This window comes from Notamacropus eugenii, chromosome 2 (assembly GCF_028372415.1).
Source record: "Notamacropus eugenii isolate mMacEug1 chromosome 2, mMacEug1.pri_v2, whole genome shotgun sequence".
Lineage (NCBI taxonomy): Eukaryota > Metazoa > Chordata > Mammalia > Diprotodontia > Macropodidae > Notamacropus > Notamacropus eugenii.
In genome coordinates this window covers 248,434,698-248,575,079 of record NC_092873.1, presented here as the reverse complement: position 1 = coordinate 248,575,079, position 140,382 = coordinate 248,434,698, and the positions used below count along the sequence as shown (strand labels likewise).

The 140,382-nt window shown below is 37.0% G+C and overlaps 1 protein-coding gene across 2 annotated transcripts; it reads left to right on the top strand.

Annotated features, from left to right (window-relative positions):
- The first annotated feature begins 43,172 nt into the window (after window positions 1–43,172).
- Window positions 43,173–135,955, top strand: NOX3 (NADPH oxidase 3). Of its 2 annotated transcripts, XM_072643762.1 has the most exons (13): window positions 43,173–43,306; window positions 43,947–44,042; window positions 44,149–44,259; window positions 46,221–46,305; window positions 71,974–72,119; window positions 74,001–74,182; window positions 80,006–80,135; window positions 89,921–90,013; window positions 92,389–92,642; window positions 94,891–95,053; window positions 110,586–110,732; window positions 117,450–117,574; window positions 135,057–135,955. In XM_072643762.1, the coding sequence occupies exons 1-13, from the start codon at window positions 43,262–43,264 to the stop codon at window positions 135,181–135,183; spliced, it is 1,704 nt and encodes a 567-aa protein (XP_072499863.1). In that variant the 5' UTR covers window positions 43,173–43,261; the 3' UTR covers window positions 135,184–135,955. The 2 variants fall into 2 exon arrangements, with proteins under 2 accessions (XP_072499863.1, XP_072499864.1); XM_072643763.1 differs by lacking the exon at window positions 110,586–110,732 and having other exon boundaries at window positions 135,057–135,289.
- Window positions 135,956–140,382: the final 4,427 nt, after the last annotated feature.

The window sequence follows — 140,382 nt, the reverse complement described above, 5'->3', positions numbered from 1 at the left end:
AATATAAAAATAATTCTTAGCTCACAAGCCATTCAAAAGCAGGCATCTCTGGATTTAGCCCTCTAGCCAAGTCTAGATAGAAGAAAGTGCTAATAATTCAGATTAAACAAGTATGTCATGTGTACATTTTCTTTCCTTTGGAGAGACAGCTGTTAAACATTTACTAATACACTCCTATATAAAATACAGGGACTGAATCTGATGAGGTCTAAGCTCCCTTTCCAACTCTGACGTATTCTAAACCTTATAAAGAAATGTGAAATTCATAATTTGGGAATTCAGGAAATTCAATGCCATTTCAATTCAATAACAATTTATTAAACATTTACTATGTACCAGGCACTATGTTACATGCTGGGGATATAAAAAGGAGCAAAAGATAGTCCTTGCCCTCAAGGAGCTTATAATCTATGACTACTGGGAAGAAAGTTGAAACTGCATCTTCATAACAAAAAAAATTTGAAAATTTCTAAAAATATCTCTTGCTTCTAGAAGCCTATGTCTATTTAGCCTAGAACTTTAGTTCTGACTCTTCTTCCAGAGTAATGTAATCAGCAAAGGTCTGTGATGATACCATTGATTTATCCTGTAGACAAACCAGTACTATGGAAAGAATCCTACAGGGTCAGGTTCTAATTCTGAGTCTTCTCCTTTCTGTGTGACCTTGAGCAAAACTTTTCATTTCTTCATTCTGTAAAATGTAGAGTTGGATTAGATGACTCTTAAGATTCTTTCAAAATCAAATCTATGGTACTATGAACCAAAAGTTGAAGCTGAATGAATCTTATGACAGCTGAATCACCAAGTATTTAGACACAAAATTTCAATCTTTAAAAGTTCTTGATATGATAAAATCAGTGCTTTCATTTTATTTCTAGCAAATGGCTTTGCAGATATAGAAATGCCAATGAACCAGCAGGCTCTGAAACCCAATAAATCTGTATAAATGCAAACAGTTGCTAATAGCCTACAGTTCCAGGGTGAACTCATTACATAATGTAAAATATTGGCATAATTAGTCCCTTTTGTTTCAGAGTCTACTGTATTCCTATCAAGTTTATGGTTTGTCACATGAGTAGGTATACGGATACATAGTTGCTCATTTTTAATAAGTCAGATAGATGTATGAAGGATTTTTTTCAATAATAACATTATGAAATCCATTTGTAAATGTATAAAGATATTTACATAATGGTACCAGTTAAAATACTAAGTAAAAAGTAAATAAATTAGACAATAAAATGTGGAGTCTGTGCAAACAAAAGTACACTTAGGAAGGTTATATTCCTTGACTTCTTTATATACATGTGTTTAGAATTCCCCTGAATCACACATTTGGAAGGTTCCTCAGAGGCTATCTCATTCAACAATAAGAATTTCCTCTATAACGTACTTAATAAGGGACCATCCAACTTCCTCCCAGTTGTGCTCCACCCTTCCTGTTCTGCCTGATCAGCAAGTTCCTCCAACCACATATGCTGGGCCATCTCCAGTTGTCCTGATGAATATGAGGCCACTGGATCCGGATGGCTCAGAAGCAGAAAGTAAGGCTGGTGACCTTGCACAGCCCTCCCTCACTCAAATCAAAGTCAACTGCAAGTCATGTCATCATGTTGATGTCATATTCGTCTTCGAGAATGAAGGGTAAACACAACAACAACAACAAGGGACCATCTGGTCTTTGCTTGAAGAGTCTTCACTTCAGTGAAAGGAAACCTAGGGCAATGCACAAGACTTGGAGTCAGGACAGCTCATCTTCCCGAGTTCAAATCCAGCCTCAGGCACTTACTAGCTGTGTGACCTTGGGGAAATCACTTCACTCTGCCTGTGCTGGTTTCCTCATCTGCGAAGTGAACTGCACAAAAAACGGCATGGCACTCCAGTACCTTTGCTGAGAAAATTGCCAATGGAGTCACAAATAGTCAGACACAACTCAACAACAAATGTAGCCCTTTTCATGCTGAGGTATCTCTAATTATTAATGTTTTTCCTTACATCAAGGCTAAATTTGCCTTTTTCTGACTTCCACCTGCTCAGCCCTCTGAGATCAGGAAGAATAAGTCTAACCTTACTTTCTCCATTTGAAAGTCCTTCAAATATTTAACAACAGTTGTCATGTGCTTACTAAGTCTCCTCTGCTTCCCAAGTCTTTTTTCTTGAACATTCCCATTTCCTTCAATTGATGGTTATACATCATGAACTCAAGATCCTTCACCATCTTGGTTACCTTCCTTTGGCCATTTTCCAGCTTATCCCTCAGCTCCTAGAGCATTCTTCTCCTCTGTCATCTTCTTTGTCCTCCCATTGGTGAGTTCCTCCCAGGCACTATGTATTGGGGAGGGATCCATCCTGCCCATTCCTGTCCCAACTCTGCTTCTGATTCACTGACACCACACACCCAAGCAAGCACCTCTCCCCTCCACCTTTTCAGTTCCTGTTTGTGTGTTGGCTTCCCCCATCAAGATGTAAACTCATTGAAGGCAGGGACTGCTTTATTTTTAACTCATTTTTGTATCCCTAGTACTTAGCACAGTGTCTGGCACATAGTAAGCCCTTAATTAATGTTTATTGCCTGTTGATCCTATTAGTATGTTTATTAAAATATTTTGATTTAAAAAAAAAACAATTTTCCTGGTGTGATCTGATCAGGTCAGAGTACAACATGACTATCATCTCTCTAACCCCAGGCACTGAGCCCTCTGAATTCAGGATAAGATTATATCACCTCTTTTTTTCCCTCTATTATCCCAATATTGATTTATTTGAATTTGCAGTCCACTCAAATTTCAATTTTTTTTTCAGATAAATTCCTTTTCACCATCCCTTCCTGATCTTATTCTTATGAAGTTTATTTTTTGAACCCAGGTACAAGATTTTACATTTTACATATACCTCTGTTAGATTTCATTTTATTATATTTAGCTCAACTTTTTAACCTGTCAAGGTTTTTTTATTATTATTATTCTAACTCAATAAATAGTACAATTATAGTTAACTTCAAAATTTCAAAAAGTACTCCAGCCTTAGCCCAAAAGTAAATGGTCTACTTCCTGAAAATTCTAAGAAGGAATTGTTTAAGCTATAGTCAGAAGAATCATATACACACACAAAAATCCATCAGCATAAGTAAATATGGAATTACCTTTAGAATCTAATTACCAAAATATTGACATCAAGGTTTCTGTAGAATTAACATGGAATTTGCATCAGCCTTGGACTAGAAGACTATATCTTGGACTAGTAATTCCATCTTCTCTGAGCCTCACTTTATTCATCTGTAAAATAGAGTTAATTGTACAACAGTACTATTTTGAGGACAGCTGAAAAGGATAGGAGAGATGAAACAACTCTTAACCAATTCATGGCTTTGTTTTCAGGCCAAGGAAAGCTCACATCCTGAATGTAGAAGCACATAGATGAAAGCTGCAATATACTCTATTTTTAAGAAAATCTTGCTCTAATATAATCTCAATGTGTCAAAGCTGTAACCCCACATTCTTCCAAGCTATGCCATGGGAGTATAGCACCTATTCCCCAGAGTTATTGTAAGAATTAAATGAGATAATGTTTATAAAACACTTAGTACATTACAGTACAGGCACATAGTAGGCACTATTTAAATGCTAGCTATTGGCAGTAATAGTAGTAGCAGTAGTAGTCTCAGTGATAGTATAAGTGAATTCAGGTACAACTACACTGGAAAGATTTTTGGGTATCACCCTGGGAATAAATTATATCTTCTGTCCCCAAACAAGTCCAGTTAATGTAGAGGAGAGGCTCTTCACCAAGAGACTGCCTGCGAAGTGATGAATTCTTTGGCCATAAGAAATTGTAAAAAACAAGAAATTGTTATTTCTTAATGTAATGTCTTTAAGTAACTTTTTACATTATATAGCCCTAAAGTTTAAATTATTGATAATCAGATTATTGAGAGCACAACAGTAACACAGTAACCTTTTACCTTTGCTATAACTCGAAAGGTCACTAGGTTTTATGGACTTTTAGAGTCACTCTTTTGCAGTAATTGTGTGCTATATTTCAGTGAAATCAGATGCAGAATGTCAGAAGTGAGAAAGATGCTCCCGTTTAATCTTTCCTCTATGTTTTTAGATTGAAGGTCACAATAATTCGTATTCTTAAGCATCCATGGTGCTACAAGAAACATTTCCCTGATCAGTAGTGGAATTGCTAGAGGACCAAACTGAGCTGCTTAATGCATCAGAAAAGGTTCTGCTGCACTCTCTTGTTGCAATTCAGTGCCTGCACCATGAGATCCATCTGCAGTGTTATACAAGTGGAGTGCACACTTCATAGAGTACATGGGTAAGGGAGATGTCAGCTCCTTTTTAAAACTCTTAATGCTGATATTGTTCTAAAATACGGGTTCTTTATATATTTTGTATTGTGTACCCTTTTGCCAATCTGATGAAGCCTAAGGACACCTTCTCAGATTAGTGTTTTTAAATGCATAAAATGTACAATAATTACAAAAGATGCCAATTACATTGAAATTTGTTGTTCAGTTGCGTTTGATTCTTTGTGACCTCACCTGGAGTTTTCTCAGAAAAGATACTAGAATGGTCTGCCATTTCCTTCTCCAGCTCATTTTACAGATGAGCAACTAAGGGAAACAGGGTTAAGTAACTTGCCCAGGGTCACACAGCTAGTGTCTAAGGTCAGATTTGAATTCAGGTCCTCTTAACTCCAGATCTATTGCTCTATCCATTGTGTTATCTAGCTATCCAACATACAGATATCAAAAATATTTTTCAAAAACTTACAGATGCCCTAAAATCTTTTTAAATTTCCTTTTTAATTGATTTCTTTTGTTTTTACTCATATCCATTTTGAAATATATCCCTCCTCATTCCCTTACCCAGCAAGCCATCCTTTGTAACAGATATATTAAAAGAGGAAAAAAGCAGTATAGCAAAACTTTTATCAAGAATTCATTTTTTCTCTCCCATCTCCTCATCCACTGAAGAAGAAAGAAAGGAAAAGAAGGAAGAAAGGGAGGAAGGGAGGGGGGAAGGGAAGAAAGGAGGGGAAGAGAAAGGAAGGGAAGGAAGGAAGGAAAGACACCAGGATCACCTAAGTACAATCAAGCAAAACAAGTTCCCTTCATTGGTCATATCTAAAAATGGGTTTCTTCTTATGCATATTATTCTATTATGTCTCTGTTACGAAGTAGTGAGTGTTCCCTATCAGTCCTCTGGAATGATCATTTTCATTTAGTTGATAAATTCTTGAGTCTTTCAGAATTGTTTGTTTTCTCAATATTGATGCTAAAGTATACATTGTTTTCCTGGTTCTGCTCACTTCACTCTTCATCAGTACATGCAAACCTTTCCATGTCTCCTTGAAATTGGTTTTTTTTTTTTCCATTTCTTCCATAACCATCCTCAACTTTGTCCTATTCAATGAATGGGTGTTACCTCACCCTAAGTGATTACCTGCAAAGACCTTGCCCTAAAGGGCCCAAGGTCTCCCAGTGCATCCTGGGTCATTTCCAGTTATCTTGATGAATATCTGGTCACTGGATTCAGATGGCTCTGGAGGAGAAGTGAGGCTGGTGACCTGCACAGCTCTCCCTCACTCAAAACAAAGTCAAGTGCAAGTCATGCCATTATTTCTCTGATAGCATGGTGTTCTTAGGCAATAAAGGACGAATAAAATCTAATCAATTGCCAAATCCTGTCAGTCTTTACATATATCATTACATATACCTTTACAGCCTTTCATATATCATTGTCTTCTGTCTAGCCATCTGGTCATCATTCTGATTGCTACAAACAATGACCAAATTAGTATTCCTAAGACACATGTTCGATCATGTCATTCTCATGCTCAAAAATGTCCATGGTTCCCCCTTGCCTTTAGGATTAAATGTAAACTCCTCAGCCTGTAATTCAAAGCCTACCACAAGCTGGCACCCTCTTACCTTTTCCAATTTATTTCATATTATTCCCTTTCAAACATTGTACCTTCATCCCAACTACCCTTCTAGCAATTCCTTCAATATCACATTTTATCTCTCCCCTGCATTGCCCAGGTTTAATGCCCATGTGTGTAATGTACTCCCTCCTCACCTCTGCACTTTAGACTCATTACCTTCTTTGAAACTCAACTCAAGGATCAACTTCTACAAGATGTCAGACCTGACCTGCTCCTCACTCCACCCAGTTATCAATATTCTCACTCTCCACAAAATTATCCAATATCTACTTATGTGTATGCACATAGAATGTAAACTTCTTGAGAGAAGACATTGTTTTGATTTTGTCTTTTATCTTCAGGGCATAGTACAGTACTTGGCACATAGTAGAGGCTTAATAAAATTTGTTGAATCGGATTCAATAAAACTAAATTCCTGAATCTTCTTGCTCAAGTGTTCAAACTTGATCCATGATTGTCACTAGATCAGTTACAGTAAACTTGTGAATTAATGAAATGTATTAAAATATTTTCAGATTATTTTTGAATTGCTATTCAAAAATTCATATTTTTAAATATCTAACATGTATCAATAAAGTATTCTTGCAGCTTACACAATATGGATTTTGATCTTGTAGCCCTCTACTAAAAAAAAAAAAAGTTGGTTGTCCTCCTCTAGGGACATCATGGTACAGCAGGCACAGCTCCGATATTTTCAAGTTCCTGCCTTGGAGCATTACTTATATAGAGAAATCAAATGGGTAAAATGTTTCTGTCCAGTCCAATCACTTCTCCATTTGTCAAATTCATGCTGCCTATGCCTTTAAGAGGCAATACACAATTTTTTTTTTGAAAAGTGGGCAGTGAGTCTTAACTGCCAACCAGCACTTAGACTCACAGGTCCATAGGATCACAGAGCTAGATATGGAATTCATTTAAATTCAGCCTATTCTCATTGCTGATCTTTGCTTAGATCATATTAGACACAAATCCAATTCTCCTGATCATGTATCAGCGATCACCCTCCATCATCTTCATTCAACTCTCCCATCTTTTTCCCACCATCAAGAAACAAACAAAAAAAAAAACACAAAAGTATTTATTGGGAGCTTACTATAAGTGATTTAAAAACAAACAAACAGTTCTCAAAAGAGAAATTGTGAACTACTAACAACCATATGAAACAATGCTTCAAATCACTAAAAATAAGGGAAATGTGAATCAAAACAACACTGAGGTTTCATCTAATGCCCTGAAAATTGGCAAAGATGGCAAGAGGAAGAGATAATCAACATTGGAGAGGTGGTAAAGAGACAGGCACATTAATGCATTGTTATTGGAGCTGTGAATCGCAACAACCTCTCTGGAAACAATTTGGAATTATGCAAATAAAATGTCCATACCCTTTGGTATGGCAGAGATTCCACTGCTAAGTATTTAACCCAAGGAGGTGATTGGCATCATATAAAATATTTATGGTAGCACTTTTTATGGTAACAAACAGAATCAAAGTAAAGGATTATCAATTAGGGAATGGGGGAAGGGAAGGAAGAAAGGAAATGAACATGTATATGGTGACTACTTTGTGCCAGACACTGTGCCAAGCACTTTTATAAGTATTATTTCATTTCATTCTCACAACAACCCTGAGAAATGTGGTTTATTATTTTACGATTGGGGAAATAGAGGCAAAAATAGGTTAAATGACTTGCCCAGGGTCACATAGCTGGCATCTGAGGCTGAATTTGCTCCCACATCATCCTGACTCTTGCACTCTCAGCACCACCTGCCTCGACATGTGGTACATGACTGTAATGTGATATTGTGTTGTATGAATCAACTAGCCTGATGAATACAAGGAAGTATGGAAATGTCTACATGAACTGATAAAAAGAGAAGTAAGTAGATCCAGGAAAACAATAAATACAATGACTACAAACAATGGAAATGGAAATAATAACAATTGCAAACATTGAAAAAGCACTTCCTAATGCCAAGCGCTGTGCTAAAGCTACTATTGTCTCATTTTATCTTTAAAACAACCCTAGGGGAAGATTCTGAGAAGATGGAGTAGTCAGAAAATTCCAAGCTCTGGAGATTTTCCCCCACAAAAAAAAAGTTAAATTAGCACCTTAGGGCGAACAAAGTGTGGGTGGAGATAAATAAGAATGGGGACACAACCAGGGTCTACCTGGGACAATTCAAGATCGGAAGACCCCAGGACTAAGTTTGGTGCAGGTGAAGAGCAAGCACCTCCAGGCAAGGTTCCATTTTAACAACAAGGTGATTAAATTACAAGCCACTAGCCCTGGGGTTATTTGGTTGGGGGGGGATGCATCTGCCCCAGCTACAGGAACTTTTACCCACTCACACCCCCTAATAGTGAGGGCAGTTGGACCTTTGAGATTGGGAAGATTGATAAGGAACGCCAACCCCAGCTGTCCTGTGAAGAGCTGCAGGGCAAGAAGGATCCTGTACACCTGGTGAGTGTGAAAGCAGTGGGGCTGAACAGCCCTGGCTGCGGGCACTTACAGGAGGCTGGAGGCTGGAGGTTTGACTTTGGTTCCTCCTAGAGGGGAGAACTGAAGATCTGGGGCAAGAGGCACCATTTCCCATACCTCTGGGCTAGAAGTCATTACAAAAATTAAGCTCTTCCCATAAAAATATGCACAGGAAAAGGTGAAAGAATCCAACCATAGAAAGTTAATATGGGAATAGAGATAACAAGGGTTCATCTTCAGAGAAGGATATTGAAGTAAAAGAAACCCCCAAAGTATAATGTCAAATGGTCATTCCTCAAAAGATAAAAGATCTTTAAAAGAGATCTTTAAAAAAAGTTCTTTAAAAATGACTTTAAAAATCAAATGACAGAGATGGAGGAAAGATTAAAAATAAAAATAAGAATAATCTAAGAAAAACAAGAAAGTTATTAAAGCCAGACAATTAGAAAAGGAGATCCAGAATCTTAAGGAAGAAAATGACACCTTGAAAATTAGAATTGGGCAAAGTGAAGCCTGTGAAATTATAAGAGATTAAGAAATAATTTTTAAAAATACAATTAATGAAAAAAGAGAAGAGAAAGTGAACCATCTTATAAGAAAAGTAACAGATTTGGATAATGGATCAAGAAGAGAAAATATAAAAATAATTGAACTAATTGAAAGTTATGATCAAAAAAAGAATCAATACAATAAATCAAGAAGTAATTAAAGAAAATTGTCCTGAAGCATTAGAACAAGGGGTTAGGGGTAAGGGGAGTAGAAATAGAAAAAAAAAATCCATCAATCATCATTTCAAAGAGATCCTACAAGAAAAACTCATAGGAATATCATAGTCAAATTCTGAAACCCCCAGCTCAAGGATAAAATATTGGAAGCATAAAGATGAAAGCAATCTAAATATGATGCAGCCACAATTAGAATCACACAAGACCTAGCAGCAGAGACATTAAAGGACCACAAATCTTGGAACACAATATGTCGAAGAGCAAAAGAACTGGGGCTCCAACCAAAAAAAAAAAAATCATACCCTACAAAGTTAAGTAATATTCTGAATGAAAAAATGGACATTTTATAAACTCTCAGACTTTTAAGACTTTGTTTAAAAAAATCCTGAACTGGGGGCAGAGCCAAGATGGTGGAGTAGTAAGATAGACCTGTAGAAGCTCCCCCACGTAGCCCATAAAATACCTGTAAAAAAATGACTCTAAACAAATCCTAGAGAGCAGAAGCTACAAAACAACAGAGTGAAAGAGATTTCCAGCCCAAGACAGCCTGGACAGCTGACAGGAAAGGTCTATCACACCAGGCACAGAGCAGAGCACAGCCCAGCATAAGCCATGTGGCAGGGACAAGACCTGGAACAGGTTTTAGGAAGCCTCCAGCAGCAGCAGTTCCCACATAGCTCAAACCACAGACAAAGACAGTTTCAGAGGTCAGGGAGAAAGCTTTTCATCTGGATGAGAAGGGAATGTGGTCTGGCCCACCAGCAGCAGCCACTGCAGTGGCAGCATCCATTTTTGGAGCCCTCCCCCTAAAGCCCCTGGGGAAACTGAATGGCTGATCTGAATCTCAGCCCTCAGCTTGGCTCCAAGAGCCCTCTACCTAAAGCCACAGGGGGAAAAGAGCAGCTGATCTGAATCTCAGCCCTGATCCTGGATCTGGGGTGAGGAGGAACTCTGGCAGTGGAGTTGGAAACAGTTGTGGAGAGGGAATTCTACTCACAGATTCTGGGAAAAAAAGTTTTGATTGCTCCCAGACCAGTGCACAGGCCAGGAGAGGAATAACTCCTCTCCCTTGATTGTGCCACCTTGGACGAACTGAGAACTTAACAGGTCCCTAGAGTATACCCTCCTCTTGACAAAGGACTCAAAAGTCAAGTAACTGGCTGGGAAAATGCCCAAAAATGGGGGAAAAAAATAAGACTATAGAAGGCTACTTTCTTGGTGAACAGGTATTTTCTTCCATCCTTTCAGATGAGGAAGAACAATACATAACATCAGAGAAAGTCAAGCCTTCTGCATCCAAAACATCCAAAATAAATATCCAATGGTCTCAGACCATGGAAGCACTCAAAAAGGATTTTGAAAATCAAGTAAGGGAGGTGGAGGAAAAATTAGGAAGAGAAATGAGAGAGATACAAGAAAATCATGAAAAGCAAGTCAACAACTTGCTAAAGGACACCCAAAAAAATGCTGAAGAAAATAACACCTTTAAAAATAGGCTCACTCAGTTGGCAAAATAGGTCCAAAAAGCCAATGAGTAGAAGAATGCTTTAAAAAGCAGAATTACTCAAATGGAAAAGGAGGTTTAAAAGCTCACTGAAGAAAATGGTGCTTTGAAAATTAGAATGGAGCAGATGGAAGCTAATGACTTCATGAGAAACCAAAAAATTACAAAACAAAACCAAAAGAATAAAAAAATAGAAGATAATGTGAAATATCTCATTGGAAAAACAGCTGACCTTAAAAATACGTCCAGGAGAAACACTTTAAAAATTATGGGTCTACCTGAAAGCCATAATCAAAAAAAGAGCCCAAACATCATTTTTCATGAAATTATCAAGGAAAACTGCCCTGATATTCTGGAACCAGAAGGCAAAATAAATATTGGAAGAATCCACCAATCACCTCCTGAAAGAGATCTAAAAAAGAGAAACTCCTAGGAATATTGTAGCCAAATTCCAGAGTTCCCAGGTCAAGGAGAAAATATTGCAAGCAACTAGAAGGAAACAATTCAAGTATTGTGGAAATACAATCAGGATAACATAAGATCTAGCAGCTTCTACATTAAGGAATCGAAGGGCATGGAATAATATATTCCAGAAGTCAAAGGAACTAGGACTTAAACCAAGAATCACCTACCCAGCAAAACTGAGTATAATACTTCAGGGGAAAAAGTAGTCATTCACTGAAATAGAGCACTTTCAAGTACTCTTGATGAAACAATCAGAGCTGAATAGAAAATTTGACTTTCAAACACAAGAATCAAGAGAAGCATGAAAAGGTGAACAGGAAAGAGAAATCATAAGGGACTTTCTAAAGTTGAACTGTTTACATTCCTACATGGAAAGATAATATTTATATCTCTTGAGACTTTTCTCAGTATTTGGGTAGTTGGAGGGATTATACACACACACACACACACACACACATACATACAGACAGAGAGCACAGAGTGAGGTGAATAAGAAGGGATGATATCTAAAAAAATAAAATTAAGGGGTGAGAGAAGAATATACTGGGAGGAGAAAGGGAGAAATGGAATGGTGCAAATTATCTTTCATAAAAGAGGCAAGAAAAAACTTTTTCAATGGAATAGAAAAGGGAGGAGGTGAGAGGGAAAAAGTGAAGCTTACTCTTTTCACATTTGGCTTAAGGAGGGAATAATATACTCACTCAATTTGATATGAAAATCTATCTTACACTAGAGGAAAGTAGGGGAGAAAGGGACAAATTGGGTGGAGGGATGGCAGAAGAGAGGGCAAATGGGATGAAGGAGTAATTAGAAGTAAATGCTTTGGGGGAGGGACAAGGTCAAAAGAGAGAACTGAATAAATGGGGGGCAGGATAGAATAGAGGGAAATATAGTTAGTCTTACACAACATGACTATTACGGAAGTCTTTTGCAAAACTGCACAGTTATGGCCTATATTGAATTGCTTGCCTTCTCAGTGGGGATGGGTGAGGATGGAAGAAGAGAGAAAAGTTGGAACTCAAAGTTTTAGGAACGAATGTTGAGAATTGTTTTTGCATACAACTAGGAAATAAGAAGTACAGGTAATGGGTTATAGAAATCTATCTTGCCCTACAAGAAAAGAGAGAAGATGGGGATAAGGTAAGTGAGGGGTGTGATAGAAGGGAGGGCATATTGAGGGAAGAGGTAATCAGAATGCAAGGCATTATAGGGTGGGGGAAGGGAAGAGATGGGAAGAAAATTTGAAACTCAAAATTTTGTGAAAATGAATGTTGAAAACTAAAGATAAATAAAGATACATTTTTTTAAAAATCCTGATCTTAGTAAAAGATTCAACATACAAGAACCAAGAGAAATGTAAGGTATATGCCGATGACTGATTATAAGGGATTCTTAACAATAGACTGTTTACCTTTTATATATGTAAAAAGGTAAAATGTATGTCTAAGATTCTTATTAATAATTGGGTAGCCCATAATAAAGATTGGGGTAAACCTGACTTTGATATTAATTTAAAAAGTAAAACTATATAGCAGCAGCTAAAAAGAGTATTTATTGTATACAAATGAGGTGCAAGAAGAAGAATCAATCCAGAGGAATTAGATGGGGAGAAGAGCTAGCAGTTCTGGTAACCTACTTTCATCAGGAATGAGTTTAAGAAGGAACAATACAGGAACAATTAGAGGAATATAAAGATTTTCTAAATTCAGAAGAAATAAAACAGTAGGGGCATAATGGGGGGGGGGGATTTTTGGAGAGAAAGGTGAGGGAATAGGTGTGTATAGAAGGGTGTTTAGATTTATGGGAATGGGAGGATAGGGGAGGGATCATTGGAGTGGGTTAGGAAAGTAATAGGAGGGCAAGGTAGTGGGTAGAAGTAAAGTAGAGGAGGCAGGAGGGATAGGAAACAAGAGATATACGCAAACAAAAATAAAGATCAGGAGTAGATTATTATTGGGAAAGCATATGTCTATATATGTATGTATATATGTATATCTGTATTTATAACTATAGAGAAGCATATTTAAACTTTATTGTAGCCTTCTGGGGATGGGGGAGGGGAAAAAAGAACAAAGCAAAAAAGGTGCACAAAAGAGAACAAAAGAAAACTCAGAAGGAAGCAAAGAATAGATGGACAATTCTCAACACAATGTGTATTATTCATTATACAGGCTTTCTTGTAATGAAAATTATTGTTACATATTTTGAATCCTCTCACGTTCTGCTATGCACACAACATGCTTTTTTTCCTTTCTTTGTATTTGTTTCCGTATTTAAGTTTATGGTATGTTTCTGTTTCTTTATTCTGTATTTGTGTTTTGGCCCTTGAGTCCAAAAGAAAAAATAATATAAAACAACCCTAGTAGGTAAGTTCTACTTTTATCCTCATTTTACAGATGAGAAAACTGAGATTAAGTGAGGTGCCCAAGGTCACCAAGCCAATAAGTAGCCAAGGCTGTATTTAAATCAGGTTTTCCTGACTCTAAGTCTGACACTCTAGCCAACTTGACACCAAGCTAACACTTAGGAAAAAAGAGCTATAAAATAAGCAAAACAAAACATTGGGTAATTACAAAGATCACATATGTCAGGGTCCATAGCTGTGGAATACTACATAAAATATCAGATTTTTTTTTCAATGTATTTCTCTGTTTTACTGATTATTTTCCTTTAAAAATATTCTTTGTTATAAAGGGATGAACAGACAAGTATACAGGACAGAATTAGGCTATGTATAAAAAAATATATATTTTTTAAATTGGTTGCTTTTTTTAAAGAGCTTGCTACAAGCCTAGGTCTGTAGCTGTGGGATTGCAAATGAGGTTTCAACAGTTTAGTTCACAGATCATTGAATGAAAGAGCTGGAAGGAGGCTTAGCATCTAATCCAATCTCTCTTCTTTTACAAGTGAGGAAGAAACAGAGGTTCAGAAAAGTCAGCTGACTTCAAAAGTTACACAATGGATTAATGACAGAGTCTGAACTATAACTCAGGTTGAGGAGTGAAACCCACAGGCATGAACCAGATAAAGAATGATCTATAAAGCAGCATGTTGTTTGGTTGGTTCCTTTCTCTTTCACCTTTCTGGCTGGAGGATGACCCGCTATATCCTCTCCTGTGAGAGGGAATGCAGAATTCCACTCCAACTCTCTTGCCCATTAACCCTTCCTAATTTTGGTGGGCCACATTACTCCACCACTCTCACAACCCTAGACAAATGAAGATGGTTGCTTTCACTACTTGCAGGGGCAGGGAGGTTCCAACTATAATCCTTCTTGTAAGATGGAAAACCACTGGGGCAAATTGTCTGCCATACCACTGTACACTAAATTCCACCAAGCCTTACCAGCTATTCTGACTCTGTGACCTCCAGATCCATATGCGTCCCCATATACATCAAGCCCTTCCACCTTCCTGACAGATCTACCTTCCTAAATGTGTTTTCTCCTATAATTAGAATGTGATCTCCATGAGAGAAAGGCCCCTCTCACTTTCCTATTTGCATCTCCAGCACATTCCATCGTACCTAGCATGTACATAGTAAACCCTTAACAAATGGATTTTCATTCATTCATAGAATCTTAGACTAAAAGAGCCAGGGTCTCCCAGTGTATAATGGGTCATTTCCAGTATCCTGATGAATATCTGACCACTGGACCCAGATGGCTGTGGAGGAGAAAGTGAGGCTGGTGACCTTGAACAGCCCTTCTTCACTTCAATCAAAGTCAACTGCAAGTCATTTCATCATCTCTGTGGTATCATGGTCATCTTCGAGAACAAAGGAAAAACATACACAAGATTGTAACAGGAAACATCCCAACATACCCAGAGGGGTCTGCTATCACAGGTTCTTAGATCTGCTTTTCTAAAAGGAAAGGCAACCTTTGAGCAGTCAACAATCACTTTAATCAAGCACATTATCATTCACTTAGTTCAGGGGAAAATGTTGGCACCCTGAACTTCAGAGAAATTACAGAGAAATCTAAATCAACAGACAGCACTTCCAAACTGTCTGACAGTAAGCAATACATACATCACAAATCAACAGACAGAGGCAACTGCCTGACTATACATAATAGTTACGAGAAAGGGAAGCACCAACATCTGGGTTTTCAAAGCTGGGGTGCTCCTTAGCGGCTTCCCAGAGTCTCCTCTGGCCAAACACTTCCAAAGAGTAAGCCCCAGAGTAAAACCTCAACTCAGAGTATTTATACATTTTTTAGAGCCAGAGGGCATCACAACCCTTGAGAACCAGTGCCTCATTAACAAAGAGTGTGGGCCTTCCTACAAATCTTCCCAGGCCCATTAATGGATAGGGAAGATCTTCTTTAATCACATTATTCAATCAGAGGCACTTGATTATACTAAAACAAAAATAGCAAAATATCCTACTCCGCTTGCCATCACAAAGCTTTAAAATTGAAAGAGATTTTAGAAGTCATTGAATCCAGTCCCATAATTTTACAGATAAGGAAACTGAGGCGCAGAGAATTTAACTATTTGTTTAAAGTCACACAGCTAGTAACTGTTTGAGAGACGAATTGAAGCTGGCCTTCCTTACTCTAAGTCGATTGCTCTCTCCACTACTCTATACTGTCTCATTCACATATACAGTAAGTGACATGAGGGATTCATAAGAGCAGAGACTACCATTCTGCTGAGCATTTACTAAGTGCCTACTATGTGCTGGGCACTGCCCTAAGCACTGGGGATGCAAAGAAAGGCCAAAAGAGTCCTTTTTCTCAAGGAGCTCAGGATCTCATGCTGCCTTAGGGAAGCACCAACTTTTCTAAAGCCTGCTTCCTCATCTGTAAAATGTGGATGGAAACAACACTCCCAGGACTCAAATGAGCTAATGGATGGAAAGTGGTGCCATTGTCTGGGACCTTCAAGGTCAGCCTTACCTTGCACAAGAATATGCAGGCCCTGTCTTCAGACAGGAGGCTTTCCAAATGAGATGGACACGTGTGTGTGTGTGTGTGTGTGTGTGTGTGTGTGTGTACACCCAGGAGAACACATGATGCACACTTCTTGCCAGCAAACTAGGCAGATCAATCACAACTTCTATCCTGCCTTGACAGACATAGCATTTTAGGGTCTAGATAAACAATGGATACTTTTTAATTTGTAAGTGACAGAATGAAGAATATTGTGGATTTTCCCCACCAGACTGTAACAATATTAAGGTAAATCAAATTTTGCACCTCATTTATTTAACAATGTCGTTTTTTAGTTGCTATGGGTTTTTTTTAGCCTCCCAGAATACCAAGCTGCACAAATTCCACAGAACTTATTTCTAGAGAAAAAAAAAATGGTTAGCACTTGAACACTTAATTAGAATTGGTTACGCTTCTTTTCTTTTATTAAGTGATAATTTACGAAAGACTACTTGAAGTTCGTCTAAAGCACTGCCTTTGGAAAGACTGAAGCAAGGGAATATGTAATCATAATGTAATGTAATCAGAATATTTAATTAACATGTAATCATAAAAAAAAGTCTCATGGCATTAGTGTCCAAAAGTCAACAACAAGAATCTGTTTAAAGAGCAATATACAGAAGCCTCATAATAATGGCATTAATGTGGAATTTTATTTACTAAATCATTTTTGTATTTCAAACAGGAAAAAAAAAAAACCTGGGCTAGGACTGAGTAAATTGTCAAGATGGATGCCTGGCCTGTAGTTTTAAACACACGTTGGGACCTGTCCATTTACTCTTATTCCCACAATTTCTTTCTCCTTTTTCTTCTTCTCCTTCTCTCCTCCTACCCCTTCTTCTTCTGTGTTGCTGCTACCTCTACTTTTTTGGGAGGGAGGGAGATTTCCAGAAGTGATGGGACTGCAATTGTATTAAAACAGGGATCTCCTGATGAGGGACTTCCTCTGGCAGGAAGCAGCAGATCAGCACCTGCTGTACAACTTATTGTTTTAGCAAGTTAGCCAAGGCACTAATTGATAAAGCCCAGGGCCAGGATGTGTAAAAGGCAGGAACCTGAAGTCTGGTTTTAATGGCACTGAGGACAGCTCTCTAACCACTGCACCATGCTGCCTCTCACTCTATCTTTAGGATTACAGAATAACACAGCTGGACAGGAATTTTAGAGATCTACCAATTCCCTGACTTGACAGTTTAGAGAACTGAGGCCCACATAAGCAACTTGTCCAACATCACACACATAGTTACAACCCAAAGCATGGCACAATCCTCATTTCATAGGATTACAGATCTAGAAATTGAAACGGTCTTAAAGCATCTAATCTAAGACCCTTACTACACAAATGAAAAGACTGAGATCTAAGAAGTTTAAGTGACTTGCCCAAGTCAGAAGTGGGAATGAAACACAAGGTCTCCGGTCCTCCAGAATCTGAGTTTGTTTGGTTTTTTTCCACTCAAGCCTCCATATCCACTTCTATGCATGTGTCAATCTCCCTGGTTTAAAGTCATATTAAACACTAGCTCCTCAAACTAAGATTTTATTACTTGAATTAACAATCCATTTCATTCTACTTTAAAGGCTCCACACAAGAAGAATACTTCATTACACTGAAGGAACCCTGACTTTGTCAGTGTGATTCCTTTCTCTACCAACACAGATGGCAACCATCTATGCCTTAAGTCACATTCTTCATTTATTTAGCTATTCCCCTAATGGTGTGCAGTTATACTTCTTTTCCAGTTTTTTTGCAATTATGAATAATGCATCTGGGAAAAATTCTATTACAAGTTTTCCCAGATTTTAAGTTCAGGAAGGTTTTTATATGATTAAAAAAGCACCACTCATTGGTTCAAACTTCATAGAATTTATAGTATCATGGGGTTTACGGGTTGGTCAAGGAAAATTGGCACCTATGGTGTGAAGGCTTGTTGAACTCTTTTCAGGGCTGCTCATCCATCTTTTGTGTCCCCCTGATTCAATCAACTCTCACCTATGACTCTATGAAGCTATACCACACAAAGTATCCACGTCTCTATAAACCATCTCAGCAGATGGGTTAAGTCAGGTTGAGGGTAACCAACAGGCTTCAAACCCTTTGGTGATTTAGTGGGGTGTCTGCCCCAAGCATGTGAAGACTTCTCCCTGTGGAATGGGAGGATGAGAACAACTTGTTCCAGTGGCCATGAAGGAGGCTAAAACAGGTGCTGTGGAACTTAGAGAGTGGTCAGATATCAATGACTCCAAGACAGGTATACTCACTGTATCTGGGGCCATAACCGTTCATCTTGACCTTTGTCTTGCCACTGGATTCCAAAGACAAAGGAAAAGAGAATGAGGCTGATAACTTTATGCAACAATGCCTCACTTAAATCCAATTCACATTCAAGTCAAGATATTACCTGTGATATCACTGGTCCTCTTCGAAAATGAAGACCTAACAACGATAATGTCATAGATTAGAACTGGAAGGAATTTAGAGATTGTCTAGCCTAACTCCCTCATTTTACAAGAGGAAACTTTTCTCACAGAAATAAAATAAATAGATAATAAACAGCAAAACTTGAATTTGAACACAGGTTCTTTGACCCTAAATATAAATCCTCTTTGCTCTGTACCCTTGAGTTTGTCTTCAGACAGACAATAGCCTGTTGTTTTGGGGTTTTTTTTGTTTTTGTTGTGAGGCAATTAGGGTTAAGTGACTTGCCCAGGGTCATACAACTAGCAAATGTCAAGTGTCTGAGATTAGATTTGACCTCGGATCCTCCTGACTACAGAGCCAGTGCTCTATCCATTATATCACCTAGCTTCTCAGTCTATTGTTAAGGTATAGTCAAAGCTTTGCAAGTTTTAACAATTCAGCCAGAACCCTTTTCTAGCCTGACCTTTAAGAAGTAAGGTTCACCTCCACACACTGGTAAGCCTTTGAAAGAGGAACTCACATGAAGCAAATATTTTAAAAAATACTATCTTAATACCCATTCATTCCATTTCTGTGAATATACCCTGAAAGTGTTATCAAAAACAAACAAGAAAATAATGCAATACTATAATACAGTTAGGACCAACAAGATATGAGGAAGATCATGAAATTCAGAAAGACTTTTATGAAATATTACAAAGCAAGAAAAAAAATCAGAAAAACAGAATACTCAACTTGGACCATATATGGGCAAAAGTGAATATGACTAAAAGGACAAAAAAATCTGATGAAGACCTACAGGGAACAACTGAAACTCTGCTAAGATTTATATATGGAATTAATTCATTTAAATGAAAATAGTTATAAAGGAAGTTTAATTAATTGTGTTAGTGTTTAATATTAAGTAAAATATATTACCTGCTTGGGGAAAAAAAAGTAAACTTTCAGCATACCTTCTTAAAGACAGAGCTCTGAGAGAATAAAGGATGTTGGGGTTGGTTCATAATTATTATCAAATTCAAAATAAAAATAAATACACATTAGAGAATCTTTCAGTAGCGAACAAATTCTCTAAGCTGGTCTAATAACTGAATATTTTCTGTTGATATTATTACTGATCTGTACTTCCTTATAAGAAATGGATCTATGAATATACCTATATTATTCTAAAATTCAAATGAAAAGTTAAAAAAAAATACAGGGAGCATGGTATTGTGGAAAAATCCCTGGATTTGGAGTTAGAAAAAAACTGATAGACTCAAAATTTTTTTAGAGTAGTTACTGTTTCATTTTTTTTTCTTTAAATCTCTAGCACTTAACATGATGTCTTAGCACATCTGGGCCCAGGAGACACAAAGAGCCACTGGAAGAATTGCTTTTCTCCCTTGCCTTCCCTTCATTCCTCTGTGACACTGGGCTGTTCAAAGGGATGTGAGTAGCCAAAGGGAAGAGAGACACGGCTGCTTATGTGCAACAAGGATTAGCTAATCACTAATCACAGTCCTTCCAGGGAGATGGAACAGACACTCCCCCTCCCTCCCCAGGCCTACCCGAGATGGTAAGCCATCTGCCCTACCTGTCACTGCATTTTCTGGCCTTTCAGTCTTGCATCCTCCTGATACTTTCCAGGAATTGCCATTTGACCTGCAGATGAACCTTAAGGATCCCTGGGCCTTCCCATCCATTTCATTGCTGAACCTTCAGGACTGTAGGCCATCCTAGACAACCTGAAGCTGAACTCAATTGTAGTGCCTCTCCCCACCTGTAATGGTAATGTAACTAGGAAGGTCTTTCCCATTCATTAATAGGCCCATGTGACCTGCTTAAATCACATGGAAGCCTAAGTCACATGGGAGGCCTTCCCAGTTGGGGGTCAAGGGAGTGAATGGCAGGGAGGAGGGAGGCTTGGGAATGTCTTTGTCCTCTGCAATGCTAATATGTATTGACTTCTTGGCTACTATGATGGGTTCAGCTTTCTGGTTTGGGGATTTGGCTTCCTGGTGTCTGAATAAATGTTTTTCTTCTGTCCTATATATGGAGAGTCTGTTATACTTTGCGAATCCAAACTACAGCAGCATTTTCATAGTCACCTTTGGTGCTGTGAATATTGCCTGGGTGAAACGCCACCCCCCAAGAAAGTGGATTTTTTGAAAGTGACAACTGTCTTAATGTTTAGTACAGAGCTTAAAAAATGCTTTACATTTATTCATTCATTTATTCATTCATTCCTGGTAAATACTTAATAAATACTTGTTGATTGATTAACTGAGTCCAAATCCTAGGTCCAATTCTTGTAACTTATGTGACTTTGGACATGTCGCTGACCTCTGCATCTCAGTTTCTTCCTCTGTTAAATTTGGGAAGGAGTTTTGTGTTGAGTTTTTGAAGATCTCAACTCTCTTTCAGCTTAAGATCTATGATGCTTTGAATGTTCTTTCCATTGTCCTGTCATATACATTAATCACTCCACTGAATTACACCTCAACATGACAGAGCTACACCTGTGTTCTCAAAGACTATTCCTGTTGTGTGGGAGCTCTGCTCAGTCATGCTAACTTGAAAGCCTTTCAGCTCAGGCCAAGGAAGGGAGTATATGTCATATGAGGATTAACCTACCTAACTTCAGGAGGTGCATTGATAAAAGGGCCACAAGGTGATGTGTTTTCAGCCCCAGCAATCTACAAATATTGTCTCCTAAGGAAGAAAGGGGTGGTGATCTGTGAACTGTCAGTGGTTGGTACATCACACAGAGATGGAATTACAAATCCTTAAATTGTTAAAGTAAGTATACACTGAAAATCTTGATGTTTGTGAACATCTAGATAATTGGCCATTTTTTTTTTTTTACTTTGTGACCTGATGTTTGGGGCTATATAGAAGAGTCCCTAATGAACTTTCCCTTACAGTAATAATAAAATAATAATAACTAACATTTTTATAGAGCTTGCTATGTGGCATATAAATATTTCAACATATTTGCCCCATATTATATTAGTTTTGTCACCCTGGACAAGTCACTTAACCTCCCATTTTCTGTCTGTAAAATAGAACTTGTCCTTTCTAGTAAACTATGAACCTTCTAGTTATTCAGTAATGTCCCTTTTTTAAAGCCAAAAATGAGAAGGTTATTTTATGGATGTGCCCTAGGTACTGTTTCGGAAAAGGTGCTATATTTTTCGGATAATTATTTCTCATTTCTTCTAGTGTTTTAGAAGAATCAAGGCTCCCCCTAAAGTATCTCTCACATATCCAGGCAATGGTCATTTACATTTAAGTTATCAAGTCTCTCATATCTTTCCCCCTTTTCTCTTTAAAACCTTGCATTTCTTTAAAAATGTGAAGAAAAATTCTCATGTCATTTCAATACATATTTTAGTATTTCTTAATCTTTAAAATGATTAAAAGAAGACTTAAAAACAAATCTATCCCTTGGCAATTTGATTTGTAGGCAATAGAGAACAAAGTTTTACAAATTGAGTACTTTTAAATAAATCATAATTAATTAACTATGCAAATATATCAACGAAACTTGGCTACACAGTTAGATGACTAATTACAGTTCAGAAAGGTTGAAAATTGTAATACTTTTTTTTAAGCTTGGTTAATATAATGCTATAATTGGGGTTGCTTTGATCATTGAGAATGCCGGAGCCAATATTTTTTCAAGCTTGGCAGATTTTGAAATCATATAGCTTATGAGTTCTAAACTCTTACTGAAGTTGAGCCAATCCGATGAATCAGAGACAAGAGACCTAGTTTCTAGTTTTACATATGCCACTAACTAGCTACAAGAGCAAATTATTTCACCTTTGAACCTCAGTTTCCTTATCTGCAAAATGAAATTACTTCAAGGTATCTAATGCTAGACAGAACTATTTTTGCTTATATAACAAGCTATATTAACTTATACTAATTTAGACATATTATACATGTATTACATGCATATATGTAAATATCTATGTGTGTGTATACATACATGTGTGTATATGTAGATAACTATATGCATGTATATATGCATAGTGCTATCTTTTGGTAGAACATTGGACTGCAGATCAAGAGGTCCCTGGTTCAAATACACGTGATCCCTATCACCTGCCTTAACTTCTAGTCACTCAAAGAGCTCCAAGAAATTTCAGTCCCTCTTTCTTCATCCCTATCTTAATGAGCTTCCTGGCAGAAAGAAAGGCCTGTTCACAACCTCCCAGTGAGTCTTCTCTGAAGTCAATTTAACCCTTTTGAATTCCTGCCAAATTTCAAACTCTCTAACCCATCTTAAAACCTCTCCAGTGCCTACAAGTAGGGAGATCAAATCAATTTGATGGCACCAAACAATGATTAAACTCCTCCTATGTGCAGAGAGCATTATGCTAGGTGCTGGAGAATATCCAAAGTTTAGTTAAGACAGTCTTATTGTGGAGATAAAATTTTTTTTTTTTTACATTTGAAATAAAAAAAAAAGAATGGCATTTTCTAGCCATTCTTATTTTACATGCTCTAGAATTCTAACATCCCTACCTTCTTACCTAGGCTAAATTTCATAAAAATAATCAAGATTACTTTTATTCCAGGCCATGGATTCACTTTTTAGGTCCTAATGAGGAGTCACACTTTAAAATGGTTGGCCAAATAACCAATGGAAGTTTTTCATTAGCAAGCATAAAAATCAATCAGTCAACAAATACTTATAAACATTCTATATCAGGCATTGTGCTATGCACTGGGTTTACAAATAGAAAAACAAAATAGTGCCTATCCTCAAGGAACTAAAATTTTGCTAACAGAGAATGCAAATGTATTAATTCCATTTAGATTTGGAGAAGAAAGAAGAGAAATATTGAAATTCACTAATTCCTGAAAGTTTCATTCTAGTGTAAACTAAAATGACTTAAGCAAACACCCCTCATGTAATCAGTTCCTTTCATGGGGAGGAGAGATCAATTGTTTTTTGTAAGAAACATGATTTGCTCTGTAGGTACTTTTATAGACCCATGACTATCAATGGAGATTCATTATACAATGCTGAAGGTTACAAACTATACCAACTCATATGTTGAACCCCTGTCCATGTCCTCACATTGGAGTCCTTCCTCAACTTCTCCTAATGTTTAATTGATACTAAAGGAGGATGTGGGCTGAGTCAGTTTATTTCTAATTCTTGTTACTTGATTGGTTCATCTGATTTTTTTTCTAGTCACAAATTTCTCAAATGGCATCTTTTACACATTTTGCTATGCAATTGCTTATTGATAGCTCTTTGCAACCTGCTCATATCTACCATCCATTGCTCATTACCCTTTGGGTAATCCTCAATTTTAATTCTTTGGAGACCATGTTTTTCTATGACCCTTTGTGGCACCAACGCAATATTCACAGCACCTACAGCAGTTATGAATATGCTGGTGTAATTCTGAATCACAAAATATAGCAGATTTTCCACATGGAGGACAGAATCAAAACATTTATTCAGATACCAGAAAGCCAGTCCAACATAGTAACAAAGCAGAGGGCAACATCATCCCCAAGCCTTCCCTCTGTTGGCTTCCCACAAACCAGCTCCCTTAAACAAATCACAAACAGGCTCTCACTCACACTATTTGCTGCCTTTCACAGTTCTGATTGCTCTGACTAACTTCCTCTCAGCTCTACTCTAGCTCTGCCTCTTCCTGTTCCACCCTTCCTGCTCCACCCCTTCTGTTCTATGTGACTTGACTCATGTGACTCAGTTTTCCATGTGACTTAAGCAGGTCACATGGGCCTATTAATGGATGGGAAAGATCTCCCCATTAAGAAGCAAGATTATATTAACAATAAGCAAACATGCATTATCAATATACCTGTAAGGCTAATATTATTAGGCTATAGGATCATAGATTTAGAATTGGAAGGTCCTTTCGAGGCTTATTTTACAAATAACACTGAGCCCAAGAGAGTTTTACTCTCTTTACCAAGAGTCCATACTTTTTGTATGATCCTTATCCAGGTTTTCCTATATATCCCCCTGAGTGTAGATATTCAATGAATGCAATGAATTCAATGAACAAGGCAACGAGATGATACAGTAGGTAGAGCATTGTGCCTAGAGTCAGGAAGACCTGAGGTCAAATCTGACTCCAGACACTTACTAGCTGTATGACCCTGAGCAAGTCACTTAACTCTGTTTGTCTCAGTTTTCTCATCTGTATAATTAGCTGGAAAAGGAATGACAAACCATTCCGGTATCTTCACCAAGAAAACCCCAAATGGAGTCGCAGAGTCAAAAATGACCATAATGACTGAACAACAACCAATGAATGCTCTGAAAGCCTTACTCCAGTTATTTTAATGCACAAATGTCATCATACCACTTGGACTATCCATCAGTCTTATTCCATGAATGACCCACCTCCTTTTCCAATTATATATATAGTCCCTATAATATATGTTATACATGTGTATATATTACATATAAATTATATATAATATTATATATAATGATGTAGTATATCTTATGCTATATATTGTATATATTATTCTAGTTTATGTATCCCCTTGGCAATTTTTTATACTGTTTCAATGCAGAAGCATCTTTGGGAATATGGTACAGCCTGCTTACACCCACAATGTGTCATTGCATTGCTTTTTGAGTTGTTTGTAATGTTAATTCCTCTAAGATTCTGGTACTCCAGGATTAACAGCCATATGGTGTCATATCACCAAAAGAATACTGGTGTGAAAGTGGTGGGCTTTTATGGCAGGAAACAGTTTGGGGTCTTCAAAAGCACTACATTTTACATAGGCACTATAGAGCAGACTCCTCCTACTGCTCAATAATGATTGAACTGAGCTTAATTAAGAATCCAGTCCCATGGTCATAATGTGTGTTGTTGTTTTTTTCATAGAGCTGCAGAATCAAAAAATTTAGAAGCTGGAAGGGATCTTATTGTTGCTGTGAAATCATTTTTCAGTCCTGTCCAGCTCTTTGGATGGCCTTCTATCCACTGCATCACCTAACTGCCCAGAGAACTTTATAAATGATCTGAAATGACACTCTCATTTTTCATATCAGGAAACTGAGGCCAACGGTCAGAAGCCACACTCATTAGTCTCAGAGGCAGGATTAGAACCCAAGTTTACAAACTCTCCAACTATGCCTTTTATACTCTGTCATGAGCCTGAAGGGAAAAAGAATAATTGGTTAGAAGGGTAGAATGAAAACAAGGAGAATAGGTATTAGCACAATTTGGCAGTCTTGGATACAATTTCAGGAATTTCTTTCTTTCTCTGGCTCATAGTATCCACCCAGGAAACTCAGAGAAACATGTGCATGATACTCCCCAGTACACTGAAAGACTCTCCATTTGCAAGTACAGAGTTCCCAACATTAAAGTAGGAAAATGCTGTTAAAAACAAAGACAACAAAATGGTACCCAAAATAGAAGCACAGGAAAAAGGAAACTTTCTAATAATGTTACAAGAGATCTTCCAAAAATCTATTGTAATTCCCCAAACAAATATGATCCAAAATAGAGAGCTCTTCACCTGTGTAGTACCCAGTGACTCCCAGAAAGAGGTACCATTCTTCATTCTCTATTTTAGTTTCTCTACTTCCCCTTTAAAACTAGCAAGCCATTCTCATAGATCTCAGCAGGGTGGGGACTTCTGTCTGCTCATCACTTTCATTATGCATAATTGTCTTTTGGGCCAGGAAAAGACCAAACTATTGAAAAGTTTTCTCAGTTACTGACCAGAGTCTTTTAAGAGGGAGGGCTCCTAAGAAGCTTCCCAGTTGGGAGATTTCCCCTTTATTTGTTGTCTTCACCCATTCATCCCTCCTAATATGTGCCAAAGACTCCTTTTGAGAGGATTCTCATGCCTATCCATTAATGGAAATTTTAAAAAGAAAAAAGAAATCTGTAGGAAGTATCAGTTTGGAAAAGGTGGAGCAGCTATGATCTAAGGGAAGCATCACTGGAACAGGGGATCAAATGTCTCTGATTTCTAGTCTCTACCAGTAAATATCCTGGATGACCTAGACTTCTCAGGTCCTCCCCATATTTTGGCAATCACTCTAATTCACCAAGCATTACTATATTAAAATTAGGTGAAGTAGAAGACATCTGCGGTCCTTCCTCAATCTAAAAGTGTATGACTCAAGACCAAGTGATCTCTAAATTCCTCTTTTTCACCACAATCCTCTCAGCAGACATTAATTCAGTTAGCAGGAGCAACAGCAAGTCAATAGCATCATTAGCTAGATGGTGCATGGAATAGAGAGCTGAATCTGCTGTCAGAAAGTTCTGAATTCAAATGTGACCTCTAACACTTACTAGCTATGTGACCCTGGGCAAGTCACTTAACCCCTGCTTGCCTCAGTTTCCTAATCTGTAAAAGGGAAATAATAGAAGTATTTACCTGCCAAGGTTGTTGTGAATATCAAATGAGATGATAATTTTAAGGTACTTAGCACAGTGCCTGGCACGTAGTAAACATTATATAAATGTTAACTATTTTTATCTCTTTGCAGATGACATCCAAATACATACATACATACATACATATATATGTATATGTGCTCAACCTTAGTTTCTCTCCACTACTGCATTACTGTCCTTACAATCACCCAGTTTGCCATCTTGAAGTCTTCTTTGGTTCTTTTACTCTGACTCTTCTCCACAATATCCAATCAATTGCTAAATCTTGTCAGTTCAACTCCCTCAAAATCTCTTGCATCCAGACCCTTATCTCCACTCCCGTGGGCATCATACTAATATACTCCCCCATCACCATACATTTTACATGTAACCTGTCACCTTTTCTTGTCCACATCCAAACTGCCACTTTCCCAGCCACCAGCTCCAAACTATGTCTCCTTGTGCATGTAACCCCACCTGTCTTCTATTTCCCATTTATGTATTGTCTTCCTTCATTAGAATATAAGGTTCTTGAGGGCAGAGTCTGTCATGTTTAGTTGTGCTTATATCCCCAATGCCTAGCACAGTGACTAGAACATAGCAAGCATTTAATAAATGTTCTACCTATCTGTTTTATACATATATATAAACACACATATAACATATATATTAGTAGGCTATCATTATTATTAGCACTATTAGTAAGCTAATCACACACACACATTTTATACACACACACACATACACATACATACATACATATGCATATTAGTAGGCTGTTGCAATAATATGTATGGAAAGGGCAGTTAAGCGGTGTAGCAGATACAGTACCAGGCCTGGAGTCAGTAGGACATATCTTCTTGATTTCAAATCTGGCCTTAGATACTAACTGCATGACCCTTGGTAAGTCACTTAACCCTATCTCCCTCAGTTTCCTAGTCTATCAAATGAGCTAGAAAAGGAAATGGCAAACCACTCCAGTATCTTTGCCAAGAAAACCCCAAATGGGGTCATGAAAAGTCAGACATGACTGAACAAAAACAACATGCCTACACATATATATATATACACATATACAATAATGCCTACACATGCACCTTTGAAATAGTCTCCTAAATGATCTCCTTGCTTCCAGTCTCTTTCTTCTCCTTTTGATACTGCAAATGACTGTCAAAGTGACATTTCTAAAGCACTGGCCTGACAAAAAGCTCTAGTGACTCCCTATTGGCTCTAAGAGCATTTGGAAAAGCCCCTCTTTAGCATTTCAAACCCTTCACAATCTGGCTCCAGCATTATTATGACATTATTCCCCTTCATAGACTCTACGGTTCAGACAAACACTGCCAAACTTGCTAATTGTTCCTATACAACAACCCATTTCCCACCCCCTAGATTTTGCCTAGGTTATCTCTCCCCCAGGCCTGAAATGTACTCCTCCTCAACTTTCCACCTTTTAGAATCCCTAGCTTCCTTCAAAACTCAGCTCTAATGTCTCCTCCTACCACAGAAGGTCTTGCTTGGTCCTTCCAGCCACTAGTGTCATTCCCCCTCAAATCCTGACATATAGACACATGTACATACATATGTGTATTATACATATATAGCATATGCATATATTCATATATGTGCATATGTATGTATTATTTTTATATTTTGTCATTTCTTTATATGTGTGCATGTAGTATCCTCCCACTCTCCCAAGAGAATATAAGTCTTTGAGGGCAGAAATGGTTTCATTTTTGCTTTTATATTTCCAGCACCTGGAATAATGCTTAATAAATACATGCCTATTGATTGACAGATTGGTTCATCGGTTGATTGAGTTCTTGTTTCAAAATTCCGGATGTTAGAGTACATTTTCTTTGGAATAGATGGCTCTGAAATAGTCATAATCTCCCCACTATTCCTCAAAATAAGTTCCCAGATATTTTTGGCTTGGCTGTGTGCACATTTTCCACTCTGATTTGGAATGAGCCTTCTGTTTCTGACAATTATTACGGACACATTAGTTGTTGAGTTGTTTTTTTTTTTTAATTATACCTCCATTTCTTACATCAACTGGGTGGTCAGACAGGGCCCTGTGAGAAGCAATACACAATCTGAAAATGATTGCTCTCCATTAGTTGTTGCCAACCTTTTTCAGGTGTTTATATCCCATTTTGTGTTTTGATTATTTGAGCCAAATGGCATTTGAGGGGGGAAAAGATCTTTTAACAATTTAACCTCTCTGGCCTGCAGTTTCCTAGCAAGATCAATAAAAGGGTTCACCTAGTAAAATGTAGGGTCACCAAGATCACAGTTTCATCTTTGTGCCTATGTCTCCAGGACTATGCACATAGTGGGTACATGATAAATGTTCGCTGAAGCAAAATTAAATGATCTATAAAGCTTCTTCTCGCTTGAAATTCTATGACGCTATGAAAATAGCCACAAAACAAATACTGATAGTTTGATACTATAGTAAATTCCGTCCAAGATGACAAATGGACAGCAAATTGCTTCTTCTTGAAAGGGGGAGCTCTTTGATCCTGCTGAGTGACACTGACAGCCTGCTCTGTGTGTTGAGGAAAGCTTTCCCCACCTGACATTTTTCATTCCTGATAAAAAAGACTATGACCCCATTAAAAAAATTCAAACCTTTCTTTGGAACCTATATGAATTGTATTTGTCACTTCTCCCTTACTTCCTGGTTTCTTGAGTTTTCCTAACTGATCCCACAGTTTGGCAACTAAACAAGATCAAAAGTAAACTTTCAAGCTTGTGTAAAAGGATTATGAAATCACATTATTTCAACAGATACTCATTTGCTTTCTTGTTTGCTATCAGAAAATTCATAGCTGTTGTAACAAATATTTATTTATAGAAAGGGATTTTTTTTTATTTTATTTCATCTACCTCCTGTCTATTAAATCAAAAGGGTGTAATTCATCATTTGAATCACCCAAGCCCTTCACCCTGCCATACATTGTGATGTAAAGCAGAGGATTTGTGAGGGTACAGCAAGAAATAGCAGGAGGGAAAGATGGTTTTGCAAGTGATCTCCTCATCACAGATATGTATCTTCAATATTTAGTTGTTGTGGCAGGAAAACAGCAACAAATACATGAACTGTAAGCCATCTGGCTTGAAATATGTTCAAATATGAATGTTCATCTTGAAAAATGAAATCTATGGAATTCTGGCATCCACTTTGACTTTTGAGAGATGAACAGCTTGGGTATGCAAAGGAGGGATCTAGAGACTAGCCTTTTTACACTTTAGTTTTTTCACTGAACAGAGACATCGAATGATTCACTACCTGGGAAAGAAAACTTCCCCCAGCTTTTATTTACTTTCATGGAAACCACTGTCATTGTTGTTCTTCATCTTAGTTACCATATCCACATAAGGGGATCGTGACGATCCTATCTCATGTTTTGAGAAGTAAAAGAAACAAAAAGTGTTATCATCTCACATTTCCAGGGGACCGATATGTGCTAGACAAAACACTACACACGTAAAGAACATGGCAATTAATCCTGGCTTTCACCAAACTATGCTGAGAAAAGAATATAACTTTGCAAATTAAAGGCACAGTGGGGAAAAAACATATACCTTAGTGTCAGGAGACCTAGGTCTGCATTACTTAACTTTTCAGAACCTCAGTTTTAACATCTGTAAAATGGAAATAATTAAATTTGTACTAATTACTTCACAGGTTTGTTGTGAGTATTGAATGATGTAAGGTATGTAAAATGTTTTGTCAATACAATGTCCTGAGTAGCATAAGTATTTACCCCCTTTAAGCTTTAGAGGTTGTTTGCCCTGAGTTTCAGGTCAAATTTAGTTATCTATTCATCTTTCCTTTCCCTTGGTAGTCCAAGGTGAATGTTGGTTTTGACAAAGATAGAGTAATGAATGGTGGATATCAAGGGGCTCTATTCATTGCAAACCCTGTTAGCACCCTAATCCTGACCCTTATGACTTTTCACCTGGACTATTTTATTATTCCCTCAAATATATGCACGACTTTGTACAGAATATACCTTGTATAGACTATACCTTGCTTGTTTGTATACAATATACCTTGAACATCTTAGAGATTCTTCTGGAGTAACTCCAGGTGGGGGCAATCAACCAAACAGAAAATTACCCATTTAAAGGAGAACCCTCAGGACCCAACCCAATTTGTAGCATCTCAGACTCTTGGGAGAGATCTTTTCATCACCCTCTTCCCACCAATGTCCTGAAATTCAGTTTAATTCAATAAACATCTATCAAGTGTCTGCCATACAAAAACCACTGTATTAGCCAGTGGGTACACAAAGACAAAAATGAAGCAATACCTACTCTGAAAAGCTTACATTCTACTGGGGTAGGATATGAACACAAGTGAGTAAGTACATACTATATGCAAGGTAATTTCAAAAGGGAGAGTACAGGAAAGGCTCACAGAGGATATTACTCCTGAGCTGTGCTCTAAAAGAACGTAGAGATCATAAGATGTATAAGGGAGAAGTAAGCACATATCAAAAAAATAGTATACTGCTTATGCAAAGGCATGGAGGTGAGATATAGCACAGAAATAGCACAACCATTTGACTGAAACAAAAAGTATATAAAAGGGAGTAATATGAAATGACTAGTATTGCAAGTGGGAAGCAGATTGTGGAAGATTTTAAGTGACAGGCTGAAGAGTTTTTATTTTATCCTAGAAGTAATTAGGGAGCTATCCAATATTTTTAAGTGGGTGGGATGGGAGGAATAATGTGGTCAGATTTATGTTTTAGGAATTTCAATTTGGCAGCTGTGTGAAGAATACATATTGGAGAGGAAGAGAGATTGGAACCAGGGAGACCAATTACAGATCTATCAATATAGAACAGTTGATACATTATAATGATATGACACCAGACCAGGCCATGAATGAAGAGAAAGGGATGAATTTGAACAATATGGAAGAGGTAGAATCCAACCAACATGACTTGGCAACTGACTAGATACTGAGATTGAGGGAGAGGAAAGAATCAAGGATGATTCCTAGGTTTCAAGTTGGGGTGACTGGAAGAATGTTAGATCCTGCATGGTTTGGAGCAAATAAAATGAGTTCCATTTGTCTCATGCTGCAGAGACATCTATGGGACATCTAAGTGAGAAAAATTAGCATAGTAAGCACTTCATAGATGCTTATTGAAATGATTCCTTGCAAGGAATAAAGAGAAATACATAGACTTTAGAGACCATCTATTTCAATACCTTAATTTTACAGATAAGGAAATCTGAGTTTGAATCTCACCTTCAGACACTTCATTTACTGGGAACTGAGCAAATTGTTAAATTTCTCTGGATCTCAGATTCTTCATCTGTGTATTGAAAATATTAGACTCAAGGGAAAGTCCCATCCAGGTCTGAATCAATGATCCTTTAAGTGGCCTCAGTGCAGGCACAAGTATGTGTGTTTGTCCTTCGTTGCCAAAGAAGATCATGCCATCAGAGAAATAATGACATGATTTGTACTTGACTTTGTTTTGAATGAGGGAGGGCTGTGCAGGTCACCAGCCTCACTTCTCCTCCAGAGCCATCTGAATCCAGTGATCAGATATTCATCAGGATGACTGGAGATGACCCAGGATAAGGCAATTGGGGTTAAGTGACTTGCCCAAGGTCACACAGCTAGTGAATGTCAAGTGTCTGAGGTGAGACTTGAACTCAGGTCCTCCTGACTCCTGCACTGGTGCTCTATCCACTGCACCACCTAGCTGCCCCGCAGGCACAATTGGTAAATAGCAGAACCCAGATCTAAACCCAAATCTTCAAATCCAGTTATCTTTCCATGGTACTGGAATAACTCTATAGAAGTAAAGGTTTTTTGTTTTGGTTTGTCATACCAGAGGAAAATAGAGCCAAACCAAGGCAGAAGAAGAGGTGATTTAGAGATTATTAGTTTGGGTTTTGTGTCAAAGCAGCCTTCTTATGACCAGAACTAATCATTCAGGGTCACAGAAAATAAGCCTTATTGGAATGCTTTTCCCCAACCTCTCACAAATTCATTTGCTACATTTCTTTCAGGTTCCATTTCAAGTCATCTCTTTTAATGAGAGTTCCCTGACCAACCCATTATGTTGACCTTTCCCTTGAGATCCCCTACCCCCTGTGTAGATAATTTGTGCCACAGCATTATTCACTCTCCTTTGTACTCTATTTTTGTCATATGTAAATTTCGCCTCCTGATAAATGATAAATTTTTCAGGTATAGAGAGGGTGTCATCCACCTCTTTGGTTCCTTTTTAATGTCCAATACAGTGTTATATTCACAATATTCTCAGTTAATCCTGGTTGAACAAAAGAAATATTGAGTGAATGAAAAATTATGAATTGGCTGTTGAATTAGCCTAAATGAAGATTAGCCCAGATGATATTCTTAACTACAATTGTAGCAAAGATGATTTAAAAAGGAGACTGTATAGGACTCATTTTACTCTGAGAATGAAAACAAAACCTACTCAAGTAATAATAACTGAGATTCATATGCGCATTAAGATTTAAAAAGCACCTTCCTCACAATAATTCTGGAAGTACGCAATAATTTTTCCCATTCTACAGATGAAACAACTGAGGCTTCATTAAGCAAGTTGTCTATAATCACAAAGTTGGCACATACAAAACTGTAATATATAAGTCTCATGAATTTTGAGATAAGAAAGACCTCAGAGGTCATGTGGTCCAAACCTCTTCTTTTAAAATTTTTTTCTAACAAAGATCTGCCTTCTTCCTCTCCCACCTCTTTTCCAACCTGATTCTATTTGTTTGTTTGTTTATTAGTTTCATTATTTATTTATTTACAGATGAAGAATAGAGGCCCAGAGAAGTAAAAGTTTCTCAGAGTCACATAAGTAGTAAGGGGCAGAGCCAGGATCTGGAGTAAGAGGATCTTGGTCCAAGAATCCATACCAGTCAAATCAGTTAATGAACCGATATTATTAAGCACCTACTATGTGCCAGGAACTGTGCTAAGCACCAGGGATACAGAGGAGCTTAAAAGACAAAAGACAATCCCTGCTCTCAAGGTGCTCACAATCTAATGGAGCAGATAATATATAAACAACTGTGTAAAAAACAAGCAGTGTTTGCAGGATAAACTGAAGGGAAAGCACTAGAATTAAGATCTGGAAAGACCTCCTTTAGAAGGTGTCATTTTATCTGAGTTTTGAAGGAAGCCAGGGAAATCAGGAGACAGAGATGAGGAGAGAGCATTGCAGGAATGGAGGATGTGGAGGGAAAATGCCTGGAGTCAGGAGATGGAGTTTCTTACACAAGCCACAGCAAAGAGGTCAGTGTCCCTGAATTAGAGAGTACAGGAGGCAGAGGAGGAGAGAGAAGGCAGCAGTGACTGAAGACATAAGATGTAAGAGACTGATAAAATGGGAGGAGACAGCTTATAGAAGGGCTACCAACCTCCCCAATGAGCATATGAAATAATGCTTGTGTCGTATTTATTCTCTAATTAAGCAACCTGAATATAAAATACCAATTTAATTTATAGTTTCCTTTAAAAAAATTTTCAGGTTTTTGAGTCTTTCAAAAAGGAGAAAGAAATGAAATCCACATAATGATCACTGTGAACATTCCTTGGAAACAAGGACACCTCAATTGATGTAGGGGTTTGAATTCTACTGATCCTAACATGGCATTATACACAAGGAGGTGCTGACCAAGCACTTGTTTGGGATCCTGATGATGATATTTGGTTATTGGGAACAGGGACAGGCAATGTTTCTTTAATGCTTAGTTAGAAGAGAATTGCTTGCAGGTGCTGCTTTTTCTAGGATGAACTCCTCTGCACAATCTACAGGGAGCTCCAGTTTTTAGTATGCAGCAGCAAAAGCTTCCCCATGATCAATCTTGCCCTTGAGGATCAAAGAGTTCCTTTGTTGGGTCAGCCACTCTTTAACTGTGAAACACTAAAGCGGCTAAAAATATAATGCTGAGGGATTCTAGTCTAAGAGAGCTTTGCAGCACAAGTACTGTTGGCTTTCTATTTACTATAAATTTGCTTGCTTTTAGGATTTCATCCCTCCACCTTAACCTCTCTACTTCACTTTCCTCATCTGCAAAATGGGAATGATAATAGCATGCACTTCACAGGTTGTTTCAAGGACCAAATGAGATAGAATATTTAAAGCCTTTGCAAACCTAAAAGTGCTATGTAAATGCTAGCTATTCTTTTTTTCACTAAAGAAGGAAAATATAGTACGAATTTTTATTGAGTTTTTTTTTTTTCCAATCCACATTATCTTTAAATCAGGACTAATAAAATTCTCTTCTTTTCAAGGCTTGGTTCAGTTGTCACCTCCTACATGAATTCCCAATCCCCATCAGCAACTGACATTTTGTCTAGACCTTGTCCTTTGCCCCTAACACATTTTATCTTATACTATAAGGATTTTTAGTCAGTCAGTTAGCATTTATTAAGCACCTACTATGTGCCAGGCATAGTGCTAAGCACTGGGGAGGCAAAGAAATAATTCCTGCCCTCAAGAAGCTGGTGGTCTAATTAACATGGGAGACAATATGCAAATAACTATGTACAAACAAGTCATATACAGGATATATTGGGGGTAGTCCTAGAGAGAAGACACCGAGATTAAGAAGAACTGGAAAAGGCTTCTTGCAAGAGTTGACTTTAGCCAAGGCTTGAAGGAAGCCAGGGAAGCCAGAAGGTGAAAATGAGGAGGAAGAACATTCCAGAATTGAGGGAAAGCCAGTGAAAATACCTGGAGCCAAGAGTGGAATATGGTGGGGAAAAGGCTTAAGAAGATTGGAAAGCTAGAAATAGGTCAGGTTATAAAGGTGATAAGGAGCCATTGGAGTTTACTGAGCAGAGGAGTGACATGATCAGACCTATGATGGAGGAAAATCACTTTAACAGATGATGGACAATGGACTAGAGTGGAGAAAGACAAGGTATAGAAACCACCCAGCAGGCTACTGTGATAGTCCATATGTGAGAAGAAGCCTGGCACAGGGGGCTTGCATATATATTGTACTCTCCTCATAATCTTCATAAGAAGGGCTACGTCATTTACCATTTCACAGAATCACAGGATCTCACATATAGGAAGGAACTTAGATGACACCAACCTCATGTCAAGAAAACCCCAAACAAGGTCATAAAGAGTGGGGCACAACTGAACCATAACAACACTTGGTTCTTCTGTGACATACCTGAGAAATGTTGTTCAATCATTTCAGTTGTGTCCAACTTCACGACCTCATTTGGGTTTTCTTGGCATATACTGGAATGGTTTGCCACTTCCTTCTCCAGATCATTTTAGAGATAAGGAAACTGAGACAAATACAGTTAAGTGAGCTGCTCAGGATCATACAGCTAACAAGTGTTTTGAGGCTAGATTTGAATTCAGGTCTTCCTGACTCTAGGTCTGGTGCTCTATCCACTGTGCCACTTAGCTTCCCCACCTGAGTAGTTAATAATAATTTACTTTACTTTAATTTAATAATAATTACTAGTATTGCTACAGTACTTTAAGATTTACAAAGCACTTTTACAAATATGATCTTATTTTATTTTCATAATAGCCTGGGGGAATAACTGCTATTATTATCCCCATTTTACCCACTTTACAGATGCAGAAACTGAAGTAGGCAGAGGTTAAGTCACTTTCCCAGTGACACAGAATTAATGTGTATATCTGAGGCCAGATATGAATTCAGGTCTTCTTGATTCTAGGCCTAGAGTTCTACCCACTGGGCCTCCTCCCTCCCCTCCTTTGTTCGGAGACTTCCAGAGAAGGGAGATGTATTGCATCCTCAGGCAACCCATTGCATGCTTGGACAAATCTAATTGTCAGAAAGTTTCTCCTACTATGCCCAAAGGGCTATAAAACCATACATACCCTCTGACTTAGCAGTACCACTACTAGATCTGTATCTCAAAAGAAATAAAAAAAAAAAAAAAGGAAAAGGACCAAAATATACACAAAAATATTTAAAGCTGCTCTTTTCAGAGGGTAAAGAATTAGAAATCGAGGGGATGCCCATCCACTAGGAAATAGCTCAACAAGATGTGGTTTGTGATTATGATGGAATACTAGCGTGCTATAAGAAATGATGAGCAGGATGCTCTCAGAAAAACCTGGAAAGACTTATAAGAGCTGATGCAAAGTGAAATGTACTACGTACAAAGTAACACCAGTTTTGTAAGATGATCAGCTGTGAATGACTTGGCAATGCAATACAATAACCCAAGACAACTCTGAAGGACTCAGGATGAAAAATGCTATCCATTCCCAGACACTGATGGTGTCTGAATATAGATTGAAGTACACTTTTTAAAAACTATTTTTCTTGACTTTTTTGTCTGTTTTCTTTCACAACATCACCATTATGGAAATGTTTTGTGTGACTATACTTGCATAACCTATGTCAAATTGCTTGCCTTCTCAGTGAGGGAGGTGGAGAGGGAGGAAGGGAGAGAAGTTGGAACTCAAAGTTTTAAAAGCAAATGTTAAAAATTGTTTTTACATGTAACTGCGGAAAAATAAAATACTAAATAAAGCATTGAAAACAAGAAAGTTTTTCCTTATATTAAGGTTAGATCTCCCCTTCACAGTTTCTACTTATCATTTTTCCTTCTCTCATCTGGGAAAAAAAAATGGAATGAGTCTAATCCCTTTTCCAAATAACAGGCCCTCAAATACTTGGAGATACTATCACATCTCTCTGCATCCTCCTGTGGTATGTAGGAATCATAATTAGTGCTTTGCTGGGTGCCTGGAACATAACTGTCATTTAATAAATGCTTCTTGACTGATTGACTGACTGAAAGATACTCCTTAAAGAGTTGGAGGTACTGTGCTGGAATCCTGCCTCCATCACTCACCATCTGCGTGACCTGAAGCAACTCATTTAACCTCTCTGGCCCTCACATTCCATATCTATAAAATGAAAGAAATGGACTAGATGGCATCTAGGTTCCCTTCCAACTCTAAATCTAGAATCCTGTGTTCTTGAAGTTCTTCTGACCAAGGCAAAAAATGTTTTTGTACCCCTAGTCCTGAGCACAGTGACTTAGATGTAGTGGGTACTTAGTGAATGTTTATTGAATACAGCGATGGACGCTGCCTTTTGCATCAGCAAGACTGATTACATCCATCTTTCAAAACAACTCAACATTCATTTCACTGACTTTCAGGCATTTGTGACTAATGGGCAAGGAAATACTGTCTAGTTCACAGCACATATGCTTTTAAGAACCATGGTTGATAGCAGTGCCTACTTAAAACAAAATGGTTTACATCTTTGCAGAAGTGGGGGACTGTGGGTGTGGAATATTACATATACTCATCAATTTGTTAATTGGTTTTACTGATGTGATTTTTTTTCTTTTTTAATCTTTATTACAAGATACAGCAAGATGGCACATCTGGGTCTGGAGTCAGGAGGATGTGAGTTCACATGCGGCCTCTGACACTTACTAAGTGTGTGACCCTGGGCAAGTCACTTCATCCTGTTTGCCTCAGTTTCCTTATCTGTAAAATGAGCTAGAGAAGGAAATAGCAAACCACCCCAGTATCTTTTCCAAGAAAACCCTAAATGGGGTCATAAAAGAGTCAGACACAACTGAACAACAATAACCACAACTGTTCTCTGCATAAGGGAACCAAAAGAGATATGTTTAGAGAGGAAATGAAAGTGAAGTAAAAACAAATGATAACTATTAAAATAAGATTTTTGAGGTGAAAAAAAGGAAATCATTTGTTAGTGAGGTTTTTTTATTTAGTAAAGCAAGCAATCTTCATACCTAAATTTCTTCTCTGTCATTTAGCACGAGATCCCCCATATTTGAAATTTCCTTGTCTTCATTTCCATGGGTAACTAGCTCAAATATTTCCTCTGCTCCTCCATCCTATGCAGCCTCCATCATCTTAGTCTACAAGGAATTTCCAAGTCAGCTCTTTGGAATTCCTTGTCCTATCCCTGGGGCTTCTTTTGAATATTGAAAATGAGTCACAAAAGTGATTAACATTCCGACCATATTTGCCTCTTTCTAGCTCCCCCCTTCTGCCTTCTCCCTCCTGACCATTTTTCTCCCTGTCTGACTTTGCCCCAGATAAACACTAGGAATTCAGAGGGGTAGCCACTGGAGCTATGGTCCTTGCAAAGTCCTTTAAAATCACTTTGGCTAAGACAAACCTCATTATCCTAAACAGCAGAACCTGTCGATATTTGTTCATGATGTGGAGGCATAAAATGTCACAAGGAAGCAGACAGAAGATAAGAACCCTAGAGCACCTGGCACCTGCAGAGTCCTCAATGCACTTTGTGTTGTCTGTCACAATCCCTGCATCAGAGACAGAGAGCACAAGGTGCAATTGAAGTTGGCTCTTGTTCTCAAGATAAGAACTGACATCTGGAATCTAATCAACTTGGAGACCAACGATGTAATCTGATGGCTTGGGATGTCTTTTAACTGAGAAAGAGGTAACACCCTCCACAGGTCATGACTATGAAACTGGAATGACATTAATGTTTAACAATAAGAGCCTGTATCTAGGTGGCACTCAAAAGTTTAAAAGGGCTTTCCCAGCACTTAGCACAGGGCCTGGTGAATAGTGGTGTCATTGTTGGTCAGTCATTTCAATTATGTTCAACTCTTCGCTACCGCATTTGGGATTTTCTGAGCAAAACAACTAGTGGTTTGCCATTTCCTTCTCCAGGTCTTTTTACGGATGAGGAAATTGAGGCAAACAGGGCTAGGTGACTTGGCAGGGGTCACACAGCTGCTAAGTATCTGAGGCTGGATTTCACCTTGTAAAGATGAGGCTTCCTGATTCTAAGTCCAAGGCTCTATCATTGTGCCATCTAGCTGCCCAGCCTGCTGAATAGTAGGCACTTGATAAATGCTTATTGAATGAATAATTGGCTCAGTGACTTCTCCCAACAATTCTTGCATGAAATAATATTATTCCCATTTTGAGATTTATTTGAAAAAACGCGCTATTCCCTAGTACCACAATAATTTTTAAAAGGAATGCAGTGGGATTATATCTCTTTTTTTTAAAGCACATGTTTAAAGCTTATGTTTAAATGTCAGAGACTAGACTAGAAATCAGGTCTTCTGGGTCTAAGGCTGTGCTAGCACACTGCCCCCAGTTAAGAAGAGAAGGTTTTAGCACTTATTGAGAGAATTTGCTGAATACTGACTGAATATGACAGTTTGGGGTGGGGTCTTATATTTCTTTTTGGTCCTAACCTTGACATTCACTAGCAGTGTGATTTGACAAGTCCATGACTCTTTCTTGGTGACTCAGTTTCCTTATCTGCAAAATTAGGGAGTTGGATTAGAAGGTCTCTAAGGTTCCTTGTAGCTCTTGGATGTTGTGATATAATTAGCCAAGTGTAGTAAAATGTGTTCAGAGTACCTGGGCTCAAATCTCCACTCTGCCACTTTTCTGCTTGTATGATCTCAGGAAAGTCACTTAACTTCTCAGGTCCTCAATTTCCCCATCTGTAAAATGAAGAGATTGGACTAGATTACATATCAGGTCCTTTATAAAGATGAATATGATTCTATGACCACAGTTTTTTCCCTAAAAAGCAAATCTGTGGGAAAAATAATGAATTAAAATACGAGTTACCTAAGGCACATTTTCACAATGCAAATCCTAACTGCTTCTTGGTAATAAGTCCCATGGATGCTATGAATGAATAATAAATATAGCATCCAGTTAATTCAATGTAGTTCTATGTATTCAAATGGGAATTAACCAACCTTGTTTTTAAAGTAATGATGGACATCTCTTAAAATTAAGTCATCAAATGATGTTTTTAATGTGGGTCTGGAAATACACTAAGCAATTAACAAAAACTGTGGCCACCTTTTATTACCCCATAATATGCTCCTTATTATTTGGATTACTATGGGAAAGATATAAAAGTCTAGAAATTTTCAAATCTTCCTCATACTCACCAGACCAAAAATAAAAGAGATAGCATAAAACTGTAGGTATATTTCCCTCTGAATTAATTTTTATAACTCAACCAGATAAGACCTCAAAGATATGTAAATTCTAAACACTTCAGGAATAATAACAAATTATTTCACGATGGAAGATTATTGGCTTAGAGGAATGAATATGAAGATTTCAAATCTACAGTAAGTGTACTTTAAAGGAAATGACTGTAGCAATTTCCCTAGCTAAGCTATAATCTCAAGTTAATTTTGCCAGAATACCTGTGATTTGAATCCATTTCTAGAAGGAAACAAATCAGAAAGAAGACTCATTTCTGTGACTTCTAAATAAAATTAAGTTTAAAATATTTTTACTGGCATGTGAAAGTAGACTATCCTTGTCCAAATAATCTTGCTTGTCTCTGAAAACATGCCTGTCTGTTTGTTTGTCCATCTATACATCTGTTCATTCTGACATTGTTTATAGGAAAGCCACAAGGCTTGAAAGGGATAAAAACATTTAGCAACATTTTTTGAATGAATATTGAACTTTTCTTTCAAATCTTCGATATTGTACAAAATCAAAGTGTATGTGGGCAGAGGGAGAAAAACAGGAAGGGAGAGGAAGTAAGGGATGAAATATATGGTACATAGAGAAGGTCAACAGAGTGAAATGGATAATAGAGGGGATGCCTTAGAGTCAGGGAGAACTGAGCTCAAGTCTTCCTCCTGAACCATTTCAGCTATGGCAAGTCACTTAACCTCTCTGTGCTCTAAGCAAGTCTTTAAGACTGTAAGGTAAGGATGGGTTATTCATCCACATTGGTAAAAGGAGTTTCTGTAATAGAAATTACATATATTTGTATTTATTGGTTTATATATCATATATTTGTATACATATTTTATACATCATATGTATAATCCTTGGTTTAAACCCATCCCATAAAATTCATATAATAATACCTAAAGTTTATATATTGCTTTGTGATTTGCAAAATGCCTTTTATATTTTATTTCATTTGATTCTTCCACCACACCTATAAAATAAAATGCTATTATGATCCTCACCTTAGAGATGAGGAAACAGGCTGAGAAAAGATGAATAATTTGCCCAAGCTCACAAAATAGCAGGTGTCTGAGGTAGTATTCAAATCTGGGTCTTCCTAAGTCTAGATCCAGTTTTTCACTGTACCAAGTTAAATCAAATGTATATTTAATACACTGAATTTATTTAGTATACTGAATGACTACTCCCTTCTTCATAGTTGAGGGTTGTGTATTATAGACAACAATTAATGAAAGACGCATAATAAATATTTGTTGATTGATTGATTGATATATAAGCCATATTAATGCAAACATGGAAACCAGATCTGCAATGTGTGACCTTGGGCAAGTCCCTTCACTTCTCGGGACCTGTTTCTTCTTCTGTAGAGTGTTGGACTAGATGGGCCCCTGAAATCTCTTCTAGCTCTGCTCTTTTTATCCTATGATCTTAAGTTGCAAAAAGATCTTGAAGTCATAAATCAGATAACAACCCCCATATTCCACTATTTTCTTATTATTTCATCTTTAAAACTTTTGACCTGAACCATCCAGAGAATTAACCTTATATCCCTCCACAAACCCAGCGGTAGGTATAATCTGTGTCCTCCAAGGAAACATAGAGTCACAAAAGTTGCTCTGGTTTGGGCAATTTTAAAGAAATGCCAAGTCTCATACTACTGGCTCTGAGAAAATAATGTTTGATAAATATATAAATTGTGTGTGCATGTCAACACATAAATACAAAGTGATGAAATATTTTCCAAAAACACACACAGCTCAGGCTCATTCTTTCATGTCCATATGTTGTGCATGTATAAAATGTTTTTACCTATAGCATTTTTCTTTCATCTTTGTCATATACTTCTTCATTATTACCAATTAATATTAATCAAGCCCTTATTTTTGTCTGAAATCCAAGGTTTTCTGAAAGATGAGGTAGCAAGGACAGATTATATAAATACCAAAAATATGAGGAAAAATGTTTCTTCTTCATTTAGGCTTCTGAGTTCAGTTAGTTATTTCTTGAATTTGTCCAATTAGGTGTTATAATCTTGACTTGCAATCATGTAGAAAATGGAGTAGAAAGTATATGGGGATAATTTAATAACAACAGCTTTCCTTGCTTGTGAGATATTTTGGAGAAAAGCATCATTAGACTGAGGTTTGCTTTTTATTTACTTAGGTCATGAGGCATGTCAGCTTGGTGATCGGCTCTTGGCAGGAAGTCCTTAATTAGAAATTCCTAGAAAGCGCATCTCCCAGGAGGTGCCTATTAAGACCTAAAGACAAAAGAAGTTAGTAGAACAGCCCTTACGAAGGGCAGAAAATCCAGGCTAAGGTGAAGGAAAAGAGTAAGTTGTTTCCCAGCATAAAAGCAAAGCCATTCAGATGGGGTGCTGGATTTTGAATGAAAGTCTGTCTGTCGTGTTGCTAGTAAGTAGCTCTTTATTTTTCGATGTTACAAAATATGTTAAACATACTTTGAATTTGAGTGTGTCAGAATGTTAAGTGATTTCAAGTATGACACAAAAAAACAGAGATCTGATTAGAAAACATTCAATAGTCATATTTAATGTACCCTTAAAGAATTATGTAAAGTTGTTTGTGTGAGCAAGCTCGTTTTCAATTATTTTTAAAGTCAAGTATTTTGTTCTTGCATAATGTATGAATTGACTTCTGGAAATCAAATGAAGTCTTCAAACCAGCCTGTAAGATTGGGGTCTTTCTCAAGTGCTTTCTGAGGTTTTTGTCTCCCTTCTTCTAGATGTCATTGACCTTTAGCAAGTTCTCATTGGGAATTTCCAACCTTCTGAGGTTTTAAAACAGCTTGGAGTACTTCCATGGGTTTTTAAACATATAATAAAAATATTTACAATTTATTACTCTTATAATTACCACTAAGAACAATTTGATAATAAGGAAGGGGGTGCCACATTTCTGATTAGCATGATGAAATTCTAATTTAATTTTTAAAGACCTGTAAGTGATTCTGAATACAGGAAAAGGTTGACGATAGCATTGATTGGTTCGCTCTCTCTCTCTCTCTCTTTCTCTCCTCTCTTCTGTGTTCCAGCTGTCATGGTTGGGAGGGAATTTCTATCTGTTTATTGACACATTCCGTTGGTATGAAGAAGAGGATGCTTTTCTTTACACTCGGGTTATTCTAGGTGTAAGTAAAAGTTTATGGATTTTTGAAAAACAATATTCCTTTATCATCAACTTCCTTCTTTTTAATACTTTTTTTATACTTTTTTTATACTTTTATCCACTTACAGTCATCTTTGGCTTGGGCAAGAGCATCAGCAGTATGCCTGAACTATAACTGCATGTTAATTTTGTTACCCATCAGTCGCAATTTCATTTCATTTTTGAGAGGGACCATCATTGTAAGTACTACATCCAGCTTGACTTTTCTCTGTGGTTAGCATGGTCATTATTCTAGTGTCAGATCAGGGCCTTCCAAGTAGTGTATACTTAACAAACGTTTGTTGAATTGAATTATCTAAATTTGGAGGAGAAGGGTGTCTAGATCTTTGATTTCATGGATTTATGAAACTCCCAGAGTAAAAGCTCCCTTGACAGACATTGTCTGCAGGTAGGTGGTACAGGAGATAGTGGGCCAGCCCTGGAGTCAGGTGGACCTGAGTTCAAATCTGACCTAGCTATGTGACCCTGAGCAAGTCACTTAACCCCTATTTACCTCAGTGCTTCATCTATAAAATGGGAACATGCTGGTGAAGGAAACAGCAAATCATTCTGCTATGCTTGCCAAGAAAACCCCAAATGGGCTCACATAGAGTTGGGACATGACTGAAACAACTCAACAACAACAGATGTTATTATCTTTCTAGGTACTGTTATCAATCTGTAGCTTACAGTCTTACAGAATCACTCGGGGTGCTGAGAGATTAACTGAGTGGCCCGTGATCACACAACTGGCATGTATCAGAGGTGGAAGATTGCTCCCCTTATATATTTATGCAACGTTGCCTTTCTAATCCATGCTACCCTACTCAAAAACTGTGTACTCCATATGAAATTGAGTTTGCTCAAAGGCTCTGTGAGTTTATCCACAATGGGGAGCTCCCAGTGTGGAAACTCCTTCCACAAACACTTACCATACATCATTTTAATAAATATGGAGGTCAGATTTGAACTTGAGTTATTTGGCTTACAAAATCTGCTCTCTATCCCCTGTGCCTCATTCTACAAGTCTTAACATTCCTCTTAAACTAAGGTTTACATCTTCCTAAGAGGGGAAACCAGTGATTAAGCCAGGAAATCAGAATTTCTAGCTATACTCTCACTTCTGCCATTCACGCCCTACAAGATATTGGCCACATCATTCAGCCTCTCTGTGTCTCATTGACTCTGTCTGAAAAATGGAGTTAATAAACTTGACCTGATTCACAAAGGTAAAGCTACTACAGCAGCATGAATTCTCACCATTTCCAATTCAAAGAACTTACATAAATAGTTCAGCAGAGAGCCCACAAGGAGCATCTTACAGAGTAATGGAATTTGAAAACCTAAGTCATTGGATTTTTCAGAGTGGAATCTTATCCCAAAATCATAGGCTTTTTTCCTAATTATAATTATTTCAAAATGTTTGGTCCTTAGCCATACATCCTGCCAAAAAGAATCACAACTTGAATGGAATGGAATGGAAATCATTGATAATAAGTTAGTAAAAATCCATACAATCTCCATAAGGTCTTTCTCTAAGTAGCTTAAAAAATTAACGGGTCATTTAACCTATATAGGATTGTTTTCTATAGATGGCATAAGATATGGCTTTTTTTTTTCTAAATGCAGAAACCAAGGAATGGATGTTAGCAGGTTCGCCCAAAATCAGTCAGGCTCATTCAGGTTGTATAGTGGATAGAGAGCTGGGCCTGGAGTCAGGAAGATTCACCTTCCTGAGTTCAAATCAGGCCTCAGACACTAACTAGCCCTGTGACCCTGGGCAAATCATTTAACCCTGTTTACCTCAATTTCCTTGTCTGTAAAATGAGCTAGAGAAGGAAATGGCAAACCACTCCTGTATCTTTGCCAAGAAAACCCCAAATGGGGTCACAGAGAATTGGACATGGCTGAAAAATGACTAAACAAGGAATTCAGGTCCACTGACTTCATTTCCCCCCCTAAATTTGACTAAATTTGCTGTCTTTCCTTCTTCCTATTGAACTTACTCAAGAAAGGAAGAGAATTGAATAAATCAGCTGGTTGTTTTGGAGTCATATAGACACCAGGAATTCAATGGCAGAGGAAAAGAGTAAGCATTCAGATTCCCTGATTCTCATTCCATTATCCATTTTTTGCAAAAACTGTCACGTTTTTCATCCAGTGTTGCAGGGGACCATGGAAGAAACAATTAGACAAAAGCCTGAAGTTCCACAAGCTGGTGGCCTATGCAATAGCTATTAATGCAAGTAAGTGTTTCATTATTTATGGATTTTCTCTTCCTGATGTATGCCATTTGAGAAAATAATTTAGATATAATACCTTAATAATTTTTAAAAGCTGAACTAAACTAAGAGAATCAGGTTTTAGTCTTGGGTAAGAAAAATCTACAGCAGGGCAACCTTGTGTTAGAACTAGCAAAGTGTAATGAGAAAACTCAAGATTTTAGTCATAGAAACAGAGCGTGAATTTTCTAAACACTATGTGCTTACTTTGTGACTATGGAGAAGTTATTCAATCTTTCTTGTGCTCATTTACCAAATATTCCAAAAATAAGAGATCTCTAAGCTACCTTCTTTTCCTAAATTCTATGATTTACCTTCTGTAGAGCCATTGAAATCTAGAAAGAATAATTTGGCATTTAACCTTTTAGAGTCTATTTGTGCAGATGTTCTTGGTGTCCCATATTCCACTGTTTAGCATGGATTAGTTGATTAACCACTATTTTCCATTATGAATAATTAAACTTGGGAGTTATTGTGTGCTCAATTTCTCCTTAGAAATGAATATGGCATTTTTAATATGGTTCAGTTGGATATAGTACTAACTGGTGCAATGAATTGCATTTATGGTCACACAAAAATAATTTTTATGTTGGAACAATAGAAGACATAAGAAAGGAAGGAAGGAAGGAATGGAGAGAAGGAGGAAAAGAGAGAGGAAAAGAAGCCAACACAGTTCTGGAAATTTATGGACAGTTACATGATAATGGATATAAGCTGCTTTACTGTGGTATAAAGCATCACAAATATTTAAGGTAGATACATATTTTTTCAGAGGCACCAAAATTAGTATATTCCAATATGCACCAAAAATAAAACAAGAAAACAAAGATGTTGAAAAGAAGGGCTACACAAATGATGAAGAGTTATGATTCAGGACTGTTTCTCTCAAACCAATTTAACTATAAAATGCTTTCCTCATTTGTTTTAATCTTCCCATGCATAGAGAATACCAGAGTAAAAGGAACACTCCAAAACAAATGTGAATTTAATTAAGCAACAAGATATGACAGACTGTACAGGAGTGCCAATTAACATAGACTTGGGGTGTGCAATGAGACATGAGGAAAAGATTCTCCCAATTGATTTTTCTTAACACCAGATTAAACTAACCAGGGAGATGCTTTGAAAAAGACTTTGTGGTTTGTTAAGGAATGGGGGTAAAGAGATACAAGACTCAGAAGAAAAGAGCTTAAAGGGAGTATCAAATTAAACTAAAAAGAAAGATCCAAAGCCAGAAAAAAATGGCAGAAAGAACCTCTGATATTTTGTACTATGAACTGTGCAGAAACAATGGCATGAGAAGGTCCTTTTCCCTCAAGTCAGGGATAGGGATTTCGCTCCTGTGGTAAAAATTTTAGGAGTCCCTTCCTCCCTCATTGAGTAATCACAAACCCCTTAGCTGCTGACCAGACCATGAAGAGCATTGTGTTCTTTTTCCCAAAAACCACTTGTCTGATCAATCAGTAAGTATTTATTAAGTTCCTTCTCTGTGTTAAGCATAGTAGAGGACTCTGGAGATATAAGAACAAAAATGAAGCAGTCTTGGCTATCAAGGAACTTAAATTCAATTAAAAAATTTTTTTTAATCTCTTACATTAGTTTTGATTTGGTTTCAAACTAGTAAACATAATTTTTGAACCTGTGCTTCTAGAACAAAAGAGTGGAGAGAGGCATCTTAATGACACTGACAACAGAAATAATAATAACAATAATAGCTTGGTAGCACCATGGATAGAGTGCTGGGCCTAGAATCACAAAGGCTTGAGTTTAAATCTGATCTCAAATTCTCACTAGCTGTATGACTTTGGGCAAGTTATTGATCCTATTTCTGCCTCATTTTCCTCAACTGTAAAAGGGAGATGATGAAAGCACCTACTTCCCAGGGCTCTTCTGAGAATCAAATCAGATAATATCTGTAAAGTTTTTAGCACAGTGCCTGGCACATAGTAGGTACTTAATAAATGTGTGTTTGTTTCCTTCCTTTCTTCCACAATAACAATGTCATGGCACAAGAGATGTGTTATCATTACTAAATTTTTTTTGAATAATCACTTCACTGGAAGTTGCCCATAAGCTGTTAAAATCAGTTTAGAAACCTATCATCACATAAAAAGGCAAAGAGAAGGCCTGACCTTAGCCTCAGAGTGTTGAAATAAAAAACTGCTGGAGGCACTCAGGAGACAGGGCCCCAGAGAGGGGCCAGTTAAAAAAAAAATACCCCAGTTTTAAAAAAAATTACTCCTAATTTACCCTGCAAAGAAAGGTGAAGTTGAAGAATATAAAATCAGTGACTCTAAGCATCGTGTAGAATGCACTGTCTTTTCTAGCATTTCTAGTGAATGAACTGGATTTTCAGAATCACTACAGTGGGCTCCCAGAGCCAGATCCTTTTTTGCTAAATAGAGTCAGGTTAGTGGCTAGTAGCACCTCCTTGTGGTTAAAGGCATAAAACATTCAAGCAGTACTCTGCATTGTTTTTTTACATTTAATGGTGTTTTATAGTATACTGTGAACTTTATTCATTGTTTAAGCCTTCCCCCCACACACACACACACAAATTCCTACTGCAGTGCCTCATTATGGTTAGGAAATGACCCTGAGTTCTTGAAGGCTATGCCAGTGAACTACAGGTTCTGGATGGTTCTTACATAGTGGAAAAGCTTCAAGTATGGTCCTGCCATCTGACTGTGTCTACTTTCTGAAAATCTAATTAGCTAAGTACAAAGAAACTCATCATGAGTAGACTGGCCACATGCTAATGAATTATTTGGCTTTGGCAACTCAAGAATCAAAGAAAATACAAAATGAACCTTAGTTCCAGGTGGCTGTTTTGTTCTTCCATGAGGAATGTGTTGGAAAGGTAAAAAGGGAGCAGAGGGTGCTATGAATCACATCCTTTTCAGACTACCAATGAATTATTAAGTTAACTGTAGGTTTTCTAAATGTTTGATCTTTCTGCAATGACTAATGAATTCAAAAAATCAATTTCACAGATACAATATGGAAAAAGCATGGCTAGACATAAGTTAATCTGAAAAAATTATCTAAGGGTTTTAGTGGAATGTAAATTTAATATGGATCACCAATATGAAATGGCAGTCAAGAAAATAAATGTGATATTAGACTACACTAAGAAAGGCTTAGTACTTAGGAATAAGAGAACGCATCTAAAGTACAGGATTTAGTTCTAGATACCACATTTCAATGAGGGCATTGACAAACTGGAGAATATCCTTGGGGGAGCAATAAGGAAGGGATTCTTTTTTGGTTCAAAATGGGACGAAAGGGTCATTGAAGTTCCTTCCAACTCTGAAATTCTGTGATTCCATAATCGGCCTACTATTAGAAAGTATGGACTACACCAATACCAATATTTTCACGATAAATGAAACCAGAAGACACAATCAGATTTCAAATTTCAGTTAAGAGGAAGGTCCTCCTTATGGAGGAAAATGAAGAGTTACTAGAGTTCTTTTTTTTTATGTCCTTAAAGAAAACAAGAAAGATAATCTCATGGAACAACTGGTCTTTTCATTTTGTAATGCTTACTGAGGAGCGTGGAGGAGCAAGGTAGCACAGTAGATAGAGCACTGGACTTGGAGTCAGGAAGCCTTGAGTTCAAATGTGACCTCAGATACTTACTAGCTGTGTAACTCTGGGCAAGTCACTTAACCCTGTTTGCCTCAGTTTCCTCATCTGTAAAATGGACTGGAAAAGGAAATGGTGAACAACTCTAGTATCTCTACCAAGAAAACCACAAATGGGATCATGGAGAGTCAGACACAGCTGAAACAACTGAACAGCATAAACAAAAAGGAAACAATAAGTGAAAAAGACTACCTTGAAGATAATTTCAGCTTAAGCACCACTATGTCCTTTAAGAAGGAAGAATTAGAAAAATTCTACGGTGAAATTAGCAAGATCCTTCAAATCAAGTCAATGTACGCTATTGATTACTTCAATGCCAAAAAAGAGTAGGGAAGGATGGCAAAAAGAAAAAAAAGAAAATACCAATAACTGGGGATATGGATAAGGTAAAGATCAGCACTAGTACTGTAAAATATAGCTCAGATTTGAAAAAGGAAAGATTTCAAAAGCTTGCCCAGAAGGTCACATAGATACTAGGAGTCAGAGGTAGACTTTAAACCCAGGACTTCCCATCTATCCACTGTGTGATGCTCTCATAAGAAGATGTTCAGAAAAATAAATACAAGATAATTCTATGGGAGAGAAGGCAGGAGAAGCAGAGGAAAGGCTTCTTATAAAAGGTAGCATTTGAACAAAATTTGGAAGACAATAAGGAGTTCTAAGACACAAAAGCAAGATGAAAGCATTCCAGGCATGAGGAAAAATTGATAAAAATGTACAAAGGTAAGAGATGGAGTTTCATGAGTAAAAAAAGGAATGCCAGGTTCTTCAGTCATTCAGTCATGTTTGATTCTTCAGGATCCCATGGGTCATAGCATGTCTGGCCCTTCTGTTCCCTACTATGTCCCAAAGTCTGTCCAAGCTCATGTTTGTTGCTGCCATGACACCATCTATCCATTTCATTCTTTGCCAATCCCTTCTCCTTGTTGCCTTTAATCTTTCCCAACATCAGGATCTTTTCCAATGAATCTTGTCTTTTCATGTCCTTCTGATGAGTAGTCTGAGTAAATTTCTTTAAGTACTGGCTGATGTGATATCCTTGCTGTCTAAGGAACAAGATCTCAGAAGTCTTCTCTAGCACCACAACACCACATTAATTGATCCTAAAATGTAAGAATGGGAGTAATGTACAATAAGGATGGTAAGATAAATTAGGGCCTGGTTGCAAAGGTCTTTAAAAGCCAAAGAGAAAAGCTTGTGTTTGATTTTATAGGAGATGGCAAACTAGCCACTGAAATTGATGAGTACAGAAATTGTATTTTAGTAAAAATCACTTTGAAAGCTGCACAGAGGAATGGATTGGAGATAATATACCCACCTGAGGCAGGTAGACCAATTTGGAAGCTCAGTACAGTAATCTTGAAGAGTGGTGATGAGGATCTGAGGTAGGATGATAATGTGGGTGGAGAGAAAGCAATGAATGTGAGAGATATTATAAAAACAGAAAGTATAAGATTTAGCAACTGGTTAGCGATGTGGGGAGAGGGAAAGTGAGATGTTAAGAATAATAATAGCTACCATTTTATAGCACTTTAAAGTTTACATACATCTCTTCTAATCCTCACTACATCCATGTAACTTAGGTGCTATTATTGTCCCCACTTTACAGATGACCAAACTGAGGCTAACTGACTTGACTAGGGTCACATAGCTAGTTAAGAGTCTGAGGCAGGACTCAAACTCAGTTGTTCCTGATTCTAAAACCAATGCTCTATTTCCTAGGCCACTTAAATGCCTCTAACATCAATAGAGGGAATTTTAATTTCAGTGAGTCCAAAGATCCATTGAAATATTGGAATATAACCTCTTTCTATGTAACATACATATATTACCTCTATATGATACACATATATTACATGTTACTATGATAGAGATATAATAATGCTAGATATATATACATGACATATATGCTTCTATCACATAGTCACATTGCATACATATGTGCATATACAGATGCATGTATATATACATATGTGTGCATCTATATACACATACGTATATATAGGCTTGTGTATATGTATGCACACATATACACATGCACATAGACATATATATATATCCGACCCCATCTCCTTCAACTGATGGTAGAGATTTCTCTCTACTGGTTTATATGTGCATTTTTTTATTTCAGTACTTGAAAGATAGTGATTTCATTGGCATGGGTACTCGCTCCAGCAGTGTAGATCACAATCATCCCATGACTTAGTAAACAATTTCATAAATTTTTGTGGTTTAAAAAGAAATCACTTGATGACTAGCCTTCCAGGGATGAGTCTCTTTGCCCTTCAGCTAGGCTGTTTTTCAGAAGACAGACTCATGTCTGCCACCAAGCCTGTACTCAAAGGTTGTGCAGCTTAGGAGGACTCACCAGACCTTGAGACCCACTAGCATAGCCTCAGAGGACCCAAGGTCACCTCCACATTGCAAGGAAGCACAGGAATGGAACTAGAGAGGAAGATTTTTAAATACATTTTTTTCTTAATTTATATGTATTAATACTGTACAATAAACCTATAAAAAATGAAAATTCCAGCAAAAACAGAAAAAACTCTTCAGATCTAAGCAAAGTATAGATTCTGAGTAGATCAACTAGTTTTGCTATGTTTGTGTTTTTGTTATGTATGTATATGTCTTATGTGAGTAGATGAAATTGACAGTTACTTCCGAGGTTGTAGGTTAGTCAACAAGCACTTATTAAATTCTTCTTATGTGCTAAGCACTCAAGGACACAAAAACAAAGGGGCCCCAACCTCAAAGAGCTCACACTCTAGTGGAGGAAATGACATGCAACACACAGTACATAAAGTCAAATCCAAAATTCTGTTTTTAAAAATGTCCTTCTCCCTGACACCTATGTCTGAGAAGTGACCACAGGGACGCACCAGTTACCATTTCTATCCTCCAGTGTTGGGAAGGTGGGGAGGAGCAGGGCAGGGAGCAGTGGTTCTGGAGAGTTACAAAAGGAAAAAAAAAGGGGGGGAGAGGGGAAAGAAGAAAACATCTTAGGGATGAGAAAAGTACTCCTGTGACTTCCTAGGAGATCAACAGGAAAAACTAAGCCTTCTAGAGTCCTGTCATGCAAGCAATGCAAACATTTAATTGAAGTTTTTAATGTGTTTTTTAAATCTACATTGGTTTAGAAGGCACTTAGAAGTCTGGCAGCAAACCCAGTGCCATCAGCTAAAAACATGGAAATCCCCCCGGTGCATTTTGTGGACTTTCTCTGTAGCTCCCTTACAGAGGGAGCTGCTCAAGCCTTTGAAGAGCCCACGGTGAAAATTCCCAGGATAGGCCCAAGTTTGCCAGGCATTTAGCTGAAAGAGGCTGCAGCTGGATCTTACCTTAAGCAACACCATCTATTTTCTTACTAAAGCCCTTTTAGAGTTAAAAGAGAGCAGGAATCTTGGAAACACTACCCATGCACATTTAATTAGTGAGCTAACTCTAGAGTTCAAATGAGAAGCTTTTATTGAAGGGGGATAGAAGGGGGAATTGTAAGGGCTTCAATTAAGAGTTCAGTTGCCCTAAGTTCTTTTTCTTTCTTTAAAAATAAATAAAGAAAGAAGATCAAAGGCATTGTAACTGAGGAAGAATCTTGGAAGTCTAGTCAGTCCTTGCTATCTTTCTGCCTGCCTATCAGTGATAACAATCATTTTGGAATCAGCCACTTCCCTAATTAACCATCCTTTAGAAATGAGATCCCAGGGACAAATTTTGACTAGACTTCAGCAACCAGAATTTGGCCCCAAACTTTTAACTCTGGTCCAATTTCTGCAGGAATGTGTGCTGATTGTGGGGCAGTGTGAGTGGCATTCATTTGTAAATTCCATTAAGTCTTATTAACCAAGACCTGAACTAGAGTTTTTAGAGAATCTCCAAGTGCCTCCAGCAGAACTAGATTTGGAATAATTCTTTTTTTTTTTTTAATTTTATTTGGAAGAGGACAGAATGAGGGTCAAGTACTTAAGAGACTGAATGTTTGCAAATCTGGGACCTTTCTTCTTGAGTTGCCTCTCTTATTTCAACACCCTAGAGCTAAGGCCTAGGCCAGGCCTGATTCTGGAAGCCTCTCCCTATTACAGGTTGGCAAACAAATTTTCACAGTTTATGGAGAACTGTCAGTTTGGTAATTTTCTAGTACTGGGACCCAGAGGATGAAAGGAACTGAGTCTGAAAGTGCTATGAGTTTTGCACAAGACATTATCCCCAGCTCCCTTTGAAGGGTAACTCAGGTTCAAAAGCATTTTCAAGTGGAAGGTTCCTCAAGGTCTACCTGGAACAGGGACTCTAGAATGCTCTGCATTAATAAGAACGGACAGGTGTGAAAGTAGGGTTTTATATTACTGGGGTTAGAGATCTCTGAAAATGATTTATTAGGAGGGGATTACCTACCACCCAGACACTTCTTATCACAAGTAGGCATGCTGGAAGGCCAGAAGGCAGAAAGCTAGGCTAATCAAAATTTCCATCACTGTATTTCTAGAGCTGCCCAAATTTCCAGATAACATTGTTTTGTGGTCCTCCCCTCTCCCTTCTCTTCTTCTTCTCCTTCTCTCCCTCCCTCCTCCACCACTTCCCTTCTGCTCCTTCCCCTTCTCCCTTCCTTTCTTCTCCCTTCCTCCCTAGCATTCTTCTATCTCTTTCTAATTGCATCCTTTAACAATATCACCAATGAAAGCCTGTGGCTCAATCCTAGAGGAGAATAGGGGAGAAATTAGAGGTTGGTGCACAAACTTCGGGTTGGATGTGCTCCCTCCAAGGGTTACCCACCTCCATTAAGATGGGTTCAAAGTGCACAATGGCTAGCTGCCCGGGACATGGGAGCAGAACGTTCCAGGCTGTTTCCCTAGGAACAGAGGCAGCTCAGGACAGTTCTTAGGAAGAGGAAGAGGGAGCAAGGCAATCAGGGCTCAGTTTGTTTGGAGTCCCTCCACCACCTTCCTCCCTAAAACCACAGATACTGGTCAAATTTCTTATTCAGGAAGGAAAGCTTTGAAAATGTAATAATTGCTTTGTCAGAGATCCGGAGACAGGCAGAGCATCCCCCGTCCTTCTGAATGGAAGGAATCTGCAGGGCTGCTTGTTGCCATGGAAGTAGGAAAGGAGAGAGACACTTTATTATCAGCTGCAGCTCTGACCCTTCGAAGTCAGGCAGCCTCAGGAGCAGGTCTGGAGAGGGGCAAACGGAGATGGCCTCAGATGCAAGGGCTCTGGCAAAAAATGTCTGGGTCCAGATTTGTGAGTGACAAATCCCAAAAGAGAGTTCCTTGCTTCCCCAGTTACTGTAGAATGAACTTGGGGTGTGGAAGAGGCAATCTGAATGTATAGCTCTCCATCATTTTGTATCTTTGTGTTAATGCCTGGTTTAGTCCTTCAATAAACATTTCTTAAGTACCTAATGCATGCAGGAGTGCCTATAGTAGTATTTACTATACAAGGGGTTAGAGCGCTGGACTACAGGTCAAGAAGACCTGGGCTCAAATTTTGACTCATAAGACATTTACTAGCTCTGTGACCTTGGGCAAGTTGTCTCCATTCCTTACATGTATAAAAGTGAGTTCAATTCATTTGGACTAGATGAGCCTTCTAGCTTGAAAATCTATGGTCAATATGTGTGAGGAACAACATGGATCAAAGTGTCTGAGTCAGGAAAACCTGAGTTCAAATCCAGTTTCTGACATGCATGTAGCTGCTTGATGCTGGACAACTTATTTAATCTCTGAGTGCCCAAGTGTGGAAAATGATTACTGATCTGCCTTGACATAAAATTAGTTGCTTTCACTAATGAAACCAGAGGTCTGGTGCACAGGCAGCTAGATAGAGGCCTAGAATCAGGAAGACCCACATTCAGATCCAGGCTCAGACACTTACTAGTTCTGTGACACCTGGCAAGTCATTTAATCCTGTTCGGCTCAGTTTCTTCCTCTATAAAATGGGAATAATGCTGGGTCCCACCTCCCCAGGTTGATGTGAGGATCAAATGAGATAATATTTTTAGAACACTTCGTATGGTGCTTGGTACATTAAAAGTGCCATATTAATGATTTTATTAAAAAATATAATATTTGTAATACAGTTATAGAACTTCAATTCAATCCCCTCCCAACTCATCTAACACTTGGTTTTATACTTCCAATGTACTTTAAATTTTTTTTTTGCTTTTTTTCGGTAGGGTAAAACGACTTAGGACTACCCCTGGCACGTTCTATAGAAGTGCTCATTTTTTCTTTAAGCTTTTTTCCCCTTCCATCACATTTTGCTATGTTGTAAACATTACTATTTATAATCTCATACATCCTTCTCTGTATGATCTTACACATTCTATCATCTTAACAGGTTGATTCTCTAAATGTGCTGTCCTTGCCTGGCATATCTCTCATACCTACACTTGGCAAGGAAAGTAAGTGTTTTCTGACTGCGAAAATTTTAGACTTTTTTGATCTCCTTATGGCAATTGATCTACATCAGTTAGGAAATAGATATAATCAATGCCAATGGCCACATACACAGATAAAGTTAATACAGATTAGCACGTCTTTAATAAATGAAGATAGAAAGATGGGGGGTTCACGAAAGGATTTATGGAAGAAATGGCTTTTGAGCTGAACCCAAGCATGAGTTTGTTTTTAAATACATGATGTACCTGGAAGACAGATTAGAATTTAATTTGTAAAACAAATGAGGGGTTTGGACTAGATAATATTTTCCAGTTATAAATTCTCTGAGCATCTTTGCCTTCTACAGAATTCAAAGAGCCATATAGATATTAAATCCATAAACTAGATTCCTGAAGTTCGTTGGAGACAAGTATTACTTTCCCCCTTTTGTTAGATGGACAGAGATATAAAGCAACTTGCCTAAGGTTCCTCAACAGATCATAAGCTGAGACAGAAAGGAAATTTGGTCATCTCCGATGCTGACTGTCTATATGATCTTGGACAAGACACACCCTCCCTATGTCCCAATTTTTTCATCTATAAAATAAAGGGTTAGATAAGATCGCCTCTGAGGTCCCTTCCAACTCTATACCTATGACCCTAGGACCTGTCTCTATCCCAGTGTTCTACATGCTAGAGTACGTGGTCTCTTATGTTTAAAGTATTTTTGAAGTTATTTCCTGAAGCCACAGATGGTCTTTAGTACAAGGAGGATGTAAGAAAAAGGAGATTTTCCCTTTCCAAAATACAGCATTAAAGTTATCAGGCTTCCCTACTGGTAGCTATGAATTATAAAGACAGGTATGTATGCTAGATGGGTGAAGGACATTGAAATTGTCTCCTTAGTTTAACTTTTATTCTAGCTAAAATACATTCCCATGCTAAACCAGAGAGAATCTTGGGAATATTTAACCCTAAATTAAATAGTTAACCATAACAAAGTGCTTTGATCTCAGGATGAGACTTAGAGGACTTAGGAAAAGACAATTTCATCTTGGGTGCATTATGTTTAGGGGGTGAGGGGAGGCTTATCTGCGTATTTGTGGCTATGATGGTTAACCTTCCCTTATCAAGGGTGAGGCTCTGGTGATTATATCCTAGGAGTCTGAAATTAAGATGACTTTTTGTGAATGAAGAGGTGAGTCCAGAATGTAGTCGATACTGTTGTTCAGTTGTGTCTGACTCTTCCTGAAATCATCTGGATCTTTCTTGGCAAAAGAGACCTCTAATTTTACAGATAAGGAAACTGAGGCAAACAGTCTAAAATGACTTACCCAGGGTCAAACAGCTAGTAAGTTTCTGAGGTCAGATTTGAACTCAGGAAGATGAGTCTTCCTGGCTCTAGGGTCAGCACTCTATCCACTGTGCCATTTGGCTGCCCTACTAGTAGTAGCAGCAGGGAACAATTCCCAACAGAGACTGTGCTCTGAAGCTGCTGGAGGAATCCTCAAATGAGAGCAGAGGAGAAGCAAAACAATAGGGATTTGGGGCAAGACCATCACCATGAAGATTAACAGGACCAGAAAAATGTAGCAAAGAAATTTTCTTTTCTAGAAACTTTTTTCTTTTTTCCATTTCATTGCATAACTTCACTTTAAACTAATTGTGCCCTCTGGCTAATAGAAACTAGAATAAATACACAAGGTAAATACATTTGGTGTGGCCTTGATATCCCTAGATTATCTTGAATCTATACAGTTACTTGAGGACCTGGGGGAAGGGAGATAAAAGGAGAGGGTCTCCAATTCAATGCTACATTGAATTTACATTGGCAGGCTAATTTACATCAAGTTATAGTGCCTGCCATACAGAGATGCCACACCTACTAGAGAACAGATCCAATAAGGACATTGTGATGACACCAACGACGCTGATGGTGGTCCCAAAGAACTGTCAGTTTAAATTGCTCCTCAATACATGCACTGCCTAGCCAAATGTGATCTTCACATATGTATATGTCCCCTTATGTGAGATCCTAATTTTGTGCTCACTTTCCTCACCAATAATGTTTGGGGAGAATGTGCCTTTGGTATATGGGAGTAATGTTCCATTGCCAATTTTTCTTTCTGTTATATTTCATTAAATGTCTTTGCTTTGAACTAATTTTGTCCTCTGGCTGATGGAAGCCAAAATAAATACAAAAGGTAAATACATTGATGGGGGTTTATGGTACCACAGATTATCTTGAAACTATACAGCTATTTGGGGAGCTGGGGTAGGGAAGTATGACAGGAGAGTGTCTCAGGTGTTATACATTGGTAGGCTAATTTATATCAAATTACAGGACCTAGCACAATGCCTTGTACATAGTAGCCCTTCACTGAGTGCTTGATTCTTTTTTGAGGTTATAGAAACTTTTTTCTTTTTCTTTCTAAAAAAGCAATTCAACTTAAAAAACATTTATTAAGTTGCCACATATGCAGAGTATCATGCTAGGATAAACAAAAACCAAAAAATAATCCCACCTTCGATGAAATGATACTTTATTGGAAAGACAAAACAAATATATTGCAAATAATTTAAGATTTCCTAATCAGAGAATACAAACCACTAAAATCTTAAAATGCTGCTTTACATCCATTAGATGGCAAAAAAAAAAAAAATCCAGCGTTGGCATGGTTGTGGGGAAATGGCATTTTAATGCTTCAGTGGTAGAACTGCAGACTAGGACATTTTGGAGAATAATATAAAAATGTGCAGTGAATCACAAAACTGTTCCTACTTTTGAAACAAATATTTGGATCAAATAATTGTATTTGATCTATCAATCAAGCATGTTTTAAGCACCTATTATGTACTAAGCACTGTACTATAGCGTCCTTGAGGACATAAGGTCAAAAACAAAACAAATCTAGTCCTCAAGGGGCTTACATCAAGGCAGTAAAAAAACATATCCACATATAAGTAGATACAGAATATTTACAAAGGAAATCCAAGGTAATTTTGGTGGATGAGACACTAGCAGCTGGTGAGATTAGGAAAGGCTTCAAGTAGAAGATGACCCCTTTTTAGAATTCTAACCCTAAAATATCATATGAAGGGATAGGGGATGGGGAGAAGGGCCTATCTGTGTGAAAATATTCCTAGTTGCTCAATTTGAAAATAATAGACATCTAGAAGCAATCTGTATGTCCGATAATTGGAGAAGAGCAGAAAAAGTTATAGTATAACAAGATAATAGAATATTTTAGTATCACCAAATTTAATACATGAAATGTACAAGGAAATTCACAAAGGCTTATATGACTTTATTTGCAGCAAAATAAAATTATATATAAACTAGTTTTAATTATGTATATATATATGACATTTTTAAGAAAGGAAAGTAAAAGGAAATGAAGGGATGAAAAAAGCAAAATGGAGTCAAAAGTTATGGAATTTTAGAAAGGTTTAGAAAGGGTCATCGAACAAAAGCATTTTCTTTACCTATTTATTGTTTTGTAATTCATTTGGCCTGGCTTTGCTAAGATTGGGGGTAAGAGTTTCCCCCTTCTTTTACATATGAATTCAGTTGTGTTATACATAATAATATAATTTAAAGTGATTTCAGGAGGAAGAGAGCAATTCTGGGGATTAGAGAAGGCTTCTTGGTGGAGGTGCTAGGGTTCAATGGAAAGGACACATCTTCTGTCAGGAGAAAATAAAAAGGGAGAGTGAATGTTTGGGGAGATGCTGAAATGATACTGTGACCAGAACACAGAGCTTATGAAGGAGAACAATGTGAAATGAGACTGACAAGGTAGGCTGATCATCAAAGGCTTTCATAGAATGTTAAACTGTAAAAAATGACAAAACCTGGAATAACTGATGTTGGTCTCCTCTTGGGATTGAATGACAACTGAGGCATATATTTCTAATTTGAAAGTATTCATAACCTCAGTATAGTAGTACCATGACCTGATTGCACTGATAGTTATTTCCACCCAAGAATGAAAAATGAGACATGAAAACAAGTGGCTTCCCAATATGCCTTCATCATGGTGTGACCTGTTACTGATTGGATACCATAGTCCAAGTAACCTGTCATGCTTTCTCTAGTACAATCTATTGTTCCATAAAAATTCCATTGAACTATTTGGATGTTCAGCTTGTTATAACAATACAAGTACTTTTAGGTACCATGTCTGTGTCTAACTAACACTTAAAAAATTGTAGGAGAGCTATGTCCCTAGAATATGCTGCCCTACATTCCATGCATTTTAAGCTGACACACACAAGTAAATCTATTGCAGGGATGATGCCTACCAGTATTAGGGATTTGGCTCTAAAAATTAAATGCAATAGATTGAAGAACATAACTTTGATATTGGCATGTTATGCTTTGCAAGGTATTAAAATTCCCCACACATAAGAGATCCTAGAGTCAATGATAAATTGTTAGATATAAAAACTGATTTGTATTTGGAAGAGGAGATGCCTTCATGCTCCCCAAAAGAGAGAATTAAATCTTTCTATTTTAATTGAGAATTTTTTAAATTGATGATTTTTATGTCCTGCTAGTATATGTGCAATAGGAATTTGAGAGCATGGACTTCATGGAAAGTAAACAATTTGCATTGAGTCAAGCAGGTTGTTCATGGCTGTTTTGGAGAAGGGTACATGATTGTTGGTTGGACCAAACAGAGATATTGAAGATCTCTTGGAAAAAGAAGAGAAAACATGATTTGGTGTCCCAAGTCCCTAATCTTCCTAATGTTATTATCACCTCCACCCAAATTCTGTCACAATGACACATTAGCAAAGGTTAGCTGCATGCAACTCCCCTAAAATAAAAGAAAGTACAGCAGATAGAGCATCCATTCCTGCTAGGCCAACAATTGAAATTCATACTGGAACTTTCATCCATGTTATGTTGTAAAAATGCTATTGTCATTTCATTATTTCTTTCTTAACTCTGTCACACTGGATGTACCTCTACTTTTCAGAATTCTATTTTCCTTGGGCAAATGTCCTGCTGAAAACAGACAGGAAATTGAGGAACCTACCCTTTCCTAAATCTGTACTGGTATAGTACCTGTTCTGTTGCACTATTAGCCAAGTTTAATACCAATGGTGCTTATGACCAATACAGGCATATAATGAAATCCAAATCACTTGGAGAATATAAAGAAGAAATGGACTGATGTAATGAGCTATTTTACAGATATGTAAAATGTAGAACTAAATTTCTTTTCAGTGGAAAACCTTTCTAGCAATAGCAGTTAATGCAGCCAGGATGGGTACCTTACTACATATTTCTGTTGAGACTTGGCACCTTAGCTTATGACCTTTTATAACCCATCTGAGTCCCACACCATCACTATTAGTGATGGAAAGCAATGTTTACAGACTTAGAGTCATAGCTATAGCTCAGCACACTCCATTCTATTGACCTCTATTGTCCCTTCTAGGTCTAAATCTATTACCTGAAGTCCACTTGTACCCACATTAGCTTCCTGAGGGCAGTGAATTTGAATTTTGTTTTTGTAGCTCCTGAGTTTAGCACAATGCCTGGCATACAATAGTCATGGAGTAAAAGTGACAAAGCAGAAAAGTTCTGGAGCCAGAGGACCTGGGTTCATGTCCTACCTCTGATACTATTCGTGTGACCTTGGGCAAGTCTCTTAACTTCCCTGGGTTCCTCATCTGTAGAATTGGACTAGATAGCCTTAGGACTTCCTTCTAAGCCTAAGCCCATGATTCCATGACTTGGTGAATATTGGTTGAAGTGAATTGCATACCTCTACCTGTCTGACACCCCTGTCTGTTAGTTCATAGCACTCGCTGTGTCTGAACCACCCTCTACATTCTAGCAGGGAGAAGTGAAAGTAACTGACCTTGAAGGTGCTAGAAATCTGAACGTTTTAAAAATATCAGGGTTGGTTTTGGAAAAAAGCAATCTGAAAATAACATTCTTATCTATAATAAACAATAAATTAAAGGAAGGCAAGGTAAAGGAATAAATATTCATTAAGTGTCTCCTACTAGTCAATTGGGGGCCATCTCTAGCTGTCATGATCTGTATCTGGCCACTGGACCCAGATTACTGTGGAGGACAGTGTGAGGCAGGCGACTGCACAGCCCTCCCTCACTTAAATCCAATTCACTTGCAAGTCATGACCTCACCTTCCTGATGTCATCAGTGCTCTTCAAGAATGAAGGACAGACAGCAATACCAGTCAATCAAAGGGCCAAGTGCTTTTACCAATGTTACTTCATTTGATCCTCACAACAACCCCATGAGGTAGGTGCTACTATTACTCCTACTTCCAGGTGAGGAAGCTGGGACAGACAGAGGTTAAGTGATTTGCCCAGGGTTTGTAAAACTAGTGTCTGAGGGCAAATTTGAACTCAAGGTTTCCTGACTCCAAGTACAGTACTCTATCTACTGTACCACTTTGTAGCCAATTAAAAGCATTTTTCCCCACTTAGGAGTATTTTGTTTTGTCCAATTATAGGTAAAGATAGTTTTTGACATTAATTTTTACAAGCTTTTGAGTTCCAAATTTTTTTCTCCCTCATCCCTCCTTCCCCTCTTCCTTCCCCAAGACAGTAAGCAATCTGCTGGCAGTACATGTACAATCTTATTAGACCTATTTCCATTTTAGTCATGTTGTGAAAAAAGAATCAGAACAAAAGGGAAAATCCACAAGAAAGAAAAAATGGATCAGAAAATGCTCCATTGTAGGAAATGTCCCTTAAGCTGAATATTCAAGGAGACTAAAAACTCTTCGAGACAGAGGGAAATAGGGATTAGGGGTGACAGCCTATCTATCCAAAGCTATGGAGACAGGAAATGGAAGGTAGTGTGTGAGGATCTATAAGAAGGCCAGTTTGTTCAAATCCTATGGTGTGTGAAGAGGACTGAGGCACATCAAGCCTCAAATGATTTATTTGTTATGGGTCAGCCATTTTTTCAGACATATCCTATCTTTTGGGAGCCCTTTTTGGGGTTTTCTTGACAAACATACTGGAGTGGTTTTCTGTCTCCTTCTCCAGCTCATTTTATAAATAAGGAAACTGACCCAAACAGGGTTAGGTGAATTGTCCAGGGTCACACAGCCAGTAAGTGTCTGGGAGCAGATTATTTTGAACTCAGGAAGGTGAGTCACCCTGACTCCAGGCCCAGCATACTATCCTCTGTGCCACCTAGGTGCCCTCAAATGATTTATTGCATTAAACAATATCCATATGGAAGAACCAGAATTTTCAAGTTTCTGGCAATGTTCCTAGAAGTCATCCAACTATGAGAGTGGGAAATCCTTCTGGGAGTGACAATTTGCCATCTTATATCTGGATTCTCTTAGGAACATATTTGGGGGTAGCAAGACACCCTGTTTCTTTGCTCTATTTTAAACAATGAGTGATGAAAGAATTGTTTACCTCCCTACTTTGAGGAGCTGTGTGGGAATGATGTGGGAATTCCCTCCACTGACACTGATTACAATCCCATATCTATTGGTCTTCTTGAAAATTTTTCACAGGGTCACCATCCTACTGATCTGGTGATATGTCCCTTTGAATGTAACAAAGCTTGTCCTCAGATGTTAGACATACAGATTCCTCTCTGGAAAGTGAGGCATTGGATTAGAGATCTCTTTCAATTCTACCCTGAAGCCTTTGCAGCTTGGTGGGATTTGCCAGGACGCTGATATCACTGGTGTAGTCTTTGAGAGTAACCTTGGGCCATCACAAAACAGGAAAATAGGATTCTAACAGGGAAGGGATGAGAAAACTCTGAAGAAAATTAAGCTGAAGCAATATATGAAGTCATATTCTCTCTCTTCCCTACACAATCACTTAAGAACATTAAATATAGCCACAATTAGGTCACAACAAAAGCAAGGCCATGGTGGTTTTCACTGGTCACTTTCAGCCAAAAAAATGAAAACAGAACATGTGGAATATGTGGAATTTACTCAAATGTTGAAATTACACTGGTAATGTTTTGTGTGTGTGTGTGTGTGTGTGTGTGTGTGTGTGTGTGTGTGTGTACGTACGTGTACTTCTGTATCTCTTTAAGTAGATAATTTTTTTCCTTCACCAGTCTTCTAGCTAAGTAATGCTATTAAAACAGCTTCCAAGGTGTATATTTTCTAACATCTCCAGAAAACTACAGATACAGAAAAAATCTATGACCAAGCTTGTCTCAATGATAGTCACAATTCGGAAATCCTTGTCATTCCAAAGGACTTCCCCCTTTTGTAAGCATCTCCATCAGGCAAAGCCAGCTTTCCCCCATTTTTTTGCCAGCATTTACTCCAAGTCCATGATCATTTAGCCCACCAGCATCTATTATTTGAAGGCATTGATTTCTTCTGTGTATACACTTCTTCAATTACTCTAAAAATATTTCATTACGTGATTCTGAATAGGGCCATTGGAAATGCTGGTCAGTCTTCCCAAGTGAATTCTCTGAAGACATTGTCAGAAGGTGACTAGGATCCTTGGGCTCACTCCAGTTATCCAGTCACCCCCACCCCTACCACCAAGCCTTCATTGAATAGCCCCAGAATGGGAGTGGCATGGTGGCTACCTACCTCCCTGTCACCACTACCAGTCAGTACAAAGTCCCCCGGCCTTCCTCTTCTCCTGAAAACATTTTGAACATGAACCTTTGATACTAATTAATGAAGTAATTAATTCATTTTAATTTAATTTAATTAGTTAGGAAAGTTTTTATTTTGGATTTTATTTATTAAAATGTAATTAATGAGGAAAGAAGGGAGGGAAGAAGGGAAGGAGGAAGGAAGGAAGAAGGAAGGAAGGAATTTAATTAATTCAAAACAATGTAAAAGTAAAGAGTGTTTTAAGAAGTTGTCTCCATTCTTTTGTTTCCTTTTGCTCCTTTACCCAGTGCATCTCAGAAATATTATGGCAGGCCCCACTTTTTGCCTATGCTATTTTTACTGCCTTCTCTCAGCAATACAGCTCTTCACTGGAGTCATTATCAGAGTCATAACTAGGAATTTTTGTGCCTGGTGAAAAGGTGTGACCTCCGGGAAAGACCATGAGGTCCTTGTGTGAGAAGGGAGAATAGTAATGGCCAGTGCAGGGAGGAATCAACCTGGGATACAGGAAAGCTTTGAATCCCACCCTCAAGTTGCATAAGCATTCAACTGTAGTGCATCAGGGGTGGCTTTTAGGTAAACTAACTAGGTACAGTCATGTCTTTGAGGGAGAAACCTGTCTGCACAAGGCTATGCTTCCTGTAGCATGCTCAATGCAAATGATGAACCTACCCTAAACTTCATTGAGAACGGAAGAGAAGGGAAGGAAGAAAGAAAGGGAGGACAGGAAGGAAGGAAGGAAGGAAGGAAGGAAGGAAGGAAGGAAGGAAGGAAGGAAGGAAGGAAGGAAGGAAGGAAGGAAAGATTATTTTCAGTGCCAGACACTTCACTAAGAACTGAGGCTACAATCAATCATAATAGTCCCTGCCTTCAGGGAGCTCACATTCTAATGAAGGAAAATCAAACACAAAGGGGTCCTATGGAGGGTGTACAGTCACTGGCAGCTATGGCAACATGATTTGAAAATGGTGGGAAAGTATTAGATCTGGGAAATTTAAGGCAAAAGCTCAAGTACCAGAGTCCAGGGTATCAGTAACAGTCAAGGCTCTAAATGGAGGGAGCAAAGGGGTATCTTCACAGTGCATGGAATGGTGGAATAGGACAATGGCCAGTAGGGTGGCAGCCAGACCCAGGTGAGGGAGCTGGGTCAGTTGTTGCCAAAACAGAGCCCTGTGGTCGTAGGGTAGCACAGAGTTAGCATCAGATAGGAGGATGTGTCCCTCAGTTTCTGCCCTACATCCTCAGCCACATCAGCTTCCCATTCCTGTACTCCAAACTCTTTTGAAACCCTGTCTGGGTTGCCATGGTAACTTCTCTCCTGCTCAGGTGTCTTGGGCAGATGCTGATACTGAAGTTTTTGAAGCTATTCTGGAAATCTTCCCCTTTGCTTCCCTTAGATGTTGGGAGTTAGAATGGATGGTTTTTGCAGCAGAAAGCTATGCCTTGCCTAGGGCTTGCTAGGAGCTCAGGCAAGAGAACTTTATATAACAGTAATAGTTTTCATACTTAGCTGATAAGGTGAATGGGGCTAAAACTTTGGACTAGAATCTCTAGGGGACTTACCTGCAATGTAGATATGACTCACAACTGTAACTTAAGTTTGCTGAGGCATCACCTCCAAAAAGCTTTGCTGTGAGATTTATGTGTTAAAGGGAATTTTTTTTATAAATGTGCTACTAGAAGAGAGAAATGGAGTAGAGTGTGAAAGTTACTCAGAACAGAAGATGGTAGGAGAAAATAGGAGGGAGACCCATCCATATTAAACAAGGGATCTAGGAAATAGGACTGCCTTTAATTGACTTTTTTATATCTGATACCAATAGGCAAATTGCCACTGAGAGAAGAAATGGCACCCACCTAAATTTCTGCACTGACACAAATCTCCATTTCCTCTATTCTAATTCTGGCTCTGTCTGTCCCTTGTCATCTATTCTCAGTGCCACTATCCTTGTGCAGATCTTCATTACCACCCACCTGGACAGGTATAAGAGTCTCTTGACAGGTTTCCCTGCTTCCACTCTCTCTCCAAATCATTTTTTACACTGCCATCTGTCAAACTTGTTTTCCATATTCACAGATCAGGTTATGTCATATCTCTTATTGAAACTCTTAAATGGCTCTCTATTGTCTACTGAGTATAATCAGTTATCCAAAGCTCTCCACAAACTGATGCTACTCTACTGTCCCAGCCTTAATCACAAATTACAGTAGCCTAAAAATTCTCAGTTCTTACCAAAGTATGTGACCTCTAGCATGGATCTTGTTTGTGTTACTTGATCTAGTCAAACTGTTCTTTTTGTCTTCTTGTCTTTCAATGCTTTTCCATTTCCTCATCAGAAACTGAACTTTTAGGTCCAAAATATGCTGATTCAACTGTCTTGGATGATGAAAATTTTGTTCAGAAACCCTGAACAAAACTGCTTTATTTTGCCTTTGCTTGTTTTTCCATCCACTTTCATCTGTAATAGCTCTGAGAATGAACTGTCTTAGTTGGGTCTCATGCCAAACCTTCTGCAGATTTTTCTCTTCCCCTCGTTTTTGCTGTTTTGTGAAATACTATGACTCAAAATCTTCCACCATTCTCCTCCATACCACTTGCAACTGAGTTTACATTCTAAACCAGTTACATGTTTCTTACATGTTTTTCTATCTGACAAAGAGGCAAGGATTCCTTCGATAATATGCTATCTAATTTCCTTTGGGCTCCTCATCACAGCAATTACTGTATCAACAAGAAGGGAAAATACCAAATGACTGGAAAAATCCATAGATGGAACTATTACCCAAAAACTAATCAAGATGACATCAATCACTATTGATCCATATGACTCCTTGCTCATTTCTATAAAATCTTTAAGAGAATTATCTAAGGCACTTGTTAAGGGTATCTTTGCTTGAAAATATGAAGTGAGAGCAGGCAGACTTTTGAAAATAATTTCCTATAGAAAACCACATCTTCTAGGCATACAATTACTTGAAATGAGTAGAGAACATAAGATCCCACAGAGCATATTGTTAATTGATTATTTTCTTAAAAAGAATTTTGCCATGTGGAGCTCTCCTCCAACAAGATATCTTCCATACTCATGTTAAAATCAAGTACGATTGTTTGAAACATACAGAAATAATTTATATAAATATATGAAGAAATATCCCAAGACAGTTTTGCTTGAAGATCCTCTGTTTTTTTTAGTAAGGGAAAAAGCACGAAAACATCCTTCCTAAAGGATGCCACACTGTGGAAGATGTCCTGCAAAATCCAAATGGAAGAAGGATGCCTTATAAATAATGAGGTTCTTCAGTTGTTCCTGGTTGTGAATGATTTCTGTTGGTTCAATCAAATCCCAGAACACTATAGTAATTCTTTGATAAGATCCATGACCACCCAAAGTCATTTACACAGAGAGATACTGAATGAATGAAGAATGCCTACTGTTCAAATCATGAATACAGTTGTTACCTCTACTTTGGTCATTTATAGAGTCTCTGAAGAAGAAAAATTATCTCAGTCCAAATTTGGAGAGAGAGAGAGAGAGAGAGAGAGAGAGAGAGAGAGAGAGAGAGAATGACTAGATTGCATTTGAAAAATCTACTTTTTTCAAGAAGCAACTTCTTATCTAAGCAGCAACTTGACACCAGAAATTCATATTAAAAAAACTTTTAATAGTCTTTTTAAAAACTTTTTGTTGACCTTGCATGACCATAAATAATAGACTATCATAATTTCTAAAGAATTAAGCTTGCATGTGATCCAATGGTGAATGGAAAAGCACATATTGGAAATGTACCATGATGCACATAGTTTGGTTGTAGCATGTTAACAGAGATGCTTTTCATGCAAGAAATAGTATAAATAGATATTTAGTAAATATGTTATGAGAAAAGGAGGTAGGCTAGTCATTTAGCAAGAACAATAGAAAACAAATGAAGAGCTTTGCTACATTGATTTCCATGGAAAGATAAAATCCCTATTTTAAAAAAAAGAAGGCAAGAAGAAAGGAAGAAGGAAGGAAAGAGAAGAAATGAAGAAATAAGGAAGAAAAGAAAGAAGGAATAAGAAAGAAAAGGAAAAAGGAAGGAAGGAATGCTTCTGATCAGGGTGTGCTGGAGTCAACTCAAGTTTGGGTTGAAAGTGTCCATTGCTAAATTTTTAATGTGAGCATTTACAGTTCAGATATCAGCAAACTTACAAATTGGGACTTAATTTCTAGTTTTGTCAATGGTCTTTTTTTTTTCAAAGAAAGCAATGAAAAAATGTTAATAATGCAGCTTAAGCTTAAAATAATGTCTTATACTTTTTTTGTGGATAACCAGTTATTAAACATTTACCAACACAATCCTGGCCTCCACTTTAGCCACTGAAGATGTCAAACCATATTGACTGCCTCATCACAGACCAGTGTGTCACCCAGCAGTTCTAATTCTTCCCTGAAGAGAAAAGGAAAATATAGTAGGAGGGTCAGACACCTCCTAGGGAGAATAAGTTATGGCGTCTCCCTTAAATCTGCTCTTACCCCCTCATAGGTATCCCATTCTCAGAGGGTCTGTCAATATATCAGTGCCTCTGCGTAGGGACTGCTGACTACTCAACAGATTTCAGAAGCCAGCAATGAAGAGCTTTAGAAGTGAAGCCCTCAGGCTGGATGAAGCTATAATCTTACTTTCTTGGTTTAAAGCTCAAATGCAGCCATTTCCGTGAAGGTTAGCAGTATATTCTTGTCCTTAAATACTTGCAAAAAGTGAGGCAGGGCTCTGTATATGAAAAGTGGTGTATCTCAGTCCATTAGGAACATATCAGATAAATATGTCTGTGTATCCAACTCTATTTCAAATACAGGAATTCCCCATCCTTTAGAAAAATTAGGCATGAACATAAAATTAATAGGACCCTAGAGAGAGAATCTTCCTAAAGAAAGAGGTCATGGCCCACATAGTTACTGGACATAGTTAACAGGATTCAAGGCCAAATCAAGTCAGAAATCACAAAGCAAACAGATCTAAGGGGTAGGTAAGAGGAAGGAAAGACAGTTTGTTAATAGATGCCAAGTCATGAAATAAGCACTAGCATATCTACGTCAGGGGGAAGTCTCATGTTGGTGACTGTCACAGTACTAAGACATGATCTCTTCCTGGTGTAACACCTGGGGCATCCTCCCCTACTTTAAATGTGATACACCTGGCCTCATGGTACTCATTGAAAATCAATCCACTAAAACACATTATCAGTGAGAAAAGTGGGACATGCATAGAGAGACACATACATGGGGTAAATATGTGGCCAAGATAAACTTGTGAGGGAACAGCTCCTTTATCTGAAATTTCAAGGGCAGCCACATAGTTGGGCTTTGTAATCACACTGCTCCAGCTGGGCACATCCCCAACTACACATTGTCTATAGCCTCTTCCAGGTTTTATGGGTCATTAGCCTAGTGAGGATAAGGCTGAATGGTGCCTCTTTAGTCTATTTTCATGTCTCCCCTGGTCTCATGGAACCTGAGTTTCTCTCTGATACCAACTCATAGTTGATTTCATCTCTTTCAAGTTGCTGCTGGTCATCTCGGTTACTGCCTGTTAATGTGTAATGACTAGATGAACACTAGTGAAGCCTCTCTCCAGACTGATAAGTTCTTTTTTCATAGCAAAAAAAAAAAAAAAAATACAAGCAAACACATTCAGCTTCAGGCTAAAAGCCATGAAGATTGACTTCCAAGTTAAGATTGGCTATCTTTTGAACCCTATAACTAGACTTGAATCACAGACCTTTGCCCCAAGTAATTATTGATTTAGAGTTAGAAGTTCCTAAGATCCTCTGCAATTTGGCATGCATACAAACTTGAACTAAAACAAAAACCAAGTTAAAGAGATAGATGAAATAAACCTAATGCCCACTTCACTTGGACCCAGTATATACTTGCACTTTGATACAAAATATATTCTCCTTCGGTTGGATGTAGTAGAAAGATTCTGTTACTTTAGGATCATTCTCCAAGGGCTGCCTCCTCCCACTCACCACCCACACCCAACCTTACAAAAGGAAGAATTCTGAATTTAAAAATTAAACAAAGTGGAGTTCATAAATCCAAATTCTGTCACTTACTTCCTGTGTGACACTTACTTCCTGTGATCTTTGCCAAATCTCTTTATCTTCTGGGACTTGTTACCTCATCTGTAAAATGAGAGTTTTAGGCTTTGTTCAGTCATGTCTGATTTTTCATGACCCCATCTGGGGTTTTCTTGGCAAAGATAATGGAGTGGTTTGCCATTTCCTTCTCCAGCTCATTTTACAGAGGAGGAAACTGTTGGGTTAAGTGACTTGCCCATGGTCACATAACTAGTATGTGTTAGATTTAAAGGTTACATTTAAAGTCACAAAGATGAGTCATCCTGACTTCTTCCTGGCCTGTGCTACCTAGTTGCCTTCTTGGTATCAGGCTAGATGGCCTTGAACGGTCCATTCCAGACTTACACTGATAAATAATCTGATGACCCTATGGCCCAAGGGGGCAGGGGGGAGGGAATGCTGCTTCCTCCTGAACCAAGTTGCACCTTTAGAACTATTCTTTAAGCCACTATGCTCTACATTCCAGTATGAATGGAGGAGGGTGGGGGTGGTAGGGAAGAGACTTACCTCCTCACCATTGCACCACCCTACCCCTTATCCAGTGAGAGTTAACCCTGGTACAGTTTCACCTAGCTATGCCTCTTACTTATTATATGATTTTATGATGCTCACCATCATCCCTGCAAGGTACCATATGAAATATACTTTTCTATTAGTGTTTTAAATAAAAGTGAACAAAGATTAATTTTGCTTCTTAATTTTGTGACTTAAGATTTGTTTAGAGACCCTCACAATACCTCCAGAGAATGGTGAACACTCCTTTTTCCCCCAAAGGCTAGAAAACCAAAAGATGATAGACTTAATTCTAGACAGTCATTCCACAGGGATGCAAGCAAGGATTCAAGGGAGCCTTTACATTTCTCCTCTTTTCCTTTAGCTATCCACATTGTGGCACACGTGATCAACATGGAGCGCTATCGCATTGGCCAATCAAAAGAGGCTGAGGAGCTGCCAAGCAAGCTTTCTTACCTTGGCAACAACCCAAATGAAAGCTACCTGAACCCAATCAGGAAATATGACACAGTGAGTTCCCTTCAGTGCTTGTCCATTTTTCTCATCTGAGAAATCTTCCTCTTTTGATCTCTCTGTCAGGAAAACTATATTTCAAAACCTTTTAATAAAAGAGAACGAGGCAAAGGGTCTGCCAAATGCTAACATCAATTTCAGCTAAAAATGTGAATTTTTTTTTTTACCATAAACTGCTGAGAGGGTACACAGCGAGGAAAAAAGCAAGGAATGGCACTTAATTAGTTTATTGGGGGAAGGGAGAGTAGATTAGGTCTAGTATAAAATGCAATAAACCTGTTAAAATGCAATATTTTACATTTTAAAACCTTGCATAAGAGAACTCTTTTTTTCACCTTGTGTCAGACTCATAACTATGAAGTATCATCCAAATTCAGGGAATATAAATTGGATGTCTTCATTTTCAATTTGCAAATTGTTTTCTTGACCCACTCTGAGAGGCCTCCTATTTTGGCACACGTTTGAATTGCTGGTGGTGTAGATCTGATATTGGGGAAATGAGCTAATTTTATGGCCAGTGTTACCATTAGAAGTAACTGTGACTGCACAGAGAGGCTGATTATTGAAGGGAAAAGGATGATAAAAAAAGTAGTCACCCAAATTGTCAATAATCTCCACACACACATTATGCAAGCTACCTTTCTCCTGAAACACAAAAGTATTTTAATGAAAGTAGTCCTAGATATGAATCCTGAAGGCTTAGATTCAAAAAATTCTGACTCTTCCATAAGTAATCAATTTTTAACAAGTCAGGGACAAGTCCCCTACAGTGTTCTCTAGCCCCTCCCCCCCAAAAAATTCTGAGTTTGGGTGCCGATTCCAATACCCACTAGTTGTATGACCCTGGACAAATCAGGTAATGCCTTTTAGCTTTGGTTCCTTCATCTATAAAATGGGAATAATGGTCACCATCATCATCATCATACTTTTTTCTAAGATGCTTAAAAATATTTTAAAACAGCTTATTCTCTCATAGGTCTAAACATTCCACTTTTTTCTTGCTTACACTATTATTTTATGCTATTCTCAAATAAAGTGTTCACTAAAAAAAATAAATAAATAAAAAATAAAAGGTCAATTTCAGGGTGTCTCTCAACAAATGAAAGTCCTTTATTGAGCTGATTAGAAGTGAAACCTTCCTCTAGAGCTGAGGTTAACAAATTATGGCCCTTGGGTCAGATATACTTGTTGTAAAGTCTGGGAGCTAAGAATGGTTTTCTAACATTTTTAATAAAGTTTTATTGTATTTTTAAAATATAAAAACCAGTCTTAGCTCTCAAGCCTTGAGAAAACAGACAAGTTGATTTGGCCTGAGAGCCACAGTTGGTCCATCCTGCTGTTGAGAGAGAAAGGAACTACTTCTCTGATTCCCAAAGCTAAAAATGGCCCCTCAGTCAGCCAGTCGGTCAACAAACCAGCATTTATTAGGATTTTACTATGTGCCAAGCCCTATTCCAAGTACTGGGGATATAAAGAAAAGGGGGAAAAGAAATAACAAAAACTTGAATTTCTCATACCACTCTACTTGAATTCTGCTATGCATTCATCATGTTCTATAGCATATTATACTTGTTTAGATACACGATTCAGCCCCCTACTAAGCTATAAATTCTTTGAAGACCAGGAATGTAGTGAATATCCTTGTATTTGTGGCACCTTGCATACAAATAGGTGCTTGACAATGCTTGTGGAGTATTTCTTATTTTCTTCTTTCCTTCCCTTCTTATTTTCCTTCTTTCCTTTCTTTGTGTCTTCCTTTCTTTCCTTTTTTTCTTCCTTCTTTTCTTTTTTTCAAAATATATCTTAGGCTCTTGCTTTCCAGTTTTAATTAGGAAAAGTATCTGAAAGCATGTACTAATTGAGTTGTATTTCTTTCAGAACATAATTACTGAATTCCTAACCACAATAGCTGGTGTAACCGGACTGGTGATCTCTGTTGTTTTGATTTTGATCATGACCTCATCAACTGAGATCATTAGACAGGCCTCCTATGAGTTGTTCTGGTATACACACCACGTGTTTGTCATCTTCTTCATTGTCTTAGTGATCCATGGAACAGGGTAAGTCCAAATTCTATGCATAGATTACAACATATTAAAATTTTGTGCACCCCAAATAACTCTGACAGTCATTCTGACAGATTGAGGACACACAGAAGGAGTTTAGCCATGATTCTGCCCACTGTGTGGTCTTAGAAAATTCACTTGATTTCTCTGGACCACATTTTCACCATCTGTGAAAGCAAAGAATTTGAGAAGGCAATCTTGAAGTTCTGTTCTGTATCTATACACTATTCTTGCTTCCATGACCTAATGTTGATGTCACACTACCGAGAGAAAAATGTTCCTTTAGCAGCCTATTGGAGAATGATATTTCATAACTAATCTTGCACAAGATGATACATAGATATTCCACCCAATTTTGTAGGTAGAGAAAAAGAAATTCAGATAGATTGTGACTTGCCCAAGTTTCTGAAGTTGATCAATAAGTGGTCAAGCTGGAACTTGAATCCAGGTCCCTAACACATTTCCTTAAAAGAAATGTGATTTCCTATTATGAATTATCAGTTTGAACAAAGCATTTCAAAGTAGAGTTGGCAGTCTTCAGAATAATGTGGCACATGGAGTCAATTATTTTGTGGTTCCAGGAAAATTTTACTTGGCCCATCAGCAGCCTTTCCAAGGTTGCACATATACAAGCTAGATCCATGCACAGGAGATTCTCTCCCTTTACACTTGCCTCCCACCCAGCTCCTGTGATTCATTAACTCTTTCAAGGCTTGTGGTTCCAAGCATCAGCTAAGTGAGATGCATTCACCATTCAAAGGGAGCAACCTGGGCCAGTTTAGAATGTGTCTCTAAGGAAGATAATTACCAATAAAGTGGCAAATGGCACTGTGAAATACACTGGGGGAAACTATTGGAGGAGGAACATCAGAGAATCATATGCCATCTTCCATCTGCTTCCCAATACATCTCAGATCGGTTCTCTTCCTTTAGAAGAGGGCTAGACTCATTGCCATCACTGCAGCTATTATCATTGCTGCTGCTGCTGCTGTTGCTGCCACTACCTTTAAATGAGATGAGATTAGGATGCAGAGGACCTGGGTGCAAATCCTACCTCTGTCAATCACTACATGTATTATACTGACTTCACTAACTCCACGTTCTGTCAAACTGACCTCCTGTCTGTGCCCCATTAAGTCACTCAGTGAGACAACAAGCATTAATAAATACCTACCATGTGCCAGGTACTGTGCTAAATTCTTGCATTACAAGGGGAAAAAACAAGGCAAAAACAGTCTCTGCCTTCAAGAAACTCACATTTTAATGTGCATTTGAGGAATCCACATTAACAATATTCTATCTTGGTACCTTCATGAATTTGGGTCACTAGTCTCTTGGCTCTGGAATTCATTCCCCCTCCTCAACTCCATCTCTTAGGAGCTTTAGATTCCGTCAAGATATAGCTTAGGCGCCACCTCACACTTCTAAGCATTTCCTGATTCCCTTTTCTCATAGTTAGTGCTTTCACCAACTTAAAATTTCTTTGTATTATTTATATATAGGGTATATTTATATATTATATATTATAATATTTATATATAAGGTATTATTTATATATGTATATTACATATTCAGAATATTTATATATTTTTATATATAGGGTATCATTTTTATATAAGGTATATTTGCTGAAATTTGCATATGTTGCATCCTCCCAGTAGAATGTAAAGTCCTTGAACAGGAGGACTGTTTTGCTTTTGTCTTTGAGACCACCATGTCTTGCATTTTGTAGGCATTTTTCATTTTTTAATTAAATCAGTTAAATCAATTAAATCAATCAATAAGCATTTATCCATTTATTAACACATTGTCTACTATGTGTAAGGCACTGTGCTAGGCACTGGGAATGCAAAGACAGAAGTTAATCAGTTGAATTGAACTGAACTGAATTTGGATATTCTAAAGCATGATACAAATGTGATCTACAATTATGTAATCCAGCAGTTCTTATTCATCGGTTTGCAAATCCCTCAAGGGGTCCATCACGATGGTCACAAGGGTTCATGCTAAAAATTCTGTAGTGTTGTCTTAATCCGTAATTATAAAAAATATTAGGAGTAGTGTAAAAAATTACCCTGGAGGTTCACCATGCGTTTTTTTGTTGTTGAAAGAGGTTCATGGAACAAAAAGTTGGAAACCATTGATCTCACCGAACCCTTCATTTTACAGCAGTGAAAAGAGACCCAGAGCTATTAAATGATTTGCTAGAGGTTGCAAAGCTAGTACGTGACAAAGCCAGGATGGAGAAGTCAGGTCTGCTGCTTCAAAGTCTAGTAGGCTTCCCACTATCCTCACAGTTTAATTCTCTCCACGCATTTCTATTTAATAATACTTTTCTTATTCAGGGCAGTTCTATTTGGGCCTCTGGGTAGTTTCCTGAGTGCAAACTAGCTTGTTTCTTTGGGGGTGTCAAGGTCTCACGGCTGTCTCCTGTCAAAGGAACTACCCTTTCTTCTGGGGGGCTACTCCACCTCCTTTCAGGAGGGCTGTTGCCAATGCTGTTACCTTGAAGTGTTATTGAGAATCTCCCCAGATTCCTTACTTAAGTCGTAACCCTTTCCATAATGATTCCTTATGTACTGCCCTCACCTTGACCAATGTGTTTCTGAACTATGTAAACACAAGAGAAACTAAGTTTGTAGTGGACCACTTGGAATTTTTTAATGGGGTTGAATTTGTAAATTAAAAAATGCAATATTTACCTTGCTGAGAGACTTATTTGGGCATAGGGACTTCACTTAATGGGCAGGTACATGGTACAGTGGCTAGAGCACAGGGCTCAGAGTCAGGAAAACTCATCTCCCTGAGTTCCATTCTGGCCTCAGATACTTACTAGCTTTGTGACCCTGAGAAAGTCACTTGCCTCAGTTTCCTCATCTGTATAAATGAGCTGGAGAAGGAAATGGCAAACCACTCCAATATCTTTTCCAAGAAAACCCCAAATACATCACAAAGAGTCTGATACAACTGAAACAATCAGCAACAACCTCACTTGACCATGGGTGTTTTAAGTATCTGGAGTTAAATGGGCATAACTGAAGTCACTTTCAAATTCCAAATGGAAGATCTGGTAAAAGTAGATTCATCTGAGCTTATTTAGGGCTTGGGGGGTTTGTTTGCTTGTTTGTTTTTTAAGTCATTGTCGTGAAGAAGACTCAGTGAATAAACCTCTCTGCCAACGTACATCAGCCCCAGCTCTGCAATATAGTGCTGCAGAGAGCTGCTTTGTGATGGTAAGTGACTTGTCCAGGGTCACATAACCAGTAGTATCAGAAGCTGGATGTGGGCCCATGCCCATTGTTATCTACCTTTAGCTGCATCTCTTGAACTTGTTTAAGTCTTACAGATCTTTCTAAGATCAAAAATGTTGTCACCCATATAGTAAACTCTTAAATGTTTGTTGACAGAATAAATGACTTCCTAAATTAGTCATTCTGTGAATCACCCTTTTTGAAATTAGAGAATTAAATATAACTGCTTACCTAAATGAAAATATTATCCAGGCTAGATAACCTACACAAAGCTGTCTAGTCAGGATGATTCATGATGTCCAGATGGTTTCTATGGATATCCAGCTGTTGTCTGTTTTTATACCCTATAAGGTGCAAAAAGTCTGAGTGACCCAAGAAAGCACCAGGATAATGAGCTTGTGTAGGGTCAGAGTTTCTCAGTTTCTAGTATTAATGTTTCCTTCAGCCTACTACAATATAGTTTTGTTGATATAAAGGAGAAACTCCAACATGACCTGCACGAATGCTCCATGCAGCTTCACCAGATTACAGATGAGCAAACTTGAGAAAGGGCTCTGAAACTGGGCTTGGGAACGGCTGACCAGAGGTCACTCTATATTTGAATTAATAATAATCACCCCAACAGGTAAGGCTCACTTCAAGTACCTACTTCAAATCTTTTAACATGATATGAAGAAAGCTTCATAGATGATCCATTGTAACCTTGTCAGACTCTAGGCCTTTGAAGAACTAAAATTACCTTGCCTTGCCCTTCTTCTGACCTATTCCCTCAAAGTCCCTTCATGAGTCAAAAAAAAAAAAGAGAGAAGGAAAAAGTTAAATAAACTTGCAAAAGAAAGGAGGACCCATTGACAGAAAAGTCAGTTGACTAAAATCAGCCATCAGAATTGACTTGAATCTTCACAAGTTCACACCTAAAGGATGTGTGTAAATTTAAAAAAAAAAACAAAAACTTTTCTCTTCTTTATCAGTCTTTCTCTTTTTCTCTTTTCTTTCTTTTTTTTTTTGACTTGATTTTCCTTTCTTATACATGAATTGAAGTGCGCCTGCCACTCACAGACTCAATCCAACTGCTGATTGACACAGAAGCTTTGATCTGCTCTGTTTCTAATCTGGGCTGGTTCACCCCCTCCTCAGGCAGCCTGGTAGCCTTTTGCTTCTGGGGACTCACCACACTGATGTCAGGCTTAGTATGGACACTGGATCAGCTTTAGCCCTACTTCAATTCAGATCTCCCAAGCTCCAGTGATCCATTCACCAGCCTCAAATTCCTCAGTATCAGGGATTACAGATGTGTACCATTCATCACCCCTGGTTTCTTTAGGAGACCTTTAGTAGAACATCATAAGTAGGTTGAATCCTCTCTGACTTGGGAGTCAGAAAGATTTAGCTTCAAATCCTACCTCTAGCACTTACTAGCTATATGACCATAGAAAAGTCATTTAACCTCTCTCTACCTTAGCTTCCCTACCTGTGAAATAGGGTTATTAATATCAGCAGTGTCTCTACCTCACTGTTTTTCTCTCAGACTCAAGTGTAATAATTTATATAAAGAGCTTCACAAAGTTTTAGATGTTATATGAAAGTTATTAAAATACTACCCCACAGTGGAGCGTTTCTCTTCTACTAGTTATTCAAAATCATTTCTTGCTCTTTACATTCTTTAAAAAAAAAAAAAAAGGATAGCTCTTAGAATTTAGAGCTAGAAGGGACTTTAAAGCTCTTCTAGGGAATGCAACGTAGAGCAATAGAAAGCTTGGTGGATTTGGCATCAGAGGACCTAAGTACAAATCCCGTGTCAAATGCTCCCTATGGGAAATTGGGGAAGTCATTTAATCTCTACTCTCCAGTTACCTCATCTACAAATGATTAGGCTGACTAAGTGTTGCCTCATGTTCTTTCTAATTCTATATTTGTGTGTATATATATGCACACATATGTATGCATGTATGTATCTATATATCTGTGTACTATATCTAGTACCATATCTATCATCCTCTCATTTTACAAATAAGGAAGCTAAAAAGTTGATAAGTAGCATTACTTATTGATGGGTTATCCTATTTGCAAATAGTAGGATAGGTGCTGATGGACTATAATATTAATAAATCAAAGAGCCAGAATTTGCACCCAGGTCCTCTGATCCACTCTAAGAAAATAAATGATGAAGCAGATTCCAAGGGAATTAATTTATAGGCAGCTAGGTGGCAAAGTGGAGGAGTGCTGGGTCTGGAGTCAGGAAAACTTGCCTTCCTGAGTTCAAATCTAGCCTAAGACACTTAATAACCATGTGACCTGGGGCAAGTCACTTAACCCTGATTATCTTAGTTCCTTATTTGTAAAATGAGCTGGAGGAGGAAATGACAAATCACTCCGGTATCTTTGCCAAGAAAACCCCAAATGGGGCCACCAAGAGTCGGATATGACACTGAGCCACAACAGGCTAATCTCTTACTGTATTCTAGAATGAAATGGTCTTACAATGTTACATCATTGGGGGAAAAATGTCAGGATGGAAATGCCAATGTTTGTCTTTTGTCTTTTGGGCATTTTTTTGTATGTGAAGGCAGATTGTCCGAAGCCAGACACTGGAGAGTTTGAAGCTGCACAATGTCACCTACTGTAAAGACCATCTCACTGAATGGGAAGAAACCACTCAGTGCCCCTTGCCACAGTTTTCTGGCAATAAACCTTCGGTAAGAATGATCTCTTATGATCTTTTTCACAAAAACCTGGTTAAAATATAAATAAGTGGGAATTTTTTTATTTTTATCTTATTAAAAGAGGAGTATTTTATAGAACTAACAGACACATTTGTCTTCTGATTATTTACAGAGAAGAGCAGTGCAGTGGGTTATTCAGAAAGAAAGATGATTCACTCCATTTTGTCTCCCTTCCCACCCCATCACTAAATTTGATTTTTAATATATTTTATACTCACATAAGGATGTGGATATTTTCTGAGAATTCAAGTACACACTTTAAGTAAAAATGGAACCCCTACAAAAGACATTACTCAGAAAGAATGTTTTTCCACCCTGTCAACCTGTTCCTCTCAACCTCTAACCCTGTCTCCCAAGTCATTTCTGCTCTGTTTTACCCTAGGAATGGACAGGTAGAATTTAGTCAGAAGTTTGGGACCACATAAAAGAGATACAATGAAAAGAAATAGGTTGAAGTATAGAGGAATCAGCAGACCAAAAAAAGGTTTTGCCCCAAAAAATTGCATAAATGAGATATGTATAAATACAAAAGAATCGCTTAATTAAGTGACCAATATATAAAGAATGTAAAACATTTGCTTAAAAAAAATTCCCTCCCTATATCTTAAAAATACTTTAGATCACTAGTAGTGCATTGTTTTTCAAGAGAAAAAATACAAGGAGAAATGTTAAAAACAGAAGGAAACCGAATAGACATGTCCATTAGACTGTAGCTCTTTTAATGGCCGGTATAGATTCTCTCTATCTTAAACTAAACTCTCGTTAGCCACTATCCAACCTGCATGTTAATGAAGGACATGAATGCTTCTCTAAAATTTTCAGCTACAGTGTCTCCATAAAAAAATCAATACCCTCCAACGCTCCATGAATACAGACCAGAGCCTGCTCCTTGCTGCATGCGCCGACATTAATTATCATTAAAAGGGGGGAAACTTACCCATCTCTCTGTTAACTCTCTCCTGCCACACCTCCTTGCACACCCAAACTCATGTTGTCAGTCTTTCCCATTATTTTTAATGGATCCTGATTCAAAGCTTGTGTGGGCTGTACAATTACCGCTTGGCTGAACCGTGCAGTATTCTATCTGATGTCTAGTAGACCCTGAAAGGAAAAGGCATCCCAAGGACACAAAGAGGTTCCTGCACTCCACTGCATCATACCTATTTTGTCTCTTTATTTCCTGTATTTCCACTCAAGTCTCTAACTCCATGTAGCTCTTGGGTTCCAATTAATGTAACTTCTGTACGGATAGATTCCTGTTATTCCAAGAACTGGTTTCCATCATATATAACCCCCATATTAATTAAACCAATCACAGGGACAAATTATAACTCAAGCAATTCTTCATCTCCCCAAGACTTCAGGTTCCAAAGAGAGATGTTTACAGCAATTTACAATGATTTCTGGAACCATCTTAGTCAAGCAAAGGGTCTTAATATTTTTTTAAAAACATGTTGTATTTTAAAGCTAGTTGGGAGTGGTCAACAATTCAGACAAAAGTTTTAGTTGAGTTGAACAGAGGATATAAAATCATTTTTTCCTGTGCTATGTTTCATTCTCAGATGAAGAGAGGCAAAATTCAAGGGGTAGAAACACAAGAAACAACTGGTGCGTGACTAGTACTACTTCATTCCTGGTAGAGAGTTACATGAATTGGAGAAACATAGTAGAATAAAGAACAATTTCAAGAAATTCTAACGTCCCATGTACCACAAAATGCTCCTAACACATGTCACACAAAAAGCACCCCAATTTGTAGGATATTTGGGAGAAAAGATCTTAGACCTTAAGACATGAACAAAGATATCAGTGTACTGTGAAACCACTACTATATAATTTGCCATTCAAACAAAACAGGAGAGCAAAACATGGCAAAGAAGGAATTCACCTGGAGTATCACCACTAGGGGAGAAAGCTCATGGACTAGTAGCTTCCTATGCTAATTAATTATTTTTATTAATTTATTGCTTAATTCAGTTGTTTTTCCCTATTCAAGGAGAAGTGAAATTAGCAACCTCTAAATTTTGACACCATAGGGTGACCTTTGATGGTTATCTGGAGACAAGGACTTTAATGACACAGAAAAAATAGAATGTCACCTCTGCAAGATATTTTAGAGGTCATCTAGTCCGGTATCCTTATTTTAGATATAAAGTAACTGAGGGATAGAAGATTGAGGAACCTGCCTGATGTAATGCTAAGCCAAGATTAAAAAGAATACAATCTTAATTTCATCAAGTGGTTTTTCCACTGCTACATATCTGTTTGTTTCGTTAATGTTATCTTTTATGCAATCTATCAGTTACTTCTGGATACCTGGGCAGATATTTTCTTGAAATTGTTCTTCATACCATGGTGAAGTTAAAAATTATGTATAGAGTGCTGGACTTGGAGTTCGAAAGATGAGTTCAAAGCCTGCCTCAGCTATTTAGCTCTGTGATACTAGGCAAATCTCTTAACCCCTCAGCCTCAGTTTCTTTATCTGTAAAATGGTGATAATAATAGTACCTACCTCAGAGGATTGCTGTGAGTATCAAACAAGATGAGATGTAAAGTATTTTGGTAGCTGATATTATTTTTATTGATTATTTTTAACTTCACATCATTTCAATTTCCTTTCTGTACCCACTCTATTTGGGGTTATTATATGTATAATTTAGCTACCTGGTTATTAAATGCTTAATGTGTGCATTTAAGATATTGCTTATAATCCAAAATAAAAACCAAATTCAATATTTATAGGACTAGATTTTCCTCCAAAAGAAATTTGTGGGTGAGTTGATGGTAGAAGGAAATAGGTAGAGATCCTAGCAAAGGAGTGGGGGACAGAAAGGAAACTGAAATAATGCAAAGAAGAAAGGAGATAAAGTAACAATTTCTCTATCCTCAAATAAATCTTCACAGTATGCAACTAGATTAAGTTCCTACTATGTAAAATGTACCATATATACTTTAGGAAGGCAGCATGTCGAGGTGGAAAGAACACTGGCCATGAAGTCAAAAGGGTTTCAATCCTTGATCTGCCACTCACTAGCTCTAAGACATTAAGTCAATCGCTTCACCTCTCTAGGGCTCTCTTTTCTCATTTGTATCAGGGGATTACTCTATGAGAGGCAGAAGACATTATTTCCACCCAGCAAAATGAAGTGAAAGTGCAAAAGATAGGGAAAAGTAAGTTGGAAAAGATGTCCTTTGGATTTCCATGACCAGGAGAAAGGGAAGAAGAAATCTAGATGTAATCAGTCCTCTCCTAATGGAGTTTATGCAGGTCAGATTTCCAAACAATTTTCTCTTTTAGGTGCAAAGGATAAGAAGAGAAACTACAGACAAACTACTGGGTATTTGTGAATTAAGAAGCCAAAAGATAAAAAGTCCAAATGATAAGGACTGAGTATAAACTAAGTTGCCAATCAGATAAAACAGCAAGAAGACAGAGCTATACAAAGAGAAGGAAAAATGGGTAAAAAATAAAAAGGTCATAATATACTAAACAAATATTATACTACAAAAGAAAATTAACCTCATATCCTCAATACAAAAGAAATTCTCTTGATTCCCCAGAAATCATGGAACAATAGCAAGAAATACAAAAGAGAACTAAATCTTTTAAACAATCTTAGGATGGAAATTATATTGGAAAGCAAAGCTCTTAAAACAAAGACCAAGAAAAAATTCAATAGAGAAGTTGGAACACATAATGGAGAATTCAAAGATCTGACAGAGGCAGTGGCAAATTTAGAATTCAAAAATACAGAAATGAAAGAGAAATGTTCAGAGGAGAAGCAAAAACTTCCCAAAAACACAGGAATTTTACTCAGGCCAAAGTGACTGACCTTGAACAAATGATACACAAAGATATATTACAAACCATAAGTACTCAGAGGAGCACAATAAATTTTAAAATCTTATATCAGAGGAAATAGTACAAGAAAACTGTAACTTTTAAATTTTAAAGCATTTATTTATTTCTTGGATTAACCCTTGAAATTACAAGGCATATTGTGGCTTAATTTTAAAATCTCGGCACCGAAGAGCAAATTTTGGACATGATCAGACTTTCAGCTATGAAGGAGCATCAGCTTAGCATTATTAACATAACAAATAGTTTAGCATTATTCTAAAGCTACTACAAATAAGAGAATGAAATGGAATATTTTTAAAATGCAAAGGAATTTAAGATACAACCTGAAATAACATATCTTGCAAAACTGAGCCTAATAATTAATGAAAAAGATAGACCCCCCCCAACAAAAGAAACCTTTGAATCACCCCTGTCCCTCAAAAGATGCAAACAGGTTTTCAGTTTTTCAAAAACCCCAAACAATAGATGCATAAAGTTAAATAAGTATAATTTCAAGAAAAAACTAAGCTATGAAATAAAAAAACTAAGCCATGAAATCATCTCTCATATTTATAAGCTATTGCTTTAAAAAAAAAAAAGGAACTGCAAGAAAGGACAAAGAGGGGATATTATCAAAGAACAAAAAGTATCTAGTTGCTAAAAAATTTGAGTCACAGAAAGGGAAGAGGAAGAGTGGAATGATAATTTGTGGACTAAATTTTCCCTTACAAGCAAAACAATATCTTTTGTGGCAGGGATAACACAGTGAGGTGTCATAAGAAAAAATGAAACAGAGAAGACAAGACAGAAAGGAGCAAAAAACAAACCCTTCACCACTGATCCCAGTGCTGAGTGAAAATGAAATGAGATGGTAATTTTTTTAAAATATATTAATAAGAATGTACAGTTAGGGGAAAGTAGAATAAAAGCAATGGAGAAAGTTTCTGGGATAGAAGTGTTGGGCACTGGAAGATGGCTCTCACTGTAGCAAGGAAATTATGCCATTAAAGTAGATAACCATGAGAGGAATGATGAGAGACAGTGTCCCTTATAATGGATTTCATCTGAAGGGAAATGGGCACAGTAGACAACTACTTCCTTTGGGCAGTGCATTCCCCAAATCAGAAGAAGGGATTTATGGGTCACTAGAACCATTTGACACCTAGAAGAGTAGAATTAAAGACAGGGTAACCTGGTTCTCAGAACACTGAGTAATCATTGAAAGGGTAAAGGGGAGAACTAGTCATTATAACTTCAGATATAGTGATGCCTTCCATGCAACACTTTTTTCTTCCTGAACTGATATTTCCAAAAGTGAGGTATAACAGAATAAAAGCCCACAGAAAAAGAAATATAAAATAAGTGAATGGATACATAAACATATACATACATAAGTGGAAGAGAGAATATGGTGAGATCTAAATACATATTAACATAAAAATGGCATAGAGAAGGGAACTCAGATTTGGTATGCCAAGAGATTCTTCATGAGGCATATGGAATGAAGAAGGAACAAGTGAAAGCATAACACAACACAAATGAGATAATCTAATTCCTTGTAGTCTAAAGGGGATAGATATAAAAGAGAGTACAAAGTAAATGAAAACTTCTTGGAAAAGAGTGCCACAAAATAATGTCATATAAGCTAAAGTTGTCAGGGGTGAGGAAGATTCTGAACTACATACTTTACTGAGTGGAGAAAGGGAAGAGTCAAAATAGGAGTGAGGATGAGGCATTAATTAATAAATAAAACAGAGAAATTAATAATTTAAGTAAATTCAAGGACACTTCAATGGGAATAGAGGAGAGCCTATGGGAACAGACTAGCATCAAAGTGATATAAGCAAAGTTAATTACAGAGACAGAGTGCTGCCTTAAAGGAGGAGGAGATTAAAAATCAGTACAGAAGAAATAAATGAAAAAAAACATAAGACTAACTGGTATGTAACCTTAAATGTGAATAGATGAAGCAATCCAAAAAAATTGAAAGGGAATGGCAGAAATTACAAGAAAATGTTAAAAATTCAACAACTTGCTGTATAAAAGAAACATTTTTAAAAGGTAAAGATCCATGTGAAATGAAAATGAAAATTTGAAATAAAATTTCCTATGTATCAGCTAATTCCAGATAAGCAAGAGTTTCAATTTTTGAACATAAAGCAAAAATTTTTTTAAAAACATGTAATAACAAGAGAGATAAAGGATACTATGTTGTACTCATGAGTTCAACAAACATTAAAATAATATCAATGTTTTTTTTACAAAGTATATGAATAAAAGCATCTAAATTTATAAAGAAAAAGTTAACTGAATTGCAAATAGACATAGATATTCTATAACACAATAATTGTTAATTTAACTTATTTAATTATTAAGACTTTAATGCCTCTCTCAGAACTGAATAAATCTAACAAAAAGATTTTTTTTCAAAAAGGAAAATGTAGAGCTCAAAGTATTGTTAGAAAAGTTAGATTTAAAAGATTTATGGCATCTTCTGAATAGAGATTTTTGAAGAGCATACATATTTCTCAGCATAAACCTGTATATTTATAAAAATAAAACTTCACATAGTTATACATAAGTGTAAAAGGACAGAAATATTAAACATATACTCTACAGACTATAGCAGAATAAAATAGTAACAAATATATGAAACACAAGAAAAAGAGACAAACCTAAAGGGAGACTTAATAATGATATCCTATATGATAAGTGGGGAAAAAAAAATCTTAGAAATAGTAAAATAACATAGTAGGAGGTATTGGTAAAAACAGTCCCATAATAAAAAATATATCTGAAAGCAAAATTATTATTAACATAAATTATATATTAACAAAATAAACAGACAAGATTAATGACCAGCATACAAATTTTTAGAAAACTAAAGATCCAACCAGAGGCAGAATGTTGCAGTGGATAGGGCACTGAAATTGGAGCTACTTACCAACTATGTGATCCTAGGTGGGCATCACTTAATTTCTCTGCGCCTAGAGTCCCTTCCAAATGTAAATGTATAGTCATTTAATCAAATAATGCTAAAATGCGCATGAAAGGGGAATTCTTGAAAATTAGAGGACAAAATAGTGAAGATGGAAAATAGTCTATAGAAATGATGAAAACTAAAAGTTGCTTCTTTGAAAAGATTAATAAAATTGAGAGACCTTTAGTTAACCCATTTTTTAAAAGAGTAAAATGAGGATGAGATGATATCTAAGGTCTTATCTATGGGACTCAGAGATGTAACAAAAAATAAGACAAAGTTCCTGCTCTCAAGAAGTTCAAAATTTAAATAATAAGTTGATGATTATCTGGGTAATTTGGGACAAAAATATCCCATATGAATGTTAATCACCAAGAAGAAGAAAATATTTCTTACATTTAAGCAACAAAGAAAAATGAGAGACCAGATATTTGGACATGAGGAAAATATTACGTCTAAAATTTCAAATAACAAGACAAATCATGAGAATGTTTTGTTCATGTACAAAAAATTATGTCTATGATTTCTATCCAACCTACTTCTCCAGAGACTCCCTAGATTTATATAAGATTAGGAGCATCACCAATTTATCCCCTTGCCTCCTCCTTTCATTTCTACATCTTTCTCGTCCACACTTCCTGCCATAATCTTTTTCCTTTTCTCTACCCTCACTTCATGATCCCCCCAAAACTGATGGGAAAATGGTTCATTTCTTATCTGATTCAAGACATTTGCCTTCCTGAGGTGGGGGTGGTTGGTTTAAATGTGCTTCACACTGTCAGTATAAAACAAACCTTTGGTGGATAAGATTGACAAGATTAGTGTTGAATTTTAGAAGAGAGTTGATGCAGGCAAGGTAGGGCATCTGATGAATGTTGACTTTTGAGGGGAGAATAGACCCAGAGGCAAACAAAAGAGATAAAAAGAATAGCAAGAAGAAAAACTTTGCTATAGCAAAAGTAAAACAGAAGGGCTTTACTCAAAGTAATTGGACGAGAGAGGTCAGGAACCTGAAAAGAGAGTTATGGAAGACTGGAAAAGTAAAACAATCAATCAAAAAGTATTTATTGAGTTTCCATTAAGTGTTACGGAATTGCAAAAGGAGTGTAAGACATAGACCTTGTCCACAAGACGGTGTTAAAGGTACCAGGACAAAAGTAGATAATGTGAATGAAGAACTTAGACTAACAATAATGTTTCTTTTGGAAATTTGCAGAGGATAGATTTGCACAATCAAAGAGAGATAGAGTAGGATCCTGGGGTCATAGATCTGATGTTGGAAGAGACCTCGGAGCCCATCTAAGACAACACCTTCATTTTCCAGATGAGTAACCTGAAGTCCAGTCAGGTTCACTGACTTCCCATAGTCACACAGACAATACCAGGAGAGTAACCCAGGTTATTCAACACCATGTCCAGTGTTCCTTCCACTGTACCGTAAATTATCTTGTGAATTACTCTACATACCTGAGGCATCACTAATATATGAGAGTCTCCTTTCCAACTGTTAAAGTATTCTTACCCCTTAACTTTATTTTCTATTATTTTGTACACATTTCATATTTACTTATCCATGTACATGTTGTCTTCCCCCAGTACAATGTAGGCTCCCTGAGGTTGGGGACTGTTTTGTTTCTGTCCTTATCTGCCCAACTACTAACCTACTATTGTTGTTATTGTTCAGTCGTTTTCAGTTGTTTCTAATTCTTCTTGACTCCATTTGGGGTTCTCTTGGAGAAGATGCTGCAGTGGTTTGCCATTTTCTTCTCCAGTTCATTTTATAGATGAAGAAAGCGAGGCAAGCAGGGTTAAGTGACCTGACCTGGGTGACACAATTAGTAGATGTCTGAGGCCAAATTTGAACTCACGGAGATGAACCTTCCTAACTCCAGGCCAGACACTATCTACTGTAATGCCCAGCTGACATATTAGCATAATTTAGGTATTTAATAAATGTTTGTAAATTAAAATAAATAAAATTTGGCCAGAGGAGGCTGGAGATTTTAAGCTCCTTGAAAGCAGGGACCACATCTTATACTTTTCCTATAACTACCTCCATACTTAATATGTAAAAGAGAACCTCATTTGATGAGTCTATTGAACCATTTATCCAACAAGTATAGATTTATTCTTTACCACAGGGGCTATAAACCTATTAGAAAGATAAACATAAAGAATATTATAGATTGTTATTATATATATAATTATATAATGTACATATGACACATATATTTTTATAATTACATAATAAAAGATTAATTATAAAGATAATAAGAAAAACGTTTCTGTCCTCAAGGGACTTACACTTTAGCAGGAACTTAACTGAATGTAGGAGTAGTGCAAACATTTCTACATTTCATATATGTACTGTTGGATTGACCATAGTTTCAAGATCACAATTTTCCTGATAATTATTCTTTTCTGTTGACTTGGTAAACCCTGGCATGGGTATACTGTGTAATGAACCTGATGCTTTGCCTTCCACGAGGCGGTATATGGGTATGTAAACCCCTAAATCACAAGGCAGCATGGGCCAAAGCTATCGATTAGTAGTATAATGTTATCAAGTTGTGAATTCATTGACACTGCTTTGTAAACCTTGGATTTGGTGGCATTGGAAGCATTTATGGTCTTCTTCCAATCAGAGTAGACTCTCAACTCTCTTGTCTTTTTGACAATTTAATTTTTTTCTAATGAATATAAAGGTATCATTGATCAAGTAAGCATAAATATCAACACCAAGGGGTTTAATCCCTTAAATAAACACTCCCCATGGACTTCAGAGATTAGGATAGTTTACCACTTAGTAAAAGGATAGGAGTTCTTAGATAATCAGCAAGAGTTACAAGGGAAACATCCTAATCCCATCATGGTCCAAAGGAAAAATATTGAGATCATATTTTCAGTTCCTTTGTTTCTTTCTTTCATTCTCTACAGGCTTGGAAATGGATTTTAGGCCCTGTGGTCTTGTATATGTGTGAAAGGATAATTAGGTTCTGGCGATTTCAACAGAAAGTTGTCATTGCTAAGGTATGTATGCAGCTTTATGCAGGAATAAAAGCCAGAGTGGAGATGAAAAATTTTTATTAGCCCAAGTTTTAATTTGCCATTTTTATTGCAGAACTGTCTATAATTTAGAGGCTCATCTTCTGTTCTAATAATTGCTTGCATCCTGAGCATCTTTTAGTGTGACTAATTTTATAGAAGAGGAGGTAGGTCTAGTGATCGGACCAGTTTACAGAATTCTGCCAATGGTTTATGAGACAGTAATAGAGATTCCACCATATTTCTTTTCACTTCAACTTCTCTTTCTGAAAAATAGTTAGATATATTTGCTACTGTGGTAACATTTTTGATCTGGACCTATCAAGTGCTCCCTCTTTTACCTACCTTGCCTCTCCCACCCCATACAGACACAGGCAAGTATCACTTTTTTGTTTTTATTCAAGAACAAATATTTACAATTCATATCTAGAACCACCTGACACATACACAGAGAGTAGCTAGTCTGAGATCCAAAAAATGTAAGTAGACATTGAAAAATTTTCTCCTCCTCCTAGGCTAGGAAAATCTATTTGTGAAGACTTTTACACAATCACAGAACCTCAAAATTAGAAGAATATCCACCTTTTAATCTATTTGTCTATCTAATCTATTTCATCTAGCTCCATTTGTATAAAAATTCCTTTTATAATATGCTCAAACGGTCATTAAACCATTATTTCAAGATCTCATTGAGGGAAGAAGAATCTACTACTCTATGAGATAGTTCATTCTACTTGGGGATAGTTATACTTGTTAGAATTTTTTTTTCCTTATTTTAAGTCTACATGTGCCTCTTTGCAGCTTTCACCCATTGCTTCTTATTCCATCCTTTAGAAACAAGCATAGAAACACAGGAATATAGTTTTAAGATCTGAAGAAATTTACATGTCATTTATCCAACAACTTCCTTTTTTACAAATGGAAAAACTAAGACCCAGAGGTTTTAGGTGATTTGCCCAAGGTGATTTTAACTTAGGTTCTTTTGACTCTAAGTTTAGTATTTTTTCTATTATGACACAAATCTAATTCCTGCTTTACTTTTAAATACTTGAAAATAGGTATCATGGCTCTCCCCCAAGTCTCCTCTCTAGGTTAATTATCCCAGTTCCTTCAACTGATGCTCAGATTTGATCTCAAGATTCATCACTATTCTATTTATCCTCTTTTGGATACACCCCAGCCTATCAATGTTTTCCCTAATGTATAGTTCTTAAACCCGAGTAAGGTATTCCAGATGTATCCAGATGACTGGGGCAGACCACAGTGGGATCATCTCCTCTATAGTCCTGGATGTTATGTCTCTTAATACATCCTAAGATTGCATATGCTCTTTCAAATACCATATATTTTTGCTGCCCACTAAAAACCTCAGTCCTCCAATTTATTGAATCCAAGTGTATTACTTTATATTTATTCTTATTAGATTTCATCTTTATAGATTAGATCAAATGTTAAAGCAGGTGAATATGTTTGTGGATTCAGCTGGACCAAAAAAGAAAAACTCGATGCCACATTGCCCTGAAAATCAAAGCCAAAACCAGTAACTAACTGTTTGCCCATATAGAATTTTGACTTTAAGGCAATGTTTAGAGTGAATATGGAAGTTCTTTTCCTTTGAAATTTGAGGAAAATAGTGTTAGATTGAGTAGTATAAGAAGAATTATAGGTTATTGAGAGGTGCAAATTATTTAATAAAATTTAGTAACTAAAAAACCAAGGATTAAAAGTAAAACTTAAGCATGAAAAAATAAATTTGCATGTAATTTGTGTAAATATGGATATTAGGTACTTGTTTTTGCTATGTAATAAAGAGTTCTATTTTTATCAAAGAAAATGTTGTTAGTCTATATAGTTTCTTTGACTCAGTTAAGCACACCCCTAGGGAAGCCTAAAAATGTGGGTCATATTGCCATAGCCTATGGGGCGTGGGGAACCTGTGGCCTTGAGGCCACATGTAGCCCTCTAGGCCCTCAAGTCCAGCCCTCTGACTGAATTCCAACTTCACAGAACAAATACCCTTCATAAAAGGATTTGTTCTGTAAAACTTGGATTCAGTGAAAAGGAGGCAGCCAAAGTCCTAGAAGGCCACATGTGGCCTCTAGGCCAGAGGTTCCCCACCCCTGGTGGGTACCATTGCTCCTCAGTTAGGAGTTACCTATATTACAGATATAGTACCATACTTAGAAAAAAATAAATAGCTTAACATTTTTCTTTTTTTGAAAACATAAACCTTTAAGATGATGTTGAATGCCAAAGCAAGTTCAAGGAGCCTCATGGGTGCCTTCGTAGACCATTTCATTCTTCATCTCCTGGAATTAAACTTGAATGAAAAGACAAATTACTATCTTGAATTGATTTAGGTGGTAATTCATCCCTCTGAAGTCCTGGAACTTCATATGAAAAAGCGTGACTTTAAAACGGAGCCTGGACAGTACATCTTTTTGCAGTGCCCTTCCATTTCCCAACTGGAATGGCATCCTTTCACCCTCACCTCAGCTCCTGAGGAAGACTTTTTTAGTGTACATATACGTATGGCAGGTGATTGGACAGAAGCTTTGTTTGATGCTTTTGGAGCAAAAGCAGAAACTTTTAAGGAACCCTGGATGCTTCCAAGGTCAGAATCAAATTTCATTTTAAAGTATGTGTGTGTGTGTAGATATATATAGATATATATATATGCGCATTATAAAATATTATGCATATAAGATTACAACAATAGGCAGCAAGAGTCTTCTCCAAGGCTGTGAGGGTGTATCTCTTGTTCGTTTTCTTTCTTTCTCTCTCTCTCTTTCTTTCTTTCTTTCTTTCTTCCTTTCTCTTTGAGAATCTGTGTATTAGAGTGCTTCAGTAAATCCAGTATAAGACTGAGGAAATTTATCTAGGACTATTATGAAAAAAAAACCATGACTGATTCAGACAGAATTAGAAGCACCTCAACCTAGAAGCATCACTTGGGTGGGTTGTATTCATTGTGTGAAAAGTAAAGAATTATAGAATAACAAAATATGAGAGCAGAAAGACGTCTCTTAAGCCAGAGTTGGGGAACCTGCAGCCTCAAGGGCACATATGGCCCTCTAAGTCCTCAAGTGTGGTCCTTTGACTGAATCCAAGATGTTCTGTGAATCAACATGCTTGCTGATTGATTAACTGACTTGAAGATTTCCAGTGAGGGGAAAATCTATGATATACTCAGAGATTACTCTTACATAATGCTCATACTCACATACAACTCAATTAAACCCTAGGTTACCTATAATTGTTAGGAAGTTTTTCCTACATCAAATCATATTTGCCTTAGTAACTCCGCCTATTTCTCCTAGTTCTTTTCGGTAGTACTGAGCAGAACAAGAAGAAAGTGCTCAGAAAATCTGGCGTCCAAAATAACTAACATTTATCTAATGTTTTAAGATTTTCAAAAAGCTTCACACATATTATTTTATTTGATCCTTATAGCCACCCTGTAGAACAGGTTTTATTATCCCCATTTTACTGATGAGGAAACTGAAGCTGAGATGTTAAGTAATTTGATCAGGGTTAGACAGTTGGTAAGTGTGTAAGGCTCGATTCAAATACAAGTCTTCCTGACTCCAAATCCATAGCTGTATTCACTATGCTACCTAGCTGCTTTCAAAAGATTGGTACCTCCCTGAATCAATCTGGTAAAGAAAAGATTGAATGAGTATCAATGGGAGATTATAAGCTGGAAATATGATATATGTCAAGTAAGTTCAGAGTTTTCTCATTTTTTTGGCAACTAGGTTGTGCAGTAGATAGAGTGATGACCCTAAAATTGGGAAGACCTGAGTTTAAATTTTTCCATAGATTCTTACTAGCTGTGTGACCATGGGCAAGTTATTTAACCTTTCTTGGTCTCAGTTTCCTCATCTATAAGAGGGGCACAATAATACAACCCACCTCCCAAGGTTGTTGTGAGGATCAAATGAGTTTACCTGTGTAAAGTGCTTTACAAATTTTAAAGTTTTATATTTTTTATTATTTTTATTATCCTTTGCCAATGATATGGCAGTATATTAAGAATAGAATTTGCTTAATGTAATAGAGGTCAGAGTATAAATCATTCCTGCTCAACATGCATCTCATAAACAGTATTTTTAAAACAGAGAGATTAAAATATTATCATGAGATGTATTGCTGGCCCAGTTAGCTGTAATATAGGTAAGGTGCAGTGATTTCCATGAGAACAGACTTTGTAGTGCATTTTCAAGAAATCCAAATGAATGGTTTCCATTACACTTGAATGACATACAATATACCTGCTCAGTTTGTATACACTAAATCTTCTGATTAAACAAGTGAGAAAGGAAGGGAATTGCATTCCAAAAGGGCAAGAGAGGTCTCCCAACTCACCTTAGTTCTTCTGCTTTTCATTTGGCCAGCTTAAGATAAAAAGGACTTATTTCTCTAACCTTGATTCCATGGACACAACTTCCAATGACTACAAAGCGAGCCCATCACACAGGAGAGACAGGAGGTGCCAAAATAAGTCAATATCTGTCCTTTCACCAATTGAATCTGCCCATAACGACAGCCTCATTGTCACTACAGGGAAGCAGCCCCATACATCTTCAAGTCAAGTTTCAACTCTCCAAATAGAACAATCTTAAACCCATAGCTTTTGGGTTTTTTGTGTTATTTTTTTTCCTTTTTGGACTAGGTCTGTTATTTCACTAGTCTAGGAAGTTCCTAGTGATAAACTTGCTTGACCAATCCCAGAATTATGCTTCTTAACTATTCATTAGGCAGATCCTTAAAGGGGGAGTGGGCTCAAAAAGTCATCCTTAAAATCCCATTTTCTGCTTCTGTTCTGGAATATTACATTGTATTTTACTTTGTGCCTTTAGACTTGCAGTGGATGGACCATTTGGAGCTGCTGTTACAGATATTTTTCACTATCAAGTCAGTGTGTGCATTGCTGCAGGGATAGGAGTCACCCCCTTTGCCTCAATTTTGAAATCTATATACTACAGATGTTGTGGTCCACATACAGAGCTGAAGCTGGACAAGGTATGGAGAAATCATTCATGTAGACCTTCCCTGGGCAAAATGTTCAGCCTCCTTATATCATCTGCAAATTCTTGGGGAGGATTTTAATTAACTACAAGGGATAAACTCAAGGATCCTTAACTACACTTATGTTCTTAAAAATCTCCATTCAGTATTATATTTATGAGAAGGGTTATGTCTAATCTTGTTAAAGATGACAAGACATAAATTTTATTGCTCCACTGCCATTATAGAACATGTAATTGCTCATTTTGGTAAAATATGGACATGCGACAATTGGCCGTGTGACGAGACAGCAGTTATATCAAAAGGCAACATTTCTTTGCCAGGTTTGGTTTAAAAATATTGTTGTAATATTGTTATAACATCTTCCACTTGTGAATCATAGAAAATAGCTAGAGACGCTAAGGGCTGAAGTTTTTCATCTTCCTCATTCCCAGTTAGTTTTTCCTCCCCACTTACCTCCTTCTTTAATGGTATCACCATCCTCCAAATCATCCAGGCTCCAAGTCCCAGGATTGTTTCTGTTTCTGTTCTCTCCCCTTAACATTAAGTCAATTGCTAAGTCCTGTCAATTTTTCCTGTGAAATGTTTCCCAGGTCTGACTCCTCCTTCACCTCCTCACTGCTATCATCTTAATTCAGACCCTTATCACCTCTCACTGGGACTATTAGAAGTGACCTTCTGCCTGGTCTCTTACTAATGGTCAAGAGTATCTTCTTCTACCCTCTGATTTCTGCTACTACTATACCAAAGAATATGAATGCATTATAAGAAGTGGTATCATTACAAATCTTGAAACTCCAAACTAATATTTCATAAATGAGTTCATTTGAAAAATGAATAGAATTTCAAACTTAATATAATGTAGGAGTTACCAGAAAGATAAATTAGATAACAATTGAGGAGAAAGAAGATAGCTATTAGAGTCTCTTTTCCTTATAATTTTGTTAGCATCAGGAACTCTATCCACCAATGAAGGTCACAATGCGTCAAGTACTATTTGTGGCACAGAAAGGTTAAATGCCATCAGTAATTACATAAACTGACAATTATTACTATATAATAGAAGGTACATTTGAGTTTTGTCTATTATTTATTCCTTATTCTATTATTTATTCCTTACCCACCCCACTCCACTCTCTACCACATACATACATAGATACCACTCTCTAGGCTCCCTTGGTTCCCAACGATTCTTGAGTTAGTCATCACATCTAGATGGAGCTACATGAACTTGACCATTAGGAAGTGGAAAGAGAGGCAAAGCTCAGGAAAGATTTAGTCCTGTGTAGTTCCTACTCCCCTCTCTCCATGGACTTTTCACTCTTGGACTTAATTGGCAGTCACAGCCTACAGACTTCTCAGAATAATGTATTAAAATTCATAAAATATACACAAGATCAGAAAGGAAATTAGTTCCATTGAAAAACAGAAATCAAAATGTGTATTTTTTAAAGAATCAAGTCCATGATCCTTCAGTTAAGAAACCCACTCTAGCTCCTCCTCTGCAGTTAAATTCAATCCTAATCAAAAAGAAGTCTAATGGAGCCCTAAGAAGACCACATTTGGCAGTCAATGTCAGGGAGTAACAGGGATATTGTACTCAGGTCTTAGGCACAGATCTATTACTAGTTGTCTATGTAACCTTAAGGAAATCATCAAACTTCTCCAACCTCACATATTTGTTTTTAAATTTCAAAGGTGCCATTCAACAATTAAATACTATAAATAATGAAGTCATTATGATGATTTCAAGCCAAATGGCACCAATATGGTAGCTTCAAACCAAATGAAAATGAAACAATTATCCAGTGACAGAAGACACCATCCTATTTGATCACCTCCCTACTTCTCTTTTATGTAAGACTTCCTTGATATCCTGTGGATTCAGTTAGTCAACACATATCAAGAGTGGCTGTGTGAAGAAGAAGTATTAAGCATATATTAAGAATAAGTATTACAGATGATAAAGAAATATAAGGTCTGTTTTGCTATTTCACAAAATTTAGCTTCTCTTTCCCCAAAAGAGTCAGATTTTTAACTTGCTTCTCTGAGCTCAGCGAAGCATACATACCACTTAGTGGACTACAGATTGACAGAATCAAGACTGTTTGTAGTCATTAAGGATGAATGAATGAACAAATGAAAAAGTATTTATCAAGTACTTACTATATGCCAAACCTACAGTGATCCAGTATTCTCAGACTTTTGCATCCCCCAAAAGGTTTGTTGTCAAGTAAAATCAAAGAATAAAATGGCATAGCAATATGGAAGGTCTATAACTTTTGTCCTCTGATGCCAGTCTAATGATGCAGCCCTACAATCATTTCTAATTCTATTTCACTTAGAATCTTCCAGGAACTTACTTTAAAAATTATTGAAATCACGAATTCTTTTCTTTCTCAGAAATTTAAAAAATAAAATCTTGAATTTTCCCTTGACTGCCAAGAATACTAAACTTCAGAAGGGGCTAAAGAAGTTGCAAAATACTAAGGATAGTCAAAAAAGTGTCTTCTGGTATGTTCAAATGGGATAATGAGAACAGAATTTCAGTGGATGGAAGTTACATTAAGGTGAACTTTTCTTCAGTATAAGGAAAATATATTTTTATCAATTAGAGTCTTCCCAAAAGAGAATGGGCTACCTTCAGAGATTCAGAGAATTTCAAAATTGGAAGGAACATTAGTGTCCATAAAGATCAACTCATATGGCCAAAAGAAACTCCCATTAAAACATACACACCACGTAAGGATCTAACAAGATCTTCAATGGAGGGAAGAAGAATACCTTCCAAAGTAGCTGATTCCACTTTTTGACAATTCTAAATGTTAGGAAATGTTTCTTGACATCAATCCTATATTTTCCTTTTTGTAACTTTCAACTTTCAGTCTTTCCTGGTCTGTCTTCTAGGTCCTAAGAGAACAAATAGAATCCTTCTTCTACATGGCAACATTTTATTATCATTTTATCACTTTAACATAGCTATCACATTCCTCCTAATTCTTTTTCTCCCCTAAGCTAACCATCCCCTAGTGCTCATGGGAGATGATCTCAAAGCCTTGTACCATCCTGGTTATCCCGTTCAAATGGGCAATGTCTTTGAACTGTGGTGTCCAAAACTAAATGATATACTCCAGGTGTGGTCTGACCAGGGCAGATGACAGAGGGACTGCCATCTCCTTATTTCTAGAAGCTATACTTTCCATGATGCCAAGATTGCATTAGTTTTGAGGTAGAAATGGGGTGCATTATACTGCTCCCTCATTTTGAATCATACAGAAAGTGACATAACTGAAAATAACCAATAAAAGGCTTGATAAGAATGTATTGGGTGTAGGGTACGGGGAGGGGAGGGAATACCTTTACAGGGCAGGAGATTAAAATAGATAACTTTTAAGGTCCATTCCATCTCCAAGAGGCAGAAAATGCTAGTGGAAAACACATTGGATTTTGAGAGCAAAAACTAGGATTTAAGTAACAATTCTGCCACTTACTGAGATGACAAGCCATTTCTTTCTCTATGATCCTGAGTTACTTTATCTGTAAAATAAAGACTGTGTACTAGATGGTCACTTAGTTGCCTTCTAGTTCTCAAATTCTTTTATTTGAACTTTAGTGAAATTATTTATGAAGGAAAATTCCTTTAAAATCATCAAAAGTTTCATGGCTATCTTTCCTCATCAAATTCTTATTCCTTAGCTCAGTTTCAAGTCATCCATCTACATGTAAAGGTCCTCAGGATACTGGCACACCAACAAATCTGACTTTGCTGACAAGGATAAGAAGGCCCCACAAAACTAATGATGCAAAATTGATACATATATTAAGGACATCTTAAGAATAGAATTTTTAGAACTGGAAAGCGGGGAGGATAAAATGTCCCTCATTTTCACGGATCTAGGGAGATTTGGTGTGGGATGAGAGGATGTGCCTGAGAAAGACTATGACAATATTGGAACAATGATGAAGGGATACTCAAAGTGGAAAACTGTAAATTCCTCCAATCATATGTTAGAGTTGAAAGGAAGTTTAGAAATCCTTACATCTAACTATTTTACATTTCTCTATCTGATCATTTTACATTTGCTAAGGGATGCCAGTGGCTGTCATTTTAAGGAAAGAGAATAATTAATTCAATTCAATTCAATAAGCATTTATTAAATACATACTATGTTACCAGGCGTGGTGCTAGCAATTGAGATTGTTGTCCAGTCATTTTTCAGTCATGTCCTACCTTTTGTGACCCCATTTGAGTTTTTCTAGAAAAAGATACTGGAGTAGTTTGCTATTTCCTTCTTCAGCTCATTTTACAGTTGAGGAAACTAAGGCAAAGAGGGTTAAGTGACTTATCCAGAGTCATACAGCTAGTAACAGTCTGAGGACACATTTGAACTCACAAAGATGAGTCTTCCTGACTTCCAGTACTCTATTCAGGCCTGTCCCACCTAGCTGCCCATAAATGGGAATACAAAGACATAAAGGAAATAGTCCCTGACTTCAAAAAAACTTAGATTTTATTTGGGGAAAACAATATGTACATAGATATTACAGGCTAACTTGCCAAATTTATACAAAATAAATGAGAACTATTTGCAGCGAGGGGAGGGACACCCTAAGGACTAGGGAACAACAAAGCATTGTATAAAAGGGAGCACTTGAACTGAGCCTTTACTAGGGGTAGGTTAAGTGATTTGCTCAGGGTCACACACTCAGGAGTCAATCCATCTGGAATTAGAATCCATGCATCCTAACACTGTCCAAAAGTTAGTGAAAACCTAGCTTTGGTTGCCCACTAGATGAAAAATTACACAAGTCATCCACTTCATCACAATCTAAAACATTGGGAAAAGTTTATGAAGTGCCTCTTTTTGAAGCAACTTTGTGTTTGTTTGAATACAGCTATCATTAGGCTTATATAACTAATATTTGTCAGGGCCGCCCACGTGCTTTCGCAATATAAATACCGTTCCTTCTCCTTAGCTGTCAGCATCTGTATAATTTTAAAAGTTCAGCATAGCAGAAGAAGTACATATTTATCTAACAGCTTCTTCACAATTATAGATCTGGGCTATAGTTTTCAGTTTGTTCCCTTGTGTAACAAGGAGGGGAATGAAATGATGTGGAGGTTTGGAGCTGGAATGTTAAGGCTGGATGCTGGGCTGCAATTAGACTGGATTTTTTTCCCCTCCATGTGTAATGCACAGGTTGGAACATAACAAGGCAGTAATTTCTCCTAACAACAAAGCCTCAACTTTCAAGTTTGAAGTCAGAACCTGTTTCCCAATGCCAGTGTTCTCAGGTCTTTATAGCAGCAAATTGCCACCTCTCTCCACTCCCTTGCCCTCCCTGCCACACCACCCTTTAAACCTTCAAAATAAAACACAAGAGAAAATTAAATGGGCTGCCTGCCACCTTCCTGGAGTCTGGTAATAGTACCCTGTATTTGAAGCTACCCTTGGACTCCAAACTATTTTTTTTGGCTGCCCAAAAGGACAGAATACATGCTAACCAGTGAGGAGCTAATGATGACTTGCAATGGAGAAAGTGAAATTAAGCTGCCACATTATTGAAAGGACATTTTCAACAGCAGCAAAAGCGCCAACATTCTTTTTTATGAGAGCAGGGATATAATATGCCATGCTCCTTTGAGACGAAGGAAGGAAACACAGGTGACTGAAAAGCATGGTGGGGGTTACAGAAAAGAAGAGGAAAGCCAAGGAGTACAAATGCTCTGTAGACATTAGAAATTCCTCCAACTCCAGTCTAACATGTGTGCTTAAATCTGCTTCACACTCAGTTTTTGAAAAAAGCACTTGGAAATAAACTTAGGCCAGTTTACTTAGGTGAGCCACCAAGAACGATAGATGAAATGGGGGAGAGGGGAATACCCAAAAAGAGGAGTCATTACTGATGTAAGTGTATTGAATTACCACTTGTTTTAAGGTTCCCCAAATAATAAGGATATTTGAGTCACTGGAAGTATGAGCTAAAAAAAGTATCATGTTTTCTTTATTTCTTTAATTACATGTGTGTGCATGTATGCATTTATATGCATACATGTGCTATATTCTATGATTTTGTTTTTAAAGTGCAATATATTACAGAAAAAAGAGACCATTATGTTTCTTCATCAATTATCTTCCTTCATCAGTTTAATAATATATAATTGTGATAATGGGTATTTATTTATCGTGCATTCCATGGAAAATGGCCTTTGGGTTCCTAACTTAATCGAATAAGCAGATAATTCAAATAAAAAAGGCAGCAGGGGCCAGTGGGAGCCAGGGAAAGAGACCAAGAAAGACAAAAATCCTTGGTCTACTTAAATATATTAATAAAACCAGAGAGGGCTTTCTCTCTTTTGTAATGAGTGAAAAATGTCTTTAATTTAATCTGTTTAGTCTGAGAAATTATTTATACTCCTTTTCCCTCACACCGGAGCTCTGCCTCCTGCTGGAAGGGATCATCTGTACTAATCATGTGTGTAGTAGCAAATTGAGTTGGTGTGATGCAGGTTATATTCCTCTCTTTAGAAGATGCATATAATAATACTGTATTTAGCATCTTTCATGGGAGGACCTCAAACCATTTTAGCCTGTGCATTATTCCTCACAGTTGCCTCATTAGGAAGGTGGCAAATGTGATTATCTTTAATTAGGATAAACTGAGGCATAGAGTCTCACCCCAGGTCATGGAACAAAGCAGCTGTGCAGCTAGAAAGTAATCACAGTCAGCAATGTCCAGAGTTTCATATTAAAGCTAATGATTGCGGGGGCGGGGGTCAAAAGTACTGAAGGCCATTGAGAGAGGTCATGCATGCTTAAAGTAAAGAATAACTTTACAATTTTATCTCTTTTAAGCGCCTCAAAGAGAATAAGCCACATCTGGGGGACTCCTTCCTGTGGACAAGGCTCTTTGCCACAGAGAATTTTATACTTGCTGAGCTGACCTCAGGCTGTTCCAGCAGAGGTGACCTTTTACATTTCAAAGTACAGGCACTTCTAATTTGAAGGGAGCTCATTATACTGAAGTTCAAACTTTCAGTAAGGCAGGGCACTAATTTACTTTATTGAACCTGTAAGTTTAGTCTTAAGGGATACTTAGAGTATATTAGGAAGGAGAGGGTGGAACCTACTGGTACAGTATGATACTGCAATCTACCTCTATTAGACATTAAGAGAAACCTAGGAAAAAGGAAAGAAGCTGAGATGATAGATTTAAAGATGGAAAGGACCTTAAAGGTCACTTAATCCATCTGCATCATGTTACCATTAAAGAAACCAAGGCCTGGAAAGATTAAAGTGACTTATTGAGTCATTTATGTAGGTTGTGTCAAATTCAGAATTTGAATCCAGGCCCGCTGATTCCAAATCCAATACTTTCCCCACTATACCACTATCCCTTTTAGAAGGTGTTATAGAGGTGTCTCTCAGTCAGGAGTCCCTGCTGACTTGGAAATTCAATGATTCTGAGCCATATAGCATCACCTGAATAAGTGGAAATCAGTTTGTAAAAACTAAAATATATGTGCACATTGGAGTGATTCCCTTAGTTATGGGAGAAATCCCTGTGGTATGAAGAAGGGAAGAGAGAAGATCTTAGAATCAAGACAATTACTTTGAACAAACAAACAAAAAATCCTAAGCCAGGTCAATGGTGCATGAGCTCAATACTGTTTGAGTAGAACCGAGAAATCACCCAGTTCCCTCTCCAACACCATCCTCAAAAGGTTTGAGGAATCCCTCCCAAATTTGTATGCTTTCCTTTTAATCTGCTATCAATCAATCATCTTAAATAAGCCCTTGCTGAACTTTTTCAAATCTTTATAATCTCCCTGGCTAATGAAATCTATAATATCATAACCATTAAGTATGAAGATCTCATTTCTTTTATTTATCCTAATTTTTCTTTAAGTTCAATAGTATTCTCCCAAGTTCCAGTAGTACATTCTGTACTACTGGGGGGAAAATTCATGATTTTATAGATTCTGATTATATCTTACTGTTGTAGATGGAACTTAAATCAACTCAGTAAGAATTTATCTGGCACCTGCTATGTGTCAGGTGGTGCGTTAGGTGTCAGAAACAGAAATCTCTGCCCTCAAAGAGCTTACAATGTTTTTGTTTGTTTGTTTTGGTAGAGGGGAGGCACAACATGTACACAAATGAGTAAATAAAAATGAATTTGGGGAGAATCATTAAAAACTGGAGGACTCAGGAAAAATATTTTGAACTTCAGATGAACCTTGCAGGAAAGAAACAGATTTCTGGAGGCAGAGATAGGATGAAAGGCAAGGGAAACATTCAAAGTACAGTATAAAGCCTGTTCAAAGGTTTGGAGATGGGTAGTGTACAGGAAACCACAAATGAGTAAGTTTGACTGGAATGGGGTATTTTAGGAGAAGAAAAGTTAAATGAACCTGGAAAGAAATTTTCAGTTGGTTTGTGAATAGCTTTAAATGCCAAACAGAGGGGTTTGTATTTAAAAGAGACTAACTGAATTTGCTTGAGAAGAGAAAAGACATGGTTAGAACTGAACTTTTGGGACATCAGTTTGACAACTGGGTACAGGATGAATTGGATAGAGGAGAAGCTGGATAAAGGGAGATCAATTATGAGATTAATGCAATAGTCCAGGTAAGAATCGATGAACCCAGCTATTGCCCACATAAGTGGAAAGGCCGACATTGTGTCTTCTTTTTGTCTGTCTCCTTAGTGGCAAGCATTAGTGCCTTGCACATAACAGACATTTAAACATAATTGCTGAGTTAAATTTAAATTTTAAATCCAGTCATTTCCTAGCTGTATAGCCCTGAACAAGTCACAACCTTTCTGGATCTCAGCTTTCTCATCTGTGAAATTGGGATAATTTCCCTACCTCCTACGGTTGTTGGGAGGACAAATACATGTGTAGTATTTTGTAAACCATTAAGTGCTGTGGAAATGTCAGTGATGAAAAAAGATTATATCCTCTCAATTTTCATCTTTCTAAACAAAAAAAAATACTACTTTTTTTTTTTAGTCCATACTCACATAGAAGGCTCTCTTCCCAGAACCCTTTCTGTATCAGGCCTTATGTCTTCCTTAGGCTCTAATGATCAGAATTGTCTTTCAGAACAGGAGCAGGACCTCGTAGTTATTCATTACACATTCTCCTGAGAGTGCCCTAGCAAAGTCTGATTGAACCGCACTACTAAACTTGCTTATGTCAGACTTACTACAGCATATTACAGTATTTTAACTAGGAATCTGGTGATACATTGGCTCTGGATGAGTGAGTCTCCCCTTGAAAGAGACACAAGCCCCATAAAAATGGAGACTCAAGGGTGGATGCCAAGTGGACAAAAATTTTTTATGTGTTTTCTCCCCTCTGCAATTCTAAAGAAACTTAAGGAAAAAAATCTTCATTCATTTAACATTTTGTGCCTATAACATGAAACAATGTCAGGTGTTAGGCAAGATATAAAAATGAATGACAAGGTCCCCTACCTTCATGGAGTTTTTAATCCAATAGGGAGTGATGAGGCATATACACAAATAATGATAGAACAGAATAGAATATGATAGCAGAAATATGAACAAAATATGCTGAAAATTGATGGGAGGGAGAGACCTCTTCCAGATGGGAGAGTTCAGATAAGGATTCATGGAGAGCATAGTGTTTGAGCTGGGGTTTGAATGATGAATAGGAATTTAAAAGACTGAGGTAGAATAAAGGGAAAGGATTCTAGTTATTGAGAATATCACGGAATCATGGACTCAAAGAATTTTAGAGTTAGAAGGAAACTCTGTAGCCATCTGCTAGATGAAGAAACCCCTGCTATTATGTACCCAGTAAGTGATCACCCAGTCTCTGCTTACTAACCTCCAAGGAGGGGAACTCACCATTTCTTGAGCAACCCATTCTGTTTTTGGATAGTTTAAACAACTGGGAAGCTTTCCCTGACATTAAACCTGAATCTGACTATAACTTTCAGCCATTACTCCTGGCTCTGCTGCATGGAGCCAAAAAGAACAAATCTAATATCTTTTCCAAATGACAGTCCCTCTGATACTTGAACACAAATGACATGCTCAGCTCCTTCACCAAGCCTCATGTCATAAACTCTGGGCTCTTCACAATCCTAGTTGCCTTGTTCTGGACACAGTCTAGTTTATCATGGTCCTTCTTAAAGGAGGGTGCCCAGAACTGAAGGCAATACCTGATATGAAATCCGACCAGGGCTCAGTAAAGTAGGATTATCTCTTCCTGGAAGCTAGGTTCCTCCTAATGCATGAGCAAAAGTATGACAGCAGCAGGCAAACATGAATGCATTCTATTTTGACAATGGTATAAAGGGTATAGAAAAAACACAGTGGAGTAAGGTAGATTAGAGTCAATTTGTGGAGAGTTTTGAATGCCAGGCTAAGAATGCCACCCCCTTGAGAAGTAAGTGGATTAGTTCCAAAATTGGAGCTTTGTTCAGGTATGTTAAAGTAATTAATCTCTGATCTCTGATCAAAATTGGTTTCTAGACCACACATAGCTTTGAAAAACTAAATCTGACTTTCACAATAAATATGACGTAGTAACACCTACAGGAAAGACTAACTAGGCTATCCAAACATCATATTTTTAAATGGCTCTGAGTCATTTTGCAACAGAGACTCAAAGAGTCTGTGAAACCAAAGAGAGAACTGTTATTGTTTGTTGGTAGTTGTTAAATATGAACAGTAAAAAATAGAATGTTCCAGCTGGACAAAGACTCTTAGAAACCACATACTGCACCGGCCTGATTTTAAAGACTAGGATACTGAGAACCAAGGGTAGGGGGAAGAAAGTGCCCAGGATCACAGATTTTTCAGAAAGGGACATAACGCTAAGAGACTGATATGCAGGATAGTTTAAAAGCCATATAGACTGGTTATAAAATTCTGTAGTACAAAGAAACGACAGAAACAATGGTCCTAAGATGGATGGGTGGTTTTTCTTATGTAGTTTTCCTGTAATTATTTATTAAAATATAGTACGTCTCATATTTCCCACTTGCATGAGATGATGGATCAATCTGATCTGGAATTCCTAAAGAACTGCTAGCAGGAAACCTGGTCTGTTAGAGAAAGCACGAGAAAGGATCCAGGCACAGGAAATACAGCATGTGTGGAATCTGCAAAGGTACATTAAGATAAATAAGTGTTATTTATTGACTGCTCAGGGGCACAGTGAATAGGGCCCTGGGCCTGGAATCAGGAATAACTCAGTTCAAACCTGGCCTCAGACATTTACTGCATGTGTGACCTAGGGAAAGTCACTTAACCCTGCTTGCCTCAGTTTCCTCATCTGTAAAATGAACTGGAGAAGGAAATGGCAAACCACTCTGGTATCTTTGCCAAGATAACCCTAAATGGGGTCATGAATTCAGACATGCCTGAACAACAATATTGACTTAAGTTCTATTAAGTGAAGCCTGGAGTAACCACCAATCCCGAGGGTCTCATTAGCACACAATATGGAGCTTTATTTGCACTATGCCATTATTTTGAGTATTTGAATTATTTTGTCTGACCCCAGTTCATATATCTCAGATTGTTCAGAGAACCTATATACTGTGTCTCTTGATTCTCCAGACACAATTAATATAGCCTGTATTGTGATGTCAGATCCCTACCATGCCAATGTCTGGTGATGATACTAATCAAAGTATTTATGCTGGCCCATTATTCATACTACATAAAAAGTTCATACCTACATTATGTTGTCCCAACTGAAAACCATGGGATTATCAGAGTGGTGATAGTTGCGAATGACCCTCAGTCATTTCCCAGTTGATAAAAAAAGAAAAAAAAAACACCAGTATTTTTGCCACTGAATGCCCCAGGATTTAGGAGTTTGGGGACTTGGGAAAAGGGAGGAGACAGAAATGGCACATTGTCGCTATTATGTATCCCTTACCTGATAAATAGCCATTTGAATCCATCAGCAAACAAGTACAAAAAAAACCAAAACAAAAAAAAAAAACAGAAGGGGCCCATTGATTCAATTAAATAAATAAATAACTGATGCAGAGGGAGCAGTTGACCTGCCAGACTACTATAGGAATAATGAAATATTTAAAGTTCATAATGACCTGAATCTAGGAAGACTTCAATAAGGCTTCCAAAATATTCTAAGGAATTAACTTAGCAAGATCACAGATATTAAGACATAATATAATACATTATAAAATAACATAAAATCATATTTATAAGATAATAAAAGGAACTAAACCTAAAATTTGATTACTATTAGGAAGTCTAAGGTGAGGAAATTAGCCCTTTCCTCTCTTCCCCATCCCTTTCCATTTTTTTTCTCATCTTATTTTCTTCCCCTTTCTACTTTCCCTCCCCCAATCCTTCTTTCTCCCCTTTGATGTGATATGAAGCAATAAAACATCATAATATGACATAAATGGTATGGTACGATATGACATGATATAATATCATTTTTGTCTTATGCCATCATATTGTACTGTTAAATCACATTTATATGTTATGTTAAATTACTTCATTTTATTATAATAATTCATTAATTGCATATAGTACAAAAGTACTACAGAAGCACTGGGGAAGATTGAATTATCAATAAGAAATAGACCCTGTCCTCAAGATGTTTGTAATTTAGTAGGAGGATAAGACCCAAGCACAGATAGCTGTAATAACAACAATAGCTAACATTTATATATCACGTACTTCCTGTCAGGTGCTATGCTAAACTCTTCATAATTATTATCTCATCTGATCCTCCTAACAACTCGGGGAATGAGATACTATAATTTTTTTTTCATTTTACAGATGAGAAAACTGAGGTAAGCAGAAGTTAGGTGAAATTCCCAGGGTCATACTGCTTGTAAGAGTCTCAAGTCACATTTGAACTCAGATCTTCCTGATTCCAGGAATGCCTTGATGTTCCACAATAAATTATATGATATATTCATTTAGTAAGTCAAAAAACAAAGTGCTACGTGAGGTTGGAAGGCTTGGGTTATCGTTGACCAGGGTAATCAGGGAAGATTTCCAATAGGAGGCAGCATTTGAATCTGTAATTTTGAAATATATACACTAAGAATCCGTTATTTTACTGATAATTTTTAGATTAATAGCCTACTATTCCATGTACATACCAAATACCTCTGAATCCTGATGTCACTGAATTCTTTGGGGGTTTTTTCTCTACAGATCAGATTTTGTGTTTATAAAGAAAATGGAGTTTGAAAGGCACAGATCACAGATATAAGTATACACATACATATGCCCTCAATCTATTATTGATGGAGCATTATACAGGACAAAATGTGGAGGTATTATGAAACAATTATCCTTCCTCAGACTTGGCTTTGCCTATCCATTGAAGAGCTTAAAAGGAATCAAAGTAAATACCCCTTTCCTACATCCAACTTTTCCTTTCCCACCTGAAGCACTTCTGCTGAGTCTGTTCAATTTTTTCCATTGCCTCTTGAACTGAACAAGCTCAAACATCAACCAGACAGCTTTGCATCAGTCACTTATAGAGGAAGAAACAGAAAGCTATTGTGAGGAGGCGAAGAAAATAAAAAGGGTTGGGAGACCCTAAGGAAACACACACACACACACACACACACACACACGTTAAGTCACAAGAAAATAAGAATTAATTCTATTTAGGGGGAAAAAAAGGTGATGTGGGTTAATATCGTAGAAGAACTGGGGTATTTTTTTAAGTAAGGAAGATTAGGAGAGTATCTGAAATGTTCCCATCTCTCAGCTCATTCATAGGATCATAGGATTCAAAGCTGGAAGAAACTTTAGGGAGCATTTGACCCAACTTCAGTGCTCTGGACGCATGGTTTATTGTTGCATAGATTAGCATTTTACAGTCTTTTAAAGCTGTTTATCTCTAAGGAGTTTTCATTTTATAAATCGTTCTCCTTGTTTGGCTCACTTCCATTTGCATCACTTCGCAGAGGTCTCACTAGTTTCCTTTCAAACTGCTTCACCATTTCATTTCACTTCTTCATTTCTTACAGAAAAATAACATTTTGTCATATTCTTTTGCCATAGTTTATTTAGCCTTTCTCACATAGGTGGGCACTTAGGTTGCAGCTACATTAGGAAAACCTAGACTTAATTTCTTTTAAAAAATTATACCTCTCAGAGTGAGAGAATAAAGAATGGTAATTCACAAAATAATGACCATTGTGTATAAGATAAGATGCTACCATAAACAGTATATCAGCTAAAGTAATAAAACTAGAGAAAAAGAGGGCAACTTGAGTGGGCATTTCATGCACTTGAAATAGGAGTTATTTTCTGCTTCTACTGAGGGCAAAACTAAATTCCAATGAGTATGACTAAGTCTGACACAGGTCTAAAAGAATGTTGTTTCTTTTGTCAAGAATGGATATAATAACTAAGTCTTCTCCAGACATATTTAAGATGAAGTGCAGCTTACATTCATATAGGACTTTACAATTACAAAGTAACTTCACATATTTTGAGCTTTACAATCCCTGCATAGTCTTGTCATCTGAATTTTACAAATGAGAAAACTGAGGCTTCAAATTGTTAAGTGACTAACCCAGAGTCACAGAGTTACTCAAGGGAAGACTTAGAACTCAGAGCCAAGTCTCCTTACTTCAAGTCCAGGGTGCTTCCAGTTCTAAATGCTGATACTTAAAAGACAGGTGCTTATCTTAACAGAAAATGTAGGTGTAAAGGAGATGGGAAAGGAATTGATATCTCAGTGTCCCTTCAGACTGTATTCATCTGAAACTAATAGCAGAAAAACTAAGCATATACTTCAGCAAATTGATGCTATATTTTATTCCATGGCATTTACTGAATGCAGAGGTTTTGCCTACGGTTTAAAAAAAATAGAAAAAAAAAAAGAAAAAGAAAAACCTTTCCACAATGAGAGCTGCATTATGGCAGTAAACATGCGTGCACATACACCACCCACTAGATTTCATGGATGCTGATAATGTCTAGTTGAAGGGAAAATGCAGCCTATTGAGGCTCACAACTGCAATTACCATAACCTCTGCTCTCTTAGGGATCTGGCTGGTGAAGCGGATTAATGCACAAGCTGTTGGGATTCTCTAGAGGACTGAGTTCAAATCCTGAGCTTAGGTCATAAGTAAAGATGAAGGCAGTTAGTGTAATGCTTTATCCCCATCTGGGAACCTTGCAAAGCCATTGCATAGTTTGTTATGATTATTAATCTTTGTTCAGGAAAAGCACAGGATTGAATTTAGTAAATTGATCCTCATGTAGAGACCTTAGTAAAAGCCCAAATCCTAGGCATTCCTTGAATTCATTCTTGGCTTTTTCAAAGGAAAAAGTGTTTTTTTTCCTAAAGGCATTCAAACACACTGAGATTGTTTCTACATTGGCACAAAGAAGTATATTATTTGCAAAACATCCCAATGTGGACTAAATGTGAACAGAAGGATATGTTTGCTGCTATAGGCATAGATAATTACTAAGAGCATTATGAAAAGACTTCCCTGTCCAATTCCCTGCCTTTTTTCTGACAGGTTTATTTCTACTGGATTTGCAGAGCTCCATGTGCCTTTGAGTGGTTTGCTGATCTTTTGTTTTTGCTGGAAACTCAGATGGCTGAGAAGGGAAAAACCAATTTTCTGAGTTATCATATATTTCTTACTGGATGGGATGAGAATCAGGTATTAATGAAACCCTGAAACTAGTGGTGTGCTGGTAAATATTTAATAACCAGTTCTCTTGGGGGGGAAATGTGCACAAACTTTTAAGTTTAATCTCCATTATTAACACTTTCTTCAATACTTTTTTGAGTCTGGACAATCAACAAAATAACAAATCAAGTCCTGAATTGTGGTGTTTGCCTACTTCCAAGGTGTAACACTCACATTGAAAATTTAACAAATGGGGTGAGGTGGTTGGAGTTGGTTCCAGTGCACTCCTTCCTGAAGTTGAGTATGCCTACTTGATTTTCTAAATGATATATTCAATAAATAGGAATAATTCAAAAAAAGAGAGGTAAAATGGCAAAACAAGTAGAGAGCCAGTCTCTAAATCAAGAAGACTTGGGTTCAAATTCTGCCTCTTATACATATTGGCTACATGACTCTGGACAAGACATTAACCTCTCAATTGTTGTTCGGTTGTGTCCAACTCTTCATGACCCCATGGACCACAGCATACCAATACTGTCCATGGGGCTTTCTTGGCAAAAATACTGGAGTGGTTTGCCATTTTCTTCTTCAGGGAATTAAGGCAAACAGAGGTTAAGCAATTTGCCCAGGGTTGCACAGCCAGTAAGCGTCTGAGGCCATGTGTGAACTTAGGTCTTTCTGACTCCAGGTACAGTGCTCCATCCACTGAGCCACCTAGCTACCTCCAAACTCTAAGTACTTCAAGTAACTCTCTAGGACAAGAAGCTACAGAACAGGTGTTGATTTGCCTTGGTGGAGGTCATTAGGATAAAATCACAGTTCCAGACAAAGTATCTACATAATTATCTGAAGACATTAAAAGATAATTTCTAATTTATTTTTAAAAGAAAAAGAAACAGAAGGTAGGTGCTAAGAGAAACTCACTAGAACTCTTAAGAATTCTAGAGTTTACGACTGACATTGCTTACAAATAGAAAAAGTATTTGGAAACATGGGATCAAATTTATCACATGAGGCCACATTGTTCACTTCAAGAAAAACACTGGACCCTATGTTCCTAATGGATTGTTGCCAATATCCTAAGCACCTTTCAGGAGCATAGCAATGTACTGGGAGCATAGCAGTGTACTGGGAGCTAACTGTATAGATTTCAATGGGAAACTCTCAAAGGCTTACCTTCAAATATACAGATTGCAAACTGTGAGAGCTTCAACAGAGAATAACTAAAACACTCAATTAATTGAAAAGACTATTGAGGATTCTCTCTCTTTAGGCATTCTTATAAATTGTGTGTGCTAAGAATCTAAAAAAAAGGAAAGGCAAATTCTGTGCTGTATGTTTTTAAAGTATTAGGTCTTGATTTCTACTAAACACAATAGAAGTCAAAAAATGATACAAAGTTTTATATCAATAATGGTCTTTTAGTGTTGGAAATGCTGAATGATGAATATTATATCATAAACCTTTGCTTTTTTCTCTTTAAATGGGACTTATCAATGAACCAATTATTAGAATATGGATTGTGCTATTCCAACCAGTATTTTGCAGCAGGTGGTATTGATATTTACTTCCAAGTAAAGTGTATTAAACCCAAGGAGATTTGCATTAATAACTGCATTTGCAAATGGATTCTCTATCTCTCTCTTGGTTTGGCCCTGCAGAGCAACACTTTAATTTGCCTCTATGCTTCTGCAAATGAATGAGGGTTTGCTTGCTGGTCTACAGCTAAATGAATTTTTATGGTCTGTTTGCAACACTAGTTAAATATCTTGATTCCTTGGCATTATGTTGAAGTTAGATTTCATTGGAAGCCAAATTTCACACTTCTAGATGAGTTAAATAATGTTAACTACATTTTCTAAACAGTTTTTCTCCTCCATTTAAGTGGCATGTGAATAAATGGGATTTTTGATCAATAATACAGCTCCTTCATATTTGTAGAGTTCTTTACAATTACATAGTCACTGCTTTACATACATAATTAACTCATTTGATTCTCACAAAACCCCTGTGAGATAGGCAGTGTAAATATTATTAATCTTCTTTTATAGATGAGGGACTGAGACCCAGAAAAGGAAAGTAACCTGCTTAAGCTCACAAAGGGACTAAGTAGATGAGCTGGAACTAAAACCTATCACTTTGATTCTAAGCATATTGCTATTTCCAGAATACTAGGCTACCTCTCATATAATGACAGCTCATGTTTAGATAAAGACTCTTACTGGTAGACTAGTATAGATATGACTTTGTTCTTTATGCTCTATAGCAGTGACCCTAAACATTTTATAATATGATGACAAGATTTTAATGTTAAATTAATACACTGCCACAAGACAGTAGTTGAACTATTCATTTCTGTTCATTGATAAAATACAACAGAAGTTCTTGATGTCCACATGATTTGGAATGATGGACCTCTCACAATAAATCATTGCTGACTTCTCCTTACCCAGGTACCCTCAGTCTACAGGTTAGGAATTAATTCTCTTCAATACCTTGCTTTTCTATTGTCTGCAACTGATTGATTTTAGACGTTAAATACATTGGGGTTATGTCCTACAATCGCAGCTGTCTTGGAATGGTAACTGTGTCTCATTGCTTGATTTTTTTGACCCTACTGCTAGAGCCCTTGCAAAAGTACAGTATGGCTGTGTGGTGAATGCTTGTTTTATGTATTCATGTGAATTAAAATTATTATATTTTGATCATTTTTATTCTTGATAAAAGTGGAAGGACCATACATTGACACAGAATTGGGGCATGGTAGAAAGGATGGAAACTAGTTTTACTAAGTCAAACAGACATGAATTAAGTGATCATCTTACAAATAACTAATTGAGTAACTACTTAAAGAGGCATATTCACTGAATGGGCCATTATCTCACAAAGTGAGAGCCTGAAAAGACCTTAGCCTAAAAGGACAAGGGTCTCCCATTGCATCCTGGTCCATCTCCAGTTGTTCTGATGAATACCAGGTCACTAGACCCAAATATCTCTGGAGGAGAAAGTGAGGCTGGTGACCTTGCACAGCCCTCCCTCAATCAAATCAAAGCCAATTGCAAGTCATGTCATCATTTCCCTGATGTCATGGTCCTCTTCAAGAAAAAAGGATAAACACAACGACAACAACAATTGTTTAACTGAATTTGACCTTTTTATTGACTTGTCAATAACAAATTAGAATTTTAAAAGACTTGCAAAGGTTTTGAAAATTATCAATCCATAGAATTAATTCATTCACTGAACAATTTTAAAATAAATATCCTCTACAATTGCCCTTAAATTAAATGTGTGTGTATATATATATGTACACACACACATATATATACTATATGTGTGTACATGTATACCTGTAAACACATACATACACACACATGTACATGCACACACACACACCTGAGAATATGTTTGCTATGCTAAATTGGACATTTTGACTCAGTTGACTAGCCAGCTAAGTCTTATATAATGAATTCAGTCAGTCTGTTAAGGAGCATTTATTGTATGTTTATTGTGTTCTAGGTACTGAGCTAATGCTGTGGATATAAAGAAAGCTTAAAATATTCCTTGTTTTTGCTCTAGTCAAAAAAATAAAATAAAACAAAACAAATGTTTGACTAAATGCAACTAGCCATTACATAATACAATTTCTTATCTATATCTCAAATTTTCTCTTCATTTTTTAAACAACTCGGTCAAACTCCTGATGTTTACTGAGTACCTGCTATAAACAAGGTATTTCACTAGATACCATGAGGAATGATAGGGCATGATCCTATTCCTGAGTAATTTAAAAAACCTAGTTGGAATAAAATGTCTACATACACATACAAAAAGAGATAAGAAAAAATGCAAAATCATAGATGTCAATGGAGTTCACTGATCATTTAGTTTTAGGGCCTGGGTACTCCCTAGAAGGATACAGATTACAACTCATTCACACATTCTCATACTCTACAACTCTTGTATGCATCATCCACAAATCTCCTATAGATCCATAGGACATTCTAGAGACCTCCTCTGATTCTTTTAATATTGTATGTATACCAGTGCAAATGCTTACTGATTAGACGTTGAAACTGTAAGCCCTTTATCCCTAATTCTTTATATGAGATCAGTCAAAGTCTTTATTTTGACTTTTTGACACCACAATTAACTGTCTTTGCTAAAGAGCAAAAGTTTATTTGCTATATTCAATTTAAGGTGAATTAATTTCATTTTGAGAATTTTAGGGGTTTTATATTTGGAAGTAATGGAGTTTTTTTAATGGTGTTTTTAAACAGTTTCTCACATGAAAAATACTGTTTCTAGCCTGTTGCAATCTTCCCATACCTATCATGAACCTTTCCATTGTCTTTATATTTGTTTTTGTTTTCCAGTTCTTAGAGCCTTCCCCTCTAAAGTTATCTTTCATCGACTCTGTATGTATGACAAATATATTTATTTATTTGCAAGTTGCCTTCTCCATTCAAATGTTGGCTCCTTGAGGGCAGAACCCATTTTTGTCTTTATTTCTATCAATCAGGTTTATTAATCATTTATTAATTATGGTAAGGGCCAGGCACTGTGCTAGGTGCTAGAAATAGGAGGAAAATGAAGGAAGCAATCCCTGTTCCCAAAGAGCATATTCCTGGCCTCTAGGAAGCACTTAATAAGTATTTGTTGACTGTCTTTTCTGTTTTATTTTCTCTGTCTTTTCTGATTTCAGATGATCATATTCCATAATACACAGCTACACTTGAGAACATAGATGTTAAAAAAAAAACCCAAGAAATATGACATTTTCAAAATCACTACACAATTTTCCAAATGTAATTCATTACAACCTCCTCCCACTCAATTCGGAGGCTACTCCCCCTGCTCCACCCCCTCTCTAGATAGAAGTATTGACCAACCAAAACCATCAACAAATATAAATTAACAAATGCAAATACCATTGTATTTGTAGGATTTACATAATTTTACTTATTTACTTTACAACTATAGGCCATAATTTAGAAAATAGTCATTATTTTTTCTTCTTTTTGGAAGGCTAGGCTAATCTCATTTAAATGGTCATGGATCTCAGTGCATCTCAATGTGTGAAATCAGAAGCATCTCTGACAGTGGAAAATCCGTTGTCTATCTGGATTTTATACAAGGGTTTCCCCATGACAGCAGTGAGATACAAGTGGCAAATAAGCATGATAAGCAATGTAGACTCAAAGAAGGAGAACATTATGATCTAGACTGATTGGGGAAGGCTTCACAAGAAAGACAGACCTTTAAAGATGGATAGTATTCACAGGAGAGGACAGGAGTAGATGATGGAAGTATTTAACAAGGAGACATATGTATATAAGGGTAAACAAAGAGAGTTTCTGGAAGAACAGAGTAAACCAATCTGACTGTAACAAAAAGTTATGTAGAATAGTGATAAATCTGGAGGAAAAAGTTGAAAAGTAGAATTTTTGAAGGGCCTGGAGAAAAAGGATTTGACTTTTGCCTAGTGAACAGTGGAGTTATTTTGAAGATTTTACACATTGTAATATGATGAAATTAATGTTTTGGAAAGGGTTGCTGAGTGACAGTATAAAGGACAGGTTGGTGGAAAAGGAAATTGGAGGAAGAATATCATTAGGAATCTACAGGCACAGGGGGATGAGAAATTGAACCAGGATGGTGTCAGTGGGAAGAGAAAGAAGGTGATGGGCATAAGAAGTACTAAAACAGAAGCATCACACAGACTTCGTCACTTAATTACTGAATCAATATGGTGAAGAAGAAGAGAAAAGGATTAAAGATGACTCTCAAGTTTCAAACTTGAATGACTGAAAGCACTGATAGGAAAAGGGAAATCAAGAAAGGAAGCTGGCTTTGAGTGGGGAAGGATGAGTTCCATTTTAGACATGTCAGTGGATTTGAACTGACAATGAGATAATAAAGGGTAAATGTCCAGCATGTAGAGATACAGGATTAGAGGTTGAGAGAGCTGTCTAATCAAGAGAGAAAGGTTGGAAAGACATGTTTATGATAGTTGCAGCTGGGATAGATGGAATCTCTAAAGGAGGAAGTCTGTTGAGAGTAGGAGATCAGGTGGTCAAGGAGGAAACCTTGGAGAATATTTATATTTAGAAAGCAGAAGGAAACAGAAGAGCTAGAGGAACTGCAGGACAACAACCAGGATAACAGGGTCATGAGAGAGAGTTTCAAGAAGAAAGGAGCAGTCAACAATCATTTAGAGAAGTCAATCACATAAACAGGTCTATTCGGATATGTTAATTAGAAGTATATAGTTTTAGTAAGGAGCAGAGCAAATAGATTGGGAGAAAATAGAGACAAGGAATGTAGAATACTCATTTGAGCCATTTAACAGTCAAATGTTTACTACTTACTTGCACTCAGCTCTGATTGTGCTCCTACCCCTTCCCCCATCCTGGTAAGAATGCCTGATAATAACTTAATGTTTTTATGTCTTATTTTGAAATGTAGTATAATGGAAGGGGCACCAGGTATGTAGTCAGAGGACCTATGTTCAGATCCTGTTTCTGAAACGCATCATCTGTACATTTGTAACTCTGGACAAGTCACTTTCTCTCCCTCAGCATCAATTTCCTTGACTAAAAAATGAAAGTGTTGGGCTGGATGGTGTCTGAGGTCTGTGATCCCATGAAATGCATTAAATCAACAGTGTTCTAACTTTATACTTAGGAGCAGGGACTTTTCATTGTTTTTCCAAATTATAATATCATGTTATGATTTTTACCTTAGGCTGCCCACATAGCTTTACACTGGGATGAAAATACTGATGTAATTACTGGTCTAAAGCAGAAGACATTCTATGGAAGACCTAATTGGAACAATGAGTTCAGACAACTGGCTTACAACCACCCCAGGTAAAGTTAGTTCCCTGACTGTGCATCTTCTGCCCTTCTCTGGACAAATTTACATTGCTCCTGAAGTTGAAAGCCACTGGATATTAATTGTCTAATGCATGTCAGTATTTCTAAATAAGATTTTTCTCCTTAGAAAGCAAATACTGCATCTCTGTTAGAAAAGATCAGAGTTAAAGAAGTCAACAAGTTTACATTCACCAAACATTTTTACCTTCACCAAACTCTCCCCTCTGTATCAGTCCAAATTGTAATTCTTCAAACATACTCAGTATAAAGGTATTTTTCCCTACACATACCTTCAAGAATTCTCCAGTGAATATAATTGTTTCTTAATTATTCAATTGGAGAATTCAGTTTTGTTGAGCTGAAAACATAACTGAAGCTTCTTGCTTTAAAAAGTCTTAATATCAAACATGGAGTTATATAGGTCATCATTTGACACTCTCAGCTCAGTCACTGCTGTTTGAGCAGTGGGAGTCAGAAATTCTGAGTCATTTCATGTGTTTTATTGAGTAAGGTGTTTTGTTTTTTTGTTTTTTTTTTTAGTAAAAGTATTATACTCTGAAGCACCCAATTGTTCTAAGAAATTAACTAGTTTTCATAATGAAGCATATGGCCAGAATTTTCATGATACAGCAAGGGGGAAAATTCCCTTTGCAGAGTAAACAGACGTGGCAGGTAATTATGTAGTACTTTCCAAAAAAACTTTAAAGGTTCTGCTGCTGTGTTAGTAGTAAATCCAGGCCATAGAGCTGGATTTTCTTCATTCAACTAATCTTAGTTCTACCATGTTGTTGTCATTTACCTCATTGTCATCATCATCATCATCATCATCATCAGAAAGTACTTATTAATGTCTTAATTGTGTGTAACGTTATGATAGGTATGATGCAAAGACACAACTAGACCCTATTGTAGACACATTGATACCAACCCCTTTTCATAGTATGATATCTCATAAACTAAATAAAACTAATATAAAAGATGAGATAATACATTAGTGCACAATACGCTATCACATAAAAGTCAATGGAAAGTTAATTTGATTAGTATATGAGTATGTAATTCAAAGGATTATAAGATCATAGAGCTAGAAGAGAACTCTAGTCCAACTCTCTAATTTTGCAAGGTAGGAAACTGAAGCCCAGGGAGGTCTGGTGACTTGTCTAACATCAGACTGATAGGAAACAACAGAGACAGCATTTAAATCAGCTGAACGGGACAAAAGGAACCATGATAGTACCATGCCCAAGCTGGACAATATTATTTTCTTATTGTAAATATTATCTTATTTTAAAAGCTGAAAAGCACCTTAAGAATTCAGGGTAGAGGGAAGCACTCAACTCTTTCCTAATCAATTTAAGAAAACTTCATGGAGAATTTCAATAATTATTTAGATTTCATGATGGATGAGAAATAGTTTGGATTGTTGTTAAGGGACATGGAAAAGATACGAAAAGACTAGGCAGAAATTCAGCAATAACAAAGCCTTTGAATAGGTATATTAATAAAATAGATGCACAGGGTAGAATCTAGGCTACAGTGAGAAAGACAAGTATCCAAAGTGAAAGGTAAAGATATTCATAGATATGGGATTTATTACTGAAAAGAATTTTGAATGTCCTTTCCTCAGAGCCCCTCATTTTACAGATGAGGAAGCAGACCCAAGGCTTGATATAACAAGGCAAGTTAAGCCTTAAAGCCTCTTCAACCTTTGGGGGGCAGAGGTGAGTCTAGCCAAAGTAATAGGTTCAAAAGACCATTTTAGTAGTTGTGATGATGATGATGCACTATAGGGGAGCAGTGGGGAATTTGTCCAAATAGGATCTGAGATTCTTCAGTTGAGAGCTGTTAAGTAAGTTAACTGGCCTAATGCAATCACAGTGGGAAGAGAGTTGAAAGTGGGCTGATAAAGGAAATGTGAAGAAATCAGTGTCAGAATTTATAGCTAATCAGGTGTTAGTCAGGAACAGGAATAAGTGGAAGATTACTCAGAGGTTGCTGATGTGGAAGAACAGAGGTGACGGTGCTGACAAGCATTGGGAAAGATGGACACAGGGGCATCCTAGAGGGAAGATAAAGAGGTTCTAACTGCACAGTACTTGTTTGGTATGTAGTTTCTATAGAAGGAATAGGGATGGGGAAAACTGGCATAATAATGTCACTTTATGATGGTACAAAGGGCTTCTACTTTTATTATTTTCAGCTTTTTATCAGAAAAAAATCAATTGCAGAAACATTTTATATTCACCTCTCAATTATCCATAAGTGGGTTTTTGACACTATAGGCTTTTGACTTTTTTTTCTTTTTTCCATATAAAAAAAGTTGGCTTAGAATTCATGTTGATATTATCACCTTCACCTTTTAGAAATCTCGCTTATTGACAACTTACATTATCTCTGCTAACTTATCTTACAATCAGTCTGCAGCATGGTAGAGAAGTCTCTTAAAACAAGAAACATTTCATTCTCTTCCTACGCAGGAAAAGTGTGAACCATACACCTAAAGCGGAGAGAGCGAGAGGGAGAGAGAGAAAGAGAGAGAGAATATGAGTCTTGCCCAGGCTGTTATTTTGTATGGTTACTAAGATGCAAATTTGTCTAACTCCAGCATGAGGTAGGCAACAGGAAAGAGGAGCAAAGGGCAGGATGGAAAAGGCATTTAGAATTCTAGTCTCTGGGTAAGATCTTTATAGTTCAGCTCGATTATTTTATCTGAAGCATAGTCCTAGAACCTCAGATTTTCACTTAAAAGTATAAAAGTGCATTTAAAAGCCAAATATAATTTTTGAAACTTTGAACTCTTTAGAATTAAGTGTGCTTCTTCTCCTAACCAGTCCAATGGCTTGGGTAACAAAGGGTTGACACTTATTGTGGCCCCTGTTAGCTTTGAAGCGTTGTGTCAGCTTTAATAGACAGCTTATGAAAACTGGAAATTTTTTAACCCTTTTATTTAAAGTTTTGAATTCCAAATTCTATCCCTCCCTTCCTTCCTCCCTCACCTCCCCCTCCCTGAGATGGTAAGCAATCAGATATAGGTCATGCATGTGAAATCTAGTAAACCATTTCCATATTAGTCATTTTGTACAAGACTCTAATAAAAGAAAAAATGAAAAGAAGGAAATGAAAATAGCATGTCTCAGTCTGCATTAAAACAATATCAGTTCTTTCTCTGGAGGCAGATAACCTGCTTCATCATTAGTCCTTTTAGATTTTCTTGGATCATTGTATTGCTGAGAAGAGCTAAGTCATTCACAATTGTTCATCTAACAATATTGTTGTTACCATATACAACATCTCCTGGTTCTGTTCGCTTTGCTTCATCAGTTCATTTAAGTCTTTTCAGGTTTTTCTGAAATCATCCTGCCTGTCATTTTTATATTCCATTAATATCACAGACCACAGCTTGTTTGTGCATCCCTTTGATTTCCAATCTTAGCCACCACAAAAAAAGCTACGATAAATATTTTTGTACAAATAGGTCCTTTTCCCTTTTTTTTTTGGATATCTTTGGGACATAAACCTAGCAGTGGTATCAATAAGTCAAAGGTTGTGCATATTTTTATAGCTCTTTGGGAATAGTTCCAAATTGCTCTCCAGAAGGTAGAAATGTTTTTAAAATACATTTTCACTCCTTATATAAAGGATTACTTTTAAAGTTTTATTGAATAATCATTTTAGCTCACATTTGCATCATGCTTTAAGGTTTGCAAAGTATGCTGTGTATATTGTTTCATTTGAGGCTCATAATAGCCCTATAATTTTAAGAAAAAACTTGTATCATCTCCATTTTATAAAAAAGGAAACTGAATCTCAAGAGATTAAGTAACTTGCCCAAGGCAATAAAGCTAGAAAGTGTCAGGGCCTGAATGGTAACAAGTAGCCTCAATGGTGAGATATCTTTTACCAGAGCTCTGGTATTCCAGAGATTAGACAGTTGATGTATTTATCTACGTTGTGCCTTCTTGTCTGCATTTCTAATTGTTTTTTCCTGTTCCTGCAAACTTGACCGAAACTTTCATACTGCTGTAGTAATCTTATTTCCCCCACTCTTGACTAACATTTTAGTCAGGAAGGTCTGTTTGCTCTTTCCCAAACTCTAATGTAACTGAGTGCCTTTCAGCCCAATAGCTACGTAAACTTCCTCAGCTTCTTGAAAAAGGTCTTGGTATCTTCCAAAACAGATGGAGGCCCCAGGGATTGAATTTCACTTGGTGCTTTCACTATCAAGTCTTTCCTAGGCCAGAGAAAAAGGATTAAGATTTTTTAAAAAAAATTTGAACCTTTGAATTTAGACCTCTGTTGCTTACTGGACAATTTCAAGTACCAGGATAATGAATAATAGACACATGTAGGCAAAAGTCAATTGTTGTTTTATCTTTGGAATACCAGAGCTCTGGGAAAAGTCATCTCACCAATGAGACAGCTAAACATCACCCTTCAGAAAGACAATGACCTCTTTAAAATAATTCTGTTTTCTGCTTTGTAAAAAGAAGATTTATGTTTAATGAAGCTTTTAATGAAGAAATCTCGGAAAGAGAACGCCAATAAAATCTAATTTTTAAAAGAGAAAATCTAATATTTAGAAGTATTTCAATATCCTGGCCTTTGTCCAGATATAAATGAAACACACAATCCAATTACTGTTCTGCACAAAGGACAAAGTCACATTAATTTTCCTCAAGATGGTTATTAAAGAGATAAACTGTATTTTTTTCTTATTATGTCAAGGATATGTTTGTTCCCAAGCAGAGTTGGCTACTCTTGCAAGACTGGTCTGTTCTGTCATTAGCTCATCTCTATTGGCAGAGATAGGTCAGTAGGAATTGGTGGATTTGTTAGTGGTCTAAGAGAAAAGCCTTTGTTCTTGAGGGCCTTTGAAGTGAGAATCTCAACCATTTCTATTCATCACCAGAAAGCTAAGAATCCTTTTGACTTCCTCTTTTAAAAACATTTACCTGTTCATTCAAAGCTGTGGCTTACTCTTGCTCCCAGAAGAAAGAGTTAAATACAAAGAATAAAGGAAAAGGGGAGAGAAAACAGTTTTTTAGAAGATGAAAACCAGCACCAAAAAAAAAAAAAAGCTCGAAGGGAAGCAGATCAAAGAGAAAAGTGCTAGCTACAAAAAGAAGCAGAAAATTGCAAAAATAACAGTAACAGGGAAACAAATTGATGGACATCAAAATGAATACAAATAGGGAAAGAAGGAAAAAATTAAAAATAGATGAAAGGCTGAAAAGAAGAAATATGACAGCTTATACTTTTGTTTTTTGTTTGTAATTAATTTTTGTAATTATTAAGGCTTCAATATGAAAAGGGAAATAAAATAAAAACATTTCAGCACACTCTAAGGGTATGTATTAAAAAATAAAGTCGATTTACTGACATGCCCACACTAATATCCACAAGGCAGCTTACATGTTGTAAAAACTAGATGAGAGAAATCTTTAGGAAATAACTCTAAATGCTTTGAACAATGAAAAATTCCCGCACAATTTGGCATGGTGACTCAGACAGGGCCATGTAGGAAAAGTCCTGGGTTCTAATTCCAGCGGTACCACTAGCTAGCTGCAAGGCATTGGATAAGGTCTATTACCTCTCCTGGAATCAGTTTCCTCCTCTGTAAAAAAGAAATGTTGAACACGAAGAACTCTGAATTCTCATCAAGCTCTGAATTGCTGTAAATTACTCAATGCACTGATTATCTATTAATATATTTTGGGGGCAGCTAGGTGGCACAGTGAACAGAGTGTTAGGTCTGGAGTCAAAAAGACTCATCCCCCTGAGTTCAAATCTGGCCTCAAGTACCCATTACTTGTGTGACCCTGGGCAAGTCACTTACCCTGCTTGCCTCAGTTTCCTCATCTGTAAAATGAGCTGGAGAAGGAAATAGCAAACCACTCCAGTATCTTTGCCAAGAAAATCCCAACTGGGGTCACAACGAATCAGATATGATTTAAAATGACTGAACAACAATGTATTGTCACCTACATAAATAGGTACCCTTTACAATAACTAAGATCGAGCATCACTTTGGTAAGTTTTCTCACTATATTTTTCACGCTTTTGACAAATATTTAGAAAGGCAGGCAGTATAGATCCTAAGAAAAGAGAAAGATCAAGAACCATATTTTTATTATATGCAGTTATCTCCTTGATGAGAACAGTGAAGACATACCCCTTGAACCTCAGGATTTGTGCCTCTATAGTTTTCTTTAATTAAACAATAAAGTAATCAGTAATTATATTACTTTTTTTTCCTTTTTTTACTTTAAGCATTATTTATACCTTGCTACATCAAACATGTCTACCCATACTCTACCAAGATTTAGTAAGGAGTAAAATGCTAATTAATTATCATAAAGCATTTTGAAATATGAGGTATAGGTCATTTCATTATTCAAGTAAAATATATTTTTCTCAAAAAATTTCATATATTTTAGAGAAATCATGTAGAATACAAACTGCCACCATCTGTTTAGGACAGTTCAGTATTGCATCATTACCTCTTAGTTCGAATCAGAGTCACTGTTTTCAGGTACCATTTTATTTTCATTCATTCATTCAACAAGCATTTCTTACATATCTGCTATATGTATGAGGTTTTTCATCATTATGATCTCAATGGATAATGTCTAGCTAATAAATAATTGCAATATTGTCTTTCAAATTTTTCCTCTCTTCATATAGTTCTTGAAAAGTTGAAATTTATATTTTCTCTGGCTACCTTAAATCATATCCCCCAAATTGAACACTACCTTTAATTTTATAAGACCTTTTATTAATTCTAAACTACTATGCATGCTTTTGAAAAGAATTTATTTTGTAGAGCAGATTAAGTTGCCCCACTAAATCTGTTAATGTTGTAGAAGATGATAGTATATGGGTTATATTAGATTCTGTTCTCACCAGTATAACCTCCTTTAATCTCATCCCCAATTTGACTTTCTCTGATTTTTGCTAACTTGTGAGTAATCAATATCATTGCCAATTCTAACAATTTTCTGTATGTCTCCAAGAGATACACAGAATACTGACATAAACCCATAGGAATGTACACCTGCAAACAAGACAATCCCTGCCAAGGATAAGTGGCCTTTTGAGTAACCTATAAGAATGACACTGAGGAAAATCTTGAGCAAATACATGGCCAAGGCCAGTCCCTCTTTTGAAACCACTCCATTGTTGTACCTCCTTACCACTACCCAGCATCCCCAATTTGGCATCCACCCAGAGACGCCACCCATATTATCTGCTGTCATGATGACCCAGTGTATACTTGTTGACTTGAATTTTAACCCAGTAACTCATTTACTCAGAGCTGTCTACCTAGGTCAGGGTCCAGGGCTATTCTCTAAAAAAATGTTATCTGCTAACATCATTTTAAGGCCTTTAGCCTTAGGACCCCAACAGTAATTTAAGATCTGAGTTAGAACAACAGGCAGTGGCACTGAGCCTATTGATGGTAGAGATAGGTTAGCGGGTCCTTTAGCCTTTAGACCCTAGCAGGCTTTAGGGAACTGGGTAGGGCAAAAAGCAATGGCATTGATAATAGGTGACCAAAACTTTAGATCTGAATAGTATTGATTTGGGGGAAGTTAGGTGGCACAGTGGATAGTGCACTGGCCTTGGCATCAGGAAGACTCATCTCCATGTCTTCAAATCTGGACTCAGATACTCTCTAGCTGTGTGGCCCAGGACAAGTCGCTTAACTTTGTTTGCCTCAGTTGCTCATTTGTAAGATGGGTGGGTGAAAGGAAATGGCAAACAACTCCAGTATCTTTACCAAGAAAACCCTAAATGGAGGCACAAAGAGTCGGACGTGATTGAAACAATTTGAAAACAACAACAGTGTTGATTTTGGATTATAGTGGCAAGCAAGGAACACGGGAGAACAAAGGGACTGAAAGGTCTACCTCTTTAAAAACTGTATTTTAAGCATCTTCTGTATAGCCTCCCACATATAAGGAGAACTTACTGCTATGGCTAAATAGGCACACACTCTGCTACTCTATTTCTGCAACAGGTCTCACCAAATTACATATGATTTTCTTTTACAGATTAACAATCATCCATTTTCCCACCTACAGAGTACATAATTGGATAGTATTATCTTCTAATCAGTGTTTCAAAGCATTTTGTTCAGTGTCCAGAGGTTGAGAGCTATTGTTTGTATTACATAATCCAGCTATTTTCATCATTAATTATGATGGTATACCTTCACAAAGCTGTAATTCAGACACCTCATCATGACCTGAAGTAAGCAACTCTGGGTTGTTAACCATTATGCTGAAGAAGCACAAATCTTGGAAGAACTACCAAGCTGGAAATGCCTGGCCACACATCATGGGTCTGGCATTAGAGGGCCAGTCTGGTTAAGTTTGGAGTAGTTCTTCAACAGATACTTGGTCATAAGATGATGAATTATTTTGAACACAGTAACTCATGAAGACCATCTTCCAAGTGTGAAGGGGAATCCTCTCTCTCTCAGTGAAGGGAGACCATACACTGATTGACATGTTAATTTTTTGGTGTTTTGAACTGTCATCAAGTCAAATCAATCATTGCAGATGGAATTAAATTTCTGAATGTATTTTTAAATTTATGTATAGGGCTTTATAGAACTCACCTAAATTTCATAAGGCCATTTCAGGCACTCAATTAAATTTTGCTGATCTCCTTTCAAGTTTCCTATATTTATACTTAGGTTTTACTTTGATGTATTATATTGGCTCCTTTATTTTATATTGATTTTTCCTCACAAATAACTTTATATTCCATCTTTCTCTTTCCACTGTATTTTCATAAACCTTCTTGGGACAAACTTTCTCTTAACTGAGTAGTAGGTAATGAATGTGTCAAGCCCCAAAACTCAGAGGATCATCTATAGAGAAGTGAAAGGGAACTTGATGAGTCTGATCCTCTTATTTTGCAAATGAGGAAAATGAGCCCAAAGAGGTTGTAATTTGCCCAGCGTCACTTGGCAACTAAGGTGGGATTTTATCCCAGGTCTTTCTGACTCCAGGTCTAGTACACTCTCCACAATACCACACTGCCTTGCCTCTCATTAAAACGTTAACAGACTTGGAATGGTCTTGATTTGCATCACTGGAGGCAGTACCCACACCAATGAAACCACTGATTCCTAAAATATTGATGTTGAAGCAATATAGTCAGCAGCTGCTTATATTCAACCATGACTCATTTCTTTCTTTTTTATTTTTTTTATTTTTTTCCTTAATAGTATTTTTCCAATTATCTGTAAAGACAGATTTCAATATTCATTTTTGTAAAATTTTGAGTTCCAAATTTTTCTCCTACCTTTCTTCCCCTCCGGCTCCTCAAACAGTAAGCAATCTGATATACAATGTATATCATGTACAATCATGTCAAACATATTTCTACAGTAGTCATGTTGTGAAAGAAAAATCAGAACAAAAGCGAAAAACTATGAGAAAGAAGAAAAATGAAAATAGTCTACTTCAATCTGCATTCAGCAGTCTCTATGGTTCTTTCTCTGGATGTGGATAGCATTTTCCACCATGAGTGTTTTGCAATTGTCTTGGATCGTTGCATTGCTGAGAAGAGCTAAGTCTATCATAGTTAATCATCGCGTAATGTTGCTATGGCTGTGCACAGTGTTCTCCTGGTTCTGCTCCCTTCATTCAGTATCAGTTCATGTAAGCCATTCCAGGTTTTTCTGAAATCTGCCTATTCATCATTTCTTGGAGCACAATAGTATTCCACTGCATTCATATAGCACAGCTTGTTCAACCATTCCACAATTTATAGGGGATTCCTCAACCTTCAATTTCCAATTCTTTGCAACCACAAAAAGAGCCTGTATAAATATTTTTGTACATGTGGGTCCTTTTTCCTTTTTGCAATGAAATCTTTGGGTTACAGACTTAGTAGTGGTATTGCTGGAACACAGGGTATGCATAGTTTTATAGACCTTTGGGCATAGTTCCAAATTGCTCTACAGAATAGTTGGATCAGTTCACAACTCCAACAATGCATTAGTCTTCTAATTTTCCCACATATTCTCCAACATTTATCATTTTCCTTTTCTGTCATATTCTGTCATATGATAAGTGAGAGGTGGTACCTCAGAGTGGTTTTAATTTGTATTTCTCTAATCAATAAGGATTTCAAACATTCTTTCCCATGATTATAGATAGCTTTAATTTCTTGCTCTGAAACCTGGCTGTTCATATCCTTTGACAATTCATCAGTTGGGAATATGATTCCTCATTTCATTGTAGATCCTTTCCCCACTACCACCACCATCCTCTCACCTTGGGGACTCCACTGTAAGTAACAAATGACCCAACCTGTGAGGGTACTAGTGGAGTTCTCTGTGTATTCTCTTGCTCTTGCCACTGATACCACTATAATATCAGAAGAAAGGGAGGAAGCCTCCAGTTCATTGGGCAGATCCTCATTATTGGACTTATAGGATGGGTTGCAATCTATGAAGTTGAAGGGAATTCTCAAATCAGAGGTCGCAAATCCATTTGAGTATTTGAGAGCCCCACCTAGTGGACAATATTAATGGCAACACTGATCCATGCAACATTTCATTCAGGGGAAGCTAGAGAACAATCTTGCAGCAGAGATCTCTATGTGTAAATGCCTGTTTGAGATATGCTTTTGTGCTTTTAAATATCACCATGGATTGTTTTTTCAAGATTTGCTTAGGAGGTGAAAAAAATTAAAGTGTATCAGAGTGAATAAAATGAGCTTTTCATGTACAGATAAAAAGAAAATGTAGAGCTATGTCTGCCATTTAATTAGAAGTTGACTAGAACCATATTGTACGAATGAATTTTATCTCGCCCATTGTTTTCAGGAATGTAAAAATGGTTTCATGTTAATTTGGGTAAATGTGTCCATCTGGTTTCACATTTGCCTGTATGCACACCCTTTATTTCTCATTTGCACATGTGCATAGTGTTTTTAATAGCACATTTTTAAAAATTTAGCATTTAGATTATAGCACATACGAATTCTATTGACTGATATATCTTGAAAGTTTATTAACTCTTTTAAATACTCAAAACAATTAAGTGATATTCCAGTATAAGATAGATTATACTATAACAGGGCAGGTGGCACTCTTGCTTTCATTAGTATGTTTATTATCTTTGCATAACACCTTTCTATTCAAAATCAACTATCCCCTACCTATATCTATCAGCATGATTGGGGAGACTTAACTTAACAGCATGATCTCAAATATGCAATCCTATTTTACTTTGCTTGCAGTAAGAAAAGTTTGATTTCTAGATGGTTGGTTTTAGAACTCTTTCCTTGACTTGTTTGACATATACTTTGGGCTTAGATGGGACTTATCATGCCAAGAGAGATCTGGTTCAACTATTCTAGCACTCTCCAAAAAGTAACAGAGCCCCAAATGCCTGCCTAACTGGCAGATGGGGGGTTGGCAGCACTGTGTAGTACTCTCCAATCACGACATATATCCATTGGGAATACAACTAGAAAGAAAAATAACTTGGTAATAATGTTCATTGACTCTGCGTTAACACAGTGACAGGGGACAACAGATTCATATATAAAATAGATTTGGCCCTACTATTTGAAGCCTTGCCAAAACGACTACCTCAAGAGCGATAAACTCAAAACCCAAGAGCTACAAGCAGAAAGAATATATAGACATGACTATGTTTGGTTTTGTTTTATGTGTTTGGAGATAATTAAGAAAAAAACTACTTTGTCCTGTCCCCCAGGTCTGGCTTTTAATGACAAGAAGGAGGAAGGGAAGGAGGAAGAGGAAAGTAAAGATGAGAGTTCAGCCCTGAGCCTGCTGAAGGGTCTAAGCAACATTTAGGCAGATCTTTAACTAGCAAAGAAGGAGGGGGTGACATGAACTTGGCCTGAAAAGCTACTCTGTCCTGCCCAATAATATAACTGAACATTACTGAGGTATAGTTGTAGGCATCAATTAAAGAATACATAATAAGGAGTTAGAAATGAGTGACGGACGTTCCAAATAGGAAGATTACGGTAATACAAGAATGCTTACCTCAGTACAGTATCAAAATAACTAGGAACAACAATAATCCCCAAAAGACTATTCTATAAAATATAATAATATGACAAATTGTTTGGGAGGGTTTCTGGTTGTAAAAAAAAAAAAAAAAAGTGTTTACCCAGAAAAGATTAAATCAAGGTTGGTTGGGCATACTATGATCTAGTCCAGAAATGAACTTTGAGTATGTAGCCCTTGTGTCTTCTTTCTAAGTCCCCATAAATCCAAGGGAAAGCTTCTATTTATTGATTTTATTTGCAGAATGCACTCTGGGCATAGAGTAATTTGATTTCTTTTTTAAATGGGGCTTAGAGTCTGTCTTTCCAGGCATATAACTTACCAAGCATAAAAGCCAACACATAAAAACAAACATACAATTTAAAGATAGGGTGCTCAAGGCAGTAGAAGCAAGGAAGCCAGGGAGGCGGTAGGATTACTCCTGAGCTTACCATGCTCCCATATATCTGCTGGATTTAAATCTCCTGACATACAATATTTTGAATCCCATCCGTCCATAGCATGGCTGAAGTGTTTGGGGGTGGGAGGGAGAGTCCCCAGAGAACAAGATAGATATTTAGTCAATGTAGAAGTGAAAAATTGAATTTTCTTCTTCATTGGTAGCATTTTTTAGTATTAAATTCCAAAGACAAGGCTCTTAACAGGTTTAAGTACTTCTGTAGCTCATTTAAATTTTGTCATCTTCTCAGCCAAGTCAGCAGCACTGGGTGGATCAGTGCAGATAATGCTGCTTCTGTTCCAGAGCCTCATGGAGTTATGCAGATCTACAGCTTTTAGACTGTAAACTGAAGAGGGGTGCACCCTGTTTCTACATTTCTTTTACTGGGAACTTTTTTTTTTAATTCTAAATAATCTTGGGTAATTATATTTTATAGAAGGATTTTCCCCCATTTACTAAATTCTACTCAGGGTCTGTAGCACTTGTCCATGCAACTCATAAAAGGGAAGCTGCCATGTCTGTACTGTAACAGCTCTGTGAGGGTTTTCTGCTTATATATTCATAAATGGTTGTTTTTCTATGGGAAAACAAAATTCTCTAGAAGGGTATGCTAAGGTAAAGGAGGTCATCATCATCATCATCTTTATCCTCAATGGCTAGAATTTATATAGTGCTTTAAGGTTTACAAATCACTTTGTTATCTCATTTAGTTCTCACAACCCCATGATGTGAACTCAATTATTATCCCCATTTTACAGATGAGGAAACTAAGGATTTGCCAAAGATCATACAGCTAATAAGTGACTTTGATACGATTTGAACTCAGGTCTTGGTGACTCCAGGTCCCATATTATGCCCACTATGTCACCTATCTGACCCCTAGGTGTGAGCATTGGTCCCAGAAATATGGGAAAAGATTGAATTTTCAAACTTAGTGTATAAGGAAATCCACACCTTTGCACATAATAGGTATTTAATAATTTCCTAGAGCTGTGTTCTAAGGAGGGAGATAACCTTCATGAATGTACAAAAAATGGAAACATAACCAATAAAGTTAGGGAACAGCTATCATTCCACTTTGGCTAAAATGAAGAGATTCCAAAGGAGAGACTTGTAAAATAATTTGGAGAAAGTAGGCTAGAGCTAGACTGTGGAGTAACATTTATGTGTATATCTTCCTGGTCATTACTAAAACATTAAATTAATATTTATATGGTAAAGAACACGCAGTGCTACCTAATATTTTTGTGAAAAAATCAATATTCTAAGAAAATGAGAGCAACTAAACTATACAAATACATATAGAATGCATACATTTATAACACTGTAGTCATAAGCATGCCTAAGCCCAAGCAGTAAAAATCTTTGGTTTTTTTATCAGTTGATAAGCTGGTGAATGTCCATAGGAGGGAAACTACTGGGCAAAGATCCTTGAGATCATATTATATGAGGATCAGTTGAAAGAACTGGAAATGCTTAACCTGAAGAGGCTTGGCGGGGAACATGATAAATAATTTCAAGTAACTAATGGTCAGTCATGTGGAAAAGAGTTAACCCCAGAGGCAAAATCAGGAACAATGAATAGAAATTACAAAGAGGTAGATTTAGGTTAGATGTTAGGGAAAACACCCTAACAATCATAGCGATCCATGGGACTGAGACTGCCTAAACAAGAAATGAGTTCTCCCTCATTGAAGGTCCGAAAGCAGGAACTAGATGATCACTTCTGCACATACAGTTTTGTAGGAATTTCTTTTGGATATTTGTTGACCTGGATGGTCAATAAGATCCTTTCCAAATCAAAAGTTCTGTGATTCTTTGATCTCATGTAACATCCACAGTCTTTGGATGATGGCATAAATATTTTACAGTATATAAATTACAGCCTTAAATGCAATAATGTAGTTATGAGCTACAGGGAAGCAATTCAAGTAACTTCAGTCCTCCACTCATTTTTTAAGCACTCTACATGCAAAGCAGGAAGTATTCTAGGCACTGGGGATACAAAGAAAATTAGAAACAGTCCTGTCCTCAAGAAGCTTACATTAGGGGGTGGGAAAAGAGAGACAATAATTTAATAAATACAAAGTAGTTTCAAAAGAAAGAGGATACTGTAACAGTGTGTGGGATCAGGAAAGCCTCCCTTATAAAATGGTCCGTGATCTGAACCTTGAATGAAATGAGTGGCACATATATGATATTGATACTTAGCATTTTAAATTGGAATAGCTCCTTTGAAAAATGAATCTGGATGAGAAGATAGATTATGACTATGATGTAAAATATATTTTAATTGTTCTTATAAATATAACTAAGAATTATATATAGTCGCATATGTATGTGTATATATATATATGTGTGTGCAATGTATATGCCACTATATATGTGTACACACATATATGTATATATTAGCTTTAAGGTTTACAAAGTGCTTTACATATGTTATCTCATCCTATCCACACAACAACCTCGTGAGATAGATGCTTTTATTATCTCCAGTTTATGGATGAGGAAACTGAGGCTAAGAAGTTGTGGCTTGCCTAGGTCAAACAGCTAATAAGCTTTCTGAGGTAGAAATTGAAGTTGGGTCTTTTCTGACTATAAGTTTTGCATTCTATCCCCTAAACCACCTAGCTGCCCCAATATTTTAAGTGAATCCGAGGGGTATAAAATCCAAGACCATTAAGCTCTGCAAATAGTGACTACAAGTACAAAATGTAGAATGGTTTTAACCTAGTCATAGGGAGGTAGTCAGTCCTAGGAGTCAACTATACATATGGTAAAGCATCCCTATCAGTAGCATTGCCTTTTTAAATTTGAAGGCCAATAATAAAGCCATTCAGACTTAGAGCTGCTATCATAGGTACCGTATGGCAGGAGTGAGCCAATCAGGAGAGCTCCTGATCAAAGTGATGAGGCTACAATTCACTTTGGACTGATTCATGGTGCTAGTGTTCCAGATGACACAAATAGCCTTACACTCTCCACAGACCTTGAACACTCTCTTTAGGATTCTCTCCTTCTTTCCCTTGGGGTACTTGCTGACTTTGGGTCTTATACAAGTATCCTGTATATACAAAGGTCAGTGACAGAATACCGAAGGCTAAACTTATCTACCCACCTAACACTATCCTAAATGTTTAAATATGGCTACTTAAAAAAAGGAACTGGGAGCTTGTGAGAGAGTAGCACTATTATCTAAATGTTAATCCACATAGATTTCTAATTCCCTCAAGGTATGGGACCTTGTAATTACAAGGACTTATTCCAGCCCTATTCATCCCAGTAAATTCTATCTGGATGTAGAGAAAGTAGGAATTGGCACAGAGAGCATATATACCTTGGAACAACTTTATTGAATCAAATAGTAATCCGTGTTAGTGGGCATCTTTTTTGAAAAAGAATTTTCTGGAATTTTGCCATGGGGATGAGGACTTTTCAAGTAGCAGTTAGAATTGAGAGAGGAAATTAGTTTAAATGTACTGTAATTATAAATTACTGTAATTACCTTCTGCAAGGTACCTTTGAAAGCAGGGTTGGAAATTGTGTTGAACCATCAGTTCCTGTCACAGATGTCATGTCCTGGAAGTATTCCCTTTTATTAATGACTCTCAGAGGCATAATAATAATTGGAATACTGTTAAATGAGGAAGAATGTGTTGAGACATATACTGAAATGGTTTGGGCTATAAGTACTTCCCTGCAAAAAGTCAATTATTGCAATAATAAAGAGCAGTACTTGAATAGTTGCTATAGGCTCTAAAAATTTCACTACAGAGTTGGCTATAGTGCTGTGGGCCTGGATCTTGGGCCATAGAAATCAACCAGAAAAACTCCATAGCTATGTAACATGAATCAAAACTCTGTGAGGGTTTCATACACTCCCAGAGATGAGTTAAAGTATGACCACTATGATTATTAGAATTTCTAATCCCATGATACTCACAGACAACTGGAACCATTTTAATAGGGTGGCCTTCTGGATCAGTAGAGTAGACAGTAATTTACCAGGTATGACTTGGAGAATACAAGGAAGGTCTCACTATTCCAAAATATCCCACAACCTCTGATTCAGGGATGATCCTATTCAGAAGATCAGGGACACACAATCATAATTTGACTTGTGCCAAAAAAAATTAACTTTTAAAATTGATGCCTTCCTTTGTATTTCTTATGTCTATCACCATGTTTACAACATAACTGCTGTTTAATAAAATGTTTAAGTCAAATCAAGAAGCATTCGTTAAGTACCTACTATGTGCTAAGCACTGGGGATAGACACAAAGGCAAAAAGGTAATCACTTATCAAGGGGCTCACAGTCTAATGGGAGAGACAACATGAAAACAACTATGTCAAAACAAGATATACACAGGATAAATCGGAGAAAATCAGCAGAGGGAAGGCATTAGCATTAAGGGGGATCAGGTGAAATTTTAGTTAAGATCTGACAGAACCTAGGGAAGTGAGGAGGGAGAAGTTTCTAGGCATGGAGGACATATAGGAACAATTGACAACAGCTGCTACCTTCCTCTTTCCACAACTCACTAGATCTAGCTCCCTATTTTGGGTAATGTAAAATAATTTGTCCATTCAGGTGTAAAAATTATACCAGCAGGATCCATTCCTTTCAACAATTTTTTTCTTTTAGCCACTTTTTTTCATTCCAACATCAAGTATTGTCCTTTCACTTTGTCCTTTTAAAAATGCAAATAAACCTTGAAAGAAGCACACATTAAATCAATAATTTCTTAATAGGAATTGGTTTTTATCAAATTAGTTTCCTCTCTCTAATGACAAGAGGGAACCCAGAGCATAATTGTAGAAAGTCTAGGTTGAACATAGGAGTTTAAAATTTAGACAAAAGTGGAAGAGAAAAAAAATAGAGAGGTGAACACAAAGTTCTACCTCACACTATAACCCTGAGCTAGCCTTGTTTCTTCTAATACTTTTCTTATTTTTGTCTTTACTACAGCAGTAACATTGGTGTATTCTTCTGTGGACCCAAAGCTCTCTCCAAGACTCTTCAAAAAATGTGTGGCTTATATTCCTCAGCTGACCCCAAAGGTGTTCATTTTAATTACAACAAAGAAAACTTCTAGGTCACATTTTGTACTTTATCATTATGCTTCTACATTGATACTTCATAATGTATATTATATATGATTTAATAACGTATATTATCTTCTAAAAATGTAGATCACTTCTCTACAACTTCTTATCCAGTGTGATTCTTGTCCATGACTTCCCAAGTTTCCAGCCAAACTGCTAGAGACCTTGCTCTGGTTCTTTTAGCACTATCCATCTGTTGCTTCTAATTCTCCCCCATATGATTGGCCCACCTCCTTTTTGACCATATATATGTTCTTTTCTATATTTACATGACTTCTTACAAGTTGCCAGCACCAAAAGGTTTTGGGATATGTGTACTCATGGTGCCCTCACCCTTAGCATTACCCTTTTGGTTACTGTCCTCAGATAATATTGTTCTATTACCAAATTCATAGCTAGATAGAATCCCAAAGAAAATTATTGTGAATGAAAGGAATATTAGTGGCAGGCAAGAGGTTTTGGAGCAATGAGAGCATTATGCAGCTTTCCAAATGGGATTTAACTGAATCTCCTCTTTCTACCCAATTCTAAACCCAAATCGTTGCCAATCTGCTTTGTTTGTGCAAGGTATATATTGTTGGACTAACTCAGCTGCATATCTTGCTGCAGTATACATTTTCATTAACTACCAATACCTTTCATATCATTATAAATTCAATATGAAGAGTTTGTATTTTTCCAAGGATATACACAATGAGTATAATGTAATGTGAACAGAACATTTAAAATTACAATTGATAATAAACTCTTGAGTTTGGGGGACTTTGCTGAGTATCTTTCAAGACAGCAGGGGGAAAACCCTATGCTCATGGTTACCCTCTCATATCTTCTTTGAAGTCAATACTAAGAAGGTTACTGAACATAATTACCCCCCATCACACCCATCCACCACAGTCTTTCATTATTGTTATAGATACATGAGAGGCACCTTGTTGGAGGCAAGACTTCAAGGTTATATGTTGTTTATCAAATCAAATGCCTTAGGAAAATAAATAAATAATATACATAGCATATTATGCCTTTCATAATCACTGTGTGACTTTAAAAATGTGGTTGGGCTACAGTCATGAGCTGTATTAGACAGCTACTTAGATCCCTTCCAACTCTCAAAATCTGTGGTTCTAGGAATTGGAGTATCATGGATTCAGTAGGGAAAAAAATCTTAAAGATCATCTAGCTAAGGGATTCTTAATTTTTTGTGTCATTGACTTCTCTGGCAATCTGCTGAAACACATGAAATTGTTCTCAGAATAATGGTCCCATATGCATAAAATAAAGTACATAGGATTACAAAGGAGGTTAAGTATATCAAAATGAAGTTATCGATTTTTTTTTAGAAAACAAGTTCACATGTGCCCAAACAGCTATAAAAATGTGCATACCCTTTGACCCAGCAATACCACTTCCTAGGGCTGTATCCCAAAGAGATCACAAAAATGGAAAAAGGACCAAAATGTACAAAAATATTTATAGCAGCTCTTTTTGTGGTGGCCAAGAACTGGAAATCAAGAGGATATCCATCAGTTGGGGAATGGCTGAACAAGTTGTGGTATATGAATATAATGGAATACTATTGTGCTACAAGAAATGATGAATAGAAGGACTTCAGAAAAGTCTGGAAAGACTTATATGAACTGATTCTTGGTGAAATGAGCAGAACCAGGAGAACACTGTACACAGTAACAACCACAGTGTGTGATGACTGACTTTGATAGACTGCAAGATCCTAAAACAATTCCAAAAGACTCAAGATGCAAAATGCTATCCACATCCAGAGGAAGAACTATGGCATCTGAATGCACAGTGAAGCAGACTATTTTCTTTTTTGTTTTGTTTTGTTTCTCATAGTTCCTCCCATTCATTCTAATTCTTCTATACAACATGACTAATGTGAAAATATGGTTAATAGGAATGTAAATGTAGAGCCTATGTCAGATTGCATGCTATCTTGGGGAGAGGAGAGGGGAAAGAGGAGGAGAAAATTTAAAAATTATGGAAGTGCAGGTTGAAAACTAGAAATAAATAAGCAAAAAAAGGAAAGAAGTTCACAGACTCCAGGGTCTGTGAACCAGACCTTTAATCTAATCTCCAGAACCTTTAATCTAATTCAACCTTCTTATAGGGAAGGAAACTGAAGCTCCAAAAGTTTATCAATTATTACATGATAGAGCCAGAATTCAAATCCAGATTCTTTGACTATAAATCCCATTCTTTTTATACTTTATCACACTGAATTGTCTATTCCATTATCAGGCTTTCATCAAAGATGTTCTTAATAGAAATACAGAAATCAGTCTCCTAAAGTTGCTTATTGAGATAATAAAGGAAACACATGGGTTGGTAGCTATTGATGTCATCTTTTGGTAGTTGAAGGACTATCTGCAATATTTCCATTTCTTTGAAATCTTCCTCACTGAATCACATAGTGTCAGAGTTGAAAGTGACATGAGAGATCATCTACTCCAACCCATATCTAAGCAAGAATATTTGCAACGGCAATCACTGATAACTGGGTTTCCAGTCTTTGCTTGAAGAGCTCCAATGATGAAGAAATCACTATTTAATTAGGCAACCTTTTTCATAATTCTGGATAATTCTAATTGCTAAGAAGTGCTTTTCCTATGTGGAACTAAAATCTGCCTCCCTGAAAGATGCATCCATTTTTCCTAGTTCTTTCACCTGGGGAGAAGGACACATTTAATCTCTTTTCCATATGAAAGTCCTTCAACTATTTGAAGATAGCTATAATTTCTTCTCCACATCTTCTCTGAACTTCAACATTGAGTTCTTTCAGTTTATTACCACATAGAATCACCATCCTTCCTCTAATCAATGATCGCTTTCCTCAAAACATACTCTACTTGGTGAATCTTTCATAAAATGGTTCCCAGAGCTAATCCATCACTATAAATGTAGTTTCACCAGTTTCTCTCATTTTGGACACTGTCACATTAGGCCTTATTAAACTGTTGATTTATTTTATTTTTATTTTATAGGATAAAATAAGCATTTACATAGCAAAGTATAATGAAAAATATTGCACATTAAACTGAAAATCTATTATGTACAATTTGCTATTACAATTTACATACATAATAAATTTATAAATGTATAATATAAAATAATTTTTTTCTTTTTTCTGTTAAACTATTGGTTTACATTGCACTTGTCATCCACTAAAACGCTAAGATATTTTCTTAATACAAATTGTCTAATCACAATTGTTCAGTCCTTTATTCTCATAGATGATTTTTCAAACTTAAGTGACATTTATTCCTACTGAATTTCAGTTTATTAAAATCAGACCATTATTCTAGTCTATTAGTTTTTTTGGATCTTGACTCTGCTGTTCAATGTGTTTGACCATCCCCTCCTGCAAAGTTGATTACTATATTTCTATGCCATCATTCAAGTAATTTATGCCAACTTGACCAAGTGATTCCAAAGGGGATTCCTGGGACACTCCAGTAGAGACCAGTTTCCGGGTTAACAGTAATCTGTAATCTGTCAGTATTCTCTTTTGGTCTAGTTATACCAACAATCCCTAAATTTACAGGCATCTAGCCTGCATCTCTCCATCATGCCCACAAGGATATCATTAGAGATTGTGGCCAATGCCTTGTTAAAAACCAAGGTATATTATGCTTATAGTATTCCTCTGATGTGCCACCTTAATAGTCCTGTCACAAAAGGAAACAAGTTTAATCTGGCATGCCTTTTTCTTGTTGATTCTATGCTAAATCCTAATAAACATCACTTCCTTCTCTAAATGCTTACAAAATATCCCTTTAATAAAATGTCCTTGAATTTTGCCAGAAAGCAAAGTGTTATACTCACCTCTAATTTGAAAGACTGCAAAGTTTCAGGAATAGTTTCCTAAGTGTGGGTCATGACACTTGGGTATCAATCAGACACTGTCAAGCTAGTATTCTTACCTCTTCCTTTATGTTTTTCTTGCCCCCAAGATACCTGTAAAAAAACCCTTTATACAGTCTTTGGCATTCATAGTCAATTTCATTTTATCTTGTTCCTAATGCTATGCTTCAAGGGCCATGTCAATCTTCTGATTTGACATCTCTTGAACATGTTTTTTAAACATTACACTCTTCAGTGAGTTTCTTATGCATTTATACATTTCTCTTTATATAGTTCCTCCTTGTATTCTTTATCAGCAATTTGGATCCACATCTTGTTTCCAACTCCTGTTCTTGAAGAGCTGTCTAAAACACTGAGAAATAAAATTACTTCCCCCAGGTCACACAGCTAGTAAGTGCCAGAGCAAGGATTTGAACTCAGTCCTTCCTGACTGCAGATCAAATGTCCTACCCATTTCACCACTCTGCCTTTTCTTAGCTAATGCTAAGTCACTGATAACTAGCTTTTCTGTGTAGCCTTCAGGCATGAAATCCACCTGTTTAATAGTAAAATATCAAGACCATGCTTTCTGAGCCTATAAATGAGAATGTCATTTGCAACAGAGGCAAAAGCCTTCCTGAAATCAAAACAGATTACATTTATCACATCCGCCTTATCTTTGTGGCCTGTCACTCTATTGTAGGAGGAAATTAAATTGCCACATATTACTTTCTTTCCCAAAATCATGTTGGTTGCAATGTCATGCCTTGAGCTCTTCTAGATGATTGGGAATTGGCGATTTCTTTTGCAATCTTCCCAGGTACTAGATGTCAACACTGTAATTTCTTGGTTCATCTTTTCTTTTCCCTTTTTTAAAAGAAAGTCACACTTGTTTGATAAGCCTCAGGGATTTCTTCTATATTCCATATTTCCTTAAAATAATGACTAGGAACTCTGAAGTAATATTTGTTCATTCCTTTAAAGAGTGAGCCAATAAGGTGTTATCAAAGTATGTGGATTTGAATATAAACAGGTCTTGCAAAGATCCATGCATGGAAATATTACTATATATTTCTCCTTTTTCATTTGACTCTTCATCCACTATTCACAACTGAAAATTACTGAAGTCACAGTTTACATTTGATTTTTCAATAGATAGAAATTAAGATATTTTTTCCCAATTTTTAAAATTTATTTATTTATTTAACTTTGCAACATTCATTTCCACAAAATTTTGGGTTCCAAATTTTCTCCCCATTTCTCCCCTCCTCCTACCCCAAAACGCTGAGCATTCTAACTGCCCTTATCACCAATCTTCCCTCTCTTATAACATC

What these genes read in the sequence shown, in the direction of transcription:
- NOX3 (XM_072643762.1), top strand. Translation starts at nt 43,262, where the DNA reads ATGGGGTGCTGGATTTTGAATGAAAGTCTGTCTGTCGTGTTGCTA. An exon ending in TTAGTGATCCATGGAACAGG is followed by an intron (nt 74,183 to 80,005) that starts GTAAGTCCAAAT and finishes TTGTATGTGAAG; the next exon opens with GCAGATTGTCCGAAGCCAGA. An exon ending in GAACCCTGGATGCTTCCAAG is followed by an intron (nt 92,643 to 94,890) that starts GTCAGAATCAAA and finishes TTGTGCCTTTAG; the next exon opens with ACTTGCAGTGGATGGACCAT.